The 144,179-nt window shown below is 39.7% G+C and overlaps 1 long non-coding RNA gene and 1 pseudogene across 1 annotated transcript; one reads left to right on the top strand and one right to left on the bottom strand.

Annotated features, from left to right (window-relative positions):
• Positions 1-71,259: 71,259 nt before the first annotated feature.
• On the top strand, positions 71,260-126,156 carry LOC137503071 (uncharacterized). The gene is made up of 3 exons (XR_011019035.1): positions 71,260-71,275; positions 89,648-89,730; positions 125,935-126,156. It is a non-coding gene; the product is annotated as an uncharacterized lncRNA (long non-coding RNA).
• A 1,335-nt stretch (positions 126,157-127,491) lies between these two features.
• On the bottom strand, positions 127,492-127,640 carry LOC137503398 (5.8S ribosomal RNA; annotated as a pseudogene).
• Positions 127,641-144,179: the final 16,539 nt, after the last annotated feature.

Below are 144,179 nucleotides of genomic sequence, written 5' to 3'. Positions count from 1 at the left end.
AAAATGTATGTACAGGAACTAATAAATTATTTGTGTACCTATTTGATTGTTATTAAAGTATAAATGAAGTGATTATATATGTAATTAAATGTAAAAGAGCTAGTTTGTAAAAATAAAAATAATAAATTTATATATATTGCTTGTTTTTATTTTAACAATAAGGAAGGTGGTGAAATAAATAATACACAAAAGAGGTTATATGATATTTATTTAATCAAGACACATATACAAAAAATGTGTATATAAACATAATTACACCATCTTTTTTATTATTTATTCCTTTGGACAGCAAGGACTATTATAATACATCTCCTTCACCTTTTTTTGTTTACACATACGACAGTCCTTCTTCATACTGGGAGTACCATCTATTTGAGTAGTAGCGTTTGGATCGTTGTTGAAGTAATGTTCATAACAATATTCATATTCAGGATGTTTTTCCTTGAATTCATCTGGCAGTATGTTCCAAAGAAAAGGAAGTTGATGATCAGCAAGCGAAATCAGAATCTCATCAGGCATATAACACCAGTCCAGAGTGTTGAATGATTTAAGTCCACTATGACGATATTTGTTTATAGAAGCACTCACCATACGCATAACATTACTCTCTTTAGAGAGCCAATCATGCATGTGTTTATTATGCCATAACGCACATTTCTGTTTTTCTTCTTGATGTAGTTCACACGGAAAGTATTCATCATCACTGGTTTCTTCTGCTGTCAAGGCTGCTTTCGAACATCCGTACATTGACAAATCAGCAACAGGTTTAGAAAAAACAGTTTTAAACTCTTCACCCAATCCGTTCACCACAACGAAACATTTGTTTTGTAAGTCTTTTAAAAATTTTTTTAACTTATCTTGTTTGTCGAATTTAATTAAAGCTGCACAACTAAAGTCAGCATCCTTGGTGTATTCACAGAAAGCACATTCAACTCGCCCATTATCCAAAGGTTTCAGATCGATGAGAACTAGTGGAGACTGTTCCATGATGAAAGAGAAGCACACGCACATGGAGTGAAGGTTTCCTCTTAGCCCACATCTCTTTTATAGTAACTCCATCAATAAACACTTTATAGATGGCGACACGAGCGCGGTGAAGGAAGCATTGATTTATGACGACACCACGCTATTGTTCAGTCATACCTATTTTTAAGTTCTAGTATAGTATGTTCCATAATAACAGAGAAGTATGCAAGCATGGTGAGTGTTTCTTCTCTAGTCTACATCTGTTTTATAGTAACTTCTCCGCTAAGTGGTTTATAAGCCACAATTCGGTCATGAAGAAGAAGTGCGTAAAGAGATGTATTCGCAGGAATGTCGGTGTTGGTTTCAAATTCTACACGAATGTCGACTGGAGATGAGCGAATAGAGTCATTTTGGTGAGAACAATCGATAATAATCAAAGGCGCCAATGTTTTAAACTCTAGTCTACCAAGCATAGGTCCAACGATTTCATTTTCCTCTAATGAGTAATAAGCAGCTTGAAATTTTGTATACATATCATACAGTTCGCAAAAGTCTCCAGCACTTATTTTAACACGTATGTCTTCATTTGGATAATATTCCTCATTGAGAAAGACTTTTAGTTTAGAAATATTACAATGATCAAACACACAAGCGTTAGTGTTTTTTTTCTTTCTGTCAGTTTGAAATCCAAAGATAATAAAACGTGGTTTTTCTAGTTGTGAAGATGCTTTTATTGTCCAATTCATTCGTTTGGTTGCAGGCAGAGAAGGAAGTTCATACAATTCCCACGATCGAAATGCGATTTGCAAGTTCTCATTTCTTTCTACAATGTTAAGCATGCGTGCTTGATCTTGGTGGGAGAGAGAGAGTGAAGGCACCTTCCAGTAAATATCCTCAATAATTATATTAGAGTTATCATTATCTTCTGTAGATTTGAGGGTGCAATTATCGTTGCTACTTCTAATTAATACTAGTTCGTGGGAGCAACCTGTGATACACTTTTGATAATCTTCAGCAAAACCTAAAATATTAGAAAGAGGTATAACGATGTGAAAGTAACCTGTTGTAGGGTCAGCTAGGGCATAACCTGGACTGACAGGGAACCAACCAGTATTTTGGAGATTGGTTGTAGATTTCGTTGATGCAAAAGTCTTCATAGTACTTGCTATTCCCAAATTCCTTGTTCGATCGATTTCTGTACCATTAAGTTCATATCGACATTCGCTGAAGAGAAAAGCACCGAAATTGCTATCTAGGGTAGAAGTAGTGGATATAGCTCCTGCTCCGTTTGTAACTTTACCTATAACGTGAAGAGAACTTTTTGAAGGCAACAGATGGTATTCTTGCTTGCGTGCTGGGATTCGTATTTCATCATTGTAGCCGAATGTTGTACCTGCGTAAGGGCGATAGGTTCGCTCCTTAACAGCAGTAATAGAACGATTGAAAACAGGTTTTTCTTCTATGTTTAGCGTACGAAACATGGTGGAGGTGTTGTTTACCATACAAAAGTTTAGCTCACTATGAGCAAAACACGGAGTGTGTTTTACCTTTATAAGGGCTGATAGCACTTAAACTTAAAACTTTCGTTTGTAACTGTTGTACATATTGGGTGTACGTGTATCCGTTTGTAAAAACTTTAAGATTCCGCCTGTAACTGTACTTATAACGTGAGGATTACAAGAAATAGAATCCTTGCTTGCGTAATAGGGGATTCGTATTTCATCATTGTATCCTGCAGTACCCGAAGTAGAATGATTGAAAAACGGTTTTTCTTCTTTTGGCGCTTGAGACATGGTGAATATGTTGTTTACTCTATAAAGGCTTAGCTGGCTGTAGGTGAGAACGAGGTGTGTCTGTTTAGTTTTATATCTTTATAAGGGTAAAGAACTTTGTATCCTAAAGATTCCAGATATCGTTTGTTGCTTAATGTCAATGGTTTTAGATAGATGTGGTTCGAAGCTTTACGTTCTCCACTACCACTTCTATCGCTTGTATTTCTGTAGACGATTCCCATGTGTTCATTCGATAGGTCGTATGTGAAGCGTAACCGAAAGGTTTTCGTCAAGCAAATCAACCTTCTTTTCAGTTTGATCTTTGAGAGTCACAGTGATGTTGTTTACACTTTGTAAGGCAATAGGATAATAAATGATAGGTAAGGGTTGCTCAACTATTTTATACCCTGGAGCAACGTTAGGGTAAAAATCGTAAATGGAATGTGTACGTTTTCCGTTTAAAAATGCACCGCTTGCAATATTGCACTCTACACGGATAACGTTAATGTTCGAAATGCAGATAGGGGAAGGTGAGATATTAGTTGTGTTTGGTTTCAAAATAGTTCGCCCGAAACCAAGAATAGGTGCCAAAGAATCGTCAACGGTGAAATCGATTGTATACTTGCTGTAAAGTTTTGATTTTAAAGTATGTTTGTCAAAGCTTAAAGTAAAATTACTGTTGGGTCTGTTTGTACCATTCTTTTCGTATTCATGTGTTTGATCAGGAGTATCTCCTATTCGTGCAAACTTTCTATTTAAAACATCTATAAGATCCTGAATTTCATACATTCCTGGTGGTATCTTTATATCATGATTGATATCTTTATGTTTACCTACATACCTAATTCTCAGAAGATTATTATTTTTAGTTATGTTAGGAATCGTGTATGAGGTATACAAACTCTTCATGCCTACTTCGTACGAATAGTCATCTAAAACAAGCGCTGGAGATAGTTCCATGCTCAATTCCGACCCATTTCCAGTCAACGTGTACACCGACTCCTTTCTACTCTTCATGATGAATGATGTGTTGTCAACACTTATCAGCAGTATTTATAGTTAGTAGAAACTGTAGACATAAATGTCCACAAATAACGCTATCAAAAGATTGGTAACGTTCGTAGTTATATAGAATACGGTTACAACCACGCAAATAGCGTGATACTTCACAAGGTGGTCTCAAATCACCAAAACTGTCAAAATAGTGTGCATGCTTCCCTCTTTTATATATTGCTACCCAGTGTGAACCTGAAAGGGAAGAGGGTTCTAGATTTACAATACAACTCTCGTTTTTGTGTGCGTACTTAGGCAACGTGTCTCTCATGTAAACACCACGAAAATAAGGAATTCCTAACTGTAAGGCATACTGATGTAATTCAATGTTAGAGAGCGGTTTGTATGGTAGTTTCAGAGGTATAGACCCAATCCTTTTTTGTAAGGAGCTAAATAGAGGCCTTTTCCGCCCCGTAAAGCTACTGCTTCCATGACATGGTTGTGACGTTGCATCTCGGACAGTTGCTCTCTTGCTTTTTTGGCTTTGTTTATAGCGTTCACTACACCTGCCGCTCCTCCCGCTAGGCTTCCTAAGGCTGATAGGCCTGCGAATAGTGGAATAAGTGGAATAATCCCCCCCAACTTTTTTTGTGGTAATGGGATAACTCTTCTTCTTTTTCCTACACTGTTGTTGTTCTTGTTGTTGTTTCCTACAGCTTTGCGTGCAGCTCTGAGTGCTGCGGAAGCTGCCTGCTTGATGCCGACACCTGGTCCTAGACGTGCGAGCGCAGAGCGAGCTTTCTGAATAGCTAACAATAAATGGTTTTTTCTTTTTTGTCTTCTTTGTTTTCCAGCTCCTAGCTTTACCTTGCCTTTCATAATTCCAGCTACGGCTAACGCCGCAAGCCTTTCCCGTACGCTTGCGTCCCGTGACTTGACTCGAGCCCAAGCCTTAGAAGCTAATACTCGATCGGCTTCACGTCGATGATTTGCATCAGTTTCTTGGTACGCAATATCGTGCTCTTTGCACGCTTTATCTAGAGGATTGATGCCTGGATCACCACGTTTCAATCGTTTTTCGAGTCGGGTGCCTGGTCCACAATACTGGTAACCTGGAATGTGTGCTTCAAATGGGAGGTGGTCAATACCTTTGTTTATAATTTTATTCAACAACCCACGTCCACAACAAGTCTTCTTCTTCTTCTTCTTCTTATTTTTCTTCGTCTTCTTTGTTGTACTAGTAACGTTGTTGTTACTCGTTCGAGTGACAAACATCGTGTGAAAGCTTTCACCTCAAGGTAAGCATATATATATAAGCATGCAGGTGATGCATATCATTCAGTCCGCTATGGTTAAAACGGTAAAACAAACCATCTCTCTACCTGTTCGTGTAATAGAAGACGGTGATGGAGGAGGAGAACAAAATGCTGTGCGACGCCACAGTGTTCTCCTTCCAAACTCTTTGCGTTGTATCATATGTGGTCCATCGAATTGTGGAAAAACTAATCTTATGATTAATCTGTTGGAACACCCAAATGGTTTGCGTTTCGCCAACGTCTACGTCTATTCGAAATCGTTACAGCAAAGTAAATATGCTCGCTTAGAAAAGGTGCTGGCTTCCATTCCAAGTATCTCCTATTACAGCTATTCTGAAAACGAAGATGTTATACGTCCTGAAGAAACAAAACCTCACTCTGTGATTATTTTCGATGATGTAGCGTGCGATAAACAAAGTATTATGAAAACATATTTTAGTATGGCTAGACATTTTGGTGTTGATGTGTTTTATCTATGTCAAACTTACACCTGTCTACCCAAACATTTACTTCGAGATAACGCAAATTTTATTATATTATTTAGACAAGATGTTGGAAACCTAAAGCATGTGTACGATGATCATGTTAATACGGATATGAGCTTCGATGAGTTTAAGGAACTCTGCGCTCAGTGTTGGAATGAAAATCGATATAGTTTCCTTGTTATCGATAAAGATAGTGAATTACATAACGGACGGTATCGTAATGGATTCGATAAGTATTTCGACACACGGAAGGTATAAATACTGCGAATATAATATGGATCATGTTCATTTGATCTACTGAGTAGTGAGTGTAAACATCATGGAGGTATGTGGAAATGTTAAGGTTGCTGTATCTTACCCAGTACTGGAAGATGATATACCAACTAAGGCTTATGTGGATGGTATTTTGTTTGAAGCTGTAGCCAATAACTTATACCGCACTGAAGATGGAGATTATTCATTAAATAATAAGCGACTACGTTGTGTAGCCGACCCTCTACTTGAAAATGATGCATGTAATAAAAAATTTGTTGTAGATTCTCTTAACGAATTCAAGAAAACAATTGTTAACAATTCTGGAGTGGGAAGTTTGGAATTAGGATCCACTACAGTTACCGGAATAGTAAATCAAAACGCAGCTTCTAATGCAGTGACCTTGGAACATCTTCATAATTATACACATTCTAAAGAGTATTTAGACGAATCAGTTGTAAAAGAACTTAATGAATTGAAACGTAAGATTGACACTTACGCTGATATTTTTGATATTGAAACAGAGAGTGATATAGATGTTAAGAAAAGAAGACTAACCGGTTTAGAAGATCCGAGAAAACCTCTTGATGCGGTAAATAAACAATATTTGGAACTGTATGCATCTAGTCAGGAAGATGTTAATGCTGTTGTAGAAAGCATAAACCAAGCTGTAAACGAACTCAAATCAAACTTAAATAAGCAAAATAACATTATAGAAGTAAACACTGATAACCTCAATATACACAATAAACGCATATCTAAAGCTTCTAATCCAATTGATTCTCAAGATGTTGTTACGTTGCATCATCTTGAGAATTATGCATATAACAAACAATACACAGACTGTGTGATAGCCAACCATCAAAATGATATTAATGAACTTAAACAGAACGTTGCTCACTTTGATATAAAAGAAGAAACCATTAACATAAAAGGTAAACGTCTATCTGATGTTTCAGACCCTGAAAATGATCAAGATGCTATTACTCTACACCACTTAAAAAATTATGCATACAACAAACAGCATACCGATAGCATAGAGGCTAACTATAAGCAAGACATCACTGATCTCACTCATATAACTGATGTAGTAACCAATGATATCAATAAACTTAACAATAACGTTACCAATCATGTTGCTCACTTTGATATAAAAGAAGATACTATCAATATAAAAGGCAAACGTCTAACCGGGGTTTCAAACCCCAAAGAAGCTCAAGATGTGGTGACTTTGCAGCATCTAGAAAGTTATGCATGCAGCAAACAACATACTGATAACATAGAAATTGCCTATAAGCAAGATATTGCTGATCTTAAAACCCGTATATCAGATGTGGTGGTCAAAGATATCAATGAATTCAAAAATAACGTTTGCAATCATGTTGCTCAGTTTGATATAAACGAAGAAACCATTAACATAAAAGACAAACGACTATCTGGGGTATCAAACCCTAAAGAAGCTCAAGATGTTGTCACTTTGCAGCACCTAGAAGATTATGTGTACAACAAACAGCACACCGATAATATAGAAACTAATTATAAGCAAGACATCGCTAATCTTCAAACTCACATAACTGATGTAGTAGTCAATAATCTTGATGAACTTAAAAATAACGTTACCAATCACGTTGAGCACTTTGATATAAACGAAGATACTATCAACATAAAAGGCAAACGTTTATCTGATGTTTCAAACCCCAAAGAAGCTCAAGATGTCGTCACTTTACAGCATCTAGAAAATTATGCATGCGGAAAACAAGATATTGATAAAATAAAGGTCTACCATAAGCAAGACATAGCTAATCTTAAAAATTTCATAACTGATGTAGTAATCTATGATATCAACGAACTTAAAAATAACGTTAGCAATCACTTTGCTCATTTTCATATTAACGAAGAGACTATTGATATAAATGACAAACGACTATCTGGTGTTTCAAACCCCAAAGAAGCTCAAGATGTTGTCACTCTGCACCACCTGGAAGATTATGCGTACAACAAACAGCACACCGATAACATAGAGGTTACCTATAAGCAAGACATCGCTACACTCAAAGCTAGCATGACTAAAACGCTTAATTTGTTAAACGAAAAGAACATAGAATGGATCCAAAAATCCATCGTTGAAACAAAAGATAATATATTAAGCATTGTAAATGAACGCGTTCTATCTATAATACAGGCTTTAAAAAATAAGCTGCTTGTTCATTTCCTTCTACAAATAACAAGCATACCATCAATGTACGATAGTCCCTTTTATCGTCTCAATAATGGGCATCTTACATACACGTTACCACACTCGGGAACACTTGAAGTATTGTCTATTGTTCCTGCAGCTAACAAGATTCAGTGTAAACATAATGAAAATGTTATAACAATCGGAGAAGGAACTATAATTACTGTTCACGCAAAAGACAAACTGCAATTTAAATTGGTTGGAGACGATGGTAAGCATTCAACGACTACTTTACCTTTACATATTGTGTTTGACTACACAACAAACCTGGATTTCTCTATGATAGAATAAAAAGCGTTGAAAAACGTATTACAATACCATTATGGGTTTGTCTGCTCATAGATACAGAACAAAAGCTAAAGATCTACAGAACGTCTTTGAAAAAACATGAATTGTTCAACGAATACTTGTCCGAAAAACACTCGTTTGAAAAACAGGAGCCCTTCCAAGAACTCCCGTTTGAAAAACAGCACCCGTTCGACAAACACCCGTTTGAAAAACAGCACCCGTTCGACGAACACCCGTTCGAAAAACAGCACCCGTTCAGCGAACACCCGTTTGAAAAGCAGCATCCGTTCGAGAAACCAAGTACAATCTGACATAAAGAAAGACATATATGACAATCAATATCTTGCGCAAGCTATTAAAAATGTAAAATATAAATATGATGCGCTTAAATCAGGAGAGCTTTTACAAGAAAATCAACTTGAAAAAACATTTAGTCCTATATCCAAACCCTTAAAATCTCTACTGGCTACCGTCTCAGAAAAATCTAATTCATTCAACTCTCCTACAGCACCTCCTATCAAACAAGAAGAAACAGAAGAAACAGAAGAAGCAGAAGAAACAAAAGAAAACGAAGAAAGAACTCTTCTAGAACAACCCAATGCAGAAGTTCCATTCATTTTTAAAGCACAGAAGCCAATAATAGGGAATATTGCTTCCTCTTACTTGGATTTATTTACACAACCACACAGTGTACGCAAAGTATTAGATCGAGTTTATGGGGTACGAAAAGAAGACGCTAGATGGTTTCTTGGTGATTCAGAAATACGTTTCCACGGTAACGACATAGTCATAAATAACAAAAGCTATAAAGGCACGCGAGGTCTTTATGAATTAATTTTTAAATCCTTCCCCAATAATAGTATATACACAAGGAGAGATCTTTCAAATTATGTAAAAATATTAGAATCTACAAACGCGCACAGAGTTCAGCATCGATCGGATAAACAGTTAATGTCTAATCGAGGGTATAAATATACAAACATTATTAAACCACTCTTCTCTACAGAAAGTTCGCCATGTAGAAAAAGAAAGCGAACAGGCATGGGTTTGAAGTGGAAATATAATCATCAACAACCTATTGTTGACTATGTACACTGGGATGATCCTAATGAGCTTGTACAACGTCTACAGCTGTTAATGGCTTCTAAATCTGCAGGTCATACTGCACACGAAAACGAAATTTTATCTATTATTGAAGAACTTCTAGAAGCTCGAATTATTGCATAAATAACCAGTCTTCGTTTTACACCACATCAGAATGAGTGTTGACATCAGAGCTAATATTGCTAGAGAGTTACACCGCCCCGCTCGCAGATGTTACATGCGGCGGAGGGTTATTACTAAAGGATTAGATGATCTACACCAAATGGATTTAGTAGAAATGATACCCTATTCTCGAGAAAATAATGGTTTTAAGTATATGCTAACCATTATAGATGTTTATTCTAAATATGCTTGGGCACAACCTTTAAAAAGTAAGAGTGGAAAAGAAGTTGCTGCAGTGCTGCGTAAGATATACAATAAGAGCAAACGATTTCCTAAACATATTCAAACAGACAGAGGAAAAGAGTTCTACAATGCTGAGTTCAAACGATGGACCACATCACACAACATTAATCATTACTCAACGTACAGCAATATGAAAGCTTGTGTTGTAGAACGTTTCAACCGAACACTTCGTGAACGTATGTGGAGAATGTTTACTAAACAAGGAACTCATTCATGGATACATAGGTTACAAAAGCTTATCCATGATTATAATCACACCTATCACCGTACTATTAAAATGAAACCTTGTGATGTAAAAGACAATCGACTGCTTGCAACAGTGTATAACGCAATTAAAACAGTAGATACTAGAAAGAGAAAATTTCAAGTAGGTGATATTGTTCGCATCAGCAAGCAAAAACATCAATTTGAAAAAGGGTATACACCTAACTGGACTACTGAGCTCTTCACTATTTATAAGGTGCAACCTACTAACCCTGTGACATACCTCTTAAAAGACTGTCAACAACATCTAATAGCTGGTGCTTTCTACACAGAAGAATTGCAAAAGACTAAACATCCAGACATCTACCTAGTAGAACGCATACTTCGAAGGAAAGGAAATAAAGTGCTTGTAAAATGGTTAGGGTATGATGATTCTCATAATTCTTGGATTAAAAAAACTAATGTATTGTAAGGAATAGATTGTAATAAAAAAAAAAATATGTTGTGCTTTTTTTTGTTTCCCTTTTTCCTTCCTTCTGCTCTTAGTAATAATGAAAGGATACAGATAAAGGTTTAAGAAATAAAAAAAGATATAAAAATAAATATATATTTAAAAAACTAGTGCACAAAATACAATACAAAACAATATTTAAAAAATATTTATACATTTACAATTTTTACAAGTATAAAATTCTCCGTTGTTACTTCTTTCCAAATTGGGTGCTTTGCAACACCCTTGCTCCTCAAGCCCCCTTTGAGCAACTGAATCAAAACTGAAAAATTTTTTCATCTCTTTGATGAATGTCTTTTCATCATCATCATCATCATCACTATCTTCTTCATCATATAGGTCTTCTTCTTCTTCCTCTTCCTCCTCCTTAAAGAGGAAAAGATTTTTTTTCTGCCGTTCCTCTTCTTCCTCTTCTTTTCTTATTAGTACCACCACTTCCTCAATCCATTTTACAATGGAACTATTGTGCAGCTCCTCCTCCTCCTCCTCCTCCTGCTGTAAACTGCAGTCCATCTCCTCCTCTTCCTTCTTCTGATGCTGCTGCTGCTGAAGTTGAACTCTACTACGAAGTGGTAGTGTGGTCTGCAACTCCTGCTGTCGCAGGCTGTCGTTACAGCTCAAGTCCAACAGCATCTCCGCCTCCTGGTAATGTTGCTGCCGCTGCTGAAGGCAACCACAGCTCAAGCCCAGTAGTGTTTGGACTTGAGGAAAGCACTGCATCTGTGGTGGTGTAGGCAGCATCTCCTTCTCCTCCTCCCACTGCTGTTGTTGATGCTGCTGCTGCTGCTGAGGTTGAACTCTACTACGAAATGGTGGTGTGGTCTGCAACTCCTGCTGTCGCGGGCTACCGTTACAGCTCAAGTCCAACGACATCTCCTCCTCCTGGTAATGTTGCTGTCGCTGCTGAAGGCTACCACAGCTCAAGTCCACTAGTGTTTGGACTTGAGGAAAGCTCTGCATCGGTGGTGTAGGCAACATCTCCTTCTTCTCCTCCTGCTGGTGATGCTGTTGCTGCTGCTGCTGCTGCTGAAGGCTAAACCTCAAGTCCATAGGTTTATAGCATCGTGGCAACGTCTGCTTCACTCGTACCATTTTTCTGTTGAAAAGTATTCCCTTCAATAACTGAGACGAATCTCTGATACAGTCTACAAAACCCTCCAGCATATATACTCAATCTCTTACCCCTACTCTTAGGCACTACACGCTTATTTACTAGCAGGGGAGCGCACGTGATGAAACTGTAGGTGGTTAGGCTAGGGGGGAGAGCGCTCCCCCTGAAAGCGTACGTGCAAGCCAACAACGCTCCTAATTTTATAACACCCACTTTTTTCTTAAGCACTCCTGCTGCACCCGCATGCATTTAAAAATAAGGGATAACGATGTTGACTCAGCAGGAGAGCACACGTGCACACATTTTCTTTAAAAATAACAAAGAGAAAAATGCTGACTCGGCAAGAGGGTGCACCTGCGAAGGGAACAATGCTAACTCAGCGGGAGAGCGCACCTGCATGCATGTTTAAAATAAGAGATAAGGGAGGCTGACTTAGCGGGAGAGCGCACCTGCCATACACAAAAGAACAGAGGAAGGGGGGAAACGAGCCTGACACAGCGGGGGAGCGAGGGGGAACGATGTTGGCTCAGCGGGAGGGGAGCACATCTGCACGCCATGCTGACTCAGCGGGAAGAGAGCGCACCTGCCACACACAGCTGCACAAAGGGAAACGCGGTTAAGGCGGACTCAGCGGGGGGAGCGCGGGGAGGGGAACGAGGCTGACTCAGCGGGAGGGGAGCGCGCACCTGCCACACACAGCTGCACAAAGGGGGATACGTAACCCCCCTCCGCCAAGGGGGTGGAGGCCACACCCCGCCCCCACCACCCTGCACGCGCGCGCGCACGCACGCTCACCTCCCCCACAGAGACAGACCAACACACCCACCCTCCCCCCAGCACTACCCAACCCCACCAATCAGAGCAAAGCCCCGCCCCCACCCACCCACCAATCAGAGCACAGGCCACGCCCCCACCCCCACCCCCCAACCAATCAGAGCACAGACCACGCCCCCCGCCCACCCCCCCACCCCACCCCCCACCCCAAAGTGGATCAGAACCGGCGTCACACCACTACTTCCGCCTTGGCCGGGAGGAGAGCTCCGGCTCGCCGTGCACATGTCGTCCTCGCTGGGGCCGAGGGGGCCCTTCCTCAAACCCAGTTGCGGCACGGCGCCGCGCGGCTGCGGGGGCACTGAAACATTAAAGTTAGGCGGCAGAATTGTGTTGTACCATCATGTTTCTTTTGAGGGCACAGGCATGTAGAGAGATTGAGGGGCCAGCGGCGTGCAGATATCCATGGCATTTCATCTAAGCCAGCCACTGTGTGTAGTGGAGCAGGAGACGGGAGCGTGGTAATGGCCGTGGCAAGGACAGGATGGCAGTTTAACAAATCGGGGGATGTTTCACAGAAATGCTTACATATAAAATAAAATAGAAGGAGCAGAATGCCTTAAGAGTAGAACTAAAAAAAATATAACCTTCATATCCTTTCAAAATAATATGAAGCAAGTTAACACAGAAGTTACACCGGTTTCACCTGGGACAGGTGAACCCTAAATATCCTCTCGGTGGCTGGATTGCTTACTAACAACGTAACCGGCGTAAGAAAATCGAGAATGATGCATGGCCCATGAAATCTGGGGGCAAGCTTGCCCGCGGGAACAAAATTCTTGACCATCACCTGGTCACCTACCTTCAAAGTGGTGGGTCTCCGTCCACGATCATACTTTTCCCTAACCTTTTCATGAGATACCTTAAGATTGGCTTTAGCCTTCTTCCAAAGATCTTTAATATTATCCGGATCTATTGTCTCGGGTAGAATGTCACTCAGAGACCAAAGGTTAGAGAGCGGCGTGTTGGGAACAAACTTGAACATCAAGGAAGCTGGAGTGAACTTATGAGATTCATGAACCGCCGAATTCAAGGCAAAAGCTAACCAATGCAGGGACGTGTCCCACCTGGAATGATCTTCATGATGATAGGCAATAAGTGCGGACCTGAGATTACGATTAACCCGTTCAGCCAGAGATGGTTGAGGGTAATAAGCGGAAGTAGTTACATGAGAGATGGATAAGTCAAAACAGAATTTACGAAATAAGTTAGATGTAAAAGCCTTAGCATTATCAGATACAATATATTGGCACGGACCAAAAGAAGCAAAAATAGAATTTAAGCAAGTAATGGTAGACTGAGCGGTAGCCAGCTTAGTCGGAAATAACCAAGATAATCTGGTAAAACCATCTACACACACAAGGATGAACTTGTTGGCATTACCCTTTGACTGAGGGAATGGTCCTACATAATCAATATACAGGCGTTCCATGGGGCGCGACGCTTGCTGAGAAGACAAGAGGCCTACCTTGGTGGACATGGTCGGTTTACTAAGCAAACAGGATTTACAAGCCTTTACTAGTTCACGGATTTCACCGTCCATACCTTTACAGATGAACATTTCACGAATCTTTTCACGAGTTTTAAAGATACCAAGATGCCCTCCTAATGGGGTCTCATGATAATACTTGAAGATCATAGGTACAAGAACCGTTGGAACAACAACTTTCATCATTTTATCATGCCTCGAAGGGCAACATAGAACACCATTCCTCAGAACATAAGGGACAACATGTTCCCCAGAAGAAAGGGTTTCCATTATCGGAGCCAGCGTCGGATCTTCACGTTGGTATTTCTCGATATCCCTAAAGAGCATGGGAGCATCTGTTAGGATGGCATTAACCTTAGATAGTATGGACTCGGAAGGTGATGAACTGTCGACCGGTTCGTGGGTCTCGACGTCGTTAGAAAACGTACGGCTGAGTCCATCAGCAACAACATTTTCGGTACCTGTGATATGTCTAACATCAAACTGGAAGGCAGAAATACGGATGGCCCAGCGGGCTATACGACCAGTACGACGCGGCCTACCTAAGACCCAGCTTAAGGCTTGATTATCTGTCTCCAGGTCGAATTTGACATGTTCCAGATAGAGACGGAACTTCTCTAAGGCAAATAAGACTGCCAAACCTTCGAGCTCATAGATGGAATACTTGGCTTCTTGAGCCGACAATGTCCTAGACGCATAGGCGATGGGGCGCCTCCCTAGTTCAGTCTCTTGAAGAAGGACTGCAGCTACCGCTGACGACGATACGTCGGTTTGGACAATGAATTTCTTCGAGAAATCAGGCATAGCAAGTACAGGGGCATTACAAAGAGCTAATTTAAGGTCTTCAAAAGCGGCTTGTTGAGAAGGTCCCCACTCGAATTTGATGCCTTTCCTACGAAGAAGGTTTAAGGGCGCCGCTCTATTAGCGAAGTTAGGAATAAACTTCCTGAAGAAATTCACCATACCAATGAACCTGGCGATACCTTTAATGTCCTTGGGAGGTTTAAAATCACGGATGGCCTGTGTTCTAGAATGATCGACTGCTACACCATCCGGTGACACAATATGCCCTAGGAAAGACATAGAGGGCTTAGCAAAGGCAACCTTGGACAACTTAACAGTTAACCCAGCCTTACGAAGGCGATCGAGAACTTCTCGCAGATGATCTAGATGTTCTTCAAAAGTCTCTGAAAATACGACGACCTCGTCCAAGTAGTGATATAAGTACTCAAATTTGATGTCGGAGAAGACCCTATCTAGTAGCCTAGTGAGTACAGCTGCTCCCGTGGGGAGCCCGAAAGGCACGCGGTTGTATTCGTATAAATTCCAGTCCGTGGCAAACGCTGTAAGATGTTTAGACTCTTCGGCAAGGGGAATTTGATTATAGACCTGATTCAAGTCCAAGATAGTAAAGAACTTGGCCTTACGAAACCATGAAAAACAAGAATGAAGGTCGGGAAGGGGCACAGATTGTAACACCACCTTCCGATTGAGAGCCCTGTAATCAATGACAGGCCTGAAGCCTCCTTGGGGTTTCGGGACTAAAAAAATAGGCGAAGAATACGCTGACTTAGAGGGCTTAATAATACCGTCCTTCAACATCTGATCGATGATTTCTTTTAGAGACTTCATTTTAGGTGGAGATAGCCTATAAGGTGGAAAACGGACAGGAATCGAATCCGTGACCTCAATTTTGTATTCAATAAGGTCAGTAACACCAAGAGTATCAGAGAACACCTCGGGAAACGACTGACACAATTTGCGAATACTATCAGCCTGCTCCTCAGGTAGATGTCTAAGGTCTAACAACATCTCATCCTGGGTAGGCGAAATAGAAGAACATGATGCAGAATTACACTTTAATAGAGGGATATTACAATTAGAGGCAAATTTGAAAGTGCAAGACCTACTCTGAAGATCGAGCACAAGACCAGTGTGAGAAATAAAGTCCGCTCCCAATATAATGGGGCAAGACAAATGCTTAGCCACAAACAATTTAACTTTCCATGTGAATTGAAAAATTCGAATTTTGACATATAAGGAACCGAGAATTTCTAATGGAGAGGAATTAGCCGAAACGTATTGGATCGCCGACAAACAATAGTTAGGAAGCTTACAAACAGATTTCAATTTTGAATACCAATCAGCCGAAATAATAGAACAAACACTACCTGAATCTAAGAGAGCTGTTATAGGCTCGTTATTTAACTCAATTTTGAGAAGGGGGACCGGTGCGGGGGAATCCGCCGCAATCCTAAGACACTCTTTGGGACCTTCAAAAGATGAATTTGAAAATTGCTCGTTCCCTGAATTTACAACCTGTTTACCTGGGGCTGAGTCTCGGGAAGATGGATTAGTCGACTCAGCCGAAGCCACTAGTCACTTTTTATTATTGGCATAGGTGGAATTTGCACCAGAAGTTGAGCAGGAGGGGGTGCTATTCGAATTGGGACAATTCTTGGCGATATGTGAGAAAGCCCCACATTTAAAACAGCCTTGTGATGATCCGGCTCCATTCCTTGTCCCACTTGACTTGATCAGTGGACACTTGTTGCGCAGATGGTCAGGCGACCCGCAAGCATAACATTTACGGGGATTGACTGGTCGGCGAGGTGGAGGCCGAGTATTACTAAAGGAAGGCGGAGGTTCTTTCGCGACACGCAAAGAATCGGCGTATCTAACTCCTTCCGCTGAGACGGCCAATGCTTCAAGTTCAGAGAAAGTTTGCGGGCACGCCGCGAAACACAAATATGACCTGTAGGGTGGTGAAATCCCTTCCACAATAGCTTGTACAATCTGATCCTCAGGGAAATGAAGAGCAAACACCCTAGTATAAAACTTAATGTCCTGTATGAAATCAGCCAAGTTTTCATCCAAGCGTTGTACGCGGTAATAGTACTTCTGAATAAGGGAGGACCTGGCCCTAGCCGGGATGAAGTTAGCTAGCAAATGGGCATGGAAATCCTCAATAGATGATTGCTCGGCAATGGCTCTTACGATTTTATCTGAGAGAATACCAATAGCATACGGATAGATAATTTGCAAAATTTGACATGGAGAAAGAGAAAACACAAGGGCATGATCCTGAAATTCAACTAGAAATCTTAAAAAAGAAATTACATCACTGGTGGTATTAACGGAAAACTTAGAGATACCTCTGAGCAACATTGCCAATGGATGAGGCAAGCTGCTAAACCCGGGTGACATAGTAGGTAAAGGTTTCAATGGCAAGGAAGTTAATTCAGAACGGATGTTACTCAATGATGCACGACGTTCAGATTCGTTGTCCAATGGGGCAGGGATAGTTTGAGCAGCAACGGTTATCCTATTAACTTCTCCCTTGGGAGGCGCTTCCTCACTACCTGCATTCACTGTGGTGGGTAGATCGCTTTTGGGAGGAACCTCCCCTGTTAACAATTGAGTGACCTTGCTAGATAATTCAGACATATTTTCAAGCAGCGTACTAGCTTCCTTCTTCTGAACGTCATTCAACTTTAGAGACAACAGATCGTTAACCCTATTCGAAAAATGATATAGCCTAGCTTGCACACGCTTAATTTGATTAGGAGAAGGATCATTTTCATCAAAAAAACTAACTACAGAAGCTAGCCCAGTAATATTCTCCGTGATCGTGGAAAGAGAGTCGTCAATTTCTTTTTCTCCCAAATTGGGAATGGAAATGGGCAAATCTAGGGACTCTCTAAGCTTGTTTGTGTCTACTGCAACCGTGCCTCCAGATTGTACATTTCTAATAGTCAATTCATAGATCAACTCCTCCTTGCGCAAATAGTTAAGATGGAGAACATCGCGAGGGCCGGGCATGGTGACAGAACAATTTTGAAAAACTCAAAAAATTCCAGCAACTGGGAAAATAGTTAGAGTTCGGAACAAACAAATGTTTAGCCGTCAAAAGGGGCTAAATTGAGACCCATTCAACCACGCTCTGCTACCACTTGTTACGGAATTTTCCGTGGTAGGTAGAGGTGAAAGAAGGTGCGGGGGTGAATAGGTCTCCAGCTACGAAAGCAAAATTAATTTAAAATTTAACAAGGTTATATTTTCTTTTCAAAAACAAAGAAAGAACAAGCATGGCAGGTACAAAGTAGCAAATCAAAAAGGGCAGTTACAATATTTACAGGAATTGGGCTTCGCGCCCTGATTTTACACTGCTTGGGCAATCAGCTCAGTTTTACCCCAAACACGAGTTTTAACAGAGGGGCAGAAAACCCCATTCATACCTAGGAGCCCTTGCTCCAAATTACACAGAAAAGCCTCCACGAGGCATACAACACTCAATTTTCAAAAGAGCCACTCGCTCTCAAAATTTAAGCCTCTCCCAGGCCACACCAAACTCCACCTTCAAGTTGTCCTCACTGGACATAGACACAGGGGTAAAATACCCAACCTACTGAGGTCTATTAAAAAAAATGGGCAATTACATGACCTCTAAAATAACAATTTGAGAGGAGGCGATCTTGCACTCCTAATACACTTGTTTTTAAAAACCTAATCTGGCTCTAGGCCACTAATGCAAGGGCTAATCCCATACTACCGAGGTGACTTTAGAAAAGAGCAATTTGTTTTACATTAACGAAGAATAGGTTGAGAAAATAAGTTCACCTCAAGACAATGTGAGTGGGAGCTCGAGAGGGTTAGCACTCTCTATCCCAATATGCAGCTTAAAAGAGAATAGAAGAAAAGATCGTTACATTTTAGGAAAAGGTTACATGGAGGAACGCTTCGCACCCGCCCCGAGAGTTAAACTGCTGAGCTAGCAAAGAAAGAATTTATTAATCGGCAATTACCTTATTGATGACTGCTGCCGAGGAAAGAGGCGCTTCCCGCCTCCTGCTATGTACTTTATACACTGAAAGATGGAACAGAAGTGGCCCGGAGACCCTAAAATCAGCAGTTTAAATACTCTCGCAGAAGGTTCTAGGCGTTAGGGGAATGAAAACACCCTCCCGCGATGATTTTATTGGTAGATCAATAAACCCCCTACACAATACTAAGAAGAAACACATAATTGGTGGGAAATTAATTCAAGAAATTCGGGATAGGCTAGATTTAAAACAAGGGGAAAGAAGGGGTTAATATTGCCAACTTAACCAAAGACTGAAAAAAATTTAGCAAAGAACAAACATTTGAAATAAAAATTTCTCCAACAAAATAGTTCTTTGACTCCGCACTAGGTTGCACTATTGTTGATCTTCAGTAGTGTCCTCTAGAAGAGAAAGTTCACACTTCTTACTTCAAGCGAAACAAAACCACATCAAAAATGACACAGTTCAAAAACTCAAAATTTTCCACGTGGTGACATCTTCTGAGAAAGTAGAGAATTAATAGCGTAGATAAAGTTCAGACTTCCTCCAGTAGAGGAGTTTCAACTGGCGCACATTTTAAATTAGCGGAGTGGAGGTGTACCGCCCGGTACAATTATTATTATTATTATACTGAATCTCAAAATAATCATATAATTTAATTTCATTTAGTAAACATTTAATTCACTTTACTTCCGCTAATACATTTGTCATTAATCTCATGAACGTCACTGACATACGTTTATTTTCAAAATTCCGATCTAATGCTGAAAATATTGTGTTTCTTGTAATATAATTAGCATAAACACTTAGTTCCATTTACTCCGCTAATTAATCTCATGAACGTCATTTGCATAAATTTATATCAAATGCCTATCTAATACCGAAAACGTGATCTTTTCAATATCTTTTTCTCTGCTTCAGCTTGATAATAGCTACTGGCTAAATCAATTGTCGAGAAATAATTCGCTTTCCCTATTGAGTTACTTAATTCCGTAGTACCTGGTATAGGGTACATGCTACCGATCGTAATCTCGTTTAATTTTCTATCTAAATAAAATCTATCATTAAATTCTGGACATAATTCAAATATCCTTTCTCTATCACTCTTTAGCATATGATCTGCTCTAATTAGTTCGATTACTCTTCGAGTTCTCGATTGTGAACATTTCTGTGCGTCACTTTTTTCTACTTTCATTACGTGCGCAATTTCGTCTTGTCCTATGTCATACATAGTTTCCGTTTTAGGACTTACTGTTATTGCTTTAGCTTCTCTAATTTCTATTTTATGTTTATCACCATTTACTTCTATGAATTCCTCCATGAAATTAATTACAGAATCTTTCAATAAATCTCTACCTATCAATCCGTCTTGTGACAGCTGAAATTCATCATCTACTACATGCAATTTGCATTGAGATGTTCCCAAATTTACCTTCGCGGTTCCACACGTGAATAGTGTTCCTTTGCTAACTCCTAGCAATTTTAATCTATCACTTGTATCTATCTTTATTTCCTTCGGTACGCATTGTTTCTTTATTACACTTATTTCTGAGCCTGTATCGATTAAAAATCGAAAAGGTCCGTGTACATCATTTATAGATAGTAGAACTGTCCCTTCATTGTTATTACACTTATTGTGTACTTGGCCTATGTAAACACTTTTAGGACCTATAACCGGCCTTGCGTCATGATCCTGTTCTAGTTTTCCGCTTGCTTGTTCTCGTAACCTTTACCCTTGTAATTAGTGAATTGCCGCGGTTTACTACTTTTACAATTTTTCTCTACATGCCATGTTCTCTTACAACTTTTACAAACTATTACTCTGCACTCTCGTGAATAGTGCCCTTCCTTATTACAATTGTAACACGTTACTGCCTTAACTTCTTTTGGTCGCATTTTAAGAAAACATGAGGATGCCGAATGTCCTTTCTTATTGCAATTACTACAATATTTATCTCTCCTAACTGATTCACCGTGCTATTCTTTACTTGAGAGTACGGCCGACTCTTCTTGGGCCGCTACCTCAACTGCTAAACCGAAATCATCCGTAATGTTCCTACTACGGACAATCGTTTGAATGCTTTTATCAATTAATCCTTGTACAAAACATGATATCCCTAACTCTCCTATTAAATTCGCTCTATGAACTTTTGCCTCCGGTTCGACTCTTGCCGTGGCAACTTCTTTAAGTTCGCTTACCATTGCATCCATTCTCGAACCCCAAGCTATTACAGATTCATCTTTATTTTGCTGTGCTTTAAACATTTTACATGCGTAGTGATCAATAGTCCTACGCTCTCCATAATTTTCAAACAAAGCTGCCTTTGCTTTTGGCCAGCTCGTAACATCCTGTCTTACTAATAACTTGCTTCTAGCTTCACCCGTTATTCTGGTAAGAACATATTTAAAAAACAGCGGATGTTCATCTGGTTGAACAAATTCTATTGCTGAATCTACATTTGCACAGAACTCTTTCAACCTACTCCGATTTCTCCCGTCAAAAGGATCTCCGATTAACTTGAACGCTTGATTGATATTAATATAATTGTTATCTGAATTATCACTGGCACTTCCCACTTCAGAATTAGACATACTGATTTAGAGTTTGGCTTACCTTACAATATTTGGTCTTCTACTGCGTGCTGATGGTGAGCTGACGACGTGCAGGTACGCCGGGTCGATTGCGTCTTCCTTCCTTGGACTCCTATGAATCCCTCTGCTACTCCGTGGGCCAGCCCTTGCGCCTTCTTGGTTCTGCTCTCTGTCTGCTTACGGACTTTTTCTTCCTCCTGCCGACCGCCCCTCAGTCTACTAGGATAGACAGCCGCTGGACGTCTTCTTTCTCCTTCGGACCGCCCCTCAACCTACTAGGATAGACAGCCTCCGGACTTCTTCTTCTTTCTTCCGACCGCCCCTCAGTCTACTATGATAGACAGCCGCTTAGGAAACCACCAACGCCTGGTTAAGAGTTAAACAACCCTGGATGGACGTCGAACTCAGGACCAACCCCACAAAACTGACACCAGTTTTTCTTTTCCTGTCGTATCCTGGCCAACAGGTGAGACGCCGAGCGGTGAGTGGAATCACCTGATGGCTAACAACAGTACTAAAACGAAAGGGATATAAGATGGTAATTTATAGGCGTTAGGTAAGTTGGTTGTTAAGAGTTGAAACTCATATGATTTCCTATATATGTGCGTATATTGACAGATGATGTACAAAGAATATACACGTACAATTGAAGTCGGTCACGTATTGTGACGTACTGGAACTAGCCTTCCTCAGAACGGCTACTCCAAGTAAATGCAAGTGGACTCTAAAGCATTAGAGTACCACTGAAATGCTAAAGTGATGTTAAAAACAGAATATCGTGGAGTCTCACAGAGATTCCTCAAGCTTTAAGTTGCCAACTACGATAAAACCCAGAAGAACTAGGGCTTAAGTCGAGAATCAAAGTATGAATGGTGAATACCAAGTGTTAGCACCACCGTTCAACCTGATCTACTAAGAAATATTCTAAGTAGCGAGACCGCTTGGAGAATTGATCGCAATTCTCTAACGTGAGCGGAAGGCAAGGCTCCCAAAGCGAAGACTAATGCAATAAGACGCTTGTTCCTTCAATTACCTACGTATTTAAAGGGACTAGCAATATGATATGAGGGTCTCCCCTCCTCTCAGATAAAGCCTTACTGGCTTACCATTGCTGCTACCACCTCCCCAATGTATCTCAAATCCCACACTATGCACGTGGCAATATTTATTAACATGAACTTGACTTCTCGCCCTTAAACCTATGCTCATAAAATAACTCCCCCATTTCTAATACTTGTCATCATAAACATGACACTGCGTCCCGTTTCACTTAATTGGGTCGCCCATTAATTTTAAGTATGGTATCCTTCAAACTACCCCCATTTTCTTGCCATCTCCAGACGACAGGACGTGACTTTTTAGATTTGTCCGTATCGACTTCCTCGTGAGACCTCTTGACCTCACACAACTCTGTTTTTAACTGTCATTCTATATCACCCCCAACACATGGCTGCTCCGACAGCAAGGCCAATGGATTGAGTTACCAAAATAATCACTATGTATTACTTATGTGCTGCTACTTGATGAAGGTTCGTGTCCTTGGACATGACATGGGCACTTGATTTTCTTTAACATTTTGTTTCTGTTTGTCATCTTCCTCAGCATGTAAAAGTGTGTTGTGAAGAAGTCCACATTTCTTGCATTTTGATCCTCTGCAATTTATTGCAATATGTCCTGGCTTCAAACAGTTATGACACTGTCCTTCTTCTCGAAGCAGTTTTCTTCTGTCTTCAACTGATCGTTTAATTAATTCTTCACATATAAAACTGGGGTGACTTCCACCACACAGATTACAGCTTGCCTGAGACGTCGTCATAACAACTTTCTTGCTAGGTTGTTTGTCCTTCGGATTTGCCTTCGTGTTCAATGCCTTGGTTTTGTTATGATTTAAAGGCACATATGATTGGGAACGCTCAGTTAATAATTTCAAGAAATCATCCAATGTTGGCATCTTGTGTGGAGTGTTGCCTTTCACCCTTTCCTGCCAGTCTCTTTGCTCAATGAAATCCAGCTGCTTCTTTGCTAGATGAATAACCAATGTGTCCCAATATTGTACCGGTTGCTTCATTGCTTTTAATGAAGCCATGTGAGTTTGAATATGAAATTGTAATTGCCTGAGTGATTCAGATTTGTTCTCTTTAAAAACTGTAGGAAACTTGAAAAGTTCATCTAGATGTGTCTCGATTATCATCACTTGATTATCATATGTATCTACAAGCAAGTTCCACGCACTTGTGTAGTTTTCTTCTGAATTGGTAAAACCTTGAATGACTTTGCGTGCGTCGCCCTGCAGAAGACCGATCAGATACTGATATTTTTGGATATTTGTTAGTTGAGTATCATTATGAATGGTTGACTCAAAACTGTTCTTAAAAAGCAACCATTTTGTGAATTCGCCGTTGAATTCCAGTAATTTAATTTCTGGTAATTTATGTATACTTCTGTTATGATGTTGTGAAACTTCCTGTTGATGAACAGCGTTGTTTACTGCCGTGTTCATTTCAGCTAGTAAATTATTTTGAACATCCTCTGCTTCATCTATTATCGTTTGCAGTTGCGTAACTGCGCGGAAATAAATAGATTCAAATAGCTCTCGCTCTCCCTCACATTCCTCTTCAAACTGTAATGCAGCTGTTTCATCAGTGATCTCAGTTTCCTCAATTTTCATTTGTACTTCTTCAAAAGAATTCCATAGCTCTTCACATTTTTTAATTTTAACCTTCGCCTCTGATTTTGACATGTCAGCTGTAATAGACTTTATTATTCTTGTTAACGTGCCTTTTACTCGACCACGCGATTGTTTTAATTTAGTTAGTTGCGACATATTGAAATTAAGGTTATGCTGTGAAAGTTCAAAGGGATTGCGTGAAGGTTATATATAAATTCAAAGGAATCGTGTTTTGAATTGAGGTTTCGTTACTTTGTGGTATACACACACAACTGAACAACTTCCTAAATGTTCACTGGTAGAATAATAAACCTTCTTAGATTTAAATGCGCGCGATTATAAACCCGAATCCAGATTATCACATGTTAGACATTCATTTTAGTATTGTTTATCGGACTTGCGTAAGTTAAGAAACGCCTTCATTTGGTTTCCATTTTTTTATTATTGCCAGGGTGGCATGAACCAATTTAACAAATGAAAACCGCCCAGAAGGGCAAGGAAAAGAAAAGAACAAATATAGGAGAACAAAATTGGTGAGCATGTAAGAAGAACACAAGATCCAACAGGTAAATCCTTTACATAATCTTAAACTGGATTAACTTGACGTAAGACTACAGTATGGCATTGGATAAAACTACTAGTAAAAGCAAAAGGAGAACAGGATTACAATAGAATACAATAATTACCTAAACAGCCCTTGACCAGGTACTAGGAAATATATAACCATAAATATATCATGCTAAAATTAAATATGTCGGCAGAAATTTTATGCACAACATATAAGGAAAAGAATTAACTTAAAAATTAAAGATAGTCATCTCCTCAAATTAGTTTTCTGTGCACGTCAGCAACCCTATCGGAATGCCACATAATAAAGACACCACCAGCAACAATGAAAACGAGAAGCTACCGTTGCATAGACATACAACTTCAAACATTCACATTACACAGAAATAAGTTAAGCTTAGGAAAGAAGATACTGACAGAATACAACAAACCAATAAACATGGTAAGTTCAATAAGTCCAGGCATCAGTCAAGTAAGAACACGCTACAGATCATAACAGCTGATCCAGCAATGCATGATAACAACACAGCAAGAAACACATCAAATTATCGAACACAGCCACACCGACAGTACTCTTCATATAGATGACCTACCCAGAGATGTCAAATCATTTCCAGAATTGAAATACTAAGAGAACAGCAATCCACACATAATTTCAAAATAACCAGACGTTGACCAAGCGAGAACATGTTGCGAAGCAATAACACATTACAGAGTAATCCAAGTTAATTAAAATTATAATTATTTTTTTAAATCAGTGGAGTAGAACCACTAATCAGTGAGCCAATAAATAAATTTTTAAACCCATTAAATACACGACCAAAATCTAGAAATTATATTTTGCAATTAATCAATTGTAATGCTACGTATACACTCCATGCATAACCCGTCTAAAGAAGAGATAAGATCAGATATAGTTATACGCACAAATAAGAGAAACACTGAGAAACTGGATATGAGAAAAAGATCAATATCCATGGGTTACGGTAAATAATTACTCAAGGCAAGCTGAATATAGTTAGCTGCAGTTTGAGACTTAAAGATCTTTCAGCAACGAGCTATCAGCAACACCAAGTCAAGAATATTATTAGGATATAGGAACCCATAATAACGTGCTTTTTTGACAGCTGTCTTCTTGACGGACCCTAACCTCACATTGAAGGACAATAGAGCGTTGCTAACCTCACTGCTGCCATCTTTACGGCGGTAAACCTCAAGGCTGCCACCTAATGCATGTTATAGCGCGGAATTTAAAATCCAACAACAGAACGTCGCTAACCTCACTCTTGCCATCTTGATGGGCTTAAACCTTACAGTTGCTACCTTGTTTATACGCTTTTGTGTTAGTTTACTGTTAATCGCTAAGCTGTTCGCATCATCGAAGTAGAGAGAAACAAATGTCAAGTAGATTTAAAGAAGAATCTGTTAGTAGAAGATAAAAGTCCGTCATGGAAAAACCCACTTCTAGGTATATTTGCGAAGAGTGTGGAAAAGAATTTTCCAGAAGCTATCACAGGAGACGTCATGAGATAACATGTAGGACAATTTTTCAATGCAAACATTGTAGAAGAGAGTTCAAGAACGCATACAACGCTCAACGTCATGAAGCCGCGTGTAATGTAGCTTCATCGGGAACAAAATACAAAGAGCTCACCCATATTCAAGGGAACACTGATTTATGTACACCTCTGCGAGAGATTTTTAATTCTCCCTTGTTGTCTAGACCTGCTGCGAGTTCTGTTACTAAGCACAAACTTCAAGATAAAGAGAGGCAAGATCATGATTATGATAATAAGGATAATGATGTTGATCAAAACAGTAGTAAAGGGAAAGTAGAAGAAGAAGAAGAAGAAAAATCATTGCCATTACAGCTTGATGATTTTACTTCATTTCCTAAGCCTACTACACGTTCTGTCGCAGTGCAAACATCTCAAGAAGATATGCAAGGTAAAGAAGAAGGAAATTTCAACGCTTCATCGCTATCGAAACAAGTTAAGTTTGTACCTAGAAACGCTACTGCTGAAGCACATATTACATCAAAACAAGTCCCTACACATCAACTGTCTGCATATAGACTCCAAGTTCACAACAAGCCTCTGTTACCCTATGTAGATATAAGCTACTGTAAAGACCCCAACGTACTCGTAAAACGTTTACAACTGCTAAGAGCCTATCATGATGCTGGTTACACACAGTACAAAGAAGATATTTTTGAAATAGAACATGAATTACGTCGTGGAGGTATTATTAAGTAAGCGCTTACCCTCACCTAAGTCATCCATCTGTAGTATATAGTCGATCGAGTAGCTATATTCGTATAGATTATTTCCCAACATTCTTCCTTCCTTAGAGTGTTAACTCCGCCTCTAGTTGTAGAGCTGGTCTCAAGCCCGGATAAAGAGAGGAGAGGCACCCTAGCCCTTTAGTCCTTTAGCCCATTAGCCCATTAGCCCTTTTGCCCATTAGCCCTTTAGCCTATTAGCCCTACAAGGAATGTGCAGTAACCTAATCTTCTTAGAGCAAAGGTATCGCCTGACATGTTCTAAACACATGTTGTATCGAGTACAGTGTTCGGTTCTACTTATTTAGCGTTCTAAACACTTCAATCAATGTTCCGATCACATGATAAAGTTAACGGCATAGAGTGCAGTGTTCGATTCTAGTCTTGTTATGTTTCTTTAGTGATTTGCAAGTCTAAACATGCATAATGACGTCATCACTGCAGCACGTGCTTACTCTAGCTATCCCGATGCAGGTTTAAACTTGTTCGATAGAGCTATGCCTTGACATAAGAGGAGGCCTTAACAGCTTATGTATAGCTGCTATTGTTTAAAGATAGCTGCTGTTAAGAAAAAGCACGTAGAATTTTTCAAATTACCCGCCACCACATTTCAAAGGTATGAGGTTTAGTGCTGTAAAGATACCTGCACGATGCAAAGCTAGCTTTCTTCATCAGAGCAGCCACCATCTTGTGCGAGCACCTCTAGGCCGTATCATAAGGAGCTGTGTATAGTCACCGTCTTGTCGCTGCTACCTTGCGCAAGCACCCCTAGGGCGTCTCATAAGAGCAGCAGCCATCTTGTGCAAGCGCTCTTAAGCTGTCACATAAGAAGCTATGTATAGCCGCCATCTTGTAGAATTAGATAGCTGCAAATGCCAAAGGGCCTAAGTAGGGTTCGAACCGTCGATCTCATCATTAGACTATGTTTTTTTCTTGTTCCTGATACTGCAAACCTAAGTATCAGGTTTTGCTCTACGATGCACCGTTTTCGAGATATTTAACATTTTGCATTTAAGCCCTAAATTTAATGAATCGAACCTGCACGGCACGTTATACTCTCTACCATAGCTAAACCTGATCATGTTACGAAGACTTGCTTCAATACAAGCTAAAACAGAACGAATGCCAAAGGGCCTAAGTAGGAACCGAACCGTTGATCTCATCATTAGACTATGTTTTTCTTGTTCCTCGTACTGCGAACTCAGGTACTGGGTAGAAAAATTTTTGTCCGTTTTGCTCTACGATGCACCGCTCTCGAGATATTTAACATTTTGCATTTAAGCCCCAAATTTAATGAATCGAACTAGCACGACGCGTTAGCCTCTAAGCTAGCTTTCTTCATAAGAGCAGCAGCCATCTTGCGCGAGCACCCTTAAGGCGTCTCATAAGGAGTCGTGTATAGCCACCATGTTGCGTCCGCCATCTTGCGCAAGCATCCTTAGGGCGTCTCTAGCCATCTTGTGCAAAGACCCTTAAGCCGCCTCATAAGAGCAACCGCCATCTTGCGCAAGCATCCCTAGGGCATCTCATAAGGAGCCATGTATAGCGGCCATCTGGCATAAGCACCTTTAAAGAGTCATGTATAGCCACCATCTTGTGCAATTAGCACCGAGAGATTGCTGCTGTAGAATTTTTCTTTTTAAATTATCCGCCACCATATTTCAAAGGTATGTACCTAAAGAGTGTAGCACTGAGGTTTGCGATGTAAGATGGGTGATGCTAGCTGACAAAAAAGCGCGTGAGTTTGTTTACTAAACAAGAGCACGTGGAATTTTTCAATTTGCCGCCACCACATTTCGAAGGTATCTAGCTAAAGATGGCAGCACGGTGCTCTCTTGATTAAAGATTGCGGATGATAGCTAACAGAACTTTTCAAATTACCCGCTACTACATGTCATAAAGAGGGCAGCACGGTGCACTGTAGATTAAAGATAGCGGATGACAGCTGACGAAATTGTCCGCATGATAGCAACACAGTGCTCTATTGATTAAAGATGGTGGATGACAGCTGTCAAAAAAGCACGTGGCTTTGTTTACTAAACAAGAGCACATAGAATTTTTCAAATTGCCGCCACCACATTTCAAAGGTATCTAGCTAAAGATGGCAGCACGGTGCTCTCTTGATTAAAGATGGCGGATGATAGCTAACAGAACTTTTCAAATTACCCGCTACTACATGTCATAAAGAGGGCAGCACGGTGCTGTGTGGATAAAAGATGGCGGATGACAGGTGACGAAATTGCCCGCATGATAGCAGCACAGTGCTCTATTGATTAAAGATGGTGGATGACAGCTGTGAAAAAGCACGTGGCTTTGTTTCCAAACAAGAGCACATAGAATTTTTCAAATTGCCGCCACCACATTTCAAAGGCATCTAGCTAAAGAGTGCAGCACTGAGGTTTGTGATGCAAGATGGCGGATGACAGCTGTCAGAAAAAAGCACGTGAGTTTGTTTCCAAACAAGAGCACGTGGAATTTCCCGCCACCACAAAGAGGGCAGCACTGTGCTCAAAGATGGCTGCTGTCAAATAGCATTTTTCAAATTATCCGCCACCACATTTCAATGGTAAGTAGCTAAAGAGGGCAGCACTGTGCTCTATAGATTAAAGATGGCGGATGACAGCTGTCAAAAAAGCACGTGGATTTGTTTATCTCGCGCTAGTGAGGTTAAGTTGGTAGCACTAAGGTTTAGGCCCGCCAAGATAGCAGCACTGCGGATGACAGGTGACGAATTTTACATCTACTACGATAAAGATTGCAGCACAGTTCTCTGTGGTTTAAAGATGGCGGATGACAGATGTCAAAAAAGCACGTAGCTGTCAAAATACACGTGGATTTGTTTATCTCGCGCTAGTTAGGTTAAGTTGGCACTACTGAGGTTTAGGCCCGTCAAGATGGCAGTACTGAGGTTAGCGATGCGTTGTTGTCTGTCAAAAAGCACGTGGCTGTCAAAAAACACGTGGCTTTGTTTATCTCGCGCTAGTTAGGTTAAGTTGGCACTACTGAGGTTTAGGTCCGTCAAGATGGCAGTAATGAGGTTAGCGATGCGTTGTTGTTTGTCAAAAAGCACGTGGCTGTCAAAAAACACGTGGCTTTGTTTACCTCGCGCTAGTTAGGTTAAGTTGGCACTACTGAGGTTTAGGCCCGTCAAGATGGCAGCAGTGAGGTTAGCGATGCGTTGTTGTCGATGACAGCTGTCAAAAAGCACGTGGCTTTGTTTACAAATTCAAATATCGCGCCAAAATTCAAATTTCCCGCCAAAATTCAAATTTCCCGCCAGAATTCAAATTTCCCGCGGGAGGAGGCGCCAGAACCCGCTTATTATACTACTCGTGATGAAGGCGGTTCAGGGAAATATAAGTTTTAGAGAGCGGAATCTGATAATAGGATTGATTTAGATCTAACACTGTAAAGAACATGTAAATCTGGCAAAGGAATAGATTGCAGGATGATTGTGCGATTAAGGTCTCTGTAATCGATAACGGCACGGTATCCTCCAGAGGGTTTAGGTACCAGGTAAACCAGAGAGGCATAAGGAGAAATGGACGGTCTGATGACACCATTGGCAAGCATTTGGTCGATAATCCTTTAGAGTTCTAGCATGCGAGGAGGTGAAAGAGGTAAGGAGGAGTTCTAACAAGTTGGTTGTCAGACAGTTCAGTATCGTACTCCAATACATCCGTCAGTCCTAACTTGTTGGTAAATACCTCAGGAAATTGATGGCACAAGTTACCGACTTTATTAGCTTGTTGATAATCCAAATGATCAAGATCCAACTGATCGATTTCATTGTTCTTCCCTGGTAGCGGCCTACCTACATAAGAAATTCTGAAGGTACCCAAAGGAGCATCAATAATATCGACGTTACAATTTGAGGAAAATTTAAAGTAGAATTGTCTAGCCTGGAGGTCTAAAACGAATCCGGTCCTTGACAAGAAGTCAGTGCCTAAAATAATACTACAAGCTAGCTTCGGAGATACCAAGCAATGAACCTTCCAAGTAAAATTACCAATACGCAATATCACGTCAAGAGATCCAAAAATTTCCATATTATCCTTATTAGCCGTGACACATGCAATTTTGCCTTTTTGCAACTGAGGCAGTTTACAAGAGGACCTTATTTCATCATACCAACTGGCATCAATTTATGTGGGCCGTTGATCTTCGATGTGAGGAGGTGAAAGACGGTAAGCACCGAGCTCGATAGCTGCTTTCGCTTAAGTGCGGCCAGTATCCAGTAATCTGGAGATAGTGGGTTCGAGCCCCACTGTCGCCAGCCCTGAAGATTGTTTTCCGTGGTTTCCCATTTTCACACCAGGCAAATGCTGGAGCTGTACCATAATTAAGGCCACTTCCACTTCCTAGACATTTCCTAGCCCATCGTCGCCATAAGACATATCTCTATCGGTGCGACGTTAAGCAAAGAGAAAAAACAACAAGCATCATCATATATTAAAGTGACAACGTTACCCGAGTCCTTTAAAGCAACAATCGGTTCATTATTCAGCTCTGCCTTCGCGAAGGTACTTTTAGACTCAACCAAATTGGAGATTTTATTACATTCCTGCCGACAAATAACTCTCTCTGAATCCACAGAAAATTCAGGGGCAAGATTCACAAGTATTACTATTAACCTTTAGTCTTGTTTTGCGTTTTTTGAAAGAGGTTGGGCAATTATTCTTAATATGCTGCCTCGACCCACACAAATAAGAACAAGGACAAGTACTACGCTTTATTGACGGGCGAGCATTCCGAAGGTGGTCACGTAATCCACAATTATACCATTTTTAAGATTTCCACTATCCCTAGATTGAGGCGAGGCCGGGCTAAAGGGAGGAAGGTGGCAGATGGGTCTGGCCGCGTCCCCGTGCTTGACATATTCAGCAAAGGTACAAGCAGCCTTTAATTCCACAAAATTAGTCGGGCTCTTCCTGAGGAAGAGGTAGGATCGGTTGGAGGGAGGAAAACCTTTCAGAATATGTGCCACCATTTCTTCTTCTGGCACCGAAATTCGAAATACCTTGCAATAAAACCTCGAGTCTAAGATATAGTTGAGTCCTAAAACAATATTGAGGAAACAAATATTGCAGTGCTAAAGAAGGGATAAATTTTGATAGTACAAGCTCATGAAATTCCGTAATCCTTATATTCTTCGAAATAGCTTCAGAAATTTCACGTTTCAGGACTCCCTCACAATGGGGGAACGAGGCATTTAGAAATATTCAGTTCACCAGTTGGAACAAGTTAAAGATGAGTTAAAAACACTTACAGTGTAGTATCTTGCCGTAGTCGTCAGTACGCTTCAGCATAATATCCTTACTTACGTATGGTAAAGGTAACCCTTAGAGTGCACTCAAAAATTCCAGGCGAGGTGCATTAAATGATAACAAAATTGGAAATTAAATTGCAAAGTTGACGAGGGCGTAAGCCCTATCAAACCAACTTCACCCTGGGTCTATCCACCCCGTCAAGCGAGAAGCACGCCATCCTTCCATCACAGCAGAACCTTAATGGCGACAACCCAGAAATCAGACCACAGTCGCAATGTTTACGTGCGCATACCCGCTCGGTGGAGGGGGAGAGTGGCGAGATGGTTCATACCGACGACACTAGAATGCAGAAGAATACTGGAAAAGGCACTGTCTGGCCATACACCACAGATGGGCTCATTAATAACTTTAAAACCGGTGGAAGTTAATGTTTATAAATATTGAAAACCATAGTATCAGTGACCATGAATCACTTGATGAATGAACGCAGCGGCAAACCACATTAAAGACACGAATTTCAATGGCCATGCCGCCAGCACTAAAGTATTCACAAAGAGGATATACATTATTACTCCGGTAATAAGAGGATAAATAAAATAGCTAGTCATTGTTGAAATAGGGATCAGCAGAAAGGAAAAAGGAAGCGAGGAATAGTATTGGGTAATATTTTGGAGATAGTATTTATTATTAATACTATTATTTATTTATTTTCCTAAAATTCTACATGTACAAATACACGGAAGTGCCTCCATCCCCGTATGTATGTGTGCATATTCTCTGCTGAATATTCAGAAATGCATAGGTAATTTTAAATGTACATATTTACAAATGTTCCGCTTTTTCTACGCTAAGTTGTCTACTGCTATCCTACAATGTGTCCCTTTTCACATTGCTATCTCTTATCAGTTGTCTAAAAAGCAGTGCCGAAAGGACTTGGGTTAAGACGCAGCAGGTCGCTATGCAAGTTAGGTTCCAAAAAGTGTAAGAAAATAAAATATATAAATGCAATGTAAATTTTATTCTAATATCAGTTGTATATTATTGTTTGAAATAACTCCACATGTTGTATATGAGTTGATAATGTTTTTAAATACAGAAGATGTTATGAGTGAAATTTCCACGAACCTACTACGCTGGCTTAGCAGTGGGAGAAGTGGTAATCCCACGTGGCCCGTCCCAGGTGGCGGATATGGTGTCTTAAGCGGCTTGCTGGCGGACTTGAGGGAAATAAAATACCTCTCGCGCACCAAACACACAACCCCCCTGTGGGAGGGGGACGCAGACGAAGAATACACCCACGGTATTCCCTGCCTGTCGTAAGGGGCGACCAAGGAACCACGAAACTACTTGTGATTATTACCACCATGCGAAGAACATCATGGTTCGCTTTTACTTGCGCGTAGTACCACTATACTAGGTATCAAATATGTTTGTGATTAGTATCATAGGAGCACCGTGCGGTCGGCTTTTGCAGTACCTGTGATTAGTACACCATATGAGCGGGACCATGAGATGATACCTACCATGGTCCTGCCTTGTCTGTGATTAGTACCCACTCTATGAGGAACACCGCGGGATAGTGCAGGTCCCTGTGGCTAGTACTCTTATGTGATGAACACCATAGGTTTGCGTTGCCTGTAAATGGCGCCGCAAGGTGAGAAAACCCATAGGTCTGTATTACATGTCGAATTTCATAACCTGTGTGTAGTACCATAATATGTGGAATATCGCGAGTCTCTGCTACTTTTGATTAGTACCGCAACATGACAAATACCATGTTCTACCTTCCTAGAGGTAAGTAGCGTTATGCGGGGCCGATAACTTGGATTTTCGACCCTCTTTAGACTGCAAGCATCATCCATTCAGTGTTATGCTATAGCAACAGTCCCTTGGTCAGTAATCATATTGGGCCGGTGACCTTCGATGTTAGGCCCCTTAAAACAACAAGCATCATCAGTAATCCTATTGTTTTACGTCAGTTTCTGTGAATGTAAGGCATTGTGCGTCGCATCCACTGATTGTTTTAAATTCATGTCCATCCATTCATTCTTCGTCCTCACGTATTGAATTCTGGTCAGTGGAGAATTTTGGACTTTTAATTTGTCATACCATTTCGTCTCATTTCGTACCATTAGGGGCCGATGACCTCGATGTTAGGCCCCATTAGAAACAAGCATAATCATCATCATGAGCTAAATTTTGTAAGTAATGTAAATTTATTAATGATGAGCTGAGTGTTTAATATAAGAAAATTTAGTGTAAATTTTATAATACTGTATTTTAGGAAATTGTCTTCCTGTCTGTTCATTGACAATTTAATGCTTGATAGTAAGGTATTTTTGTGTACCATTTGCCACCAAGGTAGACACCTCCATTGCATTTGAAGTGATTTTGATTTGATTGTTCCTTTCCAATCTTATATTTTTTTAAATGGGAGATAAATTAATTATACTCTCCTTGTGCCACTGTGAAATTTATTTTCTCAGCTGTTTCTTGTTTAGGCCTATATATTTAATTCCCTTACTTCATTATTCTACTTTTCTTATTTCTTACTTACAGCCTTCTGAAGATATTAAGGAGAAAATATACATAGAAGAACACACTGATGATCAGCTGTTGCCGTACATCAAAGAAGAAACAAAGTACTTACACTACGAATCCTATACAATATGGAATATATTGTACCTATTCACAGTTGTGTTCAGTAGTGGTTGGTTTATGTCCAAAAGCTGGCCATTTTCATCAGTTTAATCGTTTCTTTACAAAGTTTCATTTAAACGCTAATATCTTAAAATTCTGTTGGTTATATTTATCTAAAATATTCAGGAATTTTAAGATCAAATTTTTGTTCCGTGATGTAGTTATACTGAATATATATGTATACAAACATAATCTCTGGTAAAGCTAGATATTTTTGAAGTGTTTTTGTTTACAATACCTTTAAGCAACCATGTAAAATGTGTTCTTTCCTTCACTGTCAATGCATCATTTGTTCATCACATTCTTATTATCTGAAATGCCGTCTGCAACTATTACCTCCAGATAGTCTCAGTAATTTTGTACGTTCGTACTCGGCCAGGAACCATGTGTGGCCTGGAACATAATTTTATTTAATGGAAGTCAGCGCAGCGGGGGGACCCTAGCATGCGATGTAGCGCAACAGAACGGTTCGAGCATGCATACAGCAAGCAAGATACGTCACGCAGCGCGTGATGCAGCTATCACGTGAACGCCTCCTGATATTGTCGAACATACTACAAGAAATTGTTATAACTTTGGAACCCACTGATATATCAATTAATGAGATACGCCATCGTATAGCCCATTATTTAAAGGCAAACATACTGCAATTTCATTAATGTCGTTCTACGGACTTAAAGAGTAATTCAGGTATAAAGAAACTTGATTTTCTACGAGAGGAGGAAGCTGAGCTCGGCAGATTGGTATAAAAGAACGGGGTTTTGCTATGTCAAGTCAGTTCAGTTCTCAAATCGCTGCCGTCGTGTAGTCATGCTGTCTCACATGAACGGGTTCGCGAGGTTCGAACTTAAAACATCACATCGTACGAACTCTACGGTAAAGTTTTCGCCAAGACTTATAAAACAATAACTCGTGTTGGAACTTAGAAACTTTTCTAGTGATATGATACTAACTTAATAATTTCAAAGTGTTGTCAAAGATTTATGATATTTAATCACTTTACAGACTTAGTACTTTCCACTGCAAATCGAACAAATTTAATTGATTTAAACTTGTATTCATATTCAAATGAAACTGACTTTAAATATTCATGAGAAATAAGCGTATAAACATTAAGACGATTTTCAAGTGAAATAATTAAACATTTAATCTGTCAAACTAATCTATTTCATAAAGTTACCTTAAGTACGTGTGTAATAATTACTTGTTGAAGTTTTAATACGGTTAAACCTTCATCACAAGTGAACAGTATTTGACATTGTATGACATTGCCGTCATAGGAACTTGTAAATATCCGCGAATTAAGTATTTCGTTATGGTGGATAAGACTGATTTTCGTGTGTAAATATGTTATAACTGTGCTTCAACATAAACAGTGAATCCAATCTAATGAGCAATAACAATCATCTACCAGTGATTAAATATTAGAGGAAATTCACGTAGTAAAATACAGTGCCAATTGTACGACTTACAAGCATAGAACACTCACAAGTTAATCTTGTCAGTTGAACGTTTTCTTGTTTATAAATTTTATAAGTGACAAACTGAAACCCTGACCGAGTGCCTATTTTGTCATATAAAGCTGCTGTCATTTCGACTACGTGGGAGTTGGAACGTGGGGACTTCATAGAATTTAAACGTGGTTACTACGCGGGACATGGAACGCGGTTTGAGGTTGGATTCGGAACGTGGTTACTACGCGGGAATCAGATGTGGTACCGTGGGGATAGCATCACAACACCAGCTGTCGAGGACTTCATATGATGTTCGTTGAACCGCATTTCTGTACATTTTCAGTTTGATATTTGGATGTTTCTGGTGATATGAGTGCCATTGTAAACAAACTTGAGATTTAAACAGACTATATTACAAGTTGAACTGTAGAATCAGTGGTTTCATTCATAATTCAACGAACTATTTCGCTCATTGGATTTCACATTAAATTTTATAAATGTTGAGTGACAGTTCTAAAATAGACTATATCACCGAACTTTAGATGAAGATAAAATTTGCCAAATTTTGAAGTGTTAAAATATTGAAAGTGGTGTAGGGAAATTAATTTTTCAAGTGAAAGGGTGTTACATTCATTTTCAGTTTTCATCATTTGAACCAATACTTGAAGAACTTTATGAACTTTATTAGGAAACAACTTATTGATTTTCAACGAAAGATAATCGTTTCATGTTAAAAGATGGACATTCATAAATATTTATTTTGTTTCAATTAACCAGGCGAAATGAACTTGCTCAGACAGTATTTTAATTTGGTTTAATGCTACGAGTCAGAAATAATAGGGAACTTATTCATCAAATTCTCCAGGTGAATAAATTAAGTTTTAAAATCTATCCATTATTCCGCTCTGCATCTAAATCTCTCTGTATCTGCTCCCTAAGGACCGTTCCCCCTTCACAAGATTCTCATGCCCATATCCTTAATTTTGCCTGGTACAGTACCAAAAGTGACACACAGAAATAGCCATTTTTGTAGATTATAAACTAAATATACAAATTCGAAGCTGTTACGTTTTATGTACATTGTAAACAGTACAATAATTTTAAACCAACATAATTAGGTTCATTAATCAATATAACGATGCCTGAGTTCATTAGTGTGATAACGCAAAGAATGTCATTTTGAAGTATTTATTTGGATAGATTCCTTTCTAATGATCTTTTCTCTTCTCTTGTGTGTTAAGTAAGATTCCTCCATTTGTAGATCCCAAAGCAGATAAGTTGTAGTAGAAATGAAACCTTCAGGTCAGTTGTGCTACATCTTAGATATAGTTTTCAAATAAAACGTCCACATTTTTGTAAGCAAAGGAAATTTGTGGCATTTAATTTATGTTTGTTCCAGTGTTGTGGTCACACGTGCTGATTGTCGCGAATTCCCACTTTTCATTTTATTGCTCATTGTCAGTCAATTGCTTGTAGCTTGTTGATTGCAAACACATTTACACAATTAGTATAAACTAATAAAATGGACAGCTACAAGTGAACTATAAATTTGTGCAGGTTGCCTAAAAATTCAGAATACTTCAAGTAAGTGAATTTATTATTTCGTAAAAGGAGGTAAATAATAATGCAATGATATAATATTATTTCAAAATTGTAATTTTTATCACTGAGGTTAAAAAGTAGCACAAGTGTACATCCTGTTTTCAAACATTTAATGCAGTAGTTTGTTTGAACTGTAGGTGTGCCTTTGGACTATATGCTAATTAATTTTGTGCTGTCACACCTCTGTTCATTACTGTGCACAACGATCCTTGATAATACCTGGGAGATGATGGTATAATCTCGGATTGGTAATCTTAACTGAGCCCCTTTATCAGCATGTCCTGCAATGGCTAGTCATAGCCTATTATTTGACTTCAGACCAGATTAGTGATGGAAACTATGAATTCTGAAAGGTTTATTTGATTTTGTGGGTGGTTAGAGTCTTCTTGACTGTTATATGATGCATTAATTTCTTCTTACTGTACATTTGCAACCAGTAGCAAAAAATATTCATTTCAGTCCTCAGAACTACCCAGTACCAGCTTACATGCTTTCATTAGTCAAAGTAGAACCATGCACACAACTGAAGATCGCCCAAATACAACTCTTCGAGGAGGAAATTCTGCTGTTTCTTTGTAATTTGTGTGTGACTGGACACAATAGGCTGTTAGAGAACAATCATATATTATGGCCACCAATAGAAATGTTCCTTATGAATACTTTTCACATGCAAAATGCCCATTTCTGTTTTTGGATGGAGTTTAAATAGCTTTCTTCTTCCTAAACATATCTTGTGCAGATGCAGTCTCGAACCAGCAAAGCGACAAGCATTTTGTGTGTATGCTTTTTCCTTGGTATATAAGGCAGAGTCCATGGTCTATGTAGCTTAGGCCATTGTAAATCATAGATTTTTATACGCTTCTGAATGATTCAGTTGACCGGATCTTATCTACTGCATACCACTTTGTTTTATATCTCACCTCATGTGCTATGTTATCCTGACTTTCATTTCAGCAGTCTACAAATATCAGGCAGCAACTTTAATGACTTCTTTTAAAATGTGTAAGATATTTGCCTTGTCAGTTTGGTACTGAATTACATATGAACAGGTTTTAAGGTTCATAAAATTTCCTAATTGCTGACATGTGGAAAGGCACATGTTTATGAGCTTACCACTTACTGATGAGATTTCCTTCCATTGTTGGAACAACACATCGCCCTGAAATAAATAATTAGTGATGAGGCTAACTTAAGTTTGTGTAGACACATAGTCTTGAACTAAACATGTAGTGATGCGGTGTCCTTTCACTTGTAGATGTCCAGTGTCACAAGGCCCTGAGCCGACCTCTTTTTGTCATTCCTCCACAGTCTTCATATTTATAGATGTGATTAGGGTGAAAATAAATTAATTATTTTGATCGTCTGCTATCTATGACGGATGTCAGCAGAAATATGAATTGCAAAAACACTATTTTGTGGCATAGATATTAGACATATGCTTTAAGGGAGAAAATTGGAACATAGTAAGTTAAATGTTAGGGTGTGCAAAATATCCATTGTATCCCATTTCTATAACAGATTATTCATCAACCTGCTTCTTGTTATTCTGCTCTTTTAATATTAGTCCTGCCTGGTGTTGTGATTCATTGTCTCCAGTTAGTTCGGTCAAGGGCCATGTTTCTATGTAGTCTCACAGCTTTCAGGTCATTTGTTCTATGCTGTCTTGTTTGTCCCCGGTATTCATGTTCGCTTCATTACAAAATCCATAATTTTACACAAAAATTTTAAAATTGTGTTAGTAGTTAACAGGAAGGTAAATGAAGACTGTTATACTATGGGATTGCCCACTTTATCATTTAAGGGCTGTCCAAGAATTTTTTGTTAACAAAATTTCACTTTTTTGAGACTATCTAGCAACTACAAAATGCATTTATTTTAATGTTTCTTTCGCCGAACTATCATCGTTAGTGTTCTTGATGCCTCCTACTAAATGTATTAGTTTATCACGATTTCACAAAGAATTATAACACCTTATTTCAAAAATTCGAAATTTCAAAAATAATTTTTTAATTTCTTCGTTCTCAGTTTTTGAACGGGGATATATTTTTTCTCAGTTCTAGTACAAGATATTCCTAAATTAATTATCATCAATTTGAGACCTTTTCGAGGTAGATATCCGATTTAGAACTCGACACATTGTTGTTTGAACCTGAAAAGAAAACATAGTTTTTAGTTTTGAGTATATTTAAAGGGTTGTATTATGATTAGACCGGTTTGTTTTACCTGAAAGTATTAGAATTCTCTCGCTGCATAGGTGCGACCTTCCCCTTCAAGTTTCTTGTCCTATTTCAGCTTTCTTCTTCCCCTGAGGTACCTCCTTCGCTGTCTTTGTTCAGAAGTGTTCTGAGGCTGACTTATGCGTACACATGTCTCATCAGCTTGTGACACTCCTGATGCTGAGTACATATCAGGCACAACCTTAATTCTTCCTAAAACCTCTATTTCAACCTTGTTTCCACAATTAAAGTGTAAAACTGCATCCATGACACCCAGTTTGAGAGTGGATAGCCCCACATATGTATTTTTTCTACACCTCATCCATACCGTACCATTGCATGACACATTGGTATTTTGAGTCAAACCATGAAGACATTTGAATAACATTTTTGGATTACAGAGCCTTTCATACCCAGGCTCCATTGCATGTGCCAACGGCCGTAGCCGTGTTGAAACACCGGATCCCGTGAGATCTCCGAAGTTAAGCAACATTGGGCGTGGTCAGGAGTTGGATGGGGTGCCACACGCTGTTGGTGGGGGTAAGAGAATGGAGGAGCAGAAAGGAACTGGCCACCCTTCTGCATGTAAACTCCGGCTCAGGAACACCTCTGCGGAGGTTCGGACTTGCCTTCGGGCAGAATAACCCTTACCTTACCATTGCATTAGGACTTCCAGTGGTATTCCTGCTTTATGGTTATAATTTTCAAGTAGATTGCCAGCTGTGGCTCGTTGGTATAAACACCAGCTGTCTGTTCCTATAGGGCACCTGTGGTGGGGAGGCGCTTTATGGGCAGTCAAATGATACAATGTTGCCCATACAGCATTTGTCATATCTTTCATGAAACTGTAATTGGAACGCAAAGCAATTCCAAAATAATTCTGACACTTGTCTATCAGTGTTCCAGTTAATTTGCCTCTACCGCCCATGGTTTGTTACGTTGTACAATTTTTCTAAGAGCTGTTCCTATATGCTTTTTATAGTGGCCCACACATTCCAGTTTATTGACTTCTTTACCATTGTATGGATTGGAATTACACACTACCTTGTAACTTTCGGAATCCCCATCCCCATAGAAATCTACATACTCCAGACCTCTACTCTCACCCGAGCGAGAAAATATTTTTACTGTTCCATATTAGGCGAAGACCCACTGTAATTTTTGGCAAAGACTGCAGCATGATCCAGCTTTCCAACCTAAATAGAATGGGGAATGCTTATAATCATTTGAATGTTTCTTACATCCAATACAGTTTCTGGACATTATCTCAACAACGAATATACATCCAAAGGCACACAGGCAAACAGGCTACATGACAATATTTTTCACTAAAAACACGCAGTTATGGAAACCATGGAAGCTCTCAATACCAAATAGTATTACTGTTGCATACAAAGAATACGCATTTGGAGCCATCTATGGAGAGCTATTGTATAACAACGGGCGCCAAACTTGAATTAAATCGAAAGGAACCATGAAATTCTCCGTTAAGCGAAGCCACGCCCATCTTAGACCGAGACACGGGTGCACTGTTCCCTTTATATCAATTTTCTGAGCATATTTATGCACGAAATATGTAAGTACTATACATTTTCTTAAAGTAGAAGAATAAATCTTTCATCAGGAAACAAAAATGAAAAAGTGAAAATTCTGTCTAAATATGCCATTTCAAACGTTTATGAATACCTTAAACACGTAATCCAGAGGTGCTCTGTCATTCGAACACTATTTAGTTGAAATAGATATTAGACATAGGCTTTAAGGGAGAAAATTTGAACATAGTAAGTTAAATGTTAGGATGTGCAAAATATCCATTGTATCCCTTTTCTATAACAGATTATTCATCAACTTGCTTCTTGTTATTCTGCTCTTTTAAAATTAATCCTGCCTGGTGTTGTGATTCATTTTCTCCAGTTAGTTCGGTCACGGGCCATGTTTCTATGTAGTCTAACAGCTTTCAGGTCATTCGTCTTATGCTGTCTTGTTTGTTCCTTGCGCCTCTTTTCCCCTACTTTCTGTGTATACGCTCGATTTCCCAATATATCGTCCTCTGCACTGTCTGTGAGTCACATACTCTTGCCCCAAAGTTCAATGTTACAGTGCCCTACTTTCACCTGAGATCACATAGTGTCAACCTGCGAGTGATGCCGGCGCGGGGTATGGGCCCGCCTCTTTCCGGCCGAGAATCTGTCTAAACTGCGGCCTTTGGGACTGTCAACCTTGGGATAGGCTTGGAAGCTGGACTCCAACCGCCCACTCCTTCCTAGGCCCGAACAATTATATTTGGTACTTTGTGGATGGTATCTCAGTGTTCCCCATCCAGTCATCGTCAGCAGCAGCCACTCTTGCTACAGACTCTGTTAGCAACAGCCCGAATTTCTGCTACTTCGCAAACACTATCTGAACTACTTTACTTCAGAAAATATACAAGAAGGGACTCTCTATCAAGTGATACTCCAACTTATATAAGTTTTCTAAAAAATTATGCATGGCAAGATTCAAGATTTCAAAGCTGTTCATACCGTGGTAAGAGTTTCGGGGGTGGTGGTCTGTACCGAGTGTGCACTTTCTCCGTCCGGTCGAACGGCGTGCATTCTATAAGGCCATCTATGTAATTGAACTTGAAATAATGTTATGCAAGACACTTGGATTTTCAACTGTTAGATGCCTCCACCATCGGCGTAAGTATCCTCTCTGGCGAGATTAACGGCAATTAATTCTTAAAATGATGCTAATTTTCAGAAGTGGTTTAGCATAGTTTTGAAGTTTTTTTTTGTTCTTGTGTCAAGGTTGTCATCACATCTGCCTCCCCCCTCAATCTCCCGTACCTATCAAACAATTCGAATTTGCGAATGCCTATCTGTAAAGAGTTCACTAACCTCCGCTCGAGATACTAAAAACGCTGGGCGGATTAAGACCGTGTTGTCATTGTCATGGCTCCACTTTTTTGTGTGCGGCGTATACTAAAGTGGCAGAGGTCGCAGATCTGCGTTCGGAAGGCCGAGCAATACAAGGTAATGACAGAATTTTCTTAACATGTGATAGCTCCCGGAGATAGCTTGAGGGAAGTACATTTCTAAACCTGTTGGATTAAATATAACATTTTCGCCAGTCTAAGGGCTCTGTTTTATTCCCAACTGGGATATATGTAATGTTAGGGGACAAGAGTGATTACCCTCTGTTGCCTACCATTCAACTCGGTATGGGGTGACTAAAGTTTTTGGTATACAATTTAATTATTTAGTCGCCCTGGCGCACAATAGCCTTAGCCTCTGTATCTTGGGGCTATGAGCCCACTTATGGTTTGAAGAGTTTTCTAGAAGGAGTGCTGGTTTTTCGCCTCCCTGCATTTTTTCTGGCCGATCGTTATCATTCTTACATTGTGGTCATTTGGTATGGGCACTCATTGCCCCTCTTCATGTTTCCGGAAAATAATAAGAAAATAATTGCGCAGAAGTGACTGTAAATACCTCATTTGAAGGTTGCAATTGTATAACCTTGTGTGCTGTAAGAAATTTATGCCTCTTAGAAACTGGACTTTATTAGAGTTTGGAGCTTAGACTTTTAGGCTATGGAAGTTAATGGAGCAAACCTGCTCTTATACTATAGTGTACCTGTTTCAGAGCTAAAATACTCATCCCTCGTATATTATCATGCTGAAAATTCTCTCTACTTTTGTATCTGATTTTGAACTTTAAGTCGTTGTTGTTGAAGCTAACGAGTTCATTATTATATTGCTATTGTTTATTCACATCTCATATTTACCAAATTTTAAATAAGAAAAACAAGAAGGAAGGAACAAAATTTCAAAATTTAGTTCATTAAATTATGCTCTTCTCAATTCCTTGTCAATCCATTCAGCCCAGCACCTTCTTACACCTCTGTGATCCACGATATGTCCGAAATAATAATAATAATAATAGTAGAGGAGCAATAGGGTTCCCACACCACCTCGTCAGCACTTTCTTTGTTGCGTAAGCACCAGAAGTTATTGACCCCTAGTAGTGTACCTAGGCGGGTACTGACTCCGAGGTCATTGACCCCTAGAATAGTAAAAGAACTAGGCCGATTTGCTGATTTTACTTAAGAGAGCGAGCGTGACCTCACATTCGCAATTTTCAGGGGCGTAACCTCACTTTATTGGCTAATTGCCCTTCCCGACGCTTAAGAGAGCGAGCCTAACCCCACATCCGCAACCTTGAATGGGGCTATCCTTAGTTTTGGGGCAATTGTCTTTACCGACGCCAATTCCACAAGATATCGGCTGTACACAGCTCCTTATGGGATGGCCTAGGGCCACTTGCACAAAATGGCTACTATACATAGGCTCTTATGAGACGGCGTAGGGACGCTTGCGCGGGATGGTGGCTTTCTAATTGCACAAGATGACGGCTATACGCAGCTCCATATGAGGCAGCGTGGGGGCGCCAGGGTACTAGGGGTCAATGACCTCGGAGTCAGAACCCGCCTCGGTACACTACTAGGGGTCAATGACCTCGCTCGCTGACGCAGCAATAGAAGTGCTGATGAGGTGGATTAAGAACCTTATCGCTCCCTAATAATAATAATAATAATAATAATAATAATAATAATAATAATAATAATAATAATAATAATAATAATAATAATAATAATAATAATAATAATAATTTCAATGCACAGCTAGGCACTGAAAGGAGATTCAAAGGCCCAGTAGGGGATTACCCTGCGCACAAGAGAACCAATAAGAATGGAGAAAGGCTTGCGAACTTGTGCAAAAGACACAAGATGAGAATCATGACCACACGCTATAAAGCCAAGGCGAGTAAAAAGACAACCTGGGTAAGTCCGGGCAATAGAATTGGTGAAAGGCAGACAGACCACGTAGCGATCTGAGACAAAAACCATGCAGAGATCATGAACACCAAAGTCAGGAAAAACAGCAGAATGGAGTCTGATCACTATCTTACTGAAATCAAATGTAGATGGATACCAAACAGAACTAGGAGAAACACAAACACACACCAGATCGACAGAGAACTGCTGAACAAAAACCGAGATCAGTACATGAAGAACCTGACAGTGGAGAGTTAATGGGAAAACTTAAATGACAAGGTTAGAGAAGAATCCAAACAATTGGCCACTAATAACAAGAGAAGGAAGCATGAGTGGTGGACAGAAGAATGTGAAGAGGCGGTAGAGTACAGGAGGAAGATGTGGGTAAGCTGGCAGACTACCAAGAAGGAAGAGGACCTGTCAACATTCGAGAGAGCGAGAAAGATGGCTGCCAAGATGATCACGAATGCCAGAAGGGAAAGGTGGAATGAAAGGCCGGAAGAAGCTGATCATGCGTTTAAGAAAAACAAATCGCGATCCTTCTTTAAGGAGGTGAAAAGCAGGATAAAGGGTTATGAGGCGAGAGAACCTTTTGTGAAAGAACAAGATGGCGAGTTGAAAATAGGTGAAAAAGACGTATGCGAGGAAATGGCAAGATATTTCAAAAATCTACTGAACAGAGAAGCACCCACAAGGAGTATGGTCTACAGTACAGCAGATACATCAACCAAGGGCGAGCACCCACCAGAACAGAAGTTGTGAAGGCAATCAAGGATCACAAGAACAACAAAGCGGCAGGTAATGATGGTATATGCGCCGAGGAGATCAAATGGGGTGGTCCTGCAATGGAAGAAAGCATGTACAGAATAATAATGGACATCTGGATAAATAAGAAGATACCTAGCGACTGGAAAGGAGCCATAATTATACCGGTACTTAAGAAAGGAGACTTAAGAATACTGGATAACTATAGAGGTATCTCACTGCTAAACAGTGGATACAAGATACTCTCGAGATTATTGCTGAACAGAGTGGAAGAACAGCTTGAATCGACCATAGGAGAATACCAGGGTGGTTTCCGGAAAGGGAGGAACTGCGTAGGACAGATCTTTGGACTGAAGAGAATCATCGAACACAGACACAGGAAAGGAAAGGACACAATAGTTACATTTGTAGACTTCGCAAAAGCCTACGACTCGATAGACAGAAACACACTTCTGAACATCCTACGCGACAGAGGATTGGATTCTACGACGCACGCATTTGTGGGGGAATCACTGAAGGCTACAACCGCTAGAGTTAAATACCGGAGTATGTTGTCAGACAGCTTTGAAATTAAGACGGGAGTCTGACAAGGGGATGGTCTGTCGCCAATATTATTTAACCTAGTTTTGGATGAAGTGGTGAAGCAGTGGAGACAGTTGAATAGAACCATGGGAATTGAAGGTGTACAGATTGGATATAAGATCAAAAACAATGTCATAGAGGATTGCCTTGCCTTCGCAGATGATATGGTGTTGTTACATGAGAAGGAAGAAGACGCGAAGTTGGCACTAGCAAATCTAGCTGAGACTGCAGCAAAGGTTGGTCTAAAAATAGCCTACAACAGGACGAAGATACTGAATGCAAAGACCGATTGGAATGTAAAAGACCAAGTGGTAGAGAGAGTCGACAGCTTCCGGTACCTAGGTGAGAACATCACGGGTAAAGTACAAAGCAACAAAAGTACCACAGACAGAGCTCAACTGCTGCTGAAACTACGATATGCAACCATGACTACGTATGGAGGAACGTCGATCTGCGACACTACATGATAACCATCAGGAATGCTGCATTATATGCAACTGAGACGCTGACATTGGGCAAGAGAGCATGCATGCAATTGGAGAAGGAGGAAAGAAGAATCTTGAGACATATATGGGGCACCAAAACGCAAGGTGAAATCTGGGTACACAGATCAAGGCAGGAACTATATGCGAGTATAGAACCAATCTCGAGTGTGATAGGAAAGAGAAGGTTAGGATTTGTTGGACATCTCATGAGGATGGATGACAGTAGGTTGACGAAGAAGATATGGAACGCAACCTGCTTAAACGGAAATAAGTGGATGTAGGATGTCAGAGAGATTGGGAGACTATTGGCATAAAGGAAAAATATCTACTGATGACAGTACAGGATAGGTCCAAATACAAAAAGCTCGTGGAAGGTCACAGATGGAGAGACACCATGATACAGATTCAGATCACGGAAGCCGAGAGAAAGAAGAGGTATTGGGAAGAAAGAAAACTTACCGAACAAGTCACTCGTGATCCTCAGGGGTCGTAACGAACCTAATAATAATAATAATAATAATAATAATAATAATAATAATAATAATAATAATAATAATAATAACTGATGGTCCCTGGTGTGGGTTACTGTAGTCACGTTCTAGTTCGTGAACCATGAGCAGTGGCTGAAAGGCCTAGTAAGTGGTCCTGAGGGTCGCGATAGCAGTTGCTACGGAACGCGAATGGTTCTGTGTAATAGCCCTTCGCGTGCTCAGACGGCTAGAACTACACAATCCACCGATGGTCCCTAACCCGTTACAGGAGAGATCCTCACTTGGACTATGTGTAAGTAAGGTAGCATCCTGCTTCATGAATTTACAGAGTTCAGAACGTTTTAAGCAATCCTCGGACCTATGGGAGTAATGGAGCCCCACTCTCATTTGACAGGTAAGGGAATCCTTGGAAACAACTTGGCGAAAGAAATGGAATTTGATGGGGAGCTATCAGTATTAATGGGGCTTTTGTAAAAAATAAAGTAGAACTGGCTGAGTCAGCTTAGAGGTGACGCACCCAGCTGTACTAGGGGTAAGTGATATTCGGGTAAGAAGTGATAACGAGGGAGAGACAGGAGATTATAAAGGGTACTTGTTGGGTGTTAAGAAGGGACTGGCAGAGTATGTGGCAGGACTGTTTATGAGAAATACTACTGTACGCAGCACAGTTTCTTTCAGGCACGTAAATGAGCGAACGATGTGGGTACATTTGTCAGATGGAGGAATAAGGACGAGAATTATCTCAGTGTACTCACCATTTGAGGGTGTAGATGATAATCAAGTTGACAAGTTTTATGAAACATCGTGTGACATCGTAGTCAGGGTCAACAATAAGGATAGAATAGTGCTAATGGACGATTTCAATGCAGGAGTTTGGAATAGAACTGAAGGATACGAAAGGGTGATTGGTAAATGTGTGGAATATTTATGGAAGCTGATGGGAATCGGAAGCGTTTTCTGGACTTCTGTGCTAGTTTGTGTTTAGCCGTTACGAATGCATTCTTCAAGCATAAGGCTATTCACACCGCTACATATGGAAGGCTAGGGTTACCAGATCCATAAAGTAGACTATATCTTAACTGACTTTAAATTCAGGAAGTCTGTTAGGAATGTGTGAGTTTTCGGGGATTTTTCGGTGGTACAGACCACTATCTGATCTGTAGTGGACTAAGTATCTCTAGGCCTAGGATATGGAAAGTGAAATCTGTCTGTAAACGAATAAGAGTAGAAAATCTCCAGGACGAGGAAATTAGACAGAATTACATGGATATGATTAGTGAGAAGTTTTGAACAGTAGACAGTAAGCTGGTTCAGGATATAGAAAGAGAATATGTGATATACAGGGCTGCTGTAGTAGAAACAGGAAGGGAATTCCTAGGAACGACTACGTGTACAGGTGGGGAAAAACGAACATCTTGGTGGACTGTCGAAGTGACAGCAGCTTGTAAACGTAAAAAGAAGGCCTATCAGAAATGGCTTCAAAGAAGGACTGATGCAAACAAGGAATTGTACGTAGATGAATGAAACAGAGCGAAACAAATAGTTGTTGAATCCAAAAATTAATCTTGGGAAGATTGTCTTACCGGTAATAACCTGGAAAGGCTATGCCAAGCAGCAGCGAAACCTCTCTGGGCAGTAATAAAAATTCCTAGGAAGTAAAGGAAAAAAAGAAATGAACAGTGTTTTGGGTAATTCAGGTGAACTCATAATAGATCCCTGGGAATCATTGGAGAGGTGGAGGGAATATTTTGAAAATCTTCTCAATGTAAAAGGAAATCTTCCTGGTGGTTTCGCGAACAACCAAGTTAATGGGCAGGCAGGAAATGATATTGGTGAAATTACGCTTGAGGAAGTGGAAAGGATGGTTAATAAACTCCATTGTTATAAAGCAGCAGAAATAGATGAACATGGACCTGAAATGTTGAAGTATATTGGGAAGGCAGGGATGAAATGTATTTTTTCCACCCGGAGAGGTTCCTTCTCCCTTATATGAGGCGGTCCGTTCCAAAACTCATCTTATCCATTTAAAAAAAATGAGTTAGAGGTAGCATTACCTTCTTGGTGATGTTTGTGATAGTTCTAACACAAAATTAAGCACCAAAACGCGCCTTTTCCCATATAAATCTGTCACCAAACTTAGGCTTTTGTTCCATAACTCGCCTCATCCACGGCGCTTGTCGTTCCAAAACTCGCCATATACAATCAACCAATAGGAATGGATAATTTTAGCACGTGACACACGCTACAATATACCCGCGTTTTATGCCAGTCTTTCCACTCTTTGAGTTGCTCTTGAACTGTGTTAGTCTTTCATGCAGTTTTGTGCTGTGAATAGATTGTATTAAGATGACCGAAAATATTGCTCTTGTTGTGGAATGTATATAAAACTTGCTAATACAGAACAGTTTCACATTCAGTTCTGCCAAAAGACATTCTTGAATGTATTGCATGTCAGCAAAGATCGGGTTCAGAGGATTGCCAGAAATCACTTCACGACAGGGAAACTTCCAACAGAAAAGAGGGGAGGAGCTAGGATCAAACCAGAGTACACTGAAAAGAGGCACTCCGTGAAACGTTTCATTGAAAGTGTGCAGTGTTGTGAAAGTCACTATTGCCGCGGAAAGTCACCGGTCAGACAGTATCTACCCGGATATTTAAGCATCGCTAAGCTTTACCAAATGTATAACAAGAAATCGCATGAAGAACTCAGGGTGAAGCGGTGGTTCTTCCGCGAAATTTTTACGCGTTGCTACAACATAGGTTTCGGAACACCAGTTACTGACGCTTGCTCAAAGTGCATAGATCTCAAGGAGAAAATTAAACTTGAAAGTTCGAACGTATCACTGAAGAATTATTTAATCTTGGAACTTAGAGTACACAAACTAAGGGCTGCAGCTTTTTTCAAAAAGCTCCAAGAAGAAAGGGACAGCATGGCAATATTTTCATTTGACTGCCAAAAGAATCTTGTGAATCCAAAAGTTCCAGATCAAATTGCCTATTACAGTCACCAATTGTACACCTATAATTTTACCATTGTGAGGGGTATCTCACATGCCAAGTTGACAAAGGAGAATGTTTTTACATACACATGGATGGATCATGAATTCAACAAGGGGTCTAGTGAAACGTCATCTGCAGTTTACCATCGATTATCACAAACTGATTTGTCAAACTTAACTAATATACGAATTCGTGCGGATGGCTACGGAGGACAGAACCGCAAATCTACAATGATTGCAATGTGCTCATATTTCTTGGCACACACAGCTCCGCCTAGTATAGAAAGTGTTAAATTGGTCTTTTCTATGACAGGCCACTCATTTCTGCCCTCTGACAGGGTATTTGCTCAAGTCGAGAGAGAGAGAGAGAGAGAGAGAGATACGGAAATGCCCTATAATCTGTAATCCAGCAGAATATGAAGACATCTTTAGCAAACATGCTGAAGTCTTCAAGTTTGGCAGAGACTGCTCGGTGAACAATTGGAAAGTGGTTTCTGAAAATATGATGAAAATGTCTGCATCTTGGCACTTTAAATTTTCTTCAGTGAAACGATTTGATATTAGCAAAGACTCACTGGGAAATGTCACCCTTATGGGGAGAACCTCATTACAACTCAGACATCGGTTTAGGAAAATCCGTAATGAAAAAGGGAAAACGCCTACGAGATATGCTAAAGCCACCTGAATTATTGCCAGGAGTAAACTTGAATCCCGCCAAAGTAAAGGACGTAAAAAGTTTGCTTGAAAAGCATTTTGGAATGGATTGGGATAGGAATGAGTTGCTTTCTTTTTATAAGAATCTGTTCACCACAATTTCTGTAGACGAAAACAATCTTGTTGAAGAAACAGAAGTTCTTTGTGATGGATCTCAAGAGGAGGGAACAGATTTGAGAGTTTGATTAACAACAAAGTGATGTTTTATTGTTCAAGTTACTTCTATTGTGAGTACAGTGTAGCCTATAAAGGAAGGATTCTCTCCAAATACTATGGATAGGATGTAAATATGATAAATCACACTGCTGTGTTTAATTTATTTGTGAATATCATAATACTGATAGCAAAAAGGTGCATGAGTGTACTAGTGAGTTTTATTACAACATTATGTTATCAATCCTTTCATTTTTCTTGTTTAAAAATAAGTTATGTGAGGTAATATATTTTGAATTTTTTGGGTGCTCCAAAACTCGTCTTATCCAAAATACAAATGTAATTTATGGACGTTCTATTAATTATATTTATAATTCTTCAGTAAGACGACGCTATGACATTGGACTTGAACGCGTCGTAATACATTTCAATAAGTGAGACTTATATTACAAAAATGACAGGTTTTTCGCATCTCCTGAAAAATCACTTATGATGGATAAGACGAGTTTTGGAAAGGACCGCCTCATATATGAGGGGTGTAGATGCAAAACTCATATTCTCCACTTTCCCAAACTTTCGTAAAAAGGTGAAAAACTGTTTAATGTTGAAGGCCATGGTATCGTACTTTTTTTTGTTACAAGTTTGTTTCAACATGAACTGTTTGCCCACACTGCAAAGCTTTGTGTAAAGAGGGCTCTTTTGTAATTTTAAATAAAAATTCAGACAATGTGAGTTTTGAACAAAACTGTGGTCAACTGTGAGTTTGCAACAAACTTTCATGGATAATGTTAGTTATGAAGCAAAACGGTTTAACTTTGAAAACGGACCAAGGAAAATATCGTGGGTTGGTATGCTGTTATAGGTTAGGTTAGCAAAAAGGAAACAAAAAGCGTTAAGAAAATAACAAATTTTAATATCTAAAATGTTAGAAACTTTATAGTAGTCTACAGGTTTTACACGTTAATGACAATGACTTCTTCAATCGGCTCACAAACTGGTTCCTCTTCTTCAGTGTCATCAGCCCCATCAATAATGTTTTTGAAAAGTAGCAACTCCTCGTTATCTCTCCAGTGGTCCCCGTGATGTTTCCTTAACAAGTTGTTGACATCAAACTTCTTGGTTTCTTTTGTTGTGTTTGACGCAGGAATAACGTTAGGACTCATGTTAGAAAGCCGTTTCCTTGGCTTGTTTAGAGATTTGGACGCTCCAGGGTCTGACTTGTATGTGTACTCTCCCCGAACAAGTACGTCCTTCGCTTTAGTTCTTGTCAGAACAATCCTCGTGCAGGCCCCCAGCCGTAATAATAAAAGATTAATTAATTAAAAACTTTCAGCGTAAACTGAGAGGCTAAGAATGAGGTGAACAAAACATCAACAAAGTGAAGACAATCCCAAGATGCCCTGGGCGCACCACATGCTCTCAGATTGGTTGGAATGGAGAGAGTGAATTTTGCTGCAAAACATCTCTTGGATAATGTGACTTATGTTTCAAAACTCCATTTACAGTATATTTTTCAGTCTTATAATGTGCGTTTTGGTTCAAACTACCATCACAGTTCGATGCGCTTTTACAAGATGATCATGGTGATATGCATAACTCAATACCTTAAAAAATTGGAGAATGAGAGTTTTGCATCTTCACCTCTCAAAAATCCTATTTGAGCCAGACATAGCGGGACATTGCACCCAGTGCAGCCAGTGCTCTTTTCAGTAAGTGTCGCATAATCTGTAGTTGTGACTGGTAATGCATCCTTTCCTAAATTCAACCAGTTCTACTGACTGTTACAAATCAAATTTGTTCTTCCAGAGTATGTTTCAAGTGGTTAAACCACCGCCGTCTCAAACCTATATACTACTTGCTCTATGCCATCCAGTTAACATGCTTCTCAGTGTGAGCTCTGAGTGTCACGAACCTCCGCTAGGGGCGCCAGCTAACGCACCCAACTTATCTCCGTACCCACGATGTAGTGTTCTAGGGCTTTTGTATCGAGCATTTGTGTGTGTCTCTGGTTATAAAATGATTAATTGTTGTGTTCCTCTCTGTATATCAAAGCAGGATATCCTAATTCTTCAGGTGTGAGGATTTCTCTTACCCCCCCCCCCCAGTAAAGAACTTTCGGAAAATTGGCTTAACGCTATATCAGTGCAAAGATCAACCAAAGGTAATCAATGGATTCCATTCGATTCTTTTCGTGTTTGCAACCTGAATTTTAGAGATGGAGATAAAAGGTAAAACTAAAAGAAAACTATATTGAAGCCAGACAGCGTACCTAGTCGGTCTTCGAATTATCCCCATTACCTTCAAACCAGAAAAATTGCTCGACGAAAGACCAGACAGCGACAAGATATTTCTTCGGAAGAAATCTGTGATAAAACAAGCTCTTCAACTGAAGGAACTGCATTGGATGACGAGTACGAAATTCATTTGAACAACGATGTATCAATCCAAGTCAATATTCCAACGAGTAAGAATGCCAGCAGTGATTAGAAAATCAGACATTAGAGGCTCCGATCAAGAATTCTAAGACTGCGATAACAGCTGATGACTACCGGTATCCATAATGAAGTTGAAAGACTGCGGAGGCAATTCGAAGACATCCATGAAATTGATCGTCTGAATAAAGTAAAGGAAGCAGCCAAATATAAAGGAAAATCTTCCGGTTTTTAAAATGAAATTCATAATTTTCGCAAGACAAAATCCGGGCAGTCAGAACAAATCATGCGGTACTATGTGCCATGGTGAATAGTATCCCAAACAGTCACGAATATGGCAGGACCCCTGGTCTAGTGTCGGCTCCGTCACAAAGTACTCTGGACAGGTAGCCTAAATGGAAAATGTTGATAGTGTTTGTCGGAATTTCCCAGTTAGTGAAGGAAAGAGAGCTGAATGTAAAACTTTCAGACCAACAGAGAGGAGTGTAACAGTGATCGCCGATTAAATGGCTGATTAGGTACGGCTCCTCTATGACCAAACCAGTGACAAGTTCGTTTGCGTGGTCAATGTTGAAGGTGTATGCGGCACAAATATAGTAAAATCTCCTGCTCTCGCAAATAAACTGTTGTGTTTTCTTGTAATCCGACTTTTCATGAAGTTCTCTAGTCCTGCTCCCTACTTCCTCGTTAAAGGCTTAAAAGTCTTCGATCTACCCTTTTAGTTCAGAAATGATTACTGTAATGCCTTTCGGCAAAACAATCCAGATTGAGTGCATTTCTAATGACCAGTAGATAAAATACTTACAAAGGTTGAATGATGATTTCATCGAGTACGTTAAAATAATTCGTTTGTATTCAAAACGTGGAAAACTGAAGTGCCTGACTTATGAGACGGCTGATGCTGTGTCGCTAACTGTGAAATCTATAGTGGAATTAGTGTCTTATCTGTTACAAAGAAAGTAATTTTTTTCTCACTAGGTGATTTTCTGGAGACGCAATAGAAGCTCTATATCGTTCAGTGAGATTGGGTGGTGGATTTAATGACATGGCGAACGTACGCATTATGTGCTGTAAAAGTTATCCTGAAATCTGGTCATGAACAAAGGGTCAGCGAAATACTGATATACGTTTTTTTTCCGTCCACTGTTGGTAAGCAACAGTAAGACTGAAAAGGTGCTCCGTCATTCGTGTCGAGAAAATTCTGAAATTTGTATGTACCATGCAGCAGTGGGACGATTCTAATATAATTGCTGTAACTGTTAAGATTTCATATATTTTACGTTTCTATATCTTAAGCCAAGTTCAAATGTGGGATGTTAGTTTCTGTATGTGTATTATCTTCTCAAATAGTAACATGCTAAGATTTATTATTATTCATTTTATATTGGTTTTACGTACGAACTCTCATTTAACCAACATGTGCTCTGGGTGCTGTAAAGTGCTGCCATCTGCAATGTCGCTGTAAACGCAATTCCCGCGGCACAGAGGAGGCAGTATGTACAGTAGAGATTGAGACGGCGGTGGGTTAAACAACATTCATATATCAAGTTTTTTGTGTTATCCTTTATATGTCGGCCCGGTCCAGTTTGTGTATGTAGAAAAGGCGCCGAGAACGGCCACTCTGGTGTGAAGATTAGTACCAACGAGCTAGAATAACATAGAGGGGCTGTATACCTGACATCAGTGCTCCCTGCTTGAAACAAGTTGATAAGGGGCAGCCATGTTAACGGTTGTCAAAACAAAGCGAATTGGCGCGAGAGCATATGTTGAGGTGACAGGGAGATCGTGCATGCCAATTTAATTCCCTAAGTTTTAAGAAGTGAAAGGATAGATTCTCGCTTTCAAGAATGCCAGCCGTAAGCTCAGCGTATGGTTGTACTAATCGGAGTATTAAAACCAAGGATATATCCTACTTTAAATAAGTATTACTGCATTATAGCCGAGATTCCTTTTTGTAATTTCTGTTTGTAATTAAATCCATTTTATTGTTTACTTAGCGAACGTACGGATAGCCACGGTAATTATTTGTCGAATTTTGTTTCAGATTTCGTTTAAAGAACAAGGAATTAACTGAACAATGCGCTGTGAGGGCGAAAAGAGGTAAATGGTATCCCACTCAATTCAGTTGCATATGCTCTGTACATTTCCTGCCCTATATAATTTTCATTCACATTTACAAATAAAGGAAATGGAACACCCACCACCAAGAAAACGTAACCACAAAAAATCACTTAGCCTATTTCGTTAACGTACACCAAGTATGATAAATACAGCATTTTACTGCTATTTTTGAAATGTATACAGCCTTTATTGTAGATGTCTGTTGCCTTGGTTTTTAAAACTACGCCACACTTCATAATGGACAACTTTCAAGCTAGTATGATATGGTAATGGGAGAAACATGATATCCCCCTATATTATAATCAATAATTACACTAAACGATTATTGTGGTAAAGTATTCATGGGCCGCCTCTGTGGTGCACTGGTTAGCGTGAGCAGCTGCCACCGCTGGAAGCCCGGGTTCGATTCCCAGCTCCGCCACGAAATTTGAAAAGGGGCACGAGGGCTGTAACGGGATTCTATCAGCCTGGGGAGGTCAACTGAGTAGAAGTGGGTTCGACTCCCACCTCAGCCTTCCTCGAAGTGATTTTCCGTGGTTTCCCACTTCTCCTCCAGGCAAATGCCGGGACGGTACCTAACTTAAGGCCACGGCCGCTTCCTTCCCCCCCCCCCACAAGGCCCCTGTTCAGCATAGCAGGTGCAGCCCTCCCTCAAAGTTGTATCCCCCGACCCAATGTCTCACGCTCCAGAACACTGTCCTTGAGGTGGTAGAGATGGAATCCGTCGCTGAGTCCGTGGGAGAAACCAACCCGGGAGGGTAAACAGATTAAGAAAGGAACACAGTACTCATGAGGATGCAATAATTTTAAAAATATTAACAGAATGAGGTTGTAACCTATTATAGGTCCCTATGATTTTAAGGTTTCCTGTCATAAATATTTATGTCCATCGTTTTTATTCTAATTTACGCTTAACCACAACAGCCAAGCAGGGTAACGCTCTTGTTCCGATTTCGAGGCCTATTCGTATGTCAGTGTGCGATGATTTCGAACTACCCTACAATCAACTGATCGTGATGTTGGCCTCGTGCCGCAATATGATGAAGTGGCGGTATTCGCTTTCATGCTTCAAGCTTTTGGCAACGGACTTTAATTCTCCCCCAGCGATTCTAAAATGCGCATTTTCTACACTTTTCGTCATTTAATGGCCATGCCCCCTTGCTTGTGTGACAACAGGAAACATGGCGGACGTTCGTTTTATTAGGTTCACCCAGGCAGCGCTTCCGCCTCTCTATGTTATTCTAGCTCGTTGATTAGTACCCTGTGTCCTTGTATAATTTGTGTAACCCCCTTTAATTTTGTAGGTATACCAGCAATTCCAACCCTAATTGTAATGGTACAACCACAAATATGGTTTACCCTTCGAGTATGTTTTAGTATATACCCTGGATATTAATATTTTCTATCCTAATAATCTAGTCTCGTAGTTTGATCAGCAAAACAGCAAGTTTTACATTTCTATAAGACGGTTATACCGATGTCTGGGACTTTTTGCTGCTGTCATCTGTGCATATAAATTGAGGAAGCAGCAGAAGAGGAGGTAGTGTACGTGCTACCAGTATTAGTGATCTCATTGTGTGATACTACTCCCCTACTGATTAGCTATTTCGTGAGTCATAATAGAGCACATCGCGCAGTGTATACAGTTAATTAAGCTAACTTAATGGGCAAAAAAGCCCATACATCTTCATCAACAAGTAAATATGAAGTTTTGTTTCGAAGTGGCTGGTATGATATGTATGGAGCGTATTAGCCAATTCTACAGCTTATTCCGTTAAGTGAGTTACGGATTTTCTTCATTGAGGAATTGTGATTTCTATCATTTTACACTGTGTCCACAACCTCTGACATATTGACGGTAATGTTCAATTTCAATAATTTACTTTTGCTAAATGTATAGATCTCAATTGAGAATATTAGAAGGTAATACTTATCTTTCTCAGTTTCAGATTTGTACATATTTTTCATATTTAATGTTATTAATTTTCTTAAAATTTATTTTTAATTAAGCATTAAAAATGAATACGCATATAACTAGATTGCTTTTCAGAAAACGCCCAGCATTTGCGTTGCAAGTTCCGGCAAGTTTTGTGTAGTAGCAATATGTCGTACGGTACCGTATATCAAAATTTAGTGGAATGAGGATTTCTTACTGAAGAGCTACGGTAGTTTCAGAAAGATATCGCAACATATAGTGTGTAATTTTAATTATTGTTTTTCTGTGTTATTTACCTCTGTGTGCAATTTTATAGTGACGCTGTGAATTATGAGTTGTTCTTTACACAGTAGGCTGCGACATATGGTAGTAGGTTCGAAATCTTGAGAGGTTTCGATTAAGGATATCTGTATCTTGTTATTATCAGTGTTGTTATGGAGATTCTTTTGTATCACTTCATTAGCCCATGGCAGCTATATCCGGTATTTATTCGTGATGATTTAGATAACAGTATGTAGGCTGCCCCTCTGATTTACTGGTGTGGAAAAGATCTTTGGGCGCGAGTGACGGTGAGTTTACACGGGGTCGAATCCTAGGATAGGCAGCCCTGAAAAGCGTTTCCATGGTTTCCCCATTTTATCATTAATTATACTTATTTATTGCCGCAGCATATCTAATATTGTCCCTTTCCCTTGGAGTTGTTAGTGCAACATTAAACTGCTGGCAGAAATGGAAGAACAATCTTCAGGAATAAATTCTGGCTGTGGAAACTGTAGAAGGTAGTTACTTGAAAGTGAAACCAATAATATATTAATAGAATAACCTGTGATGGCCAGAACATGTAAACACGGCACACTTCAGTATTGACCCCTACATTGAAATAAACAAAATACAATTGAGCATATTTTCCTGAAGAGATATGTGTATACATAGAAATCTGTTCCCTGGCAATGTGTAAGAATCGACTCAATTAGCTACAGGAACGAAGCTTGTATTACCTGTAGGGGAAATTGTAGTATTCCTTGTTAGTGCAGTATGTTTACATTTACAGTAAAATATCACAGGGCCCGATGACTTTCGATGTTATGCCCCTTAAAAAACAAGCATCATCATCATCATCATCATCAAAATATCACAAAGTGACTAATGAACACTGCTATTGGGTGAAATGATTTCTCTGAGGCACTACTTGCGGTATTCAACCTAGACAAGTTTCATGCCACCTGGGGAACAATGAAAACTGCTAAACATTTAAACCAATTGTTTGACACGGAACTCCCTACAAGGGGCGCTCCGATAAACACCACTCGGTTGTGTCATTAGACATTTCATGCACAGAAAAATAAAGAAAGGACACTTAAAGTAAAAGTTGGTGGTATTGTTCAATGAAAAGTGCTGATAGCTGTATTGTGTAAATTTTTGTCTTCATTTCAACAGAATTTTCTTTGTTTTCCATTTCCAGTCTTCTGGGTTGAAAAGTGAATCAAGAACCTCCTTACTTTTCCCTTTCTCCACCAGTCCCTTCCTTCCTCGAATATTTTTTCTACTTTTGCTCCACTCTTCTCTGTACTCTCCTCACCGTATCCATTCAGCCCATTCTGGGCATTCCCCAATGTCTTTCTCCTATGACTTTCTCTATAAATACTTACTTCAAATCAAATCAAAATATCTTTATTTGCTAATGAGGTGTCTACCGCGGTGGCAAATGGTACACTAAAATTGTCAAGCACTAAATTTTAAATTAACAGGAGAAGATGAACATTTTCCTTGAATACAATATTATACAATTTATGGTAACAATTTTCTCTATTAAACACGCAGTTCATCCTTAATAAATTTATTTTGTTTACAAAATTCTACTGTACTTACAAACAAAGTCAACTCATGTACAGTATGTGGAATTACTTCAAATGATACTATACAACTTGTATAAGATTAAAATTTTCATTGCATTTATTTACTTATTTGATTTTTTACCTATTTTGGAACCTTTGTAGCATTACGACCTGCTGCGTCTTAACCAGAGCCCCTTTTGCAACCACTTTTCAGTGTTCCTGAAGGGTCTTCACAGCTACCGTAGCGGCCCCAGGGCCCTTGAAGTCCCCACTGTACTTCACCCCTACAGGCAATTCGCTACTTCAGCTGTCCAAACTCCACAGACCCGGGGGTGGAATTAATTTATTCACACATATTTTTTATTTAAAATAACCTGCACTGGTCAAATGCCCTCTAACATTTCATTTATTTTCTCTGTTGCTGTTTATTCTCTTCTTGAATATCTGTACAGATTTTGGTAAAGGATCAAACACTACCCCTGGTACACTGTTCCACTCCTTCACGCCCTTCCCATTGAATGAAAATTTACCCCAATTGCTTCTGCTAAAATTCCTTCTAATTTTATACTTGTGGTCAGTTCTGCCATTATAATTATTTTCCAACCAAAGCCTCTCACGGGTTTCTCCCCATGCTTCTTCTCTTGTACGGGCTCTATATAATTCTCCAAGTCTAGTTTTCTCCCTTCTCTTACTTAATGTTTTCCTCCCAAGTTCCTGTAACATTTCTGATACACCACTTTTTCTCCTGAAATCCCCTGTTACAAGTCTTGCTGCTTTCCTCTGCACACTATCTATTTCTTTAATTAGGTATTCTTGGTGAGGATCCCAAACACTGTTTGCATATTCCAATAATGGACAAACCATACTTATATGACTTTTTCCTTGTAATTCTTTTTTGCATCTTTTAAGTAGCCTCATTATGACATGTAGCAATCTGTATGCTTTCCGAACAATGTCACCAACATGACCCTTCCAGTGCAAATTACTTTCAAATCTCACACCTAAGTATTTGCACTTGCCATCTTTTGGGATAACTACCTCATCCAAAGGATATTCAAATTCAGTTTTAAAGCTCATGTTTGTAAATGTTGTAACAGTTGATTTGCCTCCATTAACCTTCATATTATTTTCTTCAATGCATTGTTGGATACCCTCAAGGTCCGTTTGTCTTTCTGGATAATCCTCAATGTTATTTATTTCCCTATAATCAATTATGTCATCTGCATACAATCTTATTTTTGATGTTATGTTATTCCCTAAATCATTTGCGTATATTAAGAAAAGTAACAGACTGATTATACTACCCTGTTCAATTCCCTTCCAAACTTTCCCTTTCTGTGATATATTATTTCCTACTTTGACTTTCTGAACCCTTGAATTTAGAAATGTTTTTTCCAATGTATAACCCTTACATCCAATCCTATTTCCTCCAATTCCTTTAATAATATTCCATGTTCCACTCTATCAAAGGCTTTGGAAAGATCTATGCCTATGCAATCTAACTGGCCTCCTGAATCCAACTGATCTGTCATGCTAAAATCCCACCAGTTGTGCCTTACAAGAAAATTTCTTTCTAAATCCGTGCTGGCTCCTCATGAACCAATTTTTATCATCATATATCCCTCTGATGTACTTTGCTATTAAACTCTCCAGTATTTTACAAACTATACTGGTCAGGCAGATTGGTCTGTAGTTCTCTGGTTTCCTTTTATCACCCTTTGCTTTATAAATTGGTATTATTATAGATTCCTTGCATACTTTTGGTATTACACTATTATTTATAACATAGTCAACGAGAAATTTTAAATAAGGCACTATGTACCACCCCATTGTCTTTAATACCTCCCCAGTAATTTGTTCAGTTCCTGCTGCTTTTCCTTGCTGAAGCAGTTGGATTTCTCTGAAAATATCTTCATTTGTGAATGAGAAGCTTCTTGTTTACCTATGTGTGTCGCCCTCTATCTTCTGTTACAGTTTCCAAGTCCTGACAAACTTCCATTGAATCTCTGAATTACTTTGGAACTCCCTCTTCTTCCATTCTCATCATGTGTCCATACCATTTCAGTTTACTGGTCTCTGTCTTGCCTTTCAGCTCAGGGAATCCCATTCTCTTCCTAATTTCTATGTTTCTGACTTTATCCCTTCATGCCCTCCCTATTATTTCACTGAGAAATTTCATCTTGGCCTCTTGCATTCTGCTTTCATCATGTTCTGTTGTTATCCATGTTCCTGATGCATATGTCAAAATTGGGGTGTAATACATTGGGTGCAAAATTTTCTTGCATTCCTTTGGGATGACCCAGTTACAGACTATACATCTCACACATTGGTAAAACTCATTGTCTTCTTCAATACTCTTTCCTATTTCTTAATTTATTTTCCCATCTTCTGCAATTATTCACCATGAGTATTTGAAGCTTTTGGTCTTCCATTTACTCTTCAATATTTTCACTTCCTTCTCCTTTACCACTCGTCACCACTACTCTCGTACACTTTTCCATACTTATTTTCATTTTTATGTTCCTCTATCTCCTGATTCCATACAGTATCTTGTTCCTGTGCTTTCATTTCATCTTCTCCACATATTATTGTGTCATCTGCGAGGAGTGACGCCTTTGCCTCCTTTTTTCCCATTTTGTGTTGAATACTTTTGTGGATTTCATCCATGATTGTAATGAAGATTGGAGGGGATGAAACACATCCTTTTTGAAGTCCTGTTTCTACTTTGAACCAGTTTGTTTGTCCTATCAGAGTATTCATACTACTTACTCACTTTTCGTTCATGGGTTTTATAACTGGTTCTGGTCCTCTCCCTGCCTTCTTTTTTACCATTGCATCTGAGAGCACTTGCCTTGGTACACTGACATATGCTTCCTCAATATCGATAAATATCATCACTGAAACCTACCTAAATTCCCATCTCTTCTCCATCACATTTTTTAGGTTCAACAGATTGAAAATTTAAAAATTATGTTTACACAGAGTAAGGAGTACAACTCCATATGAAAGTGAAATATAGTTAATAACTTGTGCCAAGAAAGAAAAGAGTTAAAGCCTTTGAAAGGCCATGTTATCAGAGGTTATTGAAGATCATATTGATAGAACATGTCTCAAATACAGAGATAGTGTATCAGCTTATTGAGGGGAGAATGGTTTGAGAGAATTTGATCCTGGGAAGGAAAATTTCCAATAGACCAAACCTCAATAACTGTGAACACGTTCAGTTAGTTTTGAAGCTGATTGCAAAGGATATAAATTGGTAGGAAGATTCCAAGGTATGGGCCCGGGTGATCAGAGTGATATGCAAACAGAATAGTGACTGAATTTTCAAGAAGTTTTGTGCATTTTGATCCCAAGCGATGTGCGTTGAATTTTTAACAAGAAAGGTCATCTTGTTGTGGTTTCAGTTCCATATAAAACTGTATGTTATATAGCTATTAATGCGATATGTGTCATGTAATACTAAGGGTTCTTTGGCTTTAATCTTCGTATCGACAGATATGTTAACTTATATTCCTATGGAAGTGATCATTGTTTCAGAAGTCATGTAAAACTGGAGGTCCTTAGCTTTGACCAAAGTATCAGTCATAGAAAACCTTGAGGTCCTATAGGTATGATCACAATATCAACAATCATGTAAAATTTCAAGTTTTTCAGTGTGATCATAATATTCACGGTCATATAAAATTACAAGCTTGTTGCTTAGTCTGTTGACAAACCACATAAGTAGCAATGACAGCAATAAGGTAATATATTTTTCTGGCTTATGTTTCAGTGTAAAGTTCATTGGAAGTAATCAACAATCCCAGTACCTTATGACTACTTCAGTTGTAGTGCAAAATGGACCTTGAAGTAAAGATCAAAGAGGAACCAGCCTGGCTTGAAGGAACAACAACTGCATCACTTGTAAGCTCATTCTAGATAACTTTATAGAGGTCAGAAATTAACCCTTAATAGCTGAATAAGTTTGGCAGCGGAATAAATTCCTGTGTGCTTCCACCATTTGCTGCATGAGCATCTATGCGTGATATGACTCTGTTTTGTTTCTTTGTCTGGGAATACACCACAAAGCTTTACACAAAGCTGCCAATATTTAGGAACTTACGGTTGGCATTGGATTAGTCTGCACTTTTTACTGTCAGTGTCAAAATTACTTTGGTTTAAGGGTTGCACCTCTTCTGTTCTTCCCCCCTGATTATAATAGAGAAAGGTTGGCCCATTGTGTTTTTTAACTAATATCTTCCAACATTACTGTACCACCATTAGCACCACATGTTAAAAATAATTACTCCTATCGTAATTAGTGTAGAAGAAGTTAAATCACAAATATTTCGTTAGTGTTTTTGAGACTGGATACACCAGTCTGCTACATAAACTGCCAACACAGGTGTGATTATTCTGGGTTAACCTCGCATCCTCAATGTGCTGGAATATATGTGTGTTAAGGAAAGAGCAGATTTGCCTATGGCATACGAGGGATAAAATAGCTCAAAATCTGAATGCATGTTCTTTCAAAATAAGTATTTTGCTCAGACGTTGAACTCATTTAGAAGACACAATAGTGATTAGCTTATTTTATTCCTAATTAACCCCTCAGCGCCGACATCTATATGTGGTATAGACCCTCTTTTCTTCCGTAGCCGCCGACCTCTATACGTGGTATAGACCCATACATGGTTTCACATTTAAGGCTATAGCGCGAAGAGTTTTGGAGTTATTGATATGCAACTTGTTTTGTTTCCAAGAAGACATTTTCGGGTTTCTCAGCATTGTACATAAGAATTGAAAAATCGTTATAATGTAGTTGTTTTTGCAAGGATAATTATTTGTCAAATAAGTCTGAGCACTAATCTCTTGCTTTTTTAAAAGTCTGTTTGTTTCATTCTTTCCCACATAATAAAATAAAGAAAAGATGATCTGAGAAGTTTGTCTTTTCGTGTGATGTTCTTTGCTCTATTTGTACATTGGGAGTGCGGTTTATTTATTATATTTGTCTTTATTTCACAGCTTGTAATATTTTTGTAACTCTCCACGAGCGCTCCGTGTAGGCATCAGTTAGTGCTGCTTTCTGTCATACGATACGAGAACCAGTTGTTCATGGTATATATCTCGTTTGAAAGACGTTGTCTCGACCTTTTATCTGAAATATGTATCGAGTTGGTTTGTTTCGTCATAAATGTTATTCCCCTCATTCAGTTTCGTCCTGCTGCTTTCGGCCTCGCTGCAGCTTCGTCAGTCCGTGTGACGCGCTGCGCTCAGCCGTGGTTTGACTGACAGTAACGTGCTTGAAATATTGTATAATTCAGATGAAAGTTTAGTCGGAAGTAGTAGTGACAGTATAAGCAGCAGTGATAATGAAATAGATGATGTAGCAGTGGTAAAATATGAGAGTGACGATGAGGAGGAAACAGTACTTGGAAATTTCGTGTAAGAGACTATAGATAATTCATTATACAGGTCAAAGAGAAGTTTTCAACGGTGAATTCTGATTGCTAAATTCTCTAATAATACTCACACAGGTCACAGAGACAAATATTGAGCAATTACCTTATCGGCTTCAGCTGGTGAAAGGTTTGTTTACAAAATACGCTCGCTCGGGAGGGGAACGTAATATTTAAGGCCTGCGCGCATCAGATAATACAGTTCCAAGGTTGCAGGAAAGACATTTTATCAGGAAAATAGCACCCAAGAGTTGGAAATCCAAACCTCAGAGACATTGTATCCTGTGTTCAAAACACAGTGAAAAGAAGACGTCAGTGTGACTTGAGTCCCTGTCTCAAAGAGTGCTTCGAACTCTATCACACGAAACTAAATTACTAAGGAAATGTGAAACAGTTATGTAATTATCTGTATATACATAGTTCTGTCATAAGGAATTCCAAATTTCATGAAAATCAGGCTACTCTTATACTTGTAGTAACGCTTTAAGTGAATCGATGTATTTCAGTCGCGCGTTGTTGAAATCTCATCCGGCCGCGGGGTAGGAAGCTATTTAAATGGCTGCGACACTGAGGGGTTAAATGCAGGTCAGATTCTATGTTATATACAGTACCTTATCTAAGGGGTGTAGAATGCATGATTTCTAAAAAAAATGTGCTTAATATGCCCCTTTATAGTGGGCTCTGACACTTTAAGGACTCATGCCACATTAAACAAAAAAATTTCTTTCCTCTTTTTCATTACTTCCCTCTCCTTTTTGTGTATCCATTCCATCCATTCCATAGTTCCAGCTACTGTTCTCTTCTATATTGAATGGGTTAAGTCAGTATATTCTAGAACTTGATACTTAAATCCACTTTTATTAGTAAGTTATATTAGAACATAAGCTTTTGATCACAGTCCCTCCTCCCATTTAGTGCCGAAAAGGTTTTATGAATCCAAGTGAGAAATTTAAATATTTTGTAGTAGATCATAAAAGTTCTTCTGAAACAGTAGATGCACACACCAACACTGCTCACCCTCCACTGACAGTGTCCTCATCCCCACATACCTTCACAGAGCACTACATTACATGCTTGTAGTAGTGAAATATTTCATTTCTAGTTGCTTTGACTTCAGGCTTTGTCACATCTTTTGCTGGTATAAGGCTGTGATAAGCCTGCTTCTTTCATATTTTTTTATTTTATTTTACAATTGGAAGCATTGAAATATGCTGTTTGAAACAGAAGTGTCTTAGTGCTTTATGTAGTGCCTGTGATCTCGGCAAAACCAGAGTAGAGAATGTGATTCCATTATTTCAAGTTATTTTAATCTGTCTGTAAAGAAACTCTATGCTGAGAACAAAAAATTATTTAGAAGAGTTGTAACATGTTTAATTTGTTCAAACAACTTTTAATATTTGATATGATTGTACATATGAAAACAGTCATACAATTTTGTGTTTATGGCTATAGCTGCTTCCTTCCAAATTCTGTGTGAGATGGCCTCAATTCCATCCGTGGTAGTATATCTTCTGATATGGCTAGAAAATGTTTCGTATTTTATATTTCGTTCTCAGTCTCATCCTTTCCCTTGACATAAGGAGTGAGCAATAATTGTAACACAATTCTCAGTACATCCTTTGGTACCGAGCTCGATAGCTGCAGTCGCTTAAGTGCGGCCAGTATCCAGTATGGAATAATATCAATAAGTTAATTTATTGAATTTACCACCTAATCAATACAAAATGTCATACTTTAGTTGGTTTACTTTGGCATATTAACTAAAATGGTACAAGTTTCGCCTTGGAATTCAGGCATCATCAGCCATTATCTTAACTTTAAAATAGAAACAGGCATCTGATTTATATATACATGAAATAAAATTAAAAAACCTTGGAGAGACTAAAATTACAATTAACATATAGTAAAAGAATTAAAGTTAAGTTTGTTATAAAGATATTACAATGAGTCAGTAATAATTACAATTAGTGAAAGTAATGGTGATATGACATTAGAAGGTTTCTATTATAATTAAAAAGAAAGAAGAAAGCAACAGTCTGTCATAAACGAGTGATAGGATTGCTAAAAATTATGTTGGCCGACCAGCGGTTACAACGAAAATGACAAATATGGTCGTATTTAATAAAAATGTAGCATAAGATAATAGTGAAATATGGTCATGTGACCATCAATACTTGTTGACTAGAGATAAATCGAAAGTCAATGGCATATGGTGATATGGTTCAGTTTAATAAAAATACGAAGTTGAATAACGAAGTTTAATTAGGGCCTTTATGGACCATCTCAATTTGTTGCAAATACTGCAATGTTCTTAAGAATGTGTGGATGATTGACATTTGAGTCGAAACAGAAGTGTTACAGTTGAATCTGTAAAAGGAAACAAGAAACGTGGTGTTAATTGAGTGAAAAATCGTAATTGAATGTTAAAGTGAAGATTGTGTACACTTACCATTAGACTAAGAGAGGGTAGTTTGTTACGTTCTTACGTTATTAACTGAACGTTATTGTCGACTGTCTGCTTCTTACTGCGAGTGTTGTAACAGTATGTTTGAGTTGGAGGTGGAACTGTTTGCGAAGGTGTGACTATGGGCTTGTTTGTGGTACTTGGAGAGGAGTTGCTATTGGCGGAAGAGAGAGGGGGAAGTGTGCTGCTGCGCGTGTTGTAACGGTGAGATGCCGTTGGAGGGAGCGAAAATACAGTGGGTGTGGCTAAGGGTCTATTGGTTGCATTTGAATTAGAGGTAATGGCGGTGAGGGGAAGGGGGGGATTGTGTTAGTTGTAGAGGAGGTAGGGTGTGCTTATTGATTTGAGGTTGAAAACTTTTAGGAATATATTGGTGAGGGGAATTGAATCTTGTAATAGACATAAAGTCTGTTCGTACAAGGGGCTTTTTTTTATCAATGATATCATTTAAGTTCTTATCTTTGTTGAAATGTTGGTCTAGGAAAATGAATAAATTTTCATACTCAGTCATAAGTTTACTTTTGTTGACTCTTTTAAGGATATGAAGGTCTTGTTCTATAGTGGTAAATTTGTGCCCTGTGTCCCTCATGTGGTTGGCCACTGCTGAAAATTTGTTATGTCTTTGTGCATTATAATGTTTGTCATATCTAGTGGAGAAGCTGCGGCCAGTTTGGCCAACAGAGGAAAAATTACATGTGGAGCATTTTAGTCTCTATATTCCTGATCCAGAGTAACTATTGTCTGTGATGTTAATAGAGTTATGATTAAAGAATAGATTACAATTAGTGTTTTTTGTTGTATGGGCTATTTTTACATCGTGCTTCATTAGTGAATTGGATATCGGATAAATACCATAGTTATTGAATGTGAATTTAGCGTATTTTGGTTTAACGGGTTTCAATGGGGTTAAATTTGTGGCTAATTTTAATTTGGTTTTATTGATTATTTTATCAATTATATCTGTATGAAATCCGTTGAATTTAGCTATTCCTTTAATGAATTGTGATTCTTTCTTTAAATTAGTGGGGGACATAGGGATTTTTAATGCCCTATATATTAGACTGTGATAAGTGGCTTTTTTAGGTGAGTTGGGATGTAAGGAATCATTTTTTATGGTTGTTGGAGAAAAGGTGGGTTTTCTGTATATTTGGAAGTCGAACTTGTTTGATAATCGTGTGATTTTGATGTATAAGAAACTTAAAGAGCTATTGATTTCATCTTCTTTAGTGAACTTAATGTTATTGTCCAAATTGTTGAGGAAGGATAATATGTTGTCACTGTTATTGATTTGTTTATCTATGATTGCTATGGTATCATCGACATAACGATGCCCAAGACAGAGTCCGTTGATGTTATTGATAATCTTGCTGTGTTCGAGGTTATCCAAGTATATATCAGCTAATATTCCAGATAACGGGTCTCCCATCGCCAAACCTTCTTGTTTGTAAATTTTCTTATTGAAGGTGAAGTAATTATTGTTTAGAACGAAACTAAGTAATTTTAACCACTCATCAATTTCGATTTTACTCAATTTGCTATGTTTCAATAAATTGTTCCTTATGATATTAATAGTATTATTGATAGGGTTATTTGTATACATGTTGGTGATATCGAAAGAGCATAAAACGTGGTTTTGTTGTAGATTGAATTTATTTAGGGAATTGCAAAGTTTGATTGAGTTTTTTATGGGTTTTGGAGTTGTTGAATTTGAAATGTTTTTTCAGGAATTTGTGTAGGAATTGAGAAGTTTTATAGGTAGGACTATTCATACTATTAATTATAGGTTGAATGGGGACTTCCTTTTTATGAATTTTGGGTAATGATCTTACTGTAGGTAACTTTGGGTTCATTATGGTTAATTTCTGATAATCTTGATCCTTTAAAATAAAAGTAGAATTTTTGAGAAGGTTCTTTAAGTCGCGTTGTATTTTGTTTGTTGGATCTTTATTAATTATAGTATAGGTTCTGTCTGATAGAAAGGTTTCTGTTTTATCTATGTAATCTTCTTTATTCATTATTACTATGGTGTTGCCTTTATCTGCTTTGGTTATTACTACATTACTATTATGGATTTTAGATTTCAGATTTAGGATTTGTTTTGAGATGTTGTAGTTGTTGTTAGATGTTATCTCATTAAACGATGTTGGGAGTCTCTTTTATACTTCATAACGGACGTCATTTTGCTTCTCAATCGGAATTTGTTTATCAATATTAGTTTCGGTTTCAGCGATGGTAGTAATTATGTCGTCTGCTTTTTTGTGATTAGGCAAATTATATTTAATACCCTTATCCAATAGATTCATCTCTTGTTTGGAGAAGGCAGTATTAGAAAGATTGACAGTAGTGGAAATGTTAGTCAAATGGGAAGGGGGCACTTTGTTAGTTGTGTTATGGTCGGAGGTTTTGCGTTTGTTTTCTTATAAACAAGATAATTTATGGTTTAGGGTTTTCTGTTTCCTGTCTAATATGTAAGATAGTTTAAGGTCAGTGTGCCTTAAAAATGAATTCCATTCAAGTGGAGATAGTTTTTGAGAGATGGTCAAATGTGCCTTATATAATTGTAAATTCAATAGAGATTTCTTCCTGTATAAAAGCTTGATTTCATTTTTTAACCATATGCTGTTTACTTTCTTTTGAGTGACATTAGATTTTGAATGGGGATGACCTTTTCGTTGCAAAGATTTGAGAAACTTAGGAACCAACTCTAATTTCAAGCAATCTTTAAGAAACTTGATATCCATAGAAATCTTGCCTATTTTAATTCTTAGGTTCAAATACTTATTAGGTTTTATCATTGCCTGGTTGGCATTAATATTACATGTGATAAATATCATTCTTGATCTGTATTGATGATACTTGAATGGAATAATATCAATAAGTTAATTTATTGATTTTACCACCTAATCAATACAAAGTGTCATACTTTAGTTGGTTTACTTTGGCATATTAACTAAAATGGTACATGTTTCGCCTTGAATTCAGGCATCATCAGCCATTATCTTAACTTTAAAATAGAAACAGGCATCTGATTTATATATACATGAAATGAAATCAAAAAACCTTGGAGAGACTAAAATTACAATTAACATATAGTAAAAGAATTAAAGTTAAGTTTGTTATAAAGATATTACAATGAGTCAGTAATAATTACATTTGGTGAAAATAATGGTGATATGACATTAGAAGGTTTCTATTATAATTAAAAAGAAAGAACAAAGCAACAGTCTGTCATAAACGAGTGATAGGATTGCTAAAAATTATGTTGGCCGACCAGCGGTTACAACGAAAATGACAAAGATGGTCGTATTTAATAAAAATGTAGCATAAGATAATAGTGAAATATGGTCATGTGACCATCAATACTTGTTGACTAGAGATCATCAATACAGATCAAGAATTATATTTATCACATGTAAGCAGTATCCAGTAATCGGGAGATAGTGGGTTCGAGTCCCCCTGTCAACAGCCCTGAAGATGGTTTTCCGTAGTTTCCCATTTTCACACCAGGCAAATGCTGGGGCTGTACCTTAAATAAGGCCACAGCCACTTCCTTCCCATTCCTATACCTTTCCTATCCCATCGTCGCCATAAGACCTATCTGTGTCGGTGCGATGTAAAACAAATAGCAAGAAAAACATTCTTTGGTTATATTATAACAATCCTCTGCTGGTAGAAATCTTCCTTAAACATTAGTAAAATTCTGAAAGTAACTGTAATACTGGAAATTAATGAATTAACATGCACATTTGTTGGTGACTATATCTGTAGATGTGTGCTATGAGCATACCTAATATATCTTATTTTCCACAGGAAAATATTGAACATGTATCAGAAGTGATAGCGCTGAAGGAAGAAATTAAATCAGAGTTAACAGAGCCAGAGTCAATGCAGGAAAACTCTCTTGAGGTAATGTACATAACTTGATAAGCTATTGTCAGGTAATGGAAATGGTTAGAAAATGGCTCAACAGATATCAGTGTTTGATCCTTCATTTCAGTACACATGAATGATAGTCCTACAGAAAATATACTTTTTTATGAGATTGACTGTTTACTTAGCTATTTTCACTTTTCCTTCAAGTTGTTCCACAATCTTGCATTGTGAATTGTGCAGCAGTTAGGATTATTCCAAAGACCTCTACTCTATATCATTTGGGAGCTGGTATCAATCCTACTAATACTTTTGAATTTGTAAATAGTTTTGAACACAAAGTAATTATAAGGTACATTGTTTTCTTACTGTTACAGGATATTTTACTAGTTGCTTCCAAATGAAACACCTTTTTCATCTTATTCCTTATATTAGTTATTGATTTCTGGATAATACGGTAATTTGTTGATACAAGTTGCAGGTGATATCCTTGTTTACTCTGAGTGTTCGCTTATATACTACACACATTTTAGCCATCTTTTGGCAAGTGAAAAATATTCTTATTCTTCCTAATGTGGTCTGTGGTGATATTTGCCCATTGTGACTGATAATATTAATTAACTCATATCTGCCCAAATTATTTTTTTGTGGAATATTGTGATGTATTTCATAAATATAGTTGTTTGTAACCTAAGTGAAAGGGTTATGATGATTTTAGGTTTCATTACCATATTTTTGCAGAGATTTGCTGTGTTGACATATGTCGACAGTGAGCATGGACAGGTAGGATAAAGGACATGCTGAATAAAGGAACATTTCTTCGCATTTTAAGTTCATGTAAATGTAATAATTAATCACTTAGTAAATATTAGTCACATAAGTATTGAATAAGCACAAAATATTACAAAATATATGTTTCAAAACATAAATGAGGAACAGTTTTGTCTCAATATAGAATGCACACTGTTTCAAAATGAAAGGACAATATTTGTGTGTTTGTAGTACTTGTTATACACTTAATACCAAATTTTGAGCAAGTATGATCACTCTGAAAATAGCAAAAGAGGAAAACTATGAGTAGTACTTTAAAACAGTTAAATTTGTGTTCTGAGGTTACACTCTGCTTTTCATCATCCAGTCTGGTTTAGCGTGAGTGAAATGCCTCGAAACAAAGGACGTGGCAGCCAATATTACATTTTTTGCACTGTTTCCTGGCAGTTTTACCACATTGAGCACACCGCACTTGATTCTCTCTTGTTTCTTGTTAGTGGGATACAGCATCGAAACGCACTTCTGGCAACACGCATGAAGATACTTTCGTACTCGGTCTTTCTGCATTAGAGCACGTAGGATATATGCCGTAACAATGTACCGTGTGAAGGCGAGAAGGTCTAAATTTTCCTGTTTGCAATTTGGGGTCAAATGGTAAAGTTGCCATGCATTGTTCGTGCAAACGTTCAGAAGGAACGCAATTAGAGGCCAGTACCATTTCTTGTTTTTGATGCTGATGCGGTAACAGGATATATTTTGATCCAAACGATCGATTCCCTCTATGTGCATATTATACAAAATTATTCATGCTAGATGAATTACTGTTATGTATTTCTTTTCAGCATTACCATTGTACCATTTTCACTTATTTTTGTGCACACTAGTTCAGCACAAGCCCGGAGTTGATTACCAGAGAGTCTGTTTATATCTGCACATGACTCATCATCATCCCTATCTCCGTCACTATCTAAAGCATTTTGGGGTGGTTCTATGTTTGTATTAGCATCTAGGATGTCTTGTGAATCCTCCAGGATGCTTACGATCTGCTTGATGGTCAATCTGAGAAGGATAAATGAAAATTCTATATCAGTACTGAGGCAGTCCCATTCGTGCCCGCTGTTGACATATGTCGACGTGGAACTTTTGTGCTCTGCTAGACAAAAGCAACTACGTATCAGCCATGAATGAATTCAAAATCTGTTAAAGGCATGTTTCATTATTACGTTTAACACAACAGTCCGATCTTATTTTCAACTGTAACAATATTATAAGAAAATATTTCTCACCGTGACAGAAGCTTCATCCCCTTGTGTGTATATGATATTTTTTACGCAGCCACGCGATAAGGGACGAAACCAAGTGTTTCTTGTTTTCGTGCAGTGCAGTAAGTATCAAACAATGAACGGTAAATAATGCACCTCAAAAATATTCTTCCGGTTTACCGATATAAGTTCAACAGTATTCAGATATTAACGTCGGCAAATGTCGACAGTGGGCACATATGGGTTAAACATGCAATGGAATAAATAAGCCATTCAAGAGTTATCTTGCCTTTCTGTTTCATACTTCATAAGGGATAATGTTTGTGATAGGCCTTGTAAGTTCATCGTTACTCACCTGAAAATTCGTTGCGTGAATGAATTAGTCATTACCACTGTCATAGTCCACTTCATAGCTTGAGTATCATCTTCTTTCAGTATGACTATGTTGCTATGGGGTCTTTCATTGCCCGTTTATTGAGATACTCATTTCACCATCTCTTCCAGGAGTTCTTGGTTATCTGCTGAAAATATAGCCATGTGGGCAAGGTTGTGATGAGAGGGGAAGTATAATCATGATCGAGGAGTTTTGTAATTGGCTCTCCTATAAGGAAATGGGATGTAGTTAGGTAAGAAGTGTCAAAACAATCATCATTTAGCTTTGGTGAAATAATGTATATGTCGTAAGAACGGTCCATTCTTTGTTGGTGAAGCGATAAGAATCCATCACTCATCTGAGGTGTTATAACAGACTCTTGACAGCTACTTCCCAGATTCAACCAAGGTGTGTTTTTGCACAAGGGATGAAATGCCATTTCAGTCCCATGCCTGCAGTTGTGTGCAAAGTTGATTTTCTGTGGGTTGTTTTGCAGGAAGGCCTTAATTTCTGTACCTGATCCGAAGAAGTTTGTGCCTTAATTGCTGTAAATGTTGAGGGTTTGACCTCTATGATACCTAAGTTGATAAAGTGCAGAGAGAAAATTTGTCGTGGTGAGATCAGGTATCATTTCTATATAGACAGCCTTGGTAGCTAGGCAGTCTGGTCTTGTTCGATTTCACATGATTTTTTATTAGAATTTGGCTAGCAGTTTTAAGGAATGGATAATTGTGGGTTAAGGGAACATAGGTGTATTTCGCATTAATTGTTCAGAGGTGTCTGCATTCAACTTAGAACACTTGAGATGTGTATGAGTGTGGCTTCTATCGGTCCCCCTTGCTGATGAGATCCTAATCTTGTCTTCAGAGAGTTGAGTGTCAGGATGAAGTGGACGAAGGTGTTCCGCCATCATAATTATATTTGTGACATGAAACAGTATTTCTGATTTTTCCACTCCATTAGTGTTGGAGTATTGTACAGTCTTCCGTTAACAAGAAGATGGCCTTCTTGATCTATGATTGGATTTATAGTCTTTATATGAGTTAATAGTTACCTACACAACATTAATCTAACATTTGTATACAGGGTTCAACTCCAATACGAACAGTGGACTCTATTTCACTCTGTGGGTTGTTTACGACAATTCTAGATAATTATATGTTACAATTCTCATCACTGGTCCGTATTGAAATGTACATTAATTCAACAATGTACCAAAAGTTTATTGAAATCCACATATTGAATACACATTGGGTTCTTAAAATTAAGATTTATATCTCGTAATACTAATTTAAGGGGACATGTTTCGCCTATTGCGTGGGCATCATCAGCCGTGATCTCATGCCTGAGGGGTAAAAATCAGGATCCTGATTACTCTGGTCAACTTGTTACGTAGAGGAATGTATGTTATAAAAATGAGGAAACTCTGTAAATTCACAAACGACAATTTACACAATTAAGACACGTCTAAAAAATATTTTGTGAGAGGATGTGAGTATGTGTTATAAGGGTGGTCCATTCATTGTTGGGGAAGCGATAAGATTATTTCACTCTTCTGAGGTGATATATCAGAATCTTGACAGCTGCTTTCCAGATTCCACCAAAGTGTGGTGCTGCAGGAGGGATGAAATGTCATGTGAGTCCCATGACTGCAGTTGTGTGAAGAGTTGGTTTTCTGAGGGTTGTTTTGCAGAAAGGCCTTGATTTCCTTAGCCCTCTCGCAGGAGAAGAATGATAATAAGAAAGTATCATGGGTTAAATAATAGAAGGGACAACAACTCTAGCAGAAGATTTAGGGGTGGGTTTAAAAAGAAGAAGACCTTTGGAAAACCAAAAGGGACCGCAATAGGAGGGGTCAGAAACTGAAGTATTCGACTGAATGCAGAAATCATCCTGAAGTTGATGAGTTTGGAAAGAATGAAAAGATAATGGGAAATCAATTAAAGTACAAATTAAATTATCCAATGAGGCTGAATTAGAGGTGGTAAACGACTGGAAAACGGTGGGAGGAAGAGAAGCATCAGATGAAGAGATATATAAACGAGATAGAACATCCGCAACGCAATTATGGGTACTAGAAATGAATTTGGCGGAAAATTTAAACCGAGAAAGACGGAGCAACCAGCGGTCAGTTTTGCCAATCTTAGGAGCATTAGAAGGAAGCCAGGAGAGGGCTTGGTTATCGGTTTTAACAATAAATTTTTTGTGATCGAGGTACTCAGAAAAATGTTCAAGGGTGGTCACTAAGGCTAGGGCTTCTTGTTCATAGATGGAATAATTACGTTCATTGGGAGAAAGCAGTTTACTAGAATAAGCAATAGGCAAAGGGGTACCCTCAACAACTGGATTAAGAACTCCAGAAATAGCATAATCAGAGGCGTCAGTGTGTATATCGAAGGGTAAAGAAAAATCAGAGAACTGCAGAATGGGGGCATTGATAAGAAGAGTCTTAAGAGTAGAGAAAGCATACTGTTGAGTAGGGGTCCAAACAAATTTAACATTTTTATGCTTGAGATATTGCAATGGTTCAGCAATATGAGATAAATTTGGAATAAAGCAGTTATAAAAAGAAACCATTCTAAGAAAGGTATGCAGTTGTTTAATATTTTTGTTGGGGAGAGTTGCATAATAGCGGCAATATGATCAGGATTAACAGAAAAACCTTGGGAAGAAATGATATGGCCGAAGAATTTAACAGAAGTTTGAGCATGAGAATGTTTGGAAGGGCTGGTAGTAAGACCTGCCGTACGAAGACGATAAAGTACTTCGGTAAGTTGAATAATATGGGAGTCAGAATCAGGAGAAAAAGTCAATAAATCATCTACGTATGGAGTTTGGTAAATTGATAGAGACCATTAGGCATGATGAACTAGCAGAATCTAAGGGAATTTGGTGAAAAGCGGAATTACAGTCAAATATGGAAAAATATTTAGCATTAGTAAAAAAAATTATTGCGTTTTTCAGCTTGGGAAGAGGATGAGCATCATATTTAATTTTGCTATTGAGATGACGATAGTCTATGACAAAATGCATGGAATGATCAGGCCTATTGACAAGAAAGGCAGGTGAAGCATAATTCGATGTAGAAGGGATAATTAAACCATCAGCAAACATCTGAGATATGTGCTGCTCTTGAAGTTGCATACGAGGTGGTCTAAGATGATAAGGTGGAGATCTGACTGGAGAAACATCGAAGAGATCAGTACAAGCTTCATAATTGCGGACAGTACCAGTATCAATGTCAGAAAATTGGTTGAATAGCAAGCTTAAAATTTCCTGCTGAGACTCAGTAACATAAACATGTGAGTTAGAAAGATGTAATAAATTGGGGTAAACAGAAGGGTTAATCAAAGGAATGCTAGTCACAGAATCAAAAGAAAAAGAAATAGAAGAGGTTTGAGTGTGGAGAATTAAGCCGTTATGTGAGAAAAAATCATATCCAAGTATCAGGGGTATAGGAAGATCTTGAGCGACGTAGAAGGGAAAAGACCATGAAAATTTAGAAATCTTTACAGTAAGAGTAAGTTGACGAAGAATATTTAAAGGGTGATGTGACACTGAAGAACACACTAAGTTCGAAAAACGTAATTGAAAGTGTGGATGTAATTGAAGTAATTGCTGAAAGAAAGTGGGACTGAGAAGTGAAATAGAAGCTCCGGAGTCCAATAAGGCATGGGAGTGAATATTGTATAATACAGTAAGAATATAAGCAGATCGAGCCTGACACGTTGGTAAGAAAAACAGAGAGACGGATGGCAGATTTTGCCCCACAGACCGAATGCTGTCTACATATGGCGGGAGAAAGAGTTTATCGGTCATAATTGTAAAAGCAATAGCTGACGGATACTCTATTGAAGACTTTCATGCCCATCTTTTCCCTAAATTTATTCCAGGTAGAGCAATGTCATCCTTAATACAGAAGTACTACTTCTGAGTACAGAGGTTGGACGGGAATTTGGCCGATTTTATTCAGGATATAAAATTTTATACGCGGGTATTCACTCTCCATTTTCCCGAAGATGAAATTGTGCAAACCATTGTCGAATAAATGTCACCAGCTTATAGTTCGTACTTGTGTTTTGCTTCTCGACGTCAAACTTTCTCCGAATGGCATTGTCAGCCGAGGGAGTGAGGAATGCTGACACCTTACGAGTAGGCAGGGAGCCCCCTCCGTCATTTAACAGTTCTCGGCCACCCCCTTTTCGAACCTTTCCCACACGCAAGTATTATGCGTGCAGATTGACTGAACACCTCAGGAATAAGTGTCCCTTGCTAGAATCTAGTGGAACTAGGAAACAAGCAGGTCCGTCCCAAGGTTGTTTTAAGTGCAGGTCGTTTTCCCATCGAGCAAAAAAATTGCACTTCACTTAACAGCACAACTTCCTCTTCTTCTTCTGGTGCTGCCTCCAATAACTCAGGCGATAGGAGGCGACTAGGGTCGTCGGCTGAGTCACAAGGTTCATCTTCTCCAGGCTCAGCGCCCGTTAAATCAGGCAACGAATCCTTCAAGGAAGAAACCCCTTCTAATTTATCATTTGAAGGCCCTAGAGAATGCCTTACAATTGCTTTTGAGACCCCAGGGTACGTGCCATTTCTGAAAATTGAGGTAAATAACGAACCTGTCAGTGTACTATTACATTTCTGATGAGTGGTACTCTAAGACAGCCTTTTTTAAATTTCCAGACTATTGTTTGTCTTCTATTATATGCGTTTCGGCAAATTCTTCACCATTAGAAATTTTAGATTTTATTTTTAATAAAGTTCCTATCTCAAAATTGACATGGAAAATTATGTTGTTGGGGGCTAAACAGTTGTCTTGCCCTGTAATATTGGGTGCCGATTTCATGTCTCATTCTGGACATTTGCTCGACCTTCAGAGCAAGTCGTGCACATTCATATTTGATAGTAACGTTAATATCCCCCTTTTGAAATCTAATCCTTTGTCATTTTCATCTATTTCGCCTAGCCAGAGTGAGATGTCGTTAGATCTTAGGCATCTACCTGAGGTCCAGGCTGAAACTATTTGAACATTGGGTCAGACCTTTCCTGATGTATTTCCAGAAACCCTTGGTGTTACTGACCTGATCGAGTATAAGATTGAGGTAACGGATTCCATTCCTGAAAGGTTTCCTCCATATAGGCCATCTTCCGCATAAAATGAAGGCTCTTAACTCTTTATTTTTAAACAGAACACATACAGAAAGATGTAATCTTTTTGTATTGCTAAATAAACTGAAACTTTATCTTTTTAAAGTTAGTGACATTCAACACCATTGCACCATTTTAAACTCAACTTTGGCAAACTAGCAATGACATTTGACCTTGAAACGCACATTACTCTGATACATTCGAAACATGGAACTAGGCACGTTGCTGGCTGTCCTGGGCAAGTCTTACAAAAAATATTGTCTGTTTTCTCTTGCAGGGTCCCTTTCTTTTCTTTGAACATTTAGCTGGTAATATGGAGCAAACAACACACTTAGGTTTTTGACTCTTGTCCTGCTGCTCCTCAAGGAAGTTCCCATCCATCAGGCGCGCTTGAGGTATGTAATCAGAAGGTCTTCCTCGTTTCGCCGCCGGACTGCGCTGATACTCTCGTAGAAGTCCCATTATGACAGAATTTCTGAAGTCAGGAGCACTCTTTTTGGAAGCTTATTGTTCAATATTCTTCCATTTTTAATGCAGTTTCAATGAGAAAATACCACAAGACCTGATACCACTTGAGTTTCTTGTGTACAAATGCATAGTTAGTTTTCAGTTAATCAGTATTTATCAACTCCGTTCATTTCATGGTTGTAATTTACAACTAACTTGAGTTTTTCAACAGTCACATGGCCACTTTCATCTTTTTTGACATCTTCTGAATCTTCACGATCTCAGATGTGAACGGTCGATAACATGTTTACCCGGCCAGTACCTTGCCACGCGCATGCTAGCATTTCTTTGGATGGAATATGCCAGAGCTTAGGTTTTTGCCCTTTCGTCATTTTCAGGATTTTCATCTCTTTAGCTAGTCCTTTGCGGTTACATCTCACTGTCCTGGAGGCACCTATGTTCTTCTCAGAAAGCTGGGTGAAAAGAGCTGGGCTTGATAAATAATTGTCCGCATTCACAATTCTGCCAGTATTCTCAAAACCCTCTCTCAGGCTTTTTACCACTTTCTCTCCCAAAGTTTCCCCGGAAACTGACTCATCGCTGTCCTCTCTTACCTAAGTCTGAAACTTGCAAATGTAACCACTTTTACTGTCGCATAGTGACCACTATTTTACACCCCATTTTGTCGATGGCTGTGAAGAAAAGTGTTGCTTACACCACAGCCTTCCCGTAAACTTCAGCATACTGTAGACTCATCAACTGATACGCATTTTTCAGGTGTAGCATGCTCTAGGTACGTATTTTCTACAATAGGTATGACAGGTCTTACTTTGAATAATGGACCATAACCTGGCGACCCCTTAGCAATGTGGTTTTCATTGTTATTGATATGTATTGTACCGGAAACGCAGCTACGTGAAAGCAAGTTCGAAGAATGAGAGTTAAACTTCACGCGAGGGAAAGGGTAGGCAATCCGGCTGATCTCGCTGACGTAGACGTGGCCGCCTCGGGCTGACCTCACGCTGCAAGGCATGATGTTCTGACCCATCTGTAAAGTCTATTTGGAGTTACTGTAGGATACAATTATTTTTGCACCGCCAACGTTAAGGCCATAATAACAGATGCAAACTAGCAGGTTCTTGAGCAAATCTACCATGTACTTTAGGAGTTACAGGGGTGGATAATATCCACGTTTCGAGATACTTTGTCGGCTCCAGGTATAAAAGCATGGCGATCTAGGCTACTGGATCAATAATACTCCACCGTCTCTGCGATACGTCTCTGCAAGTGCGGCAAACCGAATCTATGTCCAGTCGGGACTCTGCATCTCTGGTGCTCGGTTCCAGTGGAAGCGGAACATACTGTAGTATTTTTATTCAAGTGCCATATTAGGACTCATGTTTTCTATACTAACAGTAGCTTTCTAAAGGAACATAGAATTTGTCTCGTGAGTGATGTAATTTTTCCAAGTGTCATGTTTTAACTTGTGGTTCGTAACAAATTGTGGGAACTTAGAATATTTCTGAGTGCCACATTTAAACTGGTGTTTTCGTAACAAACTGTGGGAACCTAGAATATTAATGCCATATTTGAACTTCTGTTTTCTTCTCGTGAAGTTCCGAGGGAACATAGAATTTTTTGGTGCCACATTTAAACTTATATTTTCTACTTAGTAATAATTATCCATGGACAGTGTTAAACACTCTTCAAGTGCAGGTAAACTTTTATAATGATTTAAAGACAGTGCTGAACAGTCTTCAAGTGCACGTAAATTTAATAATTAATTACAGACAGTATAGAACATTCTCCGAGAGGCATTAAATTTAATTTATACATATATGTCCTGAACTTTCACGGACTGTAAATATTACGTTCAACATTGTGTTCCAATCATAAAATTGACAAAGGCAGTCAATTAGGAACAGTAATGATAAAAGTTAGTGAACTAATAGACTATTATTCAGACTGTCGTGCCATTATCAGCGGACTTACATCGCGAATTTGACATTGTAAATTTGTACATAGTTTTCCCAAGTGTCAATTTGTCTGGCATGCAACATGTGATCAGTTACTCAGTTTAATTGTTTTCTATTCAAGTATTAACTTCATGAATCTTTGTGATTCAGCGAGGTGTTTTAGTCATAGATTCAAGTGTCATTTTCATTAACATTTGACGTATCCACATGCAGTGAATTAATGCAGTATTCAAAGGTCAATGTTAATTTATTCGATTGTGCTACAAGTGAGTTGAATGCCATACAGGGGACTTGTGTGCTTGGCACGCCTGACCTCTCAGTATTGCCGTGTGAGATCGGACCCTGCAACTTGTGCACTTAGAAATTCGAGAACTTCCAGATATTCCAGAAATTCGAGATATTCAAGACCGTCGAGAACTTCGCATCAAGGATGGGCGTGGTCCCCGTCCAGACCGTGCCTAGTAACCATCCCGAAGTCTGGAGATTCCCGCCTGCAACAACGCATCAACTCAGCTTGTGTAAAAGGTGATATGAATTTGTTTGCAATGAACAATAAAACCATATTTTCAAAAGAATATAAATTCAATGAACTAATATCCTTCTCTGTTCCAAGTTTAGTGCTTACGTACCACCACCTTAGAAACATTCCATGCTCTTCAAGCTAGCCAGACAGACTTTTTTCCTGCTACAGTATGGAGCTTCGAAGAAGGCAGTACTTGTCTCGCGACATCACTTGGCGTAGCAGTAAGCCAATATTGTTCGGAAAAGTAAGTCTGTTAATTTTTTTTTTTTGCTAGTTGCTTTACGTCGCACCGACACAGATAGGTCTTATGGCGACAATGGGACAGGGAAGAGCTAGGAGTGGGAGGGAAGCGGCTGTGGCCTTAATTAAGGTACAGCCCCGGCATTTACCTGGTGTGAAAATGGGAAACTACGGAAAACCATCTTCAGGGCTGCCGACAGTGGGGTTTGAACCTACTATCTCCTGAATACTGGATACCGGCCGCACTTAAGCGACTGCAGCTATTGAGCTCGGTAAGTAAGTCTGTAATGTTGATTTATGTTACAATACTATCCCAATATCAATAGCCACCATTGCCTGATTACCTTCTGTTGTGCATTCAGTCCATCGATTATACCTTGAACGTGGATGAAAATCATTTTTTAATCTAAACACTGCTCAGCATATCTATTTGTTTCCATTACTGTATGCTCAAACACTGAGCGCGTCATAAATTGAAGTAATGCCTTGTATGGGTCATCAAATTAGAAACCATGCTTTTCACTGTTATATCAAAATTAGCCCCGTCACATAATTTCATTTTTGTCATTCTTATTTCAGCACTGATATCCCGCCAGACCGATACAACTTGAAGATCTTCCTCGTTGGCACTTTCTTCCAAAGTCACTATGCGCATCATCACCTGTTCCATTGTCCAAATTTACTGAACAGTCTGAATCAGAATCTGCCACTAAAAGATTGAAGATTTCTTCACTGTTGATCCGCGCCCTCATAGCTGCTGAGTGAAGCCTGCTATCAGCCAGACAGCTGACAGGAATGTTGTCGGGCAGGCTGGTGAAAAATAAATAAACCTAGGTCCAGTATTAGCAGCAATGTTTGTATTATTAAATGTGCCTTTTTTAAAGAAGCACACTGAACTATAGCAGGAAATTACCAAGTTGACAAAAGTCTATTACAGCAGCAAAAGTGTTTAATGTTAAAGGATGGTATTATTCGACTTTCAGAGTCAGCGTATTCATCACCTATTTTTCTTGTACCGAAACCCCAAGGTGGTTTCAGGCCTGTCATCGATTACAGAACTTTAAACTGTAAGGTTGTATTATAATCAGTGCCCCTTCCTGACTTTCATTCTTGTTTTTAATGATTTCGTAAGGCTAAGTTCTTTTCCATATTGGATCTTAACCAAGCATATAATCAGATTCCGATGGCAGAAAAATCCAAACATTTGACAGCTTTCACCACTGATTGGAAATTGTATGAATACAACCGTTTGCCTTTTGGGCTCCCTATGGGCGCGGCTGTCCTTACTAGACTGCTGGATAGGGTCTTCTCCGACATCAAGTTTATCTTTGTCATTACCTCGACGATGCCGTGGTATTTTCTGAGACCTTTGAAGAACACCTACATCATCTTAAGGAGGTTCTAAATTGACAGTTAAGTTATCTAAGGTAGCTTTTCCTAAGCCTTGTGTCATTCTTAGTTCATATTGTGTCGTCCGATGGTGTTGTTATCGACCATTCCAGAACGCAGGCTAACCGCGACTTCAAGTGGCTTAAGGACGTCAGAGGAATTGCTGGGTTCATAGGCATGGTGAATTTCTTCAGGAAATTTACTTCCAACTTCGCTAATAGGGCGGCGCCCCTAAACCTACTTCGTAGGAAAGGTGTCATGATCGAATGGGGACCCTCGCAGCAAGATGCATTTGAAGATCTTGTATTAGCTCTTTGTAACGCCCCAGTATTAGCCATGCCCTATTTCTCTAAGAAATTCTTAGTTCAAACCGATGCCTCTTCATCTGCCGTTGCTGCTGTCCTCCGTCAGGAAACCAAACTCGGAAGACGGCCTATTGCGTATGCGTCTATGACCTTGTCGGTTTAAGAAGCCAAGTACTACATCTATGAATTAGAAGGTCTGGTAGTTCTGTTTGCCTTAGAGAATTTCCGCCTTTATCTAGAGCATGGTAAATACGAATGAGAAACTGACAATCAGGCTTTAAGTCGGGTTTTGGCTATGCCTCACCATACTGGGCGTATCACTTGTTGCGCTATCAGAAATTCAGCTTTTCAATTCAACGTGCAACACTTTACAGGATCAGAGAAAATGGTCACAGATGGACTAAGTTGCATGTTTTCTAGTGACATTGAGTCCAGTGAACACGACGATAATTAATCTCCTCCCATGCCCATACCTTCTTGTGTTAATGCTATTTTGATGGATGCCCCTATGTTGTTTTGTGATATCGGGATATATCAACGGGAAGATCCATTGCTGGCTCCTAGTATTGAAACCCTTTCTTCTGGGGAACATCTTGTCCCTAATGTGCTGAGGATTGGGGTTTTGTGCTGCCATTCGAAGCCCGATCATATGATGAAAGTAGTTGTTCCAGCTGTTATTGTGCCCATGATATTCAAGTACTATCAAAAGACTCCATTAGGGGGGCTCTTAGGCATCTTTAAAACTAGAGAGAAAATTAGGGAACTGTTTATCTGGAAGAGTATGGACAGTGAAATCAGAGAAATAGTTAAATCATGTAAATCTTGCTTGCTTAGTGATCCCATATAATCTACCTAGCTAGGGCTATTTTCATCACATCAAGCGTCTCGCCCTATGGAGCATTTCTACATAGACTACGTTGGATCCTACGGGAATAAGTTCATCCATCTATGTGTAGATGGCTTCACTAGATTTTCATGGTCATTTCTGACTAAGCTGGCTACTGCTCAGATGACCATTTCTTGCCTTAATACTATCTTTGATTCATTTGGTCCTTGTCAGTATATAGTTTACGATACTGGAAGGACTTTGACATCTATCTTATTCCAAAAATTCTGTTTTGATTTGTCCATGTCACATGTAACTACTTCTCCATATTACCCTCAGCCACCTCTGGTTGAGCGGGTCAGTCGTAATCTTCGATCTGCTTTTATAGCCTTTCACCAAGAAGATTATTTTATGTAGGATACTTCCTTGCATTGGTTAGCCTTTTCACTAAATTCAGCTGTTCACGAGTCACATAATTTTACGCCTGCCTCTCTCGTGTTCTAGTTTGTACCTAACATGCCTTTGTCAAATGAGGTATTGCCAGAGACCATAGATCCCGATAGCATCAGGGACCTGTGGAAGAAGGCTAACAGTAACCTCAAGGCTTAAAATGAGATGGTTAAAGGGAGACATGATCATGGACGGAGACCCACCAATCTAAAGTTTGGAGATCAGGTAATGGTTAAGAATTTTGTGCCGGCAGGCAAGCTTGCCTCCAGATTTCTCGGGCCACGCATTCTTTTGGATTTCTTAACACTGGTCACTCTTTTGGTGAGCAACCCAGCCACTGAAAGATTATTAGAGTGCACCTCTCTCAGATAAAACCTGTAAAATCTCTTTGTTTGCAATATAGGCCACTAAGTTATGACAGTGAGGAAGTAGTTATATTCCTTTCCTTAACAGCTCAGAGATTTAAAATTTTAAGTTGGAAAGTGGAGACCTTCTGCCCACTAATATGCCGCTTGTGTATTACGTTTTCTTGTTCCACCTGTGTACAAACCTTACTCTCTAAAATAATTCTTTTTCCTCCGTTGCTCGGCTGCAATTACCTTCCCCCGCCTCCAAAACCTAGCTTGCATTCCACACACTCATCATCGATGCCGCCCACCTCATCTGAAACTGCAGCTTAAAAATAAACATACTCTCGCTGTCCATAAGAACAATCTCTGTCACCAAGTTAATTACTCTTTCAATGCCCTCTCTGCAATCTGCGTCCGAGTTACATCTGGCGAGTGATGCTGGCATGGGGTAAGGGCCCACCCCGCTCTGGCCCAGTCTCCTTCATGACGGCATACTTGAGTACCATCCTTGCCGGCAAAGGGCTGAGGTGCGGTAACACTACTGTCTACATTATTTCAGAGCAGTGTCTCAATATCTGGCCTTGGGTGCATCTAACCTTCTCAAGGTAGCGGGAGAGATGTATCTGAGGGTACTTGGCGATTCGGGGGACCCTACCCAGGTATCGGCATTGGCAGCCGCTCTTGTTGTCAATCGTGAACTGTGCATCTCGGACTTTTATGGCTTCAGGAAGACTTCAAGACTTGTATTCGACATAATTACTTACAAATGAACTTTCATCAACAGATTTTCCGACTACCAACTCGAATTTCAAATTTTTCCAAAAGCAAAATTTTCTAAAACGTGTCACCTGAGGGAGGACGTTTGTGGGGAGGTCTGTACCGGAGGTACATCTGCCCGGTTTATTTAATTTAAGTGCCTTCGCTAAGGCCCTCGTTAAAGTAAAGTTTGAAACAACTATTACAAGAAGTTTGAACATTTCTCAACAGATGTCTCTACTATAAACTTTACGATGTGCCCTCTGATGTGAAGATGAACTATTAAAATTTTTGATACATTTTGTATGTGAAGGTTCCTAAACTAGAATGTTCTCTTTTGTTTTTTCATGTTCACATTTTTTTAACACTTCTATCTCTTCCCGCCAACTTAGGATGTTGGCCAATGAAAAATTGTGTATATTTTTTCTACCAATCAAACTTTCCTGGTGTTTATTGGATTATCCTATAAAAATTGGGGTTGTGTCGAGTCTTAGCCCAGAGTTTTCTGGAGCTTTTCCTGTACTATAAAATCTGGAACTTTTATACCACTTCAAGAGGTCCACCAGCTTAAGGTAATGGAAGATCCTGCTTAAAATCAAGTGGTCTTCCAAAGCTAGCTCCAGGGGAAGGTTTCATATATTTAGTAATGTAACTTCTTTTTCTAAAAATGGAAATTTCAACTTAACCGAAATCAGGGAACAGAACGTGGTGTACTCTCTTGTGTTCCCTCTCAACGTGATTATAAGGTGACTATGATTTTTTGACCTTTCCTGTTTTGTAAATTCTGTAACTTGAACATTTTCCTCCTAGTCACCTCCGTAATATAGGCTTAGCCTCTGTAACGTCGGGCCGTAAGCTTAAATAGGGTTTTATGCATGTAATGTAAAATTCTAGGAGATCCAGAGTTCGCCTCCTTACCTGTTTGGTTTATGGACCAGTAAATTAACCTTTTTTAACCATAGGCTTTGTAGAATGGGTACTTGTTACCCCTGTTTAACTCCATTTATTTCATATTAAAATTATCAGACAGTTGAGCAGGATATACATAGGTAAAATGCAAGTATACATGTACAAAAGGGGTCCTCTACCTGTTCTAAGTGTATACATTGCAACGGTAGAGTCTACAAAAACCTTAAGTTCATCACAAATCATGTTCCTTTCAAGGATATGGTCTACCACTGTGCTTGCGGCGTACAGGGCCGCCCTTGTTTCAGCTACATTAATCCGGGTTGGCACTTGGATAGGTTGGGCCCAAGCCAAGTTCAATTGAGGCAAAAAGTGAGCTATACTGTGTGGAGTGGCGTCCGCATAAACACTAATTACATGGTTATTCACACGCACAGAACGAACACTTGCAAGAGTTACTGGGTTGAATAATTGTCGTGGCCAGTACCATTCTCTTGATAGAATGTGTTGCACTGGAAATAGAGGCCATGACATGACATAGCATTGCCAAGCCAAATACCCGGCAATGCGTGCGAGGTCATCCGTTTGCACTCTTGGGAGCACTGTCAAGTAGGAAGTCACTCTTCTCTGCACATCCTGCATCAGTTGAAGAGTCTGCCTATTGGTGTTGATAACCATGCTGAGGAAGGTGAGTTCATTTGTTGGCTGGAGATGTGATTTCTGTTTGTTGAGCATAATTCCTAATACCCATTCCAAGTACATTATTATATCGTCCACAAGGATCTCGTTGCCGTAGATCACCCAATCATCTAAATAGCAGATAGTGTCAACGTTAAACTGTGCCTTCAGTATCCCGGAGACCGCTATAGCCCGCCTTTGCATAATAGATGGGGCTAGCGTGTGCCCCATCGGGAGGCGCGCATGGCATATGACTGTCCTCGGTAATATACACCGTAGAACCTTCGGTGGTGGTAGTGAAGAGGCACTTGGTAAAATCCGGATTTTAAATCCACTTTTATCATGAGTGAAAAGGGAGGTATACGTTGAAGTGCCCGTGCAGGGCTGTGAAGAGAGAACTTTGGAATATTATAATACCATGTCCATCGTGACAAGTCGTGTATGACTCGTGCGGAGTGGTCAGGCTTAGTGATGAGAAATAAAGGGTGAGCATTAGTGATCTCCTGTCGTTCCAAGAGTCCTGTTGCCTGCATATCGTTGATTACCTGGTCCATGAGAGGAGATGCCTTTCTGGGTATGAAGACCGGTGGAGCCGCTGTGGGTCGTGAAAGGCGGGCGCCTTCCCTGATGAGTTGTTCCGCAAAACGTCCAAGGGGGGTGTCCATATAGGGCACTGGAAACGCAGCAGGCACTGCTACTGAGTGATAATGTGTTGGACGGTGTGCTGCTTGTTGAAACTCTGGTATCGGTGGAAGTGGTTGGCTTTGTTAAATGTAGTGTGTGCCTTTGATAGTCCTTGAAAGTGTGAATTTTCGTAGAGGGATCCGTAGGTGTAAATTCATGGAGCAAGGGTGCTCTTCCTAGTAAAGTTATTGATGTAAAGGGTGAATGGTGTCTAGTTAGGCTGTAATGGTGTAATGTGTGGATAGTAGTCTCCTAGCTAGATTTGTTGAGCAAATATGCTCTTACTGATGGTGTAAAAGCAATTGGGAGAGCTGTCTCCTTGACTATTGATTGAAACAGAGCAGCTGTGCTTCAAACTCATGTTGTAAATAGTTGTTCTTTTTTCTAATTTTGTAACACAAGATTACGTGCTAGCCTTGTTGGTAGTCTATTGTTATTTGCTCAGCAAAGTGTGAATATTTAAGATTTGGAAAAAGAGAGAGGTCAGGAAAAGAAATTAAATGGCCAAAATAAATTTGCCAACTTTAAGAGTTTAAATTAATCTTTCTATTTTCGTATATCCGCCCATTCATGCCCGCACCTTATTTCAGTTCTGTATATCACGGTATCCCCGTAACAATTATTAATTTTTTTCCGTAAATTGTACATGTACACATACACGGCTTCCATCCCCATATGTATGTGTACATATACTCTGCTGAAATTCACAAATATGTAGGCAAATTTAAATTTACATATTTACAAATGTTCCTCCTTTTCTATGCTACCTTGTGTACTGCTATCCTACAGTGTGTTCCTTTTCATGTTCTTATCTCTCTTATCAGTTGTCCAAGAAGCAGTGGCAAAAGGGACTCAGGTTAAGACACAGCAGGTTGTTATGCAAGTTACGTTCCAAACTGTTGTAAAGTATTATTTGAAGTAATTCCACATGCTATATATGAGTTGATTATGTTTGTAAATACAGACAATATTATAAGTAGAATTTTGTAAATAATATAAATTTATTAAGGATGAGCTTTGTGTTTAATAAAAAAAAATGCGTAAATTGTTTAATGCTGAATTGTGTGAAATTGTCTTCTTCTCTGTACATTTAAAATTTAGTGCTTGACAATGTATTTTTGTGTACCATTTGCCACCAAGGTAGACACCTCTTTTGCATTTAAAGTGATTTTGATTTGATTGTTCCTTTCCATTCTTATATATTTTAAATGGGAAATAAATTAATTATACTCTTTTTTGCCAGTATGAAATTTATTTTCTCATCTGTTTATTGTTTAGGCTTATATATTTTTATTCCTTTACTTTTCCTATTTGTTACTTACAGACGTCCAATGATATTAAGGAGGAAATATTCATAGAAGAACATACTGATGATCAGCTGTTGCCATACATCAAAGCAGAAACAAAGTACGTACACTCCAGATCCTATACAATATGGAATATGTTGTACCTATTCTCAGTTGTGTCCAGTAGCAGTTGGTTTATCTCCAAAAACTGCCCATTTTCATCAGTTTAATCCTTTCTTTACAAGGTTACATTTACACACTAGTATCTTAAAATTCTATTGGTTAAAATTGTTTAAAACCTTCAGAAATTTTAAGATTGTATTTAATGTTCTGTCCTGTAGTTTTATTGAATATATATCTACAAAAATAATCTTTGCTAAACCTAGATATTATTGAAATATATTTGTTTACAATACCGTTAATTAACCATGAAAAATGTGTTCTTCCTTTCACTTTTACCGCATCATTTGTTCATCACATTCTTATCATCTGAAATGCCATCTTTAGCTATTAACCCCAGATATTCTCAGTATTTGTGTACTTTCATACCAACAGTGACACACAGAAACAATCATGTTTGTTGGTTATCAACTAAATCTACAAATTCAAAATGATTAAGTTTGATGAACATTGTAAACAATGTAATATTTTCAAACTAATGTAATAATTTTCATGTTATCTTACTATATATAAAAATGGATGTATGTGTGTAAATGACACATCTCCTCCTAAACCACTGGAGCAATTTGAATCAAATTTTGAACACTTATTATTTGCTATCTGGAGATGAGCACTGTGGGGGTAAGCCACCTCTAGCCCCCTTAAAAGTGGGGGGTTAGGGGGGTCAGGAAAAAAAATTAATCGAAATAGTGTCAAATCCGTAGTTCATGGGGTCGCTGAGGTGAATAGTGACACTCCCGATTTTTTAAAAGTCAAATTTCTGCTCCCATTTGGGTGGGGGGCTAGGGGGCCTGATGATGGATTTATGTGTGTAAATGACACATCTCCTCCTAAACCACTGGAACAATTTCAATTAAATTTTGAACACATATTATTTGCTATCTGAAGAGAGCACTGTGGGGGAAGCCACCACTAGCCCCCTTAGGGGAGGGGTTATGGGGTTCAGGTAAGAACATAATCGAAAATAGTGTCGAATCCATAGCTTTTGGTGTCGCTGAGGTGAATAGTGGCATTCCCGATTTTTAAAAGACAAATTTCTGCTCCCATTTGGATGGGGGGAGGGGGGACTGATGATGGATGTATGTGTGTAAATGACACACCTCCTCCTAAACCACTGGCGCAATTTCAGTCAAATTTTGAAACTTATTCTTTGCTATCTGGAGACGAGCACTGTGGGGGTAAGCCACCTCTGGCCCCCTTAGGGTTGGCGGGTTAGTGGGTCAGGTAAAAAATAATTGATAATAGTGACGAATACATAGTTTTTGGGGTCGTCAAGGTGAATTGAACACTCCGGATTTTTAGTATCAGGAAATGAACCACGTGGGGGTAAGACAGCCCAGGAAAACTTTTTTTTTGCTAGGGGCTTTACGTCGCACCCCAGGAAAACTTAGGGGCAGGGTGGGCAAGGGGGTCATATATACAAATAAACGAAAATAGTGTCGAATCCATACGTTTCGTGGTCGCTGAGTTTTAAGTCCAACTTCAGCCCCCTTAGTAGTAGGGGGCGATGGGAGTGTGATATATAAAAATAATCGAAAGTGTCAAATCCATAGTTGTCAGGGTCGCTGAGATGAATAGTGAGACTCCGGTTATTTATAAGCCAAAGTTCATCCCCCTTTGGGATCGGGAGCGAGGGGGGAGTGATATATAAAATTAATCAAAAATAGTGTCGAATTCATAGTTTTCGATTTTGCCGAGGTGAATTGTACACTTCAAAATGTTAGTATCAGGAGACAAACCACGTGGGGGTAGGACACCCCAGGAACCCTTACGGGCAGTGGGGGGCGCGAAGGGGTTGTGATATAAAATAATCGAAACTAGTGTCGAATCCATACTTTTTGGGGTCGCTGAGATGAATAATGGCACCCCGGAATTTTTTAAAGTTCAGCCCCCTTCGTGGTGGGTGGCAATTGGAGAGTGATATATAAAAATAAACGAAAATAATGTTGACTCCATAGTTGTCTGTGTCGTTGAGATGAATGGTGAGACTCCAGATATTTTATAAGTCCAAGTTCATCCCCCTTTCTGGTGGGGGTGAATGATTCAGATTTTAAAATAATTGAAAATAGTGTCGAAGCCATAGTTTTCGGGGTCGCTGAGATGAATAGCAACATTCCAGATTTTTAAAGTCCAGTTTCAAAAATGCCCCCCTTTGGCATAGAGGCTGAGAAAGGGTGAAAGAATAAATGGTCAAGAATGCCCAAGATAATAGATGTGTGTATGTTCCAGTATGACTTTCAAGTATGACTTTCTACCTGGAAAACATACTGTGGGAGTAAGACGCCCCTAGAACCACTTCGGAAGTGGGTGAAATATATAATCCATATTAATAAATAGAAGTCAGTTTGGCGCGATCCATATATACTGTACTATACATGTATAAATTAAGGCATAAAAATGAAAACAGACGTGAATTAATGAGACCATTCCAGGCATCGTAAAAACTTAAAACTTGCTAGCAGACAAACTGATGACTTCAGGATCCCTAGAAAAATCTAAAATTCTCAAAATTCTCTGAGAGGGACATGTTGGGATTTTCAAATCTGCATAGGAACACAGTCGGTGATATTTATCCTGAACGATAAACTATAGGTTTCATGAGCTTAAATGTTTCCTGAAAGTCCTAATGTTTAACCCCCTCCCCATATCAAGATGGCAGCACAACCTCCCAGATGAGTTAGAAAATAGAAATTTGGCAAAATTATAACTCTTTGCCTGTAACCGATGGAAATTTTACGAGATGTTTTCAAAAAAATTTTTTTTAACCCCCCAAAAATATCGGAATAAGGAGGCAATTTTATGATGGTGCAGACCTTCCTTTTGAAGTATTTGGTGGCTAAACGGTAAGTCGTATCACAAAACGGATGGCACAGTCTCCGTTCAATTTGGAGTGATCTACAACTTTCGTCCTATGACTTTTTGTTGTATCTCTATCCCTTATGTTAAATTTGTCTCTATTTCTGTATTTACCTAAATTTTGCTCTTTGTACACGTATAATTGATGATTTGAGTCACTTATAGGAAAGATGGGATCATCAAATTGTACATGAATATTGGCCCACCCAGCCAAATTCTATGTTTGAACCCGTCGCATATGTGAAAAGTAATTCACTGTGTGAAAACCTTACACAAATTTCGCCCTATTGAACGATTCTAAAATAATCTTGCCTTTAATAGATGAGATACGAGGAAATATCATAGGGCCAGCCATTTAGATAGCTAAATGAGGCCAGAATCATCTTTTAATACAATCTGTTTTTCCAATATGAATACACCGTTTAGCAGCAGTCATTCTGTAACTGAAGGTGAACATGCATATACTTCTGTATGTCGATCTACATTTATTAATTTAAGTCGATTTGTGGTGATCTAGAAAGGGTTGTGTCGTACATTGTAATTAATACTTTATAAATCAGTAGTGACTCTCAGCAGGAGGGCGTTTGCTGTTGTAATCAGTACTCCCCATATCGATGAAATAGAGCTAGGAATGGCTGTGGAAGTAAGGAGAAATGGAAGGAACTTACTAGAAAATTGAAGGCAGCCAAGGATAACATGATGGCAAACATAATTGGCTGTCATAAAAATTTTAGTGAAAAATGGAAGGGTTTGTATAGGTATTTTAAGGCAGAAACAGGTTCCAAGAAGGACATTCCAGGAATAATTAATGAACAAGGGGAGTGTGTAAGTGAGGATCTTCAAAAGGCAGAAGTATTCAGTCAGCAGTATGTAAAGATTGTTGGTTACAAGGATAATGTCCAAATAAAGAAGGAGACTAAGGCTAAAGAAGTATTAAAATTTACATATGATAACAATGACATTTACAATAAGATACAAAAGTTGAAAAAATAGAAAAGCAGCTGGAATTGATAAGATTTCTGGGGATATACTAAAGACAATGGGTTGAGATATAGTACCGTATCTGAAGTACTTATTTGATTATTGTTTGGTTGGAGGAGCTATACCAGATGAGTGGAGAGTTGCTATAGTAGTGCCTGTGTGTAAAGGAAAGGGTGATAGACATAAAGCTGAAAATTACAGGCCAATAAGTTTGACATGCATTGTATGTAAGCTTTGGGAAGGCATTCTTTCTGATTATATTAGACATGTTTGTGAAATTAATAACTGGTTCGATAGAAGGCAGGTCGGTTTTAAGAAAGGTTATTCCACTGAAGCTCAACTTGTAGTATTCCAGATATCTTGGATTCAGGAGGTCAAATAGACTGTATCGCGATTGACCTGTCTAAAGCATTTGATAGGGTGGATCATGGTAGACTACTGGCAAAAATGAGTGCAATTGGACAAGACAATAGAGTGACTGAATGAGTTGCTATATTTCTAGAAAACAGATCTCATATAATTAAGAGTAGGTGAAGCTTTATGTGACCCTGTAATAATTAAGAGGGGATTTCCTCAAGTCATTATTATTGGACCTTTATGTTTTCTTATATATATAAATGATATGATTAAAGCAGTGGAATCAGAGGTAAGGCTTTTTGCAGATGATGTTATTCTGTATAGAGTAATAAATAAGTTACAAGATTGTGAGCAACTGCAACGTGACCTCAAAAATGTTGTGAGATGGACAGCAGGCAATGGTATGTTAGTAAACGTGGTTAAAAGTCAGGTTGTGAGTTTCACAAATAGGGAAGTTCTCTCTGTTTTAATTACTGCATTGATGGGGTGAAAGTTCCTTTTGGGGATCATTGTAAGTTTCTAGGTATTAATATAAGGAAAGATCTTCTTTTGTTTTTGCTAGGGGCTCTACGTCGCACCGACACAGATAGGTCTTATGGCGATGATAGGAAAGATCTTCATTGGGGTAATCACATACATGGGATTGTAAATAAATGTACAGATCTCTGTACATGGTTATGAGGATGTTTAGGGGTTATAGTAAGGATGTAAAGGAGAGGGCATATATGTCTCTAGTACGACCCCAACTAGAGTATGGTTCCAGTGTATGGGACCCTCACCAGGATTACCTGATTCAAGAACTGGAAAAAATCCAAAGAAAAGCAGCTCGATTTTTTCTGGGTGATTTCCGACAAAAGACTAGTGTTATAAAAATGTTTCAAAGTTTGGGCTGGGAAGAATTGAGGGAAAGAAGAAGAGCTGCTTGACTAAGTGGTATGTTCCAAGCTGTGAGCGGAGAGATGGCGTGGAATGACATTATTAGACGAATAAGTTTGAGTGGTGTTATAAAAGTAGGAAAGATCACAATATGAAGATAAACTTGGAATTCAAGAGGACAACCTGGGGCAAATATTCATTTATAGGAAGGGGACTGAGGGATTGGAATAACTTACCAAGGGAGATGTTCAATTAATTTCCAATTTCTTTCAAATCGTTTAGGAAAAGGCTAGGATAACAACAGATAGGGAATCTGACCTACATGCAGATCAGTATCGATTGATTTAACTAGCAATAGGAGTGGGGTAGTTCTCCATTGCCTGTGTACCACTGTAATGCATAATTCCCTTCTTGATGTGACTAGCAGAAGGCAAGGGAGCGTGCATTTTTTTTTAAAAACTCCTTTACCAGGTTTTCTTTATCATTATGTGTAGGTGCTCCCGATTATAAACAAATTTACCCATCAAAATGTGACTGACGTTACGCATAGTGAATTGCGGCAGTCAAGTCAACCTGTTGTTATCATCACAACTCGCAACTCGCACTTCACATTGGAAACAACGTCTGCGGACCGCCCTATGCTTTCTGTCGGATAACGCCGAGGGACATGCAATTAAAATTTTTTATTCACTTCATGTATAGCAATTTACTTTGATATCCGTATACATTGTAGAATACCGTAGCGAAGCACGGGTACATTTGCTAGTTAATCAATATAATGCTGGCTGAGTTCATTAGTGCGATAAATCAAAAATGTCATTTTAAATTATTTATTTGGTTAGATTCCTTTTCTGTTCTCTTGTGTGTTAAGTCAGATTCCTCCATTTGTGGATGCATAAGCAGATAATGCTTTGTAGTAATGAAATGTTCAGATCAATAGTGCTACATCTTAGATATAGTTATCAAGCAGTACTTCCACATTGTTGTAAGCATTAAAAATTTTGGTACCCGGTATGGAATTTATGTTTGCTCCATTGTTGTGCTCACACTTGCTGATTGTCACCAATTCCCACTTTTCATTTTAGTCAAGTGCTTGTAGTGTGTTGATTGCAAACACTTTTACGCAATTAGTATAAACTAATAAAATGGGCAGCTACAAGTGAAGTTTCAAATTCGTGCAGGTTCCCTAAAAAATTCAAAATTCTTCAAGTAAGTGAATTTATTATCTTGTAAAGTTAGATAAATAATTAGGTAATGATATTATTTCAAAATTGTTATCTGAATCACTGATGTTACAAAGTAGCACAAGTGCATATCCTGTTTTCAAACATTTAATGCAGTAGTGATTTTTGAACTGTAGGTTACCTTTACTGGCTACTATGTGAAACGATCTTTGATAATCCCTGGAAAATAATTGTATAATCTTGGATTGGTGCTCTTAACCGAGCCCTTGTATCGGCAGGTCCTGCAATCGCTCGCCATAGCCTAAGGTTTGACTCACAAACATGATTTGTGATGGAAATTATGAATTCTGAAAGTTGTATTTGATTTTGTAGGTGGTTAGAGTCATGTCATCTGTTATGTGATGCATTGACATGTTCCTACTCTACATTCACAACTAATGGCAAGAAATATTCATTTCAGTCCTCAGAACTACCCAGTACCTGGTTACACTCTCTCATTAGTCAGAGTAGAACCATGCACACAACTGAGAATTGCTCAAATTCGTTAACTCTTTGAGGTTCAAATTTTGCTGTTGTAATTCTTGACTAATAGGACACAATAGGCTACTTTACAGTACAATCTTGTATCATGATCACCATATAAATGTTGCTTATAAATACTTTTCACACACTAAACGCATGTTTCTATTTTTGGATGGAGTTTATATTAGCTTTCTTCTTCCTAAACATGTCTTGTGCAGAGACACTCTCAAACCAGCAAAGGCCTTTTGTGTGTATTCTTTTTTCCATGGCATAGGGTAGTCCATTGACTACGTAGCTTAGTCCATTGTATATCATAGATTTTAGATGCTTCTGTAGGATTCAGTCGGCCAGATCTTATCTGCTGCTTCCCACTTTGATCTTACCTCAGACACTATGTTATACTGATTCTCATTTCAACAGTCTACAAATATCATGCAGCAACTTAAATGACTTCTTTTAAAATGGCTAAGAGAATTGCCGTGTCAATTTGGTACTGAATTACATAAGAAGAGGTTTTAAGATTCATAACATTTCCTAATTGCTGACTTGTGCAAAGACACATATTTCTGATCTTACCAATTAGTGATGAGATTACCTGCCATTTGTGGAGAGACACATCACCCTGTGTTAAATAATTCCTTCCTCTTGTAGAGTGTCATATGGCCCTGAGCTGACCACTTTGTGCAACTCCTCCATGGTTTTCATATTTATAGACATGATCGGGGTGAAAATAACAATTATTATGGTCGTCTGCCATCTGCGACTGATGTAAGCAGAAATATGAATTGCAAAATTCCATTCAGGCTAGATTTCACTAACGAACTCCCCACTCGTGGATACTAGTAAAATTTTACCAGATATTCAATCTGTCACTCCCGATTAACACAGATAATCCTGAAATTTTTATTTTGTTGAGTTATATATTTTTATTTATAATGCATTTTTTGGAGTTACTTAAACATGAAATCCAGAAGCGTTCTGTCCTTCAAATACTATTTTGCAAAAATAATGCTTTATTGGTATAGGACAAAGGCTTTAGGAGAGAGAATTGAGACACAGGAAGTTAAATGACAGGATATGTAAAATATCCATTGTATCCCATTTTTATAACAGAATATTCATCAGTCTGCTTCTTGTTATTCTGCTTCTTTAGTGTTAGTCCTGCCTGGTCCATTGTTGTGATTCATTGTCTCCAGTTAGTTCAGTCTCGGGCCATGTCTGTATGTAGTCTCACAGCTTTCAGGTCGTTGTGCACTTTATCTGTCTTATGCTCTCTTGCGCCTCTTTTCACCGACTATCTGTGTATACTCTGACTGTCTCAATATATTGTCCTCTGCAATCAACACATGCCCAAACCAGTGCACAGGCCTTTCCTCAATTTTCTTCTGGATCAGTGCAATACCAAAATATTTTCTTAAAACATCATTTGAAATGTGATCCAGTCTAGTTATGCCAGCCTTCCACCTAAGCACCATCGTATCCATGATGCTTAGTTGGCACTGTACCTCCTCTTTAGCTGGCCAGCATTCATTGCTGTAGAAAACCACACAATGAATAACAGTTCGGTAGATCTTAGATTTCAGATGGTCCTTCATCTGAGCGTCGCAAGGGCGCACGTTGTCATTCTCAGCTTCAGCCAGGCTTTGTATATCCTTAAGTTGACCTCTTCAGTAAAGTCGGCCTTCATCAGAGATTGTGGAACCAAGATACTCGTGCTATACATTCACTGTCAATATGCATTGCTCCAACTTCTTGACGATGTAATGTCAGGTATTCTGTCTTCTTTTTGTTGAAGCGTGGGACATATTGCTTAAGTCGATTGTTCCAGTCTTCTTTTCGGCGCCTATTGTCTGCAGCCAGAATTATATCATTAGCATAGAGAATTGTCCATGGTATTGGACTGTACATGTCTGATGTAATGGTGTCAGTCACAAGAAAGAACAGCAGTGGTGATAAGGCATGGCCTTGGTGGAATTCTGCAATTATGCGGAAGTCATCAGACGCTACTGCGGCATCTTGAACATAACTCCTTGGTTCTTCGCAGAGCAATTATACCCTCTCAGCAAGATGCTCTGGAATGCCATGTTCTTATAGCGCTGACTGATAAGCTTATGAGGTACCCGATGGATGTTCTTCTCAGGGTACAGAAAGTCGTGATGAAGCCTGTTATTGTTTTCACACTGTTTCTCAAATAATAGCCATGCAGCGTGGGTTGCTCCTGTTGCGCCACAGTTTTACACAAATCCAGTTTGGCCTGTTGTATGCTGGGCTAAATCGCTAATCCTTTTGTGGCAGATTTGTTTGAAATCTGTCTTTACGTGGTTCAAAAGCATGATTGGCGGTAATTTGAAATCGGCAGGGCATCCCTTATTTTTGAATGGATACTCCATTACCAATTTGTTGGTTTGGACCTTTTTTTGATTTAATGATTGGAAAGCTTGCTTTAGCCACACTGCTACATCCCCCCATTGAGAGAAACAAAACTCTGCCGGAAGATAAGCAGGACTGATGGCTTTCCCTGGTTTCATTTCCGTCAGCATAGCCTGGATTTCGGTGACGTCAAATTTCTACATTGGTCCTTCAACAGCGGAGGGGTTTGGGATTGGGAGATACGGAGATTCCTAGATAGATAATTTGACGAAGTAGTTCTGCCAGTTAAATGTAAGAAAGGCTTTTCAGTCTGTCAAACACACAGCAAATACAATGTAAATTATAACACTATGAACATACCTGTAAAATACACACTAACATACAAAGAATGACATGTTTCGTTCTACAAGATCATCCTCAGATTCTATCAAATCACTTAATTCGTCCAGTCAGGCAAATTACGAAGCCAACAACCCCAAATCACTTAAAATTAAAATCATGAACATTGACAAATCAATTACTTTCAATAATAAATGTCTAGAATTGAAGCTCGTTCCTAAGTACATGCCCATAAAAGCTAAACCCACAACAACTTCGGCTAAAATATCAACTTCTCAATTACAATTACTATGGATCAGAAACGAATACAAAATCGCGTACATAAAGAAACAGGAAATCAATAAACAAATTCTACACATCCATTTAAACTTAAGCAACTTCCGGCATCACACACAATGGACGTCCTACTTCAACTTTTTACACGATTACATTAAAAAGGAAGCAATCCGGAAACAGAAGGTCATTGACAATAAAATACGTAACCTAATGATTAAACAGAAAAATCCAGAAAACGCTAAGCACAACAAACTCGCGAATTTTCACCCTAGATGAATTAACAGATCAGACACTACCTTTTCAATGAATGAAATAAATCTGCTAGATAAAGCTCTCAAATTCAACTGCCAGGAACGTCATAACGAAAACAACATAAAACAGCTCATCACTAACTTAGAAATTGCTTACAACAAAATACCCTCTCAACAAAGAGAAATAATAAAAAACGTAGCCACCTACGAAGGCCTAAAAATAATCGCACCTGAAAATTTCACCAAACAACCGAATTACGCCACACAATACTTGGCATTGAAAACAGTTAAGAACAAAATTAAAAACGACAACCTTATCATCACGAAAGCGGATAAAGGTAACACATAATGAAGGAAGACGATTACATAGAAAAAACGATAGTATTTATCAACAACAGCGGTATTCAAGAACTGCAACGCGACCCTACAAATAAAGCAAGCTATCAAGAAAACGGTCTTCGTTTTCACAAACCAATGAAAAGTAAGCCTCACCATCAAAAATACTAAACTCCCCACACTAAGAGCCCTGCCCAAAATACACAAAGAGCCGTGTCCCATTAGACTACTAGTAAATTTTAAAGATGCGCCAAGTTACAATTTTAGCAAACAACTGAACCTAATTCTAAAAGAGAAAATTTCACTTAAAGGAGACAGATCAATTAAAAACAGCCTAGAACTACTTAAAGACCTAAATAAACTTAAAATAACAGAGAGCACACGTATGATATCCTTTGACATCACTAACATGTACACCAACATACCAATCGATGAATCCATTAAAATTATCGAAAAACTTCTTAAAGAAAACACCTCTCTACAAGAAACCAAAGAAGTTATTAACCTTCTTAGAACAACACTACACCAAAATTGCTTTGCATTCAACAACAAAATATATTGCCAAAAAGAAGGGTTAGCCTAGGGCTCACCGTTATCAGGTATAATAGCAAACATTTTTCTGAATAACTTCGAAAACATCTTCTTAATGGGCCAGCTTTCGAAAGGAATCTTACACTGGAGCAGATACGTGGATGACGTCATATGCATATATAATAAAGTAGCTAACATTTTCAAGAAACAAGGTGTAAAGTAGCCTTTCGAACGAATAACACACTAAAGAGACACATCAGCAGGTGCAACCTAAACAAAAAGGACCCTTTCTCAAAGTCAGGAATATATGAACTCAAGTGCCAAGAACCTAACTGCAACGCCACATATATAGGTCAAACAAAATGTAATTTCCGTACAAGATACAAAGAACACAAATACGCGATCAGATATAATCGGCATTCAGCCTTCGGGGAGCACATCTACGACTGTTCACACCATTTCACAGACATCACAACTGATCTAAAAATGTTACACTTCGAAAATAAAAGTAAATCTTTGAATATAAAAGAAGCAATAGATGTTTACGTCGCAAAAAATGCTAATGCAAATAACCTGAATGAGCATTTACATTTAAATAATCTCCCCTATTCGCTCTACTCACATAATATCTGGCAACACCTACTCATTAAATTGCGTTTATAATAATAATAATAATAATAAGGAGAAGAAGAATAATACCGTCCCTTACTTTATTCACCTAAGTTATTAATTTGCATTCATCCATAGTACATAAATGTACATTTAACATGAAGTAGGTCAATAACCTCCCTCCCCTCTCCAATGTTGATGGAAGGTTCCACAGCGCTCCAGCCGCTCCGCCCTACTTATCTCTCCCTTCTCCGCTGTACAGTATACTCGATTTAATCATCCAATAGGAGAGATCCACATCGCTCTACAAGGCCCCTCCCATTCTTGCCCTCCCCTCTCCACGCGCAGCGTGCCTCACCAAAAACTTTCCATGACCGCAGTCCTGGAATAGCGTTTGGTGACAACGGACTTAACATCGGCAGTCTAGATAAGTACGTAAGTTTTCACTATATGAATACTTGTATATATATTTATTTTTGTCATTACTGTTTCATGTTATCACTAAACTCTCTATCACTGACAAGTTTACGCTACATAAAAATGCTGTTTATATATATATATAGTACCAGGAAAGCCTAGGTCCTGGTCCATATCAATCGAAAGAAACGTCATTCCAGCATAAAATATCCGTCCGACGTACGAACATCTAAGTAAAGGAATGTTCCAGCATGTGCCAGACTCCGCGAGTGCACTAGGCGGAGTCAATTTCGTCACCTGCCGTTCGAAGTTCACCTCCCCTACAGATATTTCTCGAAAATAATTTTCTTTTCTCAAGCTTTTCAACGCCTGAACCAATTTCAACGGGACAAACGCTGAATTGTAGCGGACGTCATAAAAGTTAATCCCTGTGAATTTCAAATTAATCCATCCCATGGTTGTTGAGTTATAATAATTTAAAATCTAAGAAAATTACGCACTCACGGTCACATGGCCAAGAGATACCACCCCTCCCAGCGCCAGTATATATGTCAAGGCTAACAATCAGAGCAGAGCAGTACAAGGACGAGTACACAGATGTGTGTGAGTGAGACAGAGGAGCGACCGACACTCGTACAGTATGTCCGCGCAGTCACGGTGAAAGTACTTGCCGTCGCGTTTCCGGAATACGAAGTTATATTGCCGACAAAATTATAAAAGACTTCGCACTGTATTTAGTATATCACGTCGCGACTACGGTCTAATTCTAGAGACATTTGAGAATATAATACGAGTGAATTTATTGAAGTGCAAATCCCAAATATTTAACGTTCACAGAATATATCATTACGTGTAGACTTAGTTTACCTCACATGATATTGACCTACCATGAACAGTAACTAATGTGTAGAATTACCAGAACTCATTTCTTTTCGAGCATCGAACTGTGTTTCTTTATTCATATAGTGTTCATGCCATATTAGTATACAACTTACAGTAGTAAACTGGGTGAATACTAAGAACTTTTTCTGAGGTAATATGACGTTATAATAACAAGATAATCAGAAAATAATCCTTAGTGACTTAATGACCGTGTTCAAAGACTGTGATTATAGACTGTGCTTTTTCAAGTGTGAACTGTGTCATTATGGACGTTTTCAGTAACGACTTTAAATAGTATTTCATACAGAAAGGACTGTGATTATTCATTTAACGTCTTAAAGTTCAATTACACCATAAACTGTGTTCAACAGTAAATGACAGTGTCAGTGATAACTACTCGCACCAAGTGAATTTTCTGTGTGCGCAAAATCACCTTAACGAGCTGCAATTCTACACGATCCAGTTCCAGCTATCATCACCTCATCGGGGGACGTCAACATGGTGTGTTAAGGGAACATCGCTGATCCTGATTCTCCACGGAACATTCTAGATGTCCATCCTTCAACATTTGTAGCAACATTTCTTTCATTAATTGAGTAGTAACAAACTGACTAAAATTTTCTCATTAATTTTGAACAGTGGAAACTTCAGTGCCGCGTGGGAACAAATATTTCAGAGTTCTCATAATTTCTCAGAAGTTCTTCTTTTGTGATTAATTTAATTTTCAAATTTAATTTTCATATCTCATAGAAAGTCTTTAGGCTTTTCTAGTGTGCTATACATCAACGTTTACAAACTGAAAAACTGAACACTTTTAACAGAAATTTAATTTCTCATGTCAATTTGCAGTTACAAGTGTGTGCTCATATTTAGAAAGACTTTAGGTGGAAATCTAATTCTCACATATGAAAGACATTGGAATCAGTGATATTTATTTAATTTTCATGAACAGAATTCGAGAAGATTACGTTTAAACTTTTAATTCCAATGCCAGATTTGAGTCCAATAATCATATTGCAGGGCGAAGAATTAATAAATTGTTTAAAAAAATGTATAACCATCTATTATTCGCTCTGCGAGTCTATGCTACTCTGTATCGGCTCCAAAACCAAGTTCCACTCCCTGAGGTCCTACTCATGCCCTTTACCCAAGAACGTTTCCTGGTACAGAGAGGATAGAATATATAATAGATTGAGCCCAACATGGGGCTCGATTTGGAGCCTTGCCATAATAATAGATGATGCGCCAGTAATAATAGATATAACCGCAACATTCAGGGTTCGATTCAAGTCATAATAAATTGCAGTTTGAGTACAGGATTCGACTGCAACTATTACGAACACGAAGAACTTGTTGTATTTGACTTATTCGAATATTCCGGAAACATAGATAACTTACTTGCAGCAATCGAAGCTCTTAGGCTTAGCATTAACACGTTCAGTGCCTGCTTCTGAGCGGGACACTTGAATGCCTGGACCAGCCATTTTGATGCCCGGCCCTCTTGACGTGCATCACTCAATACAATTTACAATTACTCCTAAACTATAAATGTTAGGAAAATGATACTTTGCCCTTACCTCTAGTAAATATTTAGGGTGTGATATCTGGTGTCACAGGTTCCAAATACGTCTAATATTATACAGCCAATCTGTATTTTCGGCATAATGATTACTGTCACCGAAGTGAAGAAATGAAAGAATATGAAGGAAGCGTGTTCGGACATTGTATTAGAAAATATCGGAGTCTGAAAAACAGGGTCTTGGATCCAGTACATTTTTATATCAGGATTTTGGACTGTTTCCACGATTGCATGATCGATTTCTTTGTTAAAGGCCGGGGCACCGCACTTATCACTTGACTCGCGTATAGATTGGTCAGCTCACACACATACTGATAAAATTTGTCATTCATGAAAATACTCACATAACTCAAAATATCCTGCTTATTTTCTATTTGAACGTTTATAGCTGAATTCTCTGTAAATGGTGGAACGGGTGGACAATAACTAGGATGTTATGCATCAGGCACTTCACTTTTTCTATAGGCTTATCGGATTCGGGAATCGGAATTTCGTCGTCACTCTCACTTTCACTATCTGAGTATTTCAGGTATAAGTTCATCACCAGAATCATTGTGAACAATATCTAATAATTTTCGTAAGAAATTTCGTTTTATAAGCCTTTATACTACACTCGGCAAGAACTACACGCACTGCATTGGAACCTCAAGTACCGTCTTGACGCGCGAGGAAGTGCTCAGATATTCCCGCTAAGACAGCTAAGATAAACATGAGCCCACTCAACGCGAGGGTTATCTCGAAAAGGTCAACCAACTTCATGCTACAACCAGTAACGCTGACTAAGGTGTAAGAATGCATAGATGACGAATATAAACAGCATTGCTTCGCGCGTAACATTAAACGTCTTACGCCGTCCACGGCCCACAGCATAGGAGCAAGCTTAAACGTCTTACGCCGTCCGCGGTCCGCAATGAGTTAATGATCAGAATGCTAAGATCGGTAGGTCTAACAGCCAGATAGCACAAATGAACACGCAAATAGATCGAGTTAATACGCAAATGGTAGAGTCTAATAACCAATTGAAGACTCAAATGAATACACAAATAACCGCACTACAGTCATAGATAGTTGACTCTAATTCCCAATTGCAGGCTCAAATAATAAATTCTAATACTCAACTGCAAACGCAGTTAAATGAGTCAAGCAGCAAGGTCGAAGACTTAACTTCTAAAATTCACAGGACCTTGAACACTAAGGTTGCAGAGGCCGATAAAGTCATTATAAAAGGCTCACTGAATCCAGTGCCCTTATCGAGCAACGATTCTGTGAAGCTGGAACTCGCCTCGAAAAGAAACTTACTGATTCTAGTGCACAAGTCGAAGCCACATTGAAAAACATGCGGGATCAGTTTGTTGAAAACTTAGAGTCTATCAAGGAAGAAATAAAGACAGAGGTCGTCAAGTCTTTAGACAAAGATCTTACAAATGTTCTTCCTTCCGTTCAAGCATTTTCCACCGAACTCAAAGATTTACGGACAGAATTTCAAGAATCCCATGGTAACATCTCACAAGCTCAAGTAAAGCTAGCTCAGGTGCAGGAAAACTTGCGAGTTGCATTAAAGAACGACGTGGGCAAATTACGAAACGAGAAAGGATTAATTAAGAGCACGCAAGGAGAACTCGACAAGCGTATTACAGGACAGCTAGACAGCACGAATACCCAGATAGCTGCTTTCTGTAAAGACGTACAAGTCATTAAAACTGACTTGAGAAATTAAATAAAAGATTTAGACGCCTAAATTAATTGCAAAATTTAAAACTTGTCTGAAGAATTGAATCAAATTAAACTCAAAGAACATACGACTGACGTCACAATCCCTGGTTCTTCGAGGGAAGTACACAACATAACAACCCTCATTAAAGTACCAGATGACAAACCAGTCAAATTTTCAGGACGTGACGAGTATACTGCTCGAGAATTTTTGTTAAATGTCGACGATTACCTAGAAGAGAATAGGGTAGATGACGATAGAAAACTTAGAGTAGTATCCAAGCTTCTAGAAGGACGAGCCTTGTCATGGTTCATAGCTTTTAAGAGCAACTTTAAAAACTATGACGACTTTAAAAAGGCACTTCTTAAACGCTTTTGGGATTCTGAAAGACAACACCTCGTCAAGATGCAACTCTACTCTAGTAAATACAGTACTTCAGTCAATACTTCCCGATATTCAGATTATTGTTTAATGCAATTAAAGAAATTACAATTTTTAGATCCACCTTTGACAGATATCGAACTCATTCAGATCCTGACACTTCAATATCCGCCTCATGTTCAAGAGATACTAGTCGCTGCCAACATTAAAACATTGGAACATTTCGACGCTACTTTGCGCAGGTTAGATACGGCTAATATCCAATCTAGTCCGATAACTAACAGGAGTCGAGAAATAAATACGAACTCTGCGGAAATAAAACCGCCGGAGAGAGAGGAACCCAGGACACGTGAAGAAGGCAGATTAAGCCCTACCAACCCAACCAGATTCCGGAATTTTAGACGTCAGAGGAATCAGGATAGACACCCTTACCAACCTAGGAATTTATGGAGACAGCGTGAAAGCACTCCTGAAGGAAATCGTGAGTCCAGACGACGAGAACTCGAAAGTGGACGGAAGGATACACGGGAATACGTCAGGGAGAGAAATCGTAATCCTGATGAGCTTGGAGCCACATCCCTGGAATACCAACGTCAATTCGGACCACGTGAACAAAGATCACCTGATCCTGAATCAACAGGTGCTATAAAAGAACGCCGATCTCACAATAGGGAGATTGACTACAGAACACGATGAGGACGAGAATACAAACTATTGTACTGCTGTTATCAAATACTGGCACATTGACGATTCCGACGCACAAACACCAAGGCAATCATTACACGTTCGTTACCTGTCATACAGTACGCACAGGCAACCTACAGGTGATTACGCTCATCGATTCTGGAGCGCAAGCTTCTTTAATTTCTGATAGGCTTGTAGACTCACTTAAAAATCAGAACAATGTTTTGTTATTGCCTGCAGCTCAGATCAAAGTAAGAGGGATAGTTCCTGATAAAGTTGTTAAGCGTAAATCCCAGGCATTTTTAGAGTTTGAAATTAACAGTCAGTCATTCGAACACATATTTTTGGTAGTATCACGTCTTGACTTCAATTTAATACTTGGATCAGATTTTATGATCAAATACAAAGGAACCATTGATTATGATGCCAACCTCGTAAGATTAAAGAATAATTCAGTAGGACTACAGCTGGTAGGACCAAGCGACCTGGAAGTTCAAGAGAATGGAGCCCGTTTTGAAGAAGCCGGTGGTGACATAATTAAGCCCGCTGTAAGCGAGGTTGCGCCAGCCGTAGCAGAATGTAGAAAGGGTGACCAAAGTGAGGACGATGCAGAGTCCCTATTCAATGAGAACTCCATCATAGGTCCGGATTATATAATGTCAATAGCCAGCGGGGTTGAAGACCCGGAAATTAAATTAAAATTGGAGGAGGCCAAAAATGATGTTCTACAAAAATTTGCAAGTGTGTTCGATGACAAGCCTGGAGAGATAGCTGGCTACGAATATCATCTTTATGAAAATGACTTGTCTCCTTATCAGAAGAAGCTATATCCAATTCCAGAGAGCCAATTTAAAACAATATGTATCACAGGAAGAGTAAAGCCTGGAAAAGAAAATCCTGCGTATTTTCTTTTCGTCCAACCAACGGGAAGATGTACCAGGAAAGCCTAGGTCCTGGTCCATATCAATCGAAAGAAACGTCATTCCAGCATAAAATATCCGTCCGACGTACGAACATCTAAGTAAAGGAATGTTCCAGCATGTGCCAGACTCCGCGAGTGCACTAGGCGGAGTCAATTTCGTCACCTGCCGTTCGAAGTTCACCTCCCCTACAGATATTTCTCGAAAATAATTTTCTTTTCTCAAGCTTTTCAACGCCTGAACCAATTTCAACGGGACAAACGCTGAATTGTAGCGGACGTCATAAAAGTTAATCCCTGTGAATTTCAAATTAATCCATCCCATGGTTGTTGAGTTATAATAATTTAAAATCTAAGAAAATTACGCACTCACGGTCACATGGCCAAGAGATACCACCCCTCCCAGCGCCAGTATATATGTCAAGGCTAACAATCAGAGCAGAGCAGTACAAGGACGAGTACACAGATGTGTGTGAGTGAGACAGAGGAGCGACCGACACTCGTACAGTATGTCCGCGCAGTCACGGTGAAAGTACTTGCCGTCGCGTTTCCGGAATACGAAGTTATATTGCCGACAAAATTATAAAAGACTTCGCACTGTATTTAGTATATCACGTCGCGACTACGGTCTAATTCTAGAGACATTTGAGAATATAATACGAGTGAATTTATTGAAGTGCAAATCCCAAATATTTAACGTTCACAGAATATATCATTACGTGTAGACTTAGTTTACCTCACATGATATTGACCTTCTACCATGAACAGTAACTAATGTGTAGAATTACCAGAACTCATTTCTTTTCGAGCATCGAACTGTGTTTCTTTATTCATATAGTGTTCATGCCATATTAGTATACAACTTACAGTAAAAAAACTGGGTGAATACTAAGAACTTTTTCTGAGGTAATATGACGTTATAATAACAAGATAATCAGAAAATAATCCTTAGTGACTTAATGACCGTGTTCAAAGACTGTGATTATAGACTGTGCTTTTTCAAGTGTGAACTGTGTCATTATGGACGTTTTCAGTAACGACTTTAAATAGTATTTCATACAGAAAGGACTGTGATTATTCATTTAACGTCTTAAAGTTCAATTACACCATAAACTGTGTTCAACAGTAAATGACAGTGTCAGTGATAACTACTCGCACCAAGTGAATTTTCCGTGTGCGCAAAATCACCTTAACGAGCTGCAATTCTACACGATCCAGTTCCAGCTATCATCACCTCATCGGGGGACGTCAACATGGTGTGTTAAGGGAACATCGCTGATCCTGATTCTCCACGGAACATTCTAGATGTCCATCCTTCAACATTTGTAGCAACATTTCTTTCATTAATTGAGTAGTAACAAACTGACTAAAATTTTCTCATTAATTTTGAACAGTGGAAACTTCAGTGCCGCGTGGGAACAAATATTTCAGAGTTCTCATAATTTCTCAGAAGTTCTTCTTTTGTGATTAATTTAATTTTCAAATTTAATTTTCATATCTCATAGAAAGACTTTAGGCTTTTCTAGTGTGCTATACATCAACGTTTACAAACTGAAAAACTGAACACTTTTAACAGAAATTTAATTTCTCATGTCAATTTGCAGTTACAAGTGTGTGCTCATATTTAGAAAGACTTTAGGTGGAAATCTAATTCTCACATATGAAAGACTTTGGAGTCAGTGATATTTATTTAATTTTCATGAACAGAATTCGAGAAGATTACGTTTAAACTTTTAATTTCAATGCCAGATTTGAGTCCAATAACCATATTGCAGGGTGATGAATCAATAAGTTGTGTAAAAAAATGTATAACATCTATTATTCGCTCTGCGAGTCTATCCTACTCTGTATCGGCTCCAAAACCAAGTTCCACTCCTTGAGGTCCTACTCATGCCCTTTACCAAAGAACTTTTCCTGGTACAATATATATATATTGTGACCGTTCGTGGGACGCCTAGTTCGAAGATGATAATAAATTTCATAATGCGCTCGACTAGAATTCAGGTGTTTACATGATCCTCCACTCAGGGCATGGCCCTTCTGAAAGAAAGCGGTCACGTCCTATCAATAATTAACCTGGTAATGATCTAACATCAGTCTCAAAATAATAAGTTCACTTAAATTAGGCATAAATCAAAATTGCAATGAAAAATTGGAAGTGTAATAAGTTTAATAAAGTGAAATTAACTGACTACAATTGAACAACTGAATATGCAACGTAAAAATAAATTATCCTTGTGCATCTCTTATCGCACTGTATTAAAAGAATCAAGTCCATCTTGAAAAATAATTGTCAGTCATTAAATTAAAATCTCATCATTAAACAACATTGATTCACTTAAATAAATATAAATTAATATAATGGAAAATCAGCAATTTCAGTTTCTATTCATTCATCTTGTTTGTTCATTCGCTGCCGCATTTATTAGACGAACCTGTCCTCCCTGCTCTACTTTTCCTATTGCTTCATTATAACCTCCTAACTAACTTAATAATAACTTGAATTTTCTAACGGCGCATGATAAACACCGAAAATCCTTCAAATACATAATAATAATATCATTGCTCCATAATTAAATAACTGCATGTCTTCATCCGACGAACGGCATCATATGGCTGGACCTGAAATAAAGTACTAACTACTGTCATAAATAAGTGAACGATCAAACGCCAGACGATCTGCGTTGCATCGGCTCCACTCCATCCTGCTGGAAAATACTTCTACAGCGCCAACTTACTACATCTAGCAATGCCACAAGTTGATCTACAGTACAGGTGACAATACTCTCACAATCTAATTATCGTTCGTGTAGCTTGTCGAAGATCCTACTCGTGTGTTCGTAAATTACATTCCGCTATCCATGTGATATCAAATTAAACTCAAGTCAGCTCGTATGCCTAACCAATCTCTTCGAAAAGCATCCAATCAACACTACGAAACTCGCTCATCTAATAAAGTCAAATATCCGCGGCGGAAATACCTCTCAATAACACTATCCTAACCATTGGCCATCTCAAAGAATTAAATTACTACCGCAATTCACCACTCAATAAATCATTCTCTAATTATACCGTCAACTATACCTTTAGATGACCCTACATATTTTACGCCACACAATGTCCACCACATAATGAAAACAATCATCATTCCCTACATAAATGAGCTAAAATATATTTGAAGAGTTTCACTATTATTCATACAACCATCACTGAATCGATCCACTAAACACATCACAACACTCCGCGGAATAATTCATATTATAAGATCACCACATCAAATATCTCACACATCGGTACTTAAAAACTTACCTGTGGCATTCAAGATCACACTCGCTTCATAGCTGTTCCACTAACACGGAAAACAATGCAGGAAAGATCGCCTAACCCTAATATTCACCGACGGAAACGATATTCTAATATACGCAGTAGCATTATATGACGTTAAACCAACACCGTTAGCACGTTAGAACATTCAAGTTATTTCACTTTACATCACCCGTGTGACATTTAAGAAGATCTACTAATACTATAAGCATCTACAAGTAAACAAGAAGGGCAAGGTTCGACTACTCATCTGACTTCCTCGCTTCTCCATAGGTATTGGTAGTCAGGTTTTTTTCAGCCATCTCATCCATTTCGGCAGAGCGCGGACCCACCAGGATCCTACTGGTTTACTCGGACATCTCCTCTATATGGACTTTCTTATTCACAAATATAGGCAACATCTTGGGTTCAATCTGAAACTCGAACAAAATAATTAGACCGAATTCATACATATTTACAAGTCCACTGTTATAGATTAATACTGGGCTGTATAAATTAGTGTCGCTCAATGCTATATTTAGTTTATCAAACGTTATTTAGGCCTCAACTTCTTAAATTTTAAAGACTTTAACTCGCATACAAGAGCTGTGCTCACTATTTGCTTCTCGATCTTTTTTCTGCTACTCAAGAATTAACATTGAAACAAATTCTAACTTCATTATTTACCATAATAATAATGAGGCTGCTTTCCATGAACCACATAACTACAGTCCTGACTTCTTTACATATGATTTTGACATTTGAGGAAACGTTATCACGGAGATTCACAAAGGAACACATGCTACTATTGTTTATTCTTCTCCACTTGAAGTACGTCATACCACACGCCTGTTAGATGATTAACTGTGTATGATTCCGGCTCAATCCATGGCCTCCTTGACGTCTGTAATACTAGATGTAATGTCTGGTCTTTCTTCTCCTCAGCTGTTACTGCAAATATTTATTGATACCCGCTTGTGACTACACTGTTTTCATGCGGTCCGATGTATACCACGGGGTTCTGAGCTTGATCTACCGATTCTCTTCCATAAGATCTACCATCAGTTCGCGAGTTGTGTCGGCTCATATATTACGAATATATTTAAATTCGCCGTGCATCAACAATTTATCTTACGTCCATACCGTCCATATGCATCTATCATACTTATGACCTTATGACCTTCAATGACTCCCTGACATGTAATTGCACTTCATTGGAAGGTCATAATATATATAAGCTTTAAGTGATTTGATAGAATCTGAGGATGTTCTTGTAGAACGAAACATGTCATTCTTTCCATGTTTGTGTGTATCTTACATGTATGTTCATAGTGTTATAATTTACATTGTATTTGCAGTGTGTTTGACAGACTGAAAAGCCTTTGTTACATTTAACTAAATCAACACTGGAAAACATCTCTTCACTCTTAACAAACAGTTCCGCTAGTGTACTCGCGCTTCCCGTCAGTCCAGTAGCAAATCGTCTGCTTCCTCATTGATGCTGTAAAAACGTTGGACTTCTGCCGTTTCGCAATGCTTCGATTTGAGTAGCCGGTAAATATTCCGCGCGTGTCATGTTTCACATATAGACCTCTTTACCGGTTTGCCTGTGATAGTGCAACGACCTCCTTCAGTTTACTAGTTGCTGCTTTGTAGGCATTCCGAGGAGCATGAAACTCGTGGTACAGCTGTTTCTTCAACCTTACTGCATACTTAACATGGTCATTTCGAAGCCACATGTCATAGGTAACCCTTCGTTGTCGTCGCCCTGACTGAGTTGTTTCAAGATTAGTGCGTGCGCCTTCCGACTCACTTCAGCTATAGTGATTTGTGGCACTGTAACATTTCCAACAAAGTTGGCCTCCTTCTTCAGGTGCCACGATTCGATCCCTTTTGACCTATTTCCTGTGAAGTATTGGGCTCCTGATGACTTTATCTGAAGCTTACAGATGACTGGTCGACGTTGCATCGCAGCGGTTTCGTAAGGAACAACTGTTGTCTCTAGAACATCTTTGAGATTCCTTCGTCTCACAAGGATGTAGTCAGTGTAAGTTGGATGGGAGCCACTGTAGTATGTGATTAGATGAATATCACGCTTTTTGAACCGTGTGTTCGCGATAATCGGTTTCTGCATAATCGGGAATTTGTTGCCTCTGTCCATATTCATGAACGCCATGGACTGTGTGTTCTTCCTCCGTTTGACACTTCCTTTTAGATCACGAGCAACGATAAGATTGTCTGCGGTCTTCTCGTCAGGCAGTGCCTGGAAGGCATGTTTGTTCTCCGTGCCCAGGCCAGTGTGTGGAGCATTCCACTGAAAAATTTGAATTTCCTTCTCTCTCCAATGTGGACGAGTTACATCAAGTGATTGTCATACTTTTGCACCTCGGAGACTGGACCGTTAAATTTTGTCGATAAAACAGTGCCAACACCATTAGTGGTTCTTCGGCTTCCGTTGAACATAAGTTAGTAACTGCTCCCCATTTTGCATGACTTTTCTCCACTCCATCTTTATTCCTGCAACTCACAGATGCCTATATGCCTTCTCTCATGTGCTGTGGGTAATTTGCCAGTTCATTCAGAGGTAGTTCAGTGAGGGGATACAGAATGGGGGTACTCGCTTGCTTAGCCGTCAAGCCCGTGCGACGGCAACCCTTGCATACTTTTCATGGTGACTGGGCCCTGCCAATGCGCGTCCCTTTCAGAGGACATCAGTAGTATAATGCAGGGATTCGGCGGCCGCCGCCGCCGCACGCCTCCTCCTCCGCCGCCCGCGGGAAATTTGAATTTTGGCGGGAAATTTGAATTTTGGCGCGAGATTTGAATTTGTAAACAAAGCCACGTGCTTTTTGACAGCTGTCATCGACAACAACGCAACGCTAACCTCACTGCTGCCATCTTGACGGGCCTAAACCTTACTAGTGCCAACTTAACCTAACTAGCATGAGGTAAACAAAGCCACGTGTTTTTTGACAGCCACGTGCTTTTTGACAGACAACAACGCATCGCTAACCTCAGTACTGCCATCTTGACGGGCCTAAACCTCAGTAGTGCCAACTTAACCTCACTAGCGCGAGGTAAACAAAGCCACGTGCTTTTTGACAGCCACGTGCTTTTTGACAGATTTGTAAACAAAGCCACGTGCTTTTTGACAGCTGTCATCGACAACAACGCATCGCAAACCTCAGTACTACCATCTTGACGGGCCTAAACCTCAGTAGTGCCAACTTAACCTAACTAGCATGAGGTAAACAAAGCCACGTGTTTTTTGACAGCCACGTGCTTTTTGACAGATTTGTAAACAAAGCCACGTGCTTTTTGACAGACAACAACGCATCGCAAACCTCAGTACTGCCATCTTGACGGGCCTAAACCTCAGTAGTACCAACATAACCTAACTAGCGCGAGATAAACAAAGCCACGTGCTTTTTGACAGCCACGTGCTTTTTGACAGCTGTCATCCGCCATCTTTAAACTACAGAGCACCGTGCTGCCCTCTTTCGTTACCTGTCATCGGCAGTGCTGCCATCTTGACGGACCTAAACCTTAGTGCTACCAACTTAACCTCACTAGCTCGAGATAAACAAATCCACATGCTTTTTGACAGCCACGTGCTTTTTTGATAGCTGTCATCCGCCATCTTTAATCTATAGAGCACAGTGCTGCCCTCTTTAGCTACTTACCTTTGAAATGTGGTGGCGGATAATTTGAAAAATGCTTTTCGACAAGCAGCAATCTTTAATCCGGAGAGAACAGTGCTGCCCTCTATGTGGTGGCGGCAAATTGAAAAATTCCACGTGCTCTTGTTTGAAAACAAACTCACGTGCTTTTTTGACAGCTGTCATCTGCCATCTTTGAGCACAGTGCTGCCCTCTTTAGTTTGAAATGTGGTGGTGGTAAATTCCACGTGCTCTTGTTTGGAAACAAAGCCATGTGCTTTTTTGACAGCTGTCATCCGCCATCTTTAATCAACAGAGCACTGTGCTACTATCATGCGGGCAATTTCATCACCTGTTATCCGCCATCTTTAATCCACAGAACACCGTGCTGCCCTCTTTATGGCTACTACCTTAAGCACGTAGTAGCGGGCAATTTGAAAAGTTCTGTTAGCTATCATCCGCCATCTTTAATCAAGAGAGCACCGTGCTGCCATCTTTAGCTAGATACCTTTGAAATGTGGTGGCGGCAAATTGAAAAATTCCACGTGCTCTTGTTTGGAAACAAACTCACGTGCTTTTTCGACAGCTACCATCCGCCATCTTTAATCAACAGAGCATAGTGCTGCCCTCTTTAGTTTGAAATGTGATGGCGGCAAATTCCACGTGCTCTTGTTTGGTAAACATAGCCATGTGCTTTTTTGACAGCTGTCATCCGCCATCTTTAATACAGAGAGCACCGTGCTGCCCTCTTTATCGTAGTAGATGTAAATTCGTCACCTGTCATCCGCAGTGCTGCCATCTTTAGCTAGATACCTTTGAAAAGTGGTGGCGGATAATTTAAAAAGAAAAATTCTACAGCAGCCCTCTCTCGACGCTAATTGCGTAAGATGGCGGCTATACATGACTCCTTAAGGGTGCTTACGCAAGATGGCTGCTATACACAGGTTCTTATGAGACGCCCTTGGGATGCTTGCGCAAGATGGCAGTTATACATGGCTCCTTATGAGATACCCTAGGGATGCTTGCGCAAGATAGCGGCTGCTCTTATGGGACGGCTTAAGGGTCCTTGGCTAGAGACTCCCTAAGGATGCTTGCGCAAGATGGCGGACACAAGATGGCGGCTATACATAACTCCTTATGAGACGCTTTAAGGGTGCTTGCGCAAGATGGTTGCTACTCTTATGAAGAATGCTAGCTTAGAGGCTAACGTGTCGTGATAGTTCGATTCATTAAATTTAGGGCTTAAATGCAAAATGTTAAATATATCGAAAACGGTGCACCGTAGAGCAAAACGGACAAAATTTTTCTGCCCAATACCTCGGTTCGCAGTATGAGGAACAAGAAAATCATAGTCTAATGATGGGATCAACGGTTCGGTTCCTACTTAGGCCCTTTGGCATTTGCTCTGTTTTAGCTTGTATTGAAGCGAGTCTTCGTAACATGATCAGGTCTAGCTATGGTAGAGAGTATAACGTACCGTGCAGGTTCGATTCATTAAATTTGGAGGCTTAAATGCAAAATGTTAAATATCTCAAAAACGATGCATCGTAGAGCAAAACGGACAAAATTTTTCCGCCTAATACGTAGGTTCGTAGTATCAGGAACAAGAAAAAACATAGTCTAATGATGAGATCAACGGTTCGATTCCTACTTAAGCCCTTTGGCATTCGCAGCTATCTATTTCTTCAAGATGGTGGCTGCTCTTATGAGAAACAAGATGCCTTGAGACGTCCTAGGGATGCTTACGCAAGATGGCAGACACAAAATGGTGACTATACATAGCTCCTTATGAGACGGCCTAGGGGTGCTCGCACAAGATGGCGGCTACTCTTATGAAGAAAGCTAGCTTAGAGGCTACTGCGCAAGATAACAGCTGCTGTTATGCATGTGGTGGAGGGCAATTTGAAATTCTATGTGCTTAATCAACAGAGCACCCTGCCGCCCTCTTTAGCTGAAATGTGGTGGTGGATAATTTGAAAAATTCTTTTGACAGCTATCATCTTTAAAAACAATGGCGACTATACATAGGCCGTTAAGGCCTTATCATTCTCCTCCTCCTCCTCCTCCTCCTCCTTCTCTACCTCCTCCTCCGCCTCTTATGTCAAGGCATAGCTTTATATCGAACAAGTTTAAACCTGCATCGCGAAGGCAAGCGCGTGCAGCGATAACATTATTGTGCATGTTTAGACTTTAGAAACATAAGAAGAGTAGAATCAAACGCTGTACTCGATACGACATGTGATCAGAACATTGATTGATGCGTTCAGAAAACAAAATAAGTGATCAAGACTAGAATCGAACAATGTACTCAATACATCATGTGTTTAGAATATGTCAGGGGATACGCTTGTTCTAAGAAGATCAGATTGAAACATAACAAGACTAGAACAGAACACAGTAATCGATGTTGTTAACTTCAACATGTGATCAGAAGATTGATTGATGTGTTCAGAACACAAAATAAGTGATCATGACTAGAATCGAACACTGTACTCGATACAACATGTGATCAGAACATTGATCGATGTGTTCAGAACACGAAATAAGTGATCAAGACTAGAATCGAACACTGTACTCAATACAACATGTATTTAGAACACGTTAGGGGGTACCCTTGTTCTAAGAAGATCAGAATGAAACATAACAAGACTAGAATCGAACACTGTAATCGATGTTGTTAACCTCAAGATATTATCAGAACATTGTTTGATGTGTTCAGAGCAAAAGTACAATTTTGATGATTTGCGCAGCTAACTCGCTCGGTAAACGATGTGGCCAAAGTATAACTTCAAATTATTTACCTTCCATCATTCGTCTTGTGTGTAAAAATCAGTCGAACAAGTTATCGCATAAACATAGCTGAAAAAAATCGTGATAGGGTATGGAACCCAGGGGTTACATCTTGTCAGAAGAGCAAAAAGGATGAAAGGACTCTTCCTCCTCCTTACCGCACATTCCTTGGCTAAAGGGCTAATGGGCTAAAGGGCTAATGGGCTAAAGGGCTAAAGGGCTAAAGGTGCAACAACCTCGCCGATCGCTATCAGCAAGAACGCTTGTACTTTGTAGAAAATTAATCTTTATTTGTAAATGGTTTCATGTTCAGAACAAGGAATGGAACCTAGGGGTTACGTCTTACGTAATAAAATCCCCGAGGTGCGATGAGTTACGTTTTTCGAACTAGTGTTTGGAACACTGAACTTTTCAAGATGATAGCAGAGAGTTTAGCAATGTTCTGTTGTTGGATTTTAAATTCCGCGCTACAACATGCATAAGGTGGTAGCCCTTGAGGTTTACCGCCGTAAAGATGGCAAGAGTGAGGTTAACAATGTTCTGTTGTTGGATTTTAAATTCCGCGCTATAACATGCATAAGGTGGCAGCCTTGAGGTTTACCGCCGTAAAGATGGCAGCAGTGAGGTTAGCGACGCTCTATTGTCCTTCAAAGTGAGGTTAGGGTTCGTCAAGAAGACAGCTGTCAAAAAAGCACGTGGTAAACAAAAATCCAACAACAGAACATTGCTAAACTCTCTGCTATCATCTTGAAAAGTTCAGTGTTCCAAACACTAGTTCGAAAAACGTAACTCATCGCACCTCGGGGATTTTATTACGTAAGACGTAACCCCTAGGTTCCATTCCTTGTTCTGAACATGAAACCATTTACAAATAAAGATTAATTTTCTACAAAGTACAAGCGTTCTTGCTGATAGCGATCGGCGAGGTTGTTGCACCTTTAGCCCTTTAGCCCTTTAGCCCATTAGCCCTTTAGCCCATTAGCCCTTTAGCCAAGGAATGTGCGGTAAGGAGGAGGAAGAGTCCTTTCATCCTTTTTGCTCTTCTGACAAGATGTAACCCCTGGGTTCCATACCCTATCACGATTTTTTTCAGCTATGTTTATGCGATAACTTGTTCGACTGATTTTTACACACAAGACGAATGATGGAAGGTAAATAATTTGAAGTTATACTTTGGCCACATCGTTTACCGAGCGAGTTAGCTGCGCAAATCATCAAAATTGTACTTTTGCTCTGAACACATCAAACAATGTTCTGATAATATCTTGAGGTTAACAACATCGATTACAGTGTTCGATTCTAGTCTTGTTATGTTTCATTCTGATCTTCTTAGAACAAGGGTACCCCCTAACGTGTTCTAAATACATGTTGTATTGAGTACAGTGTTCGATTCTAGTCTTGATCACTTATTTCGTGTTCTGAACACATCGATCAATGTTCTGATCACATGTTGTATCGAGTACAGTGTTCGATTCTAGTCATGATCACTTATTTTGTGTTCTGAACACATCAATCAATCTTCTGATCACATGTTGAAGTTAACAACATCGATTACTGTGTTCTGTTCTAGTCTTGTTATGTTTCAATCTGATCTTCTTAGAACAAGCGTATCCCCTGACATATTCTAAACACATGATGTATTGAGTACATTGTTCGATTCTAGTCTTGATCACTTATTTTGTTTTCTGAACGCATCAATCAATGTTCTGATCACATGTCGTATCGAGTACAGCGTTTGATTCTACTCTTCTTATGTTTCTAAAGTCTAAACATGCACAATAATGTTATCGCTGCACGCGCTTGCCTTCGCGATGCAGGTTTAAACTTGTTCGATATAAAGCTATGCCTTGACATAAGAGGCGGAGGAGGAGGTAGAGAAGGAGGTGGAGGAGGGGGAGGAGGAGGAGGAGGAGGAGAATGATAAGGCCTTAACGGCCTATGTATAGTCGCCATTGTTTTTAAAGATGATAGCTGTCAAAAGAATTTTTCAAATTATCCACCACCACATTTCAGCTAAAGAGGGCGGCAGGGTGCTCTGTTGATTAAGCACATAGAATTTCAAATTGCCCTCCACCACATGCATAACAGCAGCTGTTATCTTGCGCAGTAGCCTCTAAGCTAGCTTTCTTCATAAGAGTAGCCGCCATCTTGTGCGAGCACCCCTAGGCCGTCTCATAAGGAGCTATGTATAGTCACCATTTTGTGTCTGCCATCTTGCGTAAGCATCCCTAGGACGTCTCAAGGCATCTTGTTTCTCATAAGAGCAGCCACCATCTTGAAGAAATAGATAGCTGCGAATGCCAAAGGGCTTAAGTAGGAATCGAACCGTTGATCTCATCATTAGACTATGTTTTTTCTTGTTCCTGATACTACGAACCTACGTATTAGGCGGAAAAATTTTGTCCGTTTTGCTCTACGATGCATCGTTTTTGAGATATTTAACATTTTGCATTTAAGCCTCCAAATTTAATGAATCGAACCTGCACGGTACGTTATACTCTCTACCATAGCTAGACCTGATCATGTTACGAAGACTCGCTTCAATACAAGCTAAAACAGAGCAAATGCCAAAGGGCCTAAGTAGGAACCGAACCGTTGATCCCATCATTAGACTATGATTTTCTTGTTCCTCATACTGCGAACCGAGGTATTGGGCAGAAAAATTTTGTCCGTTTTGCTCTACGGTGCACCGTTTTCGATATATTTAACATTTTGCATTTAAGCCCTAAATTTAATGAATCGAACTATCACGACACGTTAGCCTCTAAGCTAGCATTCTTCATAAGAGTAGCAACCATCTTGCGCAAGCACCCTTAAAGCGTCTCATAAGGAGTTATGTATAGCCGCCATCTTGTGTCCGCCATCTTGCGCAAGCATCCTTAGGGAGTCTCTAGCCAAGGACCCTTAAGCCGTCCCATAAGAGCAGCCGCTATCTTGCGCAAGCATCCTTAGGGTATCTCATAAGGAGCCATGTATAACTGCCATCTTGCGCAAGCATCCCAAGGGCGTCTCATAAGAACCTGTGTATAGCAGCCATCTTGCGTAAGCACCCTTAAGGAGTCATGTATAGCCGCCATCTTACGCAATTAGCGTCGAGAGAGGGCTGCTGTAGAATTTTTCTTTTTAAATTATCCGCCACCACTTTTCAAAGGTATCTAGCTAAAGATGGTAGCACTGCGGATGACAGGTGACGAATTTACATCTACTACGATAAAGAGGGCAGCACGGTGCTCTCTGTATTAAAGATGGCGGATGACAGCTGTCAAAAAAGCACATGGCTATGTTTACCAAACAAGAGCACGTGGAATTTGCCGCCATCACATTTCAAACTAAAGAGGGCAGTACTATGCTCTGTTGATTAAAGATGGCGGATGGTAGCTGTCGAAAAAGCACGTGAGTTTGTTTCCAAACAAGAGCACGTGGAATTTTTCAATTTGCCGCCACCACATTTCAAAGGTATCTAGCTAAAGATGGCAGCACGGTGCTCTCTTGATTAAAGATGGCGGATGATAGCTAACAGAACTTTTCAAATTGCCCGCTACTACGTGCTTAAGGTAGTAGCCATAAAGAGGGCAGCACGGTGTTCTGTGGATTAAAGATGGCGTATAACAGGTGATGAAATTGCCCGCATGATAGTAGCACAGTGCTCTGTTGATTAAAGATGGCGGATGACAGCTGTCAAAAAAGCACATGGCTTTGTTTCCAAACAAGAGCACGTGGAATTTACCACCACCACATTTCAAACTAAAGAGGGCAGCACTGTGCTCAAAGATGGCAGATGACAGCTGTCAAAAAAGCACGTGAGTTTGTTTTCAAACAAGAGCACGTGCAATTTTTCAATTTGCCGCCACCACATAGGGGGCAGCACTGTTCTCTCCGGATTAAAGATGGCTGCTTGTCGAAAAGCATTTTTCAAATTATCCGCCACCACATTTCAAAGGTAAGTAGCTAAAGAGGGCAGCACTGTGCTCTATAGATTAAAGATGGCGGATGACAGCTATCAAAAAAGCACGTGGCTGTCAAAAAGCATGTGGATTTGTTTATCTCGAGCTAGTGAGGTTAAGTTGGTAGCACTAAGGTTTAGGTCCGTCAAGATGGCAGCACTGCCGATGACAGGTAACGAAAGAGGGCAGCACGGTGCTCTGTAGTTTAAAGATGGCGGATGACAGCTGTCAAAAAAGCACGTGGCTGTCAAAAAGCACGTGGCTTTGTTTATCTCGCGCTAGTTAGGTTATGTTGGTACTACTGAGGTTTAGGCCCGTCAAGATGGCAGTACTGAGGTTTGCGATGCGTTGTTGTCTGTCAAAAAGCACGTGGCTTTGTTTACAAGTCTGTCAAAAAGCACGTGGCTGTCAAAAAACACGTGGCTTTGTTTACCTCATGCTAGTTAGGTTAAGTTGGCACTACTGAGGTTTAGGCCCGTCAAGATGGTAGTACTGAGGTTTGCGATGCGTTGTTGTCGATGACAGCTGTCAAAAAGCACGTGGCTTTGTTTACAAATCTGTCAAAAAGCACGTGGCTGTCAAAAAGCACGTGGCTTTGTTTACCTCGCGCTAGTGAGGTTAAGTTGGCACTACTGAGGTTTAGGCCCGTCAAGATGGCAGTCCTGAGGTTAGCGATGCGTTGTTGTCTGTCAAAAAACACGTGGCTTTGTTTACCTCATGCTAGTTAGGTTAAGTTGGCACTAGTGATGTTTAGGCCCGTCAAGATGGCAGCAGTGAGGTTAGCGTTGCGTTGTTGTCGATGACAGCTGTCAAAAAGCACGTGGCTTTGTTTACAAATTCAAATCTCGCGCCAAAATTCAAATTTCCCGCCAAAATTCAAATTTCCCGCGGGCGGCGGCGGCGGAGGAGGAGGCGGCGGAGGAGGAGGCGTGCGGCGGCGGCGGCCGCCGAATCCCTGCATTATACTACTGACATCCTAGCATTGGTTCCGATTCCATGAGACACATTTCTGTAATCATGTGTGTGGTGTTATTTTATGGCTGGCTTGTCGTGAGGCATTTCAGAGCTCATGACAGCAGGGAGTTACGCCGCTCCGGACATGGGAACAGACGCCTTTTTTGCAGCTGCTCCTGTGGAGATGAAACGCTACGCTCCATTCTGAATTAACTTCCCAAAAGATAGAGTACCTCTTCTGTCAACTGCTCCGTACGGAACGTCTCCATCTCTGCCAAAGTTGTCATTAAGAATTTGTGCGTGTTTGGTCCGCGAGAGATATTCAATTTCGCTCAATTCTACCGGCAGGCCAGGGCGGAAACTGTATCCTTCACCTGGGACGCGTCACGTGTTACAGCAATGTAGCTGGTTCGTGCATCAAATTTGACAATAAAAAATGAAATGCCATATTACTGAAAAACTAATTGTGAACCTGATAAATCACTTGTCACAAAAATCACATAATCTGGTAAAAAAGAATGGCCAGAGACTTTTGCACCTTTTGCTTGGCATGATATGCCACAAAACGTATGACGTACAATCAAGTGTCGTATTTTCTGCCCCTGTTGTCTACATCAATATGTTGTGTGATGATCAAGAGGTCTATCCTGTCGTATCTGGAATCCATGTCCCCCTTTTATTTATCCACTCATTTGCTCCTAAGTGTGCAGTAAGAACATGTGGTCGAGCCTCCCAGTACTTTGCTTGAGAAGAAGTCATGCATTCGACTCGGCCATGTGAATTCAGTGAATACAATATGAATTAGAAAGTACCATTTCGTGTTACGATGTACCCTGCTCTGCGTGACTGTTATTTCCCATGTGCCTGATCTCACCCTAAAGCAAGAAATTATTATTTCTTGCTCTTCTTTCGTAGAATATGTAGATCCACTTGCGGTGGGGAGACAGGCACAGACTTGGATGCCGTCTGACTGTGTTATCAATCCACTAAAAGTAATTAGGTTGTCAGTGAACTTTTGAAATAAAAGGCTTCTCGTTCGTTACTTTACATAGGAACAATATCCGCTAAGCTGCAACTCATCGTTCTGTCATCTCGAAATTTGGCTCAAGTCTTGTTTTTCGTGCTCCTTCTTACCGTAGTGTTAGGGGAAAACTTGTGTGAATGTTCAAGTACATGATAGCTTGCATTTGGGTTCAATTCAGGATATGAGAACATTGTACAAAGGGCACTAGGAAAGTTTTGCAATACGCAAAAACGGTTGCCGGTCACCCCTGTTATGGTGAGGGATGAAAAGAGGGGTGATATCCGCTCTAGAGGAGAGCATGGTGCGACCTTCACACCAGTTATTACCAAGCAATGGAATTGAAAGCAAGTTAAGATGTCATTGTGTTCTAAAGGTGAATATCCGCTACAGATTTGCTCATGGATTAACTGTTGACCAGTGCCTGGAGGAAGTGACTCCTGTGCTGGGGAAAGACTTTCCTCATCGGACAACAATTTCATACTGGTACAAACAGTTCCAGAGGGGAAATTCTGGGGTTGAAGACGATCATCGTTCTGGGCGACCGTCTGAATCAGTGACCGAGGAAAACATTGAAGCTGGGAGGAAAAGGTTGCATCAAGAGAGGCGGTTGCTATGGGCAGACAGAAGAGTCCCTCCACATCCCTGCACCTGCATTTCAGTCAGTGCTACACGACCATCTCCATGTTAGAGGGTTTGTTCCCTTTGGGTGCCCCATTCACCTTCAGAGGAACAAAGGGGCACATCGAATGAAACGGTGCCGAAAAATGCTAAAAGTTTGAAAATGGGACTTCGCGTAACGTCAGTAGCATCGTTACAGGTGACGAAACTTGGCTTTATTATTACGATGTCCCAACAAAATCTCGGAAAAAGGTGTGGCTGTGTGAAGATGAGGGCACTCGTGTGACTGTGCGAAAGTCAAGGTTAGTGAAGAAAAGGATGACTGCAGTATTCTTCACTAAACGGGGCATCTTGACTCGGGATGTGCTAGAAACACAAAGGAAAGTTACTGCGAAGTGGTACAGTGAGACTTTTCTGCCTCAGGTCCTCCAGGCTATCAAGCAGCTCTGTCAAGGGTGACGCATCAACACTTGGCTCTTGCATCACGACAATGCGCCAGCACATCATGTTAATGTAACTGGATTTTCTTGCCATATCCGGGTTGACTGTGCTTGATCACCCTCCATAGAGTCCTGATCTTGCCCATGTGACTTCTCACTCTTCCCAGAAGTGAAGATGAAGCTGAGAGGGCGGCGTTTTGCATCCAACCTGGAGCTTCTGGCACCTCTGGATGAAGAGTGTGAAAATGTAACTGAAAAACGTGACAGAGTTGGTTCAGTGACTAGTTTCGACAAGTGTATTGAGTGTGGTGGAAATTATTTTGAAGAAGTCTAAAGCGTTCACTCACATTGCAAAGCTTTCCTAGTGCCCTTTGTAATAAAACACTAATATAAAAGCCATATTGTTTGTTGCCTTCATAATGTCTATGACAGCAGTATCCGGGTGAGAAAAAAGTGTCAGTGTTAGGGTACGAGCGGTCATCTGCTTGTTTTATTTCAGCCTTTCCAGGATTTCATCAGGATTAGTGGTTTCCATGTTGCATACGGCCTCTGTTAAAACAGCAATTAAGAGGTAGGCTGATATAATAGAAGGTAGTAAGTATGAACTTCCTTGTATGAACCTACTGTCCTATATATAGGTAGGCTCTGTTTGATTGCACATCAAATCTACCTAATTAGAAATAACCGCACTGTGACATAATAGAATGCTATACACTGATATGATATCAATGTACGAATACAATATGTGTGTTTGCATGACAGTAAATAACATTCATAAAATATTAGCCATGATTCAGCAGATCTAGCTGACTATCGGCAAACAATTTTCTTAACTTTACTAATATCTACATCAATGCGAATCTCACAACCTTAACAGAGCTTTTACAAAAAATGTTACTTGCATGCCACAAAGCACTGTGTGGATGAAGAAGATAAAAGCTCCAAACCATGTGCCATCATTTATGTAGAACAGAATATACAGATTTCAATAGCTAAATGTGTGCCGGATTAAAGGGCTTGCATTTTTCCTTTGAGGCTGGACCACTTCTCATGCATTCTTTAAATGAGGTCTGTTAACTCGTTCATTCCAAAATGGTCAGAAGTTTCTTGCGCGTGATATCGTGATTCGAGAGAAAAGATGCAACACAACCTCGTAACAAATGAGAACTTTTGAAATTTAAGTCTACACTCTGAATTTAACCTAAGATGATGTTTACCCTCAGGAATGTGATGTTCATGAGTAACAAGCTCTCTGCATGGGGTATCAGTGAGTGGAATGTTCATTAGGAATTCCTTTATGTGATAGGTGGCTATTGAACTATTGGTCACATGGTATTAATTTTTCACTGTAGATCGAGACCTGAGGTAAGCTATGCAGATCATCAACCTCCGGATGGTGGAGCACCTTGTTTTTGGTGTAATGTGTGCAGTGATGTCCTGGCCGGGAATTTAGGCCTCTTACAACATCTGAAGAGACACAATGAAGATCGTCCCTTCAAGTGCGGTCACTGCGGAAAGCTGTTCGATAGCGGAAGCATCTTGTCGGAACACTTGAGGATCCACCCGCTCCTAGAGTGCGGATTTTGCCATAAATGCTTTACAGAGAGGAACATGCTGACAGAACACATGCGGTTACATACAAGTGGGATAGCAAACGAGTGCTCAGTATGTCTTAAAAGATTCAGGAATTGGTGTTACTTGACGAACCACATGCGTTCTCACGTGCTACATTGTTGCAATATCTGTCGCAAATCCTTTACCAGGAAGAGCAGTCTAGAAGTTCACATGCGGATTCACGCAGGCGTGAAGCCTTATTCGTGCAATATCTGTGGCAAATTCTTCAGTCATTTAACCACTCTGAAAGATCATAAATGGACTCACACAGGCGAGAAGCCAAACAAATGCAATGTTTGTGGCAAATCCTTCATATCTAAAAGCAACCTAACTGGACATATCCGGATTCACACAGGCGAAAAGCCATACTCCTGTAGCATCTGCGGAAAAATCTTCGCCCATAAAAGTACATTATCGAATCACATGGTAACTCACACAGACGAGAAGCCACATTGGTGTGAGGTCTGTGGTAAGTCTTTCAACAGCAAACCTCAACTAGCACGACACGTGCGAACTCACACTGGCGTCAAGCGATTCTCATGCAATGTTTGTGGCAAATCCTACACGCAGAAAGCCAACCTAGCATATCATATGCGGACTCACACACACGAGAATCTATCCTGCTGCAGTATCTGTGGCAAGTCATTCAGCAGTAAATACTACGTAGCACTACATGTGCGAACGCACACCGGCGTCGAGCCGTTCTCATGCAATGTTTGTGGCAAATCCTACACGCAGAAAGGCAACCTGGCATGTCATATGCGGACTCACACACACGAGAAGCCATACTGTTGCAGTATCTGTGGCAAATCATTCAGCAGTAAATCCTACGTAGCACTACATGTGCGGACGCACACGGGCGTAAAGTCGACTGATGCAATGTCTGTGGCAAATCCATCCGGAAAGGAAACCTAGTAGGGAATTTGCAGACTGACACGATCTTGTAGCCACAGTGGTGCAGTATGTCTCCGGGAGAATTGTACTCTCGCAACACGTCGCCGCACACAGACGAGAAGCCATACCGTGAAATGTCCGTGGCATATTTTTCAGCCGAAAAATCTATCATAGAGCTCGCACCCGAATGCACAGGGATGTTACGGCACACGAATGTTCGCTATTGCGTTAAAAAATTCCAAGGATCATGTACTCGTAACATTATTATTTAATCTCGTGCAGCTTCATTCCGGCGTGAAGTTCTGCTTGTGCGCCGTCTCGGCGGTGTACACCAACTGCGTGCGAACGATGTCACAAAACACGGAGCAGTGCAGCAACTCTCCGCGTTCAGTTTTAGCGACCGACCCTCAGCCAGGCGTGGAACGGAATTCATGGACAGCAGTGTGCGTTCGAAATGTCAATATTAATGTATCCTTCAATTCAAATATCGACGCGCAATTTTCTGCGTTCTTCATCGACTCACGAGCCGAGTGATCGACTGTTCAGGGTTGTTTTGTTCCTGTTTTGATCGTTCTCTCCACGGTGAGTGAGAGGGGAAACAATTATTTTCATGGGTCTCTCGTCGCAGAGCTAAGAAGTGTTTCGAGCATGGGCGTTGCGTTCATTTAAAACCTGCCCGCCGGGCCGAAGCCGCACATGTGAACAGTTTTATTCGTATTTTATTTTACATCCCACTAACTACTGCAAGAGAGTTTGATGTTCCGTACGACCTTCTCCAATTCTGTAGATACAGCCACGAACATGCGATCGCACACAGCGGAGAAAAAAAAAGTTCCTCGGCCAGAACGGCACTTTTTAGGCACACTCTTGGTGTACGCCGGACAGCGGTTCGTCCGTTTGTGCCATTTTCTCTGAGATGGAATCTTGTGGTGACAATGCCATGTCCGTGTGCGGAAGGATCAAAGGACTTTTCATGAGTTATCTCCTCATCAATCACAGATATATGACACCATGGACGACGCTTTTTCTGTTTTCGGACTTCAGTAGAAGTGTGCTCATTAACACTCATTGAAGAGCCGTATAGGTTCGAGAATAAGAAGTAATCCGTATGAACACGGAAGAATCATATGGCAAAGACAGTTAGTAAAATAGTAGAAGCGCACGAAATAATATTCAAACGTTTGAATAAATACTTCAGGGGAATAAATAAGTGCCAAGTCAAGTCATAATAGGGTATGCAATTGAAGAAATTGTTGCTGAAAATCAAGCACTCCTTTTGCTCCCCTTCCTATGTGTCACTAGTGTGTTCTTTTAATTATAAGTAGACCTGTAGCTCAAAACTGTACCTGTTTCCGCAACTCTAGAACAACAATACTTTGTCAACCTGTTCTGAATGAAAATTGAAAGTTCAGCTTTAGTGACCATAGCCGTTAATCAAGATCACGTACTTCTGGAGGAGGCGTGTGTAAGCAAAGGTTCGTATGTGAGAGTTGCAGTATACTCGTCCGTAAGTTTCTTCATTTTTAAAGAGTGGCGGAGAATTGGCCACTCGCTTTTCTCTACTGGAACCTCAAATAAGTCACTAAGAATCTCTTATATCTCGGAGTTGCATGTGTTGAAAGGACATAGTGAATACTGAACCCTTTCCATCATGTCAAACTGATATTTGCCTGTTAAAGGCCTTCAGCATGAATTGTCAACTCTTGTGTATGGGGGGTTGTTAATGGCTCTTCGTCACTTCCAGACATTACAGTCGGGTACCAAGGATGGCCTGCTTATTTAAATTAAGTACTTACATTATATGACTATGTTCAATCAAAAACAATGAAATGTGATGGCGGGCATGTTTACAAATATGGCCTAAACAGTGGTATGCGGTCAGTGACATTAATATAACGCTGCAGCTGGACGATTTCAGGATGTAATTAATATCCACCACAAAGAAAGCTTGAAGGGCTATTTATAGGAAACCACTTTGTGATTGACTAGAAAATAACATCTTGGGATTTAATCTGCTTTGCTCCATAAACAACTGTGCACTATGCTTCCTGTTTCACAATCATTTAATTATCAGGAAGTTATCGCCTCACCTTTTTAATTGGGGCTGTCCACTATCTGACCATCAGCATAGGATGAGTTACCTGGACCCTAAAATTGAATCTGAGTAACCTCCAATTTACATCATTCAGCTATCATGGTCATCCAATAAAATTAATGTATTTTGTTGCTATTTTGCTTTACGTCGCACCAACACAGATAGGTGTTAAGGCGATGATGGGGCAGGAAAGGCCCAGGAATGGGAAGGAAGCAGCCGTGGCCTTAATTAAGGTACAGCCCCAGAATTTGCATGGTGTGAAAAAAGGAAACCATGTAAATCCATCTTCAGGGCTGCCGACAGTAGGGTTCGAACCCACTATCTCCCGGAAGCGAGCTTACAACTGCGCGCTCCTAATCGCACGATCAACTCGCCCGGTAAAATTAATGTTTAAGGTTAAGGAAACGTGCCTAATGATGAAAGTGAAGTCTCATTGAATTTAAGTTAATTGAACATAGCTGATGACCAAAGTGACCCTTCATTGAATGTAATTGAACGTGCCCTATGAACAAAGTGGTTAATAACATGGAAGATTGTTCTATTAAATAACTCCATGTGATCCAAGGAGAGGTGTTGGAAGCGGAAAGCGTATCCTAGCAACCAGAAACATGAGAGAGAAAAGAGGATAGGGTATTTATGTTTAGATGTTTAGCTATGACATTTTCTACTCTACATTAGTACTATTTTGAGTCAAAGCTGTAATGTAAACCACCATCTGGCAATCATGTTTATTAGTGTTACAGATATTCTGCAAAGTCATTGCCGCTTTATCCAACTTGCAGTCATGCTGGGAAGCTACGTCAAGCATTTCAGTGTAAGCGCCTGACTATGCACGATATCAAACATTTCAACATAAAAATGCTATGGAAGCCTCCACCTTATCAATACAATGTTTATTTAGTATTAATTACAGTAAATCCAGTACTGGTTTCGACCCCTATGGTGTCATCCTCAGCTGTCATATATCAAACTAGTTTGCAAAAACATCACATTACAAATGATGCACATGCATAAAAACTGACCTGATTTGACAACTTATTAAAGAAAAGTTAGTGTTAAAATGATGAGAATAAAATGGACTTTTCCTTTTAACTTTAAAGTTACATGTTGTGAGAGGTATACCACTTCATTACTTCATTAATCTAGTGAAAATCAATTAAAATTTACATTACTTATGTACACTAATATTTGTGAGGTTGTTACTATTTACATTTGTGATGTTGAGATATACAATATTTAAAGTTTGTATCTAGATAAAAATGTACCCAATATAACTGGCCGTTTAAAAAATGAATGAAGTAGTAAAAACAGGATAAATTGGTCCACTTTCTACTCGTTATCTGTCGTTCAACAACCCTCGCAGTTTTCTCCACACGCTAATAATATGCATACAGGAAACTCGCCGAAACGAGAATCTTCGCCATCCAAAAATCAAGGGCATGCATTTAGTGGTTGAACACCCTCAGTGCTATCCAACATCCAGATCCTCTCCCATGATCACATTGAAACTCTCACAGTAGAGCTCAATTAATAAGCTACCAGGTACTGTACTTAGATTTGTGCAGCCTTCCAGCATCAATATGTGAAGTTTGTTGTTGGTGACTTCAACAGTCATAATACAACATGGGGCTACGCACGTACCGACAGAAGCGGAGATGCTGGGGTATAATGGGCAGATTCGTGTGATATAATTCTACTGCATAACAAACTTCCAGCATCATTCAACATTGTGAGATGTAGGCTTAGATATCATCCAAATATTAACTTACTGTATATGGGACATATCTCAGTTATCAGCGATATCAGTGGGTCAAGCAATCCTGCATAGTCCTCTTATATGCCAGATATATGCTGGAATCTGACCACAGACAGTTCCTTTACAGACATCTTCATTACAGACTGTTATGCCTTTCAGCAATCAGTCTGCGACCCACTGTGAATTTACAAAGCGCCACCACAATCCTCTATTTGCAGCTAATTCTGTGGCATCGTCTTCTATACATCGTACCTCTAAATCATTAAAATCTGAGTTCCTTTTCGAAGAAGATATCATTTTAAGAAGGCTGATTGGGAGAAATGTACCATTACACTGGACGATAAAATTCTGAATATAGAGTCTCTTCTTGAATCATATAATGATTTTGTAAATATCATCAAGCATTGTTCTCGTATCTCATTTCCCTGAGGCTGCACACTATATACCTATACGTAAACTAGGGAAATATTGAGAAACTAACGTGATCTCATAGACAACGGTCCTTTGAGCTCCGATTCCGTCCAAGCTGGGGAAGATCTCTTAAAAGCGATATCTAATAACAGGAGCGATGGAGGAGACTGATCTGAGGAACAGTATCCAGAAATCCTGAAGGTCCCTTAAGCGTCTGAGTTGTTACCCAACAGCTAGAGATGGTCAGGCGTATGTAACAGCTAAACAGATTGCCCGCCAGCTCGTGGAAAATGGTCAACATTATTACATTCGGGGATGTTCTGCCACCATGTGGTGACCATATACTAGGCAGAAGCTACTGCTCAGTGAAATAGTACAGGTTTAATAATAATAATAATAATAATAATTGTTATTATAACTAAGAACTTTGTTCGCAGTGGAATATAGCCAGAGGGATCCGGGACGTGAGGGATGGTAACTAGGTATACAACTGAATGAAAAGATAATTTCAATAATCATAACAACAACCTTTTACTAGAATAGATAGACGTGTGTGTACACAACCGACCATCTAATTCGATGTATACTGAGACAAATATTGACAGTATATTGTACGTGTTTGGTTTAAATACATTATATAGTTAATGCAGATCCATAGATGTGGAAACTCTTACGCCAAATCGTTAACAAGTGATATAAATTTAACTGAATGTGCAACACAATTCAAAAGAATCAACAGTGAAAATGATCAAGCGATAGTTAAGTTCATAACAAGTCAGGCCTAAATTTCAAATACCTAATACCGTACAATCGTACGAGGTTTAAAGAAAATGAGGGGTCGAGGCAGGACGCGAATAAGGGAACCGAGAGACACGATTGACGCGAAAAGAGTTCCAATATGAGTAATGGCAGACACATGGAGATAACATTTCCTCTAAGAGTGAAGTAGTTCAAAAATACGATAAAGCGTGTAAGTTAAGGCTCACTAGCCAAAAACACAAATGAATTTTGGTGCCGTGCAATTGCATGACTCCCAAGTCCGTCATTGTTTTGAAATATGAATGCACGATGTTGTACATGAATTGATCTCTACGTCTCACCTGAAGTCGAAGGGAATGATCGACAGTTTATTCTAAAATGTGTGAGACGTTAGAGCGACGTCAGGTGAGCGGGACAGTCAGCTGATTGTTCAAAATGGCGGTCACTCTGTGGAAAACATGTCCGGTGGATGGTAGTGTAATGTGCTTGGCTGCTACACAAGGTACAGCACGATATCCCCATGCTCGTAGAAAAATAGTTGAGGCCACAGAAACTCATTCTTTGTGCAAGCATCAGAAGCAGGGATCCAAATAATTGATTTATGCGATGATGCAACGTAGTAGGTAGGAGATGGTAAATGCTTGCAGAAGTAGGCGAAGAATGGTGTTCCTGAACGAGATATTGTGCATAATCAATGGTGGTGCCAACAAGGAGACAGCAGCATGTATGTCCGTAGAGAAAGAAAATTTTACACTGGGAGCAAAATTAATTTACGCTTAAGAGTCCAAGGGTGTCAGGAGTGTTTTGGGGGGAAAAGGGCGACAGGGAATGTGGAGCGCTCCAAATGGTAGAAAAGTGAGAAGAAGGGGGATATAATAAACATGATGTAACATTTTAGCTACATTCGGCATAACAATTGAGCATGGACTTTGAAGATCATCTTACATATTTTACATTTTTTGGTATAAGGAGTAAATTTGAAGAAGAAACACTTTTGTTAGATGGAAATGCACTGTACATTTTTTTTGTGTTTTACTTGAAAATTAAACTTTTAAGATGATATTTTGTTACATCAGAATTAAATATAGAAGAGAGAAATGTTTTTGACATGAGAATGAAATACCTGAAGAAAAACGAGAGGAGTGATAATGTAAAGAAGGCCATGGATGAGTGGATGCACGAGCACACACATGAAGGAAACAGGTGGGAGATAGAGGATTTTTTTTACAAATATAAACTATGCTGAGAAAAAATTAGGGAAATGAACATTGCATACAAGAGGGTTGGATCCGGAAGAGCCGTACAAGTAGAGGGCATAAGAAACAAGTAAAACATGTAATCAAAAGGACATATAATAGCAGAGACAATAACAAGCGCCGACGTTCTCCCGGGGGAAAGGTGGAAAGGGGAGATGAAATTGGGTGGATGGAAAGAGAACTCGAGTTGGAGAAAGCACAAGATGAAAAAATAACAAATTACTATCTGCCAACAAAGGGTTAAACAATTTTATAAAACTTTGACTCGAAGTTGAGGATGTTGGGACTTAAAACTGAACTTACGACTAAACGCTTGTAAAGCACAGTATTATCAACATTATCAGTAGTATAATACAGGGATTCTGCGGCCACCACCTCCTCCGGCTCCCAGAGGCCACCTCCACCACCACCACCACCACCACAGGTTCCTAGAGGCCACCACCACCACAGCCAGAGGCCTCCCAGATGCCACCTCCACCACCACCAAAGCCAGAGGCCTCCCAGATGCCTCCTCCACCACCACCACAGCCAGAGGCCTCCCAGAGGTCTCCTCCACCACCCGCGGGAAATTTGAATTTGTAAACAAAGTCACGCGCTTTTTGACAGCTGTCATCGACAACAACGCATCGCTAACCTCAGTACTGCCCTCCTGACGGGCCTAAACCTCAGTAGTGCCAACTTAACCTAACTAGCGAGAGATAAACAAAGCCACGTGTTTTTTGACAGCCACGTGCTTTTTGACAGACAAAAACGCATCGCTAACCTCAGTACTGCCATCTTGACGGGCCTAAACCTCAGTAGTACCAACTTAACCTAACTAGCGTGTGGTAAACAAAGCCACGTGCTTTTTGACAGCCACGTGCTTTTTTGACAGCTGTCATCCGCCATCTTTAAACCACAGAGCACTGTGCTGCCCTCTTTATCGTAGTAGATGTAAATTCGTCACCAGTCATCGGCAGTGCTGCTATCTTGGCGGGCCTAAACCTTAGTGCTACCAACTTAACCTCACTAGCGTGAGATAAACAAATCCACGTGCAGCTGTCATCCGCCATCTTTAATCCATAGAGCACAGTGCTGCCCTCTTTAGCTACTTACCTTCGAAATGTAGTACGTCACAGCTGTCATCCGTCATCTTGCATCCGAAACCTCAGTGCTGCACTCTTTAGCTAGATACCTTTGAACTGTAGTGGTGGCGATTTGAAAAATTCTTTATGCTCTTGTTTGGAAACAAAGCCACGTGCAGCTGTCATCCGCCATCTTTAATCCAGAGAGCACCGTGCTGCCCTATTTAGCTACTTACCTTTGAAATGTGGTACGTCACAGCAGTCATCCGCCATCTTGCATCGCAAACCTCAGTGCTGCACTCTTTAGCTAGATACCTTTGAAATGTAGTGGTGGCAAATTCCACGTGCTCTTGTTTGGAAACAAAGCCACGTGCAGCTGTCATCCGCCATCTTTAATCCAGAGAGCACCGTGCTGCCCTCTTTAGCTACTTGCCTTTGAAATGTGGTACGTCACAGCTGTCATCCGCCATCTTGCATCGCAAACCTCAGTGCTGCACTCTTTAGCTAGATACCTTTGAAATGTAGTGGCGGCAATTTGAAAAATTCTTTATGCTCCTGTTTGGAAACAAACTTATGCGCTTTTTTGTCAGCTATCATCCGCCGTCGTTAATCTAGACAGCACCGTGCTGCCCTCTATGTGGTGGTGGTAAATTCTACACGCTCTTGTTTGGAAACAAACCCATGTGCTTTTCTGACAGCTGTCAACCGCCAGAGAGCACCGTGCTGCCCTCTTTATGCCGGTGGCAAATTCCACGTGCTTTACAAACTCACGTGCTTTTTGCCAGCTGACATCCGCCATCCTTAATCAAGAGAGCGTCGTGCTGCTATCTTTAGCTAGATACCTTTGAAATGTGGTGGCGGTAAATTCCACGTGCTCTTGTTTGGAAACAAAGCCACGTGCTTTTTTGACAGCTATCATCCGCCATCTTTAATCAATAGAGCACTGTTCTGCTATCATGCGGGTAATTTCGTTAGCCGTCATCCACCATCTTTAATCTACAGAGCGCCGTGCTTCTCTCTGTAGTAGCGGGCAATTTGAAAAGTTCTGTTACATGTCATCCGTCATCATTAATCAACAAATCATCATACTGCTATCTTTAGCTACATACATTTAACATGTGGTGGCGGATAATATGAAAAAACTTCCGTTAGCTATCATCCACTATCTTTATTCAACAGAGCTTCGTGCTTTTATCTCTAGCTACATACATTTAACATGTGGTGACGGCAATTTGAAATTCTATCTAGATGCCATCTTTAATCAACAGAGCACCGTGCTGCTATCCCTTTGAATTGTGGTGACGGATAATTTGAAATTCCGTTAGCTATCATCATTAAACATTAGTGCATTCGCTAACCTAACCTCTCATCTACTATCTTGAAGGAGACTATACGACACCTCCTCTACCTCCTCCTCCTCCTCCTCCCCTACCACCCCCGCCTCCTCCTCCTCTGTCAAGGCATAACGTTATCGAACTCGCATCGCGAAGGCAAGAGTGTGCAGCGATATGCAAGTTTAGACTTGCGGATTACGAAAGAAACATAACAAGACTTGAATCAAACACTGCACTCGATGTCCTTAACTTCAACATGTGATTAAAACATTGTCTGGTGTGTTCAGAACACTACATAAGGGATCAAGACTAGAATCGAACGCTGTACTTAATACAAGATGTTAGGGGATACCTTTGTTCTAAGAAGATCAGATTGAAACATAACAAGACTAGAATTGAACACTGCACTCGATGTCGTTAACCTTAACATGTGATCAGAACATTGATTGATGTGTTCAGATCACTAAACAAGTAGAACCGAACACTGTACAACATGTTAGGGGATACCTTTGTTCTAAGAAAATTAGATTGCAAAATAACAAGACTAGAATCGAACACTACACTCGATGTCGTTAACCTTAACATGTGATCAGAACATTGATCGATGTGTTCTGATCACTAAACAAGTAGAACCGAACACTGTACAACATGTCAGGGGATACCTTTTTTCTAAGAAAATTAGATTGAAACATAACAAGACTAGAACCGAACACTGTACTCGATACAACATGTTAGGGGATACCTTTGTTCTAAGAAGATCAGATTGAAACATAACAAGACTAGAATTGAACACTGCACTCGATGTCGTTAACCTTAACATGTGATCAGAACATTGATTGATGTGTTCAGATCACTAAACAAGTAGAACCGAACACTGTACAACATGTTAGGGGTAACTTTGTTCTAAGAAAATTAGATTGAAACATAACAAGACTAGAATCGAACACTGCACTCGATGTCGTTAACCTTAACATGTGATCCGATACAACATGTTAGGGGATAACTTTGTTCTAAGAAAATTAGATTGAAACATAGCAAGACTAGAATCGAACACTGTAAGAAAATTGTTTGATGTGTTCAGAGCAAAAGTACAACTTCAATGATTTACCTAGTGTAAAAATCAAAAACACACACTGTGCACATATCGCATAGCTATCTCGCCTATCACTTGCCTAGTATGAAAATCAAAAACACACTGTGCACATATCGCATAGCTAACTCGGCTACACTTCAAATGATTTGCTTAGTACGAAAATAAAAAATCTATACCGCGTAGCTAACTCGTTCATCGCACTGCTAAGACGCTTAGTAATTGCAAATACACTGATATATGTCATACGAAAATCAAGAAAGCACACTGCGTAGCCAACTCGCTCGGTCACTCGCTTAGTAATTGCAACACGACTAGAACACTGATACACGTTACTCTTTTTTCTCGAAACACACACACACACGGATAAGAATGTTGCGAGATACTACATACTTCCATGTTTTTTTTAAAATAGGGGGATGAAGGATCATAAATTATATGTACACATGTTGTCTCCTCCAAGTTGTAAGACGAAATAGACGCAGTACTGTGAGTTTCCGCTATAGCTGGCGAACGGAAGTAGCATGATATCTCAGCAAAGAAATACGCGTGAGCTTGCATACACGCAAGTCAGACACAATGATGGATACCGCGATTCAAATCCAGGCTACTTATGCTGTCAGGAAGGGCATCCAGCTAGATCATGTTATGACGATCGCGCAGGTCCCTCGCCTAACATTTGCTATTTTTTACGGCTTCCAACAGTAGGAGTTCGAACCCGCTATCTCCCGAAGTAGCGAGAATGATTGCGAGTACTGGAGTGTTTGAGGGTGATTCATTTGTCGGATGGAGGCGTTAAGCTGTGTGCAGGCTTCTTCGGTAGGAGTAGGCTATGTGCCGGCACTGGGATATCTAGTTATAAAACCCGCTGCAACAAATTTATCGCGTATACTGCGATATAGAATCCTAGTCAGGAAGGGTAACCGGTTGTAAAACTATGGTGTATGATCTAAGAGGCGGGGTGTGCAAAAAAGCCAGCATTAAGTAAGGGCTGTTGATAGGGGGCGTTAAACCTTGTGCAGACTCCTTCGAAAATGATTTTGAGTACAAGACGTTGATGGTGATTCATCTAACGGATGGAGGCAATAAGCCTTGTGCAGGCTTCTTCGGTAGGAGTAGGCTATGTGCCGGTACCGGGATATCTAGTTATAAAACCCGCTATAACAAATTTATCGCGTATACTGCTATTTAAAATCCTAGTCAGGAAGGGTAACCGGTCGTAAAACTATGTTGTATGATCTAAGAGGCGGGGTGCAACCTTGTACAGGCTCTTTCAACAGGAGTAGCCTACATGCCGGCGCCGTGCAGGCTCTTTCGATAGGGGTAGGCTATATGCTGGCACTGTGTTTTAACCTCTCCGTACAATCATCATATTTTATGTTAGGAACTTACACCAGCTAAATGCTTCACGGTTAAGAAGACGTTCCGTGAGTTACAAGTGGCTTATCAGCACACAGTGTCTTCGTTCAAGGTTAGTGCAGCCGGAAGATGCGTGTACAATTTCAGCCAACACATACATTCCGCACCTCGCTCTGAATGACTGCGCCGATACAACTTCAAAGACTGTAGAACAAAAAAAAATGTAACCCATAGCCTACAGTTTGGTTTAGTGTGCTTGCCTCTCACCCGGCAGTCTCGGGTTCGATTCTCTTGGGAATAAAAATATTTTTTTACAGATTTTAAATCGCAAGAATTTGTTTTAAGACTAGTTGCCCTTCCTGACGCAAAACTGGCAGTATCTAGCCTCTTACATCATACACTACTGTTTTCGACCGGTTGCCCTTCCTGACGTCAAAGAACTAGGATTAAGAATCTGTTTTACAAATAGTTACCCTTTCTAACACGAGAATCGGGGTTTTACAGCTAGATGCACTTCTTAGATATTAAATCGCTGTATCACGAACTATTGTTTTACGGCCGGATGCCCTTCCTGACGCAAAACTAAGATTTTAAATCGCAAGAATTTGTTTTAAGACTAGTTGCCCTTCCTGACGCAAAACTGGCAATATCTAGCCTCTTACATCATACACTATTGTTTTTGACCGGCTGCCCTTCCTGACGTCAAAGAACTAGGATTAAGAAACTGTTTTACAACTAGTTACCCTTTCTAACACGAGAATCGGGGATTTACTGCTAGATGCACTTCTTAGATTTTAAATCGCTGTATCACGAACTATTGTTTTACAGCCGGATGCCCTTCCTGACGCAAAATAAGATTTTAAATCACAAGAATTTGTTTTAAGACTAGTTGCCCTTCCTGACGCAAAACTGGCAGTATCTAGCCTCCTTCATCATACACTATTGTTTTCGACCGGTTACCCTTCCTGACGTCAAAGAACTAGGATTAAGAATCTGTTTTACAACTAGTTACCCTTTCTAACACGAGAATCGGGGATTTACAGCTAGATGCTCTTCTTAGTGCAGGAACAAAGATTTTCAATCTCTGTATCACGAACTATTGTTTTACAGCCGGATTCCCTTCCTGACGCAAAACTATGATTTTAAATCGCAAGAATTTGTTTTAAGACTAGTTGCCCTTCCTGACGCAAAACTGGCAGTATCTAACCTCTTACATCATACACTATTGTTTTCGACCGGTTGCCCTTCCTGACGTCAAAGAACTAGGATTAAGAATTTGTTTTAAAACTAGTTACCCTTTCTAACACGAGAATCGGGGATTTACAGCTAGATGCTCTTCTTAATGCAGGAACTAAGATTTTAAATTTCTGTATCACGAACTATTGTTTTACAGCCGGATGCCCTTCCTGATGCAAAACTAAGATTTTAAATCGCAAGAATTTGTTTTAAGACTAGTTGCCCTTCTGACGCAAAACTGGCAGTATCCAACCTCTTACATCATACACTATTGTCTTCGACCGGTAGCCCTTCCTGACGTCAAACAACTAGGATTAAGAATTTGTTTTACAACTAGTTACCCTTTCTAACACGAGAATCGGGGATTTACTGCTAGATGCTCTTCTTAGATTTTAAATCGCTGTATCACGAACTATTGTTTTACAGCCGGATGCCCTTCCTGACGCAAAACTAAGATTTTAAATCGCAAGAATTTGTTTTTGGACTAGTTGCCCTTCCCGACGCAAAACTGGCAGTATCTAGCCTCTTACATCATATACTATTGTTTACGGCCCGTTGCCCTTCCTGACGTCAAAGAACTCGGATTAAGAATCTGTTTTACAACTACTTGCCCTTTCTAACACGAGAATCGGGGATTTACAGCTAGATGCACTTCTTAGATTTTAAATCGCTGTATCACGAACTATTGTTTTACAGCCGGATGCCCTTCCTGACGCAAAACTAAGATTTTAAATCGCAAGAATTTGTTTTAAGACTAGTTGCCTTTCCTGACGCAAAACTGGCAGTATCTAGCCTCTTACATCATACACTATTGTTTTCGACCGGTTGCCCTTCCTGAGGTCAAAGAACTCGGATTAAGAATCTGTTTTACAACTACTTGCCCTTTCTAACACGAGAATCGGGGATTTACAGCTAGATGCTCTTCTTAGTGCAGGAACTAAGATTTTAAATCGCTGTGTCATGAACTATTGTTTTACAGCCGGATGCCCTTCCTGACGCAAAACTAAGATATTAAATCAGAATTTGTTTTAAGGCTAGTTGCCCTTCCTGACGCAGAACTGGCAGTATCTAGCCTCTTACATCATACACTATTGTTTTCGACCGGTTGCCCTTCCTGACGTCAAAGAACTGGGATTAAGAATGTTTTACAACAAGTTGCCCTTTCTAACATGAGAATCGGGGATTTACAGCTAGATGCTCGCCGGATGCCCTTCCTGTCGGCATAAGTTGTCAGGATTTGAATCGCGGTATCCATCATTGTGTCTGACTTGCGTGTATGCAAGCTCACGCGTATTTTTTTTTTTTTTTGCTGAGATATCATGCTACTTCCGTTCGCCAACTATAGCGGAAACTCGCAGTACTGCGTCTATTTCGTCTTACAACTTGGAGGAGACAACATGTGTACATATAATTTATGATCTTTCATCCCCCTATTTTTTTTAAAAAAACATGTAAGTATGTAGTATCTCGCAACATTCTTATCCGTGCGTGTGTGTGTGTGTTTCGAGAAAAAACAGAGTAACGTGTATCAGTGTTCTAGTTGTGTTGCAATTACTAAGCGAGTGACCGAGCGAGTTGGCTACGCAGTGTGCTTTCTTGAATTTCGTATGACATATATCAGTGTATTTGCAATTACTAAGCGTCTTAGCAGTGCGATGAACGAGTTAGCTACGCGGTATAGATTTTTTATTTTCGTACTAAGCAAATCATTTGAAGTGTAGCCGAGTTAGCTATGCAATATGTTCACAGTGTGTTTTTGATTTTCATACTAGGCAAGTGATAGGCGAGATAGCTATGCGATATGTGCACAGTGTGTGTTTTTGATTTTTACACTAGGTAAATCATTGAAGTTGTACTTTTGCTCTGAACACATCAAACAATTTTCTTACAGTGTTCGATTCTAGTCTTGCTATGTTTCAATCTAATTTTCTTAGAACAAAGTTATCCCCTAACATGTTGTATCGGATCACATGTTAAGGTTAACGACATCGAGTGCAGTGTTCGATTCTAGTCTTGTTATGTTTCAATCTAATTTTCTTAGAACATAGGTATCCCCTAACATGTTGTACAGTGTTCGGTTCTACTTGTTTAGTGATCTGAACACATCAATCAATGTTCTGATCACATGTTAAGGTTAACGACATCGAGTGCAGTGTTCAATTCTAGTCTTGTTATGTTTCAATCTGATCTTCTTAGAACAAAGGTATCCCCTAACATGTTGTATCGAGTACAGTGTTCGGTTCTAGTCTTGTTATGTTTCAATCTAATTTTCTTAGAACAAAGGTATCCCCTGACATGTTGTACAGTGTTCGGTTCTACTTGTTTAGTGACCTGAACACATCGATCAATGTTCTGATCACATGTTAAGGTTAACGACATCGAGTGTAGTGTTCGATTCTAGTCTTGTTATTTTGCAATCTAATTTTCTTAGAAGAAAGGTATCCCCTAACATGTTGTACAGTGTTCGGTTCTACTTGTTTAGTGATCTGAACACATCAATCAATGTTCTGATCACATGTTAAGGTTAACGACATCGAGTGCAGTGTTCAATTCTAGTCTTGTTATGTTTCAATCTGATCTTCTTAGAACAAAGGTATCCCCTAACATGTTGTATTAAGTACCGCGTTCGATTCTAGTCTTGATCACTTATGTAGTGTTCTGAACACACCAGACAATGTTTTAATCACATGTTGAAGTTATCGACATCGAGTGCAGTGTCCGATTCAAGTCTTGTTATGTTTCTTTCGTAATCCGCAAGTCTAAACATGCATATCGCTGCACGCCCTTGCCTTCGCGATGCGTGTTCGATAAAGTTATGCCTTGACAGAGGTGGAGGAGGCGGGGGTGGTAGGGGAGGAGGAGGAGGAGGAGGTAGAGGAGGTGTCGTATAGTCTCCTTCAAGATAGTAGATGAGAGGTTAGGTTAGCGAATGCACTAATGTTTAATGATGATAGCTAACGGAATTTCAAATTATCCGTCACCACAATTCAAAGGGATAGCAGCACGGTGCTCTGTTGATTAAAGATGGCATCTAGATAGAATTTCAAATTGCCGTCACCACATGTTAAATGTATGTAGCTAGAGATAAAAGCACGATGCTCTGTTGAATAAAGATAGTGGATGATAGCTAACGGAAGTTTTTTTCATATTATCCGCCACCACATGTTAAATGTATGTAGCTAAAGATAGCAGTATGATGCTTTGTTGTTTAAAGATGACGGATGACTAGTAACAGAACTTTTCAAATTGCCCGCTACTACAGAGAGCAGCACGGCGCTCTGTAGATTAAAGATGGTGGATGACGGCTAACGAAATTACCCGCATGATAGCAGCACAGTGCTCTCTTGATTAAAGATGGCGGATGACAGCTGTCAAAAAGCACGTGAGTTTGTAAAGCACGTGGAATTTGCCACCGGCATAAAGAGGGCAGCACGGTGCTCTCTGGCGGTTGACAGCTGTCAGAAAAGGACATGTGTTTGTTTCCAAACAAGAGCGTGTAGAATTTACCACCACCACATAGAGGGCAGCACGGTGCTCTCTAGATTAAAGATGGCGGATGATAGCTGACAAAAAAGCGCATAGGTTTGTTTCCAAACAGGAGCATAAAGAATTTTTCAAATTGCCGCCACTACATTTCAAAGGTATCTAGCTAAAGAGTGCAGCACTGAGGTTTCGGATGCAAGATGGCGGATGACAGCTGTGACGTACTACATTTCAAAGGTAAGTAGCTAAAGATGGCAGCACTGTGCTCTATGGATTAAAGATGGCGGATGACAGCTGCACGTGGATTTGTTTATCTCACGCTAGTGAGGTTAAGTTGGTAGCACTAAGGTTTAGGCCCGCCAAGATGGCAGCACTGCCGATGACAGGTGACGAATTTACATCTACTACGATAAAGAGGGCAGCACAGTGCTCTGTGGTTTAAAGATGGCGGATGACAGCTGTCAAATAAGCACGTGGCTGTCAAAAAGCACGTGGCTTTGTTTACCACACGCTAGTTAGGTTAAGTTGGTACTACTGAGGTTTAGGCCCGTCAAGATGGCAGTACTGAGGTTAGCGATGCGTTGTCTGTCAAAAAGCACGTGGCTGTCAAAAACACGTGGCTTTGTTTATCTCGTGCTAGTTAGGTTAAGTTGGCACTACTGAGGTTTAGGCCCGTCAAGATGGCAGTACTGAGGTTAGCGATGCGTTGTTGTCGATGACAGCTGTCAAAAAGCACGTGGCTTTGTTTACAAATTCAAATTTCCCGCGGGTGGTGGAGGAGACCTCTGGGAGGCCTCTGGCTGTACTGATGGTGGAGGAGGCATCTGGGAGGCCTCTGGCTGTGGTGGTGGTGGAGATGGCATCTGGGAGGCCTCTGGCTGTGGTGGTGGTGGAGGTGGCCTCTAGGAGCCTGTGGTGGTGGTGGTGGTGGTGGTGGTGGTGGTGGAGGAGGAGGCATCTGGGAGCCTGTGGTGGTGGTGGTGGTGGTGGAGGAGGAGGCATCTGGGAGCCTTTGGTGGTGGTGGTGGTGGAGGTGGCTTCTGGGAGCCGGAGGAGGTGGTGGCCGCAGAATCCCTGTATTATACTACTATTATCACTCTTAATATACGAGAACCTAACCTAAACCGGCAATCACTGCCCAGTCAAAAAACACAGAACCTCGAGTCAAAGGTAACAAGCACAAAATAAGGAGGCGCAAATAGATAGAAAGTAAGTAACTGTGGAAAATGTGTAAGGAAATGTGTTA

Source organism: Anabrus simplex, chromosome X, assembly GCF_040414725.1.
Source record: "Anabrus simplex isolate iqAnaSimp1 chromosome X, ASM4041472v1, whole genome shotgun sequence".
NCBI lineage: Eukaryota > Metazoa > Arthropoda > Insecta > Orthoptera > Tettigoniidae > Anabrus > Anabrus simplex.
This window is presented reverse-complemented; position numbering and strand designations above follow the sequence as displayed.